At 43.3% G+C, this 139746-nt stretch overlaps 6 protein-coding genes across 10 annotated transcripts in view; 3 read left to right on the top strand and 3 right to left on the bottom strand.

The window, feature by feature from the left end:
- The window catches only part of LOC125941988 (uncharacterized), a 10831-nt gene extending 432 nt beyond the window's left edge, over positions 1 to 10399 (top strand). Inside the window, exons 2-4 of the mRNA XM_049659877.1 lie at positions 4878 to 4948; positions 7467 to 7601; positions 10139 to 10399. Of these exons, the coding sequence (XP_049515834.1) occupies positions 4878 to 4948; positions 7467 to 7601; positions 10139 to 10399 (467 nt within the window). The remainder of the gene's footprint in view (positions 1 to 4877; positions 4949 to 7466; positions 7602 to 10138) is intronic.
- Positions 10400 to 20966: 10567 nt separating this feature from the next.
- On the bottom strand, positions 20967 to 36388 carry LOC119436726 (ubiquinone biosynthesis protein COQ4 homolog, mitochondrial-like). Of its 3 annotated transcripts, none has more exons than XM_037703706.2 (7): positions 36144 to 36387; positions 35873 to 35986; positions 35701 to 35797; positions 35527 to 35629; positions 28513 to 28736; positions 25680 to 25855; positions 20967 to 21210 (listed from the first exon to the last, which is right to left on the bottom strand). In XM_037703706.2, the coding sequence occupies exons 1-7, from the start codon at positions 36262 to 36264 to the stop codon at positions 21191 to 21193; spliced, it is 855 nt and encodes a 284-aa protein (XP_037559634.1). In that variant the 5' UTR covers positions 36265 to 36387; the 3' UTR covers positions 20967 to 21190. The 3 variants fall into 3 exon arrangements, with proteins under 3 accessions (XP_037559634.1, XP_037559632.1, XP_049515829.1); XM_037703704.2 differs by having other exon boundaries at positions 25634 to 25855; XM_049659872.1 differs by lacking the exon at positions 20967 to 21210 and adding an exon at positions 26947 to 27059 and having other exon boundaries at positions 25734 to 25855; positions 36144 to 36388.
- A 345-nt stretch (positions 36389 to 36733) lies between these two features.
- On the top strand, positions 36734 to 61278 carry LOC119436725 (phytanoyl-CoA dioxygenase domain-containing protein 1-like). Its single transcript, XM_037703701.2, has 11 exons — positions 36734 to 36966; positions 45224 to 45367; positions 45459 to 45534; positions 45610 to 45657; positions 50695 to 50750; positions 50831 to 50893; positions 50980 to 51001; positions 51081 to 51209; positions 57805 to 57924; positions 58386 to 58512; positions 60627 to 61278. The coding sequence occupies exons 1-11, from the start codon at positions 36922 to 36924 to the stop codon at positions 60676 to 60678; spliced, it is 882 nt and encodes a 293-aa protein (XP_037559629.1). The 5' UTR covers positions 36734 to 36921; the 3' UTR covers positions 60679 to 61278.
- LOC119436729 (ribosome-recycling factor, mitochondrial-like) lies at positions 45565 to 90466 on the bottom strand. 3 transcript variants are annotated; one of them, XM_049659875.1, is made up of 8 exons: positions 90312 to 90466; positions 89808 to 89995; positions 80535 to 80681; positions 79449 to 79567; positions 73007 to 73098; positions 70326 to 70485; positions 68340 to 68431; positions 45565 to 45583 (listed from the first exon to the last, which is right to left on the bottom strand). In XM_049659875.1, the coding sequence occupies exons 2-7, from the start codon at positions 89992 to 89994 to the stop codon at positions 68348 to 68350; spliced, it is 789 nt and encodes a 262-aa protein (XP_049515832.1). In that variant the 5' UTR covers position 89995; positions 90312 to 90466; the 3' UTR covers positions 45565 to 45583; positions 68340 to 68347. The 3 variants fall into 3 exon arrangements, with proteins under 3 accessions (XP_049515832.1, XP_049515831.1, XP_037559636.1); XM_049659874.1 differs by lacking the exon at positions 45565 to 45583 and having other exon boundaries at positions 68311 to 68431; XM_037703708.2 differs by lacking the exons at positions 45565 to 45583; positions 90312 to 90466 and adding an exon at positions 90080 to 90298 and having other exon boundaries at positions 68311 to 68431.
- Positions 90467 to 90583: 117 nt separating this feature from the next.
- LOC119436728 (F-box/WD repeat-containing protein 5-like) lies at positions 90584 to 92767 on the top strand. The gene is given in 3 exon segments (XM_049659868.1): positions 90584 to 90712; positions 91069 to 91702; positions 91705 to 92767. Coding segments are annotated over 2 exon segments (1545 nt in total). The 5' UTR covers positions 90584 to 90712; positions 91069 to 91119; the 3' UTR covers positions 92667 to 92767.
- Positions 92768 to 98830: 6063 nt separating this feature from the next.
- Positions 98831 to 104192, bottom strand: LOC119436730 (failed axon connections-like). Its single transcript, XM_037703710.2, is given in 5 exon segments — positions 98831 to 100217; positions 100634 to 100771; positions 102297 to 102632; positions 103775 to 103972; positions 103974 to 104192. Coding segments are annotated over 5 exon segments (1137 nt in total). The 5' UTR covers positions 104064 to 104192; the 3' UTR covers positions 98831 to 99842.
- Between the last annotated feature and the right edge of the window lie 35554 nt (positions 104193 to 139746).

A 139746-nucleotide genomic window follows, 5' to 3' on the forward strand; every position in this document is an offset into this window, starting at 1 on the left:
CAATGTAAATACAGTCAAGCAGCATAATTTCCGAACTACGCGACAAAGGACAAGGCGCTGTCCTATGCTGTGCGCTGTCCTCACAAAGAGGCACAGCGCTCTGTCCTGTGCCTCTTTGTCCTGTGTCACGCTGTTCGGAAATTCTGCTGTTTAGGATGTACTCATCAGCACAGGTCAACACACTTTTAGCAAATCGAGTGCTGCCACACGTGCCTTTCAAGATGAGCTTTGAATTCGACTCTGTCATCCACACACCGTGTTTCGATGACACTCGAGAAATTCGATAGACTTCACATAGAGTATGACAAACGTCCATGTATAACTTTTACAGCAAAGTGCGATTAGAAGCGTTCGAAAACGTTATACGCCAATTTTTACGGTTTTCTGAAAGGAGTGGATCATTCACCAAGCTTATATTTAGGGGGAATGCGGCCATGCTACGGATGTGGGTCAATTAGGGGCTAACTCCACCGTTCTCTGCTTTTATTAAACGCTTACAAAATTACCCTGCTACCCTGGGAGAACCAAAGGTGATAGCGATTCTATATTTGCAGAGAATGAGGGGTCAATGTTATCATAACTGTTACTGATGATGTGCACCAGCAGTTTACGCAGTGGAGGTTAATTACACACTTTGTAGAAAATTGTAGTGTTCCAGTGTTTTAAAAGCATATATTACTAACCATGCAAGAAGCTTGCCCATTGTCTTGAAAGAACTTGATGTGTAGCAGCGTTAAAATTTTGACATAATGGGGAGTATCTTATGCATGATGCATGTTGAGAGTGGCAAGAGTGTCGTTTAATTACAGCTTTTGCAAATTATCAAATGTTTGAAAGCATCATACAGCCGTTATGAGCAATGTTTCCTTATGTCCAGAGAGAACTTCACACAAATGAGCATTTGGTGAAAATTGGGCAAATGTTATGTGTAATGCATGCTGAAACTTTATCAAGTTTCTGGCTTAATTATAAGAGTTGCAAATGATTACTGAACCCTCATTTTTCCCCTCTATTTTTATACATAATGTGAGGATCGTGGCTCGTTGCCCAAATGACCTTGGTAAACTAAATGAGGTACCTTATTTATATTCGGTGAAAATAAAGAGCACATTATGTGTGATGAGTAGGCAAAGTTCAAAGTGTGTAGGTTAATTGCGGCCTTTGCGGTAAATGATGTATGCATGTGCTCTGGAGCCTTATAATTGTGTTTTGTGAGTCGCGCAAAATTTAGCCTGCTGCTCTGGGAGAACTATAAAAGCTACCAAGATCAAACTTCGTGAAAAAGGGGTGAACACTATAGTGAATCTGTATACAAAGTCAAATGCGTATAGATGAAATACAGCCTTTGTAAAAAATTTCTTTAGCAAATGCTTGGAAGTGTTATATGTGGCCAAGATGGGAAACGGGTGAGCCATATGCGGGCAATATTTTAAAGTGTGTGGTTTAATTTCAGGCAACTGAAATTTTTAATGCAACTGCTCAAAAGAAACGACTTTGCTGGAAATTGAGCTGTCATTTTATTTTCTCTTTCGCTGAACGTGGAAAGTGCACACAGAGTCATGCTTGAGTATTGTTCTAGGCACCCACAGAAAGTTCAGCACGTCTAGGTTTCCATCTGTTGACTTGCCTGCCTACTAATGTGCTTCGTGAGCACTGCCTCTTGGTGCACGGAGGCTTTTATGGGGACGCGGTGCTATGTCATGAACCATGTGCTTAGTGAGAAAAAGAAGTAATGGAGCAACTGTGTCATAATCACGTGCATTAAATTTTCACAATGCTCAAATTACTTCAAACAGCACTCAACCACCTTTAGTCGGATTTTAAAGCTCGCCTGTGCAATTTTCTTGCTACCTCAGTGGTGAGATGCTGTCTATGCAGATGTCATGAAGAGAGAGAGAGAACAACTTTATTTAAAAATAAACCCCAGTCCGGGTCCACCAAAAAGAGCGAAGCCTAATCTTCAGACAGGCCCAGAAGTTTAAGGTGTACGAGCAGTGCTTTCATAATGTCTGGGGAGGAGTCCGCCAGCCACTCCTCCAGGGTCGCAGGTCTTCGTGTAGTAGGTATTTGACTGAGGCTCCCGCGCATGGCTGCATGGGCACCCGGACAATCCCACAGAACGTGGCCGTTATCCGGGAAACCACTGCACACCACACAGGTGGGAGGCCCGTCCTTGCCTTGTATGTAGTGCTGTATGTGGGGTGTCAGTAGAGAGTGTGTTTGCGCACGCCGCACTAGGGCCGCCTCGCGTCGCGTCATGGAGTGGGGTGGATTTGGATAAACTCTGCAGTTGCTACGCATTTCGTCTAATCTTTCGTGCTGGTCGGAATGCGCCAGAGCAAGTAATTCGGTATGGTTCAGTGACTCTGGCCACCACAGGGGAGGGCCCGGGAGACTTGCGCTGGGACATGGCATGTGCCACTTCATTCCCTCTAATCCCCGAGTGACCAGGTATCCACTGTATCCACACACGTATGGAAGGGTGGGCATCGAAGTGGTTAGCTAATGCGTTGTAATGCGCGCCTGGAATGTCACCTGGCTCGACAGGCTGCTTGACTATCTGTGCGTATCAGTATATTACGGGCATGCGGGTTGGGCATGGTAACGGCCTCCACAACGGCCGTTATTTCTGCCAGGCGTTGCATGCTAATGTTGTAATGGAAGCCCCAGGACAGTGGTACTCCTTTGGAAGCTATCCCTGTCCGGTAGCCCTAGGAGTTCTGAGAAGGAGATGCGTCCGTGTAGAAGATCCACTCTCCTGCGTTTTCGTGGAGATGTTGGGCTCGTGCTTGGCGTCATCCTGGCTGTCTGTATGAGTCCATGTGCCATGGTACAGGTTCGGCGGCGATCTGGTCGAGCGTTGCCCATGGGGGCTGGGTTGCTTCGAATGCGGGTGGTGGAGGTATATCATAGCCCAACTCACTAAGCAGGGCATGTCCTTGTGCAGAGAACTTGAGGTGGGTAAATTGTGCTTCACGGTGAAGTTGAGCCAGCTCGTCGAGTTTAGGAAGAATCGCCGTATCTTGAACCCTAGCGGACTTGGCGTATAGTGGGGTACCCACTATTGTATGAGAGATTTGACGGAGCATGACTTCAAGCTTAGATTTTTGCGTCTTGGTAATTTCTATATATGGGTATTGATACATGATGCGGGGTATGGCTAGGGCCAGGGTCATGCGCCTGAGTTGATGTTCTTTGATGCCTCTTAGCTTACGCGTAGTGCGTTTAAAGAGGCGGTGAACTTGTTGTAATTGTTTGGTTGTATGTTGAAGCCATTCCTTGGACTTGCCGTCGTCTTGCAACCAGGAGCCTAGCACCTTTATGTAGGGCTTCCTAGGAATGGGGTCATTCTGTATGGAGAGTGTAATGAGTTGCTGATCTTCCCGAGCCTTTGGAAGTTTCTCTGATGTACTCTGATTTGGCATTGGATAGAGCGAGCCCTCTCTTTCTTGAAGGTACCGAGCTGTGGTGTCAACGGCAGACTGTAGTGTGTGTTGTATTTCTGATGGTGAACCTTTGCGGTCCAGAGGGTGATGTCGTCCGCATATATTGTAAAATGAAGGTCTGGCACTCCTCTGAGATGGTGCGTCACACCGTTGAGAGCGAGGGAGAAAAGGGTTGGTGACAGAATCGACCCTTGCGGCACCCCTTGTTGGAGGTACCGTGCGTCTACTTCTACCTTTTACCATCACGGAAACTGTGCGGTCAGTAAGAAAGTTTCGGACATAGTTATATAGTTTCTGTCCCGGTTGGATCTCTCTAAGGCCTTCAAGAACCCGCTTCGTGGGCGACATGCTCAAAAGCACCCTTGATATCCAGGCCAACTATGGCGCGCAGTTGAGAAGTACTGTATTCAGTGTACATATCCTGCAAAGCAAGCATCGCATCTTGCGTTGACATGCGTTTCCCGAATCCGATTACACATGGGTCGACCGGATATGTCATGTCCTGTTTCCAGATTAGTCGCGATAGTGCCATGCGCTTCATAAGTTTTCCTGGACACGACGTCAGTGAAATGGGGCGGAGATTCGCAATTTCGTGTGGGGTCTTGGGGTTTGGGAATAGGAATGATCGTGGCCATTTTCCATGCTGAGGGTATATTGCCTGTGTCCCAAACTTGGTTGATGGTGTCGAGAAGGTATTGCATTCGAGTGTCGGGTAAATTTCGTAACATCTTGTTAGTTATCCCGTCCCGTGCCGGTTCTGTCTGCCGTTTACAGGCATTGATGGCAATTCTCAGCTCAACCATTGTGAAGAGGCGGTCGAGATTGGAAGGAGTGTGGTCTGCCAATACAGATAGAGGTTGCGTGCTACGAATGATGGTAGCTGTTGGGAAGAAGTGGTCCGCGATTTGTTCTGCTAAGGTTTTCGAGTCAATTCCTTTCTTTAGTTGTAGAACCTCTAGGTGGTCTTTCGTTTGGGTTGTCCAAGCAGCTTGCAAAAGAGAGACCACGCTCTGCTCGTGTGTAGGTTGTTACCTGAATGCTCGCAGATATCCAGCCAGTTGTCTGTAGCCAACTTGTCCGCGTACTCTTGAGCTTCTTGCGTGATCTGAATGCGTGCTAAGACACTCTTGGCCTAGCTTCTCAATAGTTTGTTTCACTTGTCAATCTTGTGTTAGCACGCCATCACTATCTTTAACAAGGAAAGAATTGTTGCATCTCGATGCATCTGTTTGCGCATGCCCGAGTCATTGCATGGCATATGTAAATAGTGAATTCGCTTCCGATAAACATTCTGTTTAAAGTTAGTGCTTGTGTGTGTCCCTTCTTGTATCCGCATGAAAAAGTTTCCACACTAAAACACTATATCAAAGCTGTCACACCAACAAGGCCAGAAGTCAATCTTTCCTTTGAAATAACTTTTTTTTCTTGCAGCCAATATTTCACTTGACTCGACTAAATATCGGGCCTTAGAAAAGTGGTCTCTCTCTCAAGTATCCAACCAGGTATGTGCTGTCAGAACATTTCAGTATACATATAAAAACTGTTCTACCTGTGAAGGATAAGGATGCTTAAATGTAGAGTAATTGATTGCTTGTTACTCAATTAAGTATAGCTGTGCGATTAAGTCCTATTCATTTAGCATTGTGCTTGCGTGTTTTTTTATATGCCTGGCATTTCAAGTTCCTTTGAACTAAGGTCACCTTTATATCTGCTTTTGTACACGCTGATGCATGTTCGATCCCCGGCCATGGCAGCTGCATTTCAATAGGAGTGGAACACAAAAAGTCAGTCTGTTCAAATTTAGGTGCACATTAAAGGGGCCCTGCAACACTTTTTCTTTGAAACTGGGAACACACTTAAGTGAGTGCAATGCCTTTCGATAAATATATGCCTGTAGAAATCTTTTAAAAGGACCTAATTATAACGAAGATATAAAGAGTGCAATGGTTTCTTTCCCTATTCCTCAACATAATGTTCCCTTTCATGGAGTGGTGATGATGCCTTAGCTATTGCCCCGTTCTTACTTTTTTTTTTCTGTAGTGCACTTGTGGTAAACCTTCAAGTTTGGCGTCTCACAAAGAAGCTGGAGGCGACATAGGAGTGGTGACAGGATCGGCAGGGTGCATTAACAATTGATGCTGCCTCATTTGCTACAAGATTGGAGAAGTGTGCATGCATGCGGGAGCAAGTAATTTTTGATCATGAACAATATTGCCCAGTGGCTGGCATCTATGGGACCTGCCACGGTAGCTCAGTGGCTATGGCATTGCTCTGCTGAGCACAAGGTCACAGGTTCGATCCTGGCCACAGTGGCCGCATTTCGATGGGGCAGAATGCAAAACTGCTCATGTACTGTGCATTTGGTGCACATTAAACTCCGGATGGTCAAAATTACTGTGTATCCCCCCCACTATGGTGTGCCTCATAATCAGATTGTGGTTTTGGCAGGCAAAACTTCAGAATTTAATTTTAAATTTCATGTGATTTTCTAGTGGCTGTCACAAGAGCCGGAAATAACAGAGGGGGCCTCGAAAGCCCCAGAGTGATCTTTTATGTTAGATTGTGGGCTCCCTGCTGCATGTAGCGGAATGACGTTTGGCTAGCATGTTCATGGCAGCACTGTCTACACATAGCATTGTGTGTGTGTGTGTGTGTGTGTGTGTGTGTGTGTGTGTGTGTGTGTGTGTGTGTGTGTGTGTGTGTGTGTTTAAATGTTCAAAACATCTTGCACTGCCCCTTTAAAGAACATTGTGCTGGTCAGAAGTAATCTTGAGACAACAAGCAGTCGAAGCTCCTTGCACGTTCCAGGATGCAGACATAGAATGGAAATAAATCATTCAATGCTTTAGTGTGAAAGAGGTGCCTCAAGACAGCTCGTGTCCTTGAGAACAATGGAGACTGCAGCAGCCTTGACTGTGGTCTAGTTCAGTGAGGGTGCAGGAAGCATTGAAGGAGTCTACTCATAATCTTTTACACAAATGGTTAACTAGACCCAGGTCAGTGCTGTTAATATCCCTGGCATCATGGTGCACTGGTGTGGAAACTTCGAGGAAGTGGAACCACAAATTTATTATTATTTTTTTTTTGCATCTTTTGTGGCTTACTAAAACTGTTCTCAGAGTAAAAGAAGCAGTTTTGCTATTCCAGAAGCTCCTCTTAACTCTAGAAGAGATAGGGATGAGCCCCAGAGTGCCGTAAATAATTTAATAAAATAGCTTTTCTACTGGAAGTTTTGTTATTTCTTCCCAGGAGGGTACTGTCATGACACAGTATGTGGTCACATGGGAGTAGTACATTGAGACCATTGAGACGTTTTTATGTCCTGCTCTCATGTGACCACATACTGCATCATGACGTCACGTCAAAGTAGACACGAAACAGAAACTAGCTGTAGAAAAGGTATTATATTAAAATGAAAAAAAAAAAAAGAAAGACGGTAAATATTGTGCCAGTGCCCCTTTAACATTCCTCTTTAGGGGAGGTGGAGGAGCTTTCAGTAAAAGGAGCTTGGCGATCTCTTTGATGGTGGAAGTTCTTTTTGTAGTAAGTTTGCGTTAACATATGCTTAAAATAACTTGCATTGTATATATAAAACCTCAAGCAATATCTGAACAATTTTGTTCTCATGAAGGGCTTATATTGCTGGCATGCGTTCAGTACCATTTTGATTTTATCTGTTCGAATCACTGTGTGGTTTATTTCTGTTACCTAAGTGAGCTTGCCACATTTTTCTTGCACTTTTATTGAGGCTTTTTTTTTTTCTTTTTTAATGCTGGTACCACTTGTTCAATTGGTGCACCACTTAATCACTAACTACGGCATGTAGGGTGTTCCTATGAACATGTGCAGGTATTTTGTTATATTTAGCATGGCAAATAAGTGAAATTGAAAAGTTCTGTATGTCAAATTTAGTGCAAAACATTCATATTACAAACATTTTTGGTATCAACATTCCATATTGCCTCTGGCTGTCATGAGCCCCAAGGAAGCTTGGATTATCTGTACCCCTCCATCTTTTAGCAGGCATCTATGGACATTAGAAATCCTGCCGTCAACAATGGGAATTTCTTCTACCATGCAAATTCTGGTGGCCTGGATCTGGTGCATCCTTACAGCCCATTCACAGGAAATTATTGCAGTTCCATCATCACTCACGTGAGAGGTTTTAATCATCACGAGATAAGCACTTGCACTCTTGAGGTTCAAGAACATTGTTTCAAGGTGCTGTGTGCACCAGTTTTTGATTTTGTTTCAGCCATGACCAGATGCATTTCAGTGTTAACCTGTCATTTTTTAACACATGATACAACAAGAACCAAAGCCGCTTGCAAAAATGTAACAGTTGCATGCTAAAAAAAAAATATTACGGCCTTGTACAGAGCCAACATCGATAAACGTGAAACGTTCAGTAAATTGTTTGTTTTGCTAAATCAAGGTGACTTTATCAGCTTCATTGCTGCCACTGTAAACACAAAATTGAAATAAAATTCATACATTGAGATATAATCTGGGCCTTGAGCAAAAGCTTTGTTGCTATTGCTTCAAGAGGAAATAATATTTACAGGTCTCAGAAAATTGCTGATGACCAAGAAGAGTTATCTTAGAAAAGTGGAAAATCTAATCGTCATTTCTTTTGTTGGTTTTAACCTTGTGCCACATATCTAAGCTATGCACCAACTAGCCCAACATAGTACTCTGCTAATGTTAAACAATGGAAGTAGGCACTTTGTGATTGTACGGTGTGCATGCGTGCATGCATGCTCATCCCCAAAGAAATACCATATGTATACTGCGCTGCACAAACGTTTTTTGGAATCGTGACGAGGTGCAGCCCTTATACGGTGGCAGGCCATTTTGCTCGAATTTTTCGAGCCACACGTAATGCCCACAATTGCTTTGTTCCAAAAAAAAAAAAGATAGCTATTGTTTTCATAGCGTATTTATTTCTGCATGCACGCCAAGCTGGCGGCACCTGTCTAGTCATCACCGCTGCTTAAGTTCAGTTCGGCAGCACACTTGTGAATACAGTTGTCCTCAGTGCCACCCATGGCATTAGATATGGCTGTGACGTCAAAGCTTTTCACAATGATGTTCAAAGATAGTGCATGCCATGAGCTCAGAGTCCAAAATTCAAAAGCATGCACACAATCTACACCGACACTCCCTTCAGTGGCCCAGTTGGTGTTTTAAACTTTTTACAATTTTGGGCTGCCAAGTTGCAGGTGCGACTTTTGGACAAGTGTGGCCCTTAGCCAAGTATATACAGTATGTGCTCCCTTAAACTACAAAACGTTTTGTCCTATGCACGATTAAACTGCTGCTGTGCACATCACGTGTGCCACTTGTCATAGCTTTATGTACAGTATAGACCACTTATAACGTAACCGCTTATAGTGCAGGACCGGATATAGTAAGGTCGTTTCAGACTCCCGTTAATTTTCCCATAGCACTCCATGTATACACACGTATCACCCATAGTGCAGTTGCAGGAGACGAAATACCGGTTATAGTGCAGCTGCCAGCGTGTCTCGCGTCGTTGGGCGTGTTCCAATGTTGCTGGCGCATGAGTAGCTCCGTTCATATATTTTTCGCCCGGCGGAACAAGCCACATCGGCAACGCATCCCAGCATTCCACGCGAGGAGCGGGCAGAATCATGCAATGACGGGAGCTTGCAAAAGCCCGTCCGTCGCTGCGGCTCTCTGTGCATTATCTCACTCAATGACATCTCACTCGATGACCGTGGAAATTACTTGCTGTCAGAACCCTATGGTGAGGAAGCGTGGCAGCAGCAGTGAGCAAATTGACCTTCGTGCTGCCGCTCGCATCAACGTGAACTAAGCCGCGAAAACACAGTGCACGGAGGACTGTGCCCCCGTCGCGGATGGCTTTCAAGATACAGCGGCCCCTGTGGGCAGGCGTGCGCGCTCAGAGAAAACGCACCTCCTTCCCTTGTGTGCGCGAGATTGAGACGCGATTACCGGCTCACCTTCACACGCTTTCACTCGCACATACAGCGCGCGGCGACGATTTTATTGCCCTTGGACTTTATACGGAACCTCGCAGCAACAGCTACGGCAGCTAGAAATGCGCCTGGAGTGTCCATATAATTGCTATCGCAATAAAATCGTTGTTTTGGTTATAGTGCTGATATTCGCGACTCCGGTGACTTACGTTATAAGTGTTACACTATACCATTAGCATATGCGAAATGCAGAAACACCCTTGTGCTTAGGTTTAGGTGCACGTTAAAGAACCCCAGGTGGTGCAAATTAATACGGAGTCCCCCACTACAGTGTGCCTCATAATCGGATAGTTTTGGCACGTAACACTCTGTTATTTAATTTTTTTTAACCATTAGCATATACTGAAACACAATCTGGAATCAACTATTGAAACACTGGCTACGCATAATTGCACGATCGCTCCATAGCTAATTCCTAAACATGAGATATTTACAAATGCACATTTTGGAACCTTAATTTAAGGCATTGTTAGAACTGCAGGCGACCTGGGAGCACACAATACATTCTAATCGTTTTCAACTTCACATTTTAATTTATGCTGATAGTGCACAATGTGTTTCATTATCTAACGTATAACACCATTAATGCGGCCCTTTCAAGATGGCCATGTTCTGCAACATGGAAGGCAACATATCTCGCTTTTTTCAAGCTTTCTCTACCTGTTTCAGTGCAGACGAGATGGATGCAGCTTCCAGTCTGGCAAGATCGGAGAAAACATTTTGGAAGGCCCTCTAAGCATGGCTCTCGTCACACAAAGGGTATCTGCAATCTTCCAAACTGCTCTCATTATCTCACAAGCGGAAGCCTTGGTGTTTTTTTGTTTATGCATTTATCTTGTGAGCAGACTACCCTGTCTGTTTTTTTTGTTTTGCATTTATCTTGTGAGCAGACTACCCTGTCCGTTTTTTTGTTTTGCATTTACCTTGTGAGCAGACTACCCTGTCTGTTTTTTTGTTTTGCATTTACCTTGTGAGCAGACTACCCTGTCTGTTTTTTTGTTTTGCATTTATCTTGTGAGCTGACCACCCTGCACTGTAATGGTCAGTCAAGTAATTGTTTCTTCATTTGTAGTTCACAATCTGAAGCCAAAGAGTGTGCCTTTCATCAAATAGTCCTGTGATGTAACTGTTGTGAAATGCAACTTCTATTGCAACACCATCGTTGATGCTATAAGTGCCTTCGTGTAGGCAGCTGTGGAGCTGCCGCATCTCAATAGCTCTGGAGATGCATTTAGAGCCTTTGGGGAATTGTTCCTCTACATGTGTCGTAGTCATGACTTGAAAGAGACTGGCCGTTAACATGGCTAGATTAGCCAAAATTTTCAAGTCTTATTGGTTTGTCTTAGGCTGCATTTTGCAGCTTTAGGACTCATTCACTCCGGCGACCGCAGTCACAAAGCTTCTGAATCAATGAGATGTGCAGGAACATTGTCTGTATACATTGACACTCACTTTATGTGGCGATAGCAGTACGAGCAGACGTGAATGGCATCAGTGATGAGACATTTTAATGTGGCGACAGGCACGTGTTTGCCGGGTGAACATCAGTCACCATCCATCATGCATTGGTCACCAATCATGCAACCTGTCAATCACCGATGTGAATGAGCCCTTAGATCGTTGTGGAGTATTAAAGCAAAACAGCTCAGTGCACATTGAACATGGCAGGCTAGCCACTGGGGCAAAAGAGCATAACTAAGGTGAAGTGACAGCCAAATAGAATGTGTTTTTAGCATGACACCAGCCAGGATTGGTGCATCCACGTAACACTTCATGATGGCCACACTGTAATCCTGGCCAAAATGTGTTCTGTGTGGTTACAGATTACAGCACTTGTGTCGTAAGCTAAGGCTGCACTGCGCTGGCATTGCGTTGTGACAACAGTGGGGCTTTTGTGTGGTGTGAAATGAATGCGTTTATGCCTGACAGCACCATGCAAAAACGCACTACAATTGTCCCATTTGGCAAGATATTGGTGTCAGCTTTCCTGATTTTTGTGCTTTAAGCAGTTTTAATCTTTTAACATTTCTCAAGAAACTATAAAACATTTATGCCCAACGTATTGGGCGCTGATGTATTGGGATAATCCATTGCAAGTAATCTTGTCTTCGGTTGATATTGCTTATAAATTATATTGATGTACTCAACTGAAATTCCCCCCCCCCCCCCCCGCCCCCATGTAATGCCCACTAGTGCCTTTAGGGTATTGAAATAAAAAAATAAAAATAAATAAGTATTTGGTGTGTTGTAGTTTGCCTCAGTAGCTTGGATAAGATAGATAGAATTGTAAACCTTTCTTCTAAAATTAAAGAAATCAGTGTATATGTATGAAAGGACATTTTATTGCACACAATCTGTTATAAAACTGTATAACATCCTCACGCACGGCATGTATGTGCTTGTACACATAGCAAATTTCGATGAAACTGTCAAGTTTCATCGAAATTTGTACATCCATTGTACATTCATTGGCTGACTGTAAAAACCTTTAAATTTTGAAAGGATAAAGGATAGCACCAAACCAATGATAATTTGTATATGCCAAAAATGGCTGCGTTTTTGTCATGATTGAAATTTTTATTGCCAGCTTGATTTGTTTTGAAAGTGCATACAGCCTTTTGCTTACATTTATATGTTGTCCTTTAGCCACAACAGTGAAACATTCAGACTTCTTTATACCTGTGCTGCCCAAGTGTTAAGAACAAGTACTTTTTTGTGGTTCTGTTGACCAAAATAAAAAGAGTTTGTTAAAAACAAGCCATTTTTCTGTGTCAGATTTTTCCTCTGTCTCAATAACTCTGCATGATATTTTTTGTATGCAAATAATGTTTGTTTATATTGTCACGCTGCTGTGAACTTGCTCGGAGAGCTTTGTCTGCCCTCGGAGAAAGTGTCAGCGCTGCACGGCGCAGCCGAAGGAAGAGAAAGTGGAAGCGTGCGCGAGGAGCTGGCCACTGCCTGTTAGGCTTAGATGACCGTCCTGTCCCTTGCGTGACGCTAACCATCCATCATTCCTGTAAATAAATCCATCCCATCTGTTACTATATATATATATATATATACACACACGTCAAAGTAACGCTACCGTCATTCATTATTGGTAACCCGCAAAGGTTCTGGAAGCATTTCCACCCTAGGAAAACAGGCAGTCCTGAACTAACATTAGAACAGAAAAGGGCGAAGTCTAATATAAACCACTTTTTCCACTCTGTCTTCACAAAATATAACGGAAAAATCCCGCAGCTTATACCCCCCGATATTACAGGAATCAACCCAATAGATGTAAGTGACAAAGGAATATTTAATCATTTGCTCGAAACTAGACCCAAAAACATCTTCGGGACGAAGCGACGTCCCCAATCCCTTTCTTTAACGAAATGTAGAATGGTGCAACAAATACCTTGGTTTGGTTTTCCGCAAATCTCTCGCCATATAAAAACTTCTAAAAAGGCTAAAAAAAGTCTGTTTCGCCTGAAAGGTGAAGCATCAATTGCGATAGCAAATTTAGTAGTAAAGAGCTATACGGAGTAAAGATAGTAGTTTTATTGGCTGCATAAACTTGGACACATTTGCTTACTAACTAAATTAACAAGCATTGTGTCAGCGTGCACAAGCAAACATGAATAGATCGCACTCGATGACTGCAGACAACCGTCAAAACACTGGCGTGAGCAAGCGCGCCAACACGAAGGTTCGTGCGGTCTATAGCTTCAACGGAAACTGAGCGGCGAAAGCACAGCGCGTACAAGATATGGTGCGCACGACAGCTCGCAGCCGCGCAAAGTACAAGTATGCAGTTGCTGGCAGAGTAGAAGCCGCGCCCCCTCCCTCTCGCGCTGCCTTCCCGCTTTCCTCCTTTCGCGTGGGAGATTGAGTCGCCAGTTTCCCTTGCGCCCGGTCGCAAGATACGCATTTGGTGCCGCAGCTAAACGTCGCCTCCCATCCCCCCATGGCCTTTGGCACGACTGAACACATCGCGTTTGCTCTCCGCCATGCGTTCACTATGTAAAAGCGCACGTCTCACGCGCTTTCACTCGCGCATTGCGGCGACGATTTTATCGCCGTTGGACTTTATACGGAACCTCACAGCGACGGCAGAAATGCACTTGGAGTGTCCATATATAGTTGCTATCGCAACAATAACACCGATTCCCAAAGCAGGAAATAGCAATGGCACTTCAAACGTCAGACCAATATCGTTAACCAGCACGTCGTGCAAAATAATGGAATATATAATCTTTTTTTTCTTCCTTTCTTTGGGTTTATTAAAGGCAAATTCGGTACAAAATTGCCTTGGGAGACACGGCTAAAGGCTGAGGAAATGCCTGACTTGGCCATGCCACCCTGGCAGCAAAGCAGCGACATGATACAGTGGGAGAAAGAAAAAAAAAACAACAATAAATGCATGCTTATGCTGTACAGGTCAAAACAGAAAAGCGAGTTGATTGTACATACAAGTAATCGGTGTCCGCATGAGGGAAATCGCAGTACTAAACAAAATTGTGAAAGGCACTATTAGCACTATTACACAGCTATAAGGTACAACATGTCAAAGTGTTAAGGTACGTCAAGTGTTTTAGACATTGTGAGAACGTTCATATTCTTCAGCTAGTAGTTCTCTTATTCTTTTAAATGCTTTAGATGAAGGTTCACACTCCAGTAAATGTAGTATGGTTGGGTATTGATTCAGCATGTCTGGTATTTGATAAGTTAATCACTGGTCTCCGTAGTTGGTGCGTGATCGAGGTTTGTAATTAAGCTCTGGCGTAGTGCATACGGGGTTTGCTTCACATGATATGTATCCAATAAAAGTGATGAATTTAACCGATACTGACGTAGTATCTCCAAACATAGCTTGTGTCTGTAACTGCTTGATAGGCAATATTTTATAGGTTTTGAAATATGGTCATGTGCTTTCGCGGAGTGAAATGTTTGAAATCGCACATATTGCACGCTTTTGAAGAATTAAGAGGGAATTAAGGTTTGTGTCTGTCGTTGTTAGCCACACCAAGGAACAGTATGTTAGGCGGGAATGAACTACAGCATAGTAAATTTGAAGCTTAACGCAACGAACTATAACGCAACTAACAGAGGTTGTTCATGATTTAGCACTGTCTATTAACAACTGCACGCAAACAGGTATTATACTACTAGACTTTTCTAAGGCCTTTGATTCCGTATGTCGCAACAAATTAATCGCACAGCTCCGAAATATCATTGTAGATGGATTATTAACACGTAGGATTCCTAATGTGTCCTGTTTGAGCAAGTACCATCAGAAACCCTACCTGTTAAGTCCGGAGTACCACAAGGCTCCGTTCTGGGGCGTTGGTTATTTTGTATTAATTATATCACAGACAGTATCTCTTGCAACGTTAGGCTCCTCGCCGACGACTGCATTATTTACAAAGAAATTAACAGTCATTCAGATCACCTTGCACTAACTGATTCCTTAAATCATCTCTCCAACTGGTGCGACTTGTGGCAAATGCCGATTAACGCCCAAAACAAAGAAGCTATCAAATATGATTACAGCATTAAAGGCACTAGGCTTGAAAAAGTGAATGAACAAAAATGTCGCAGTTTCGCCCGTAAGGCGAAGCATCAGTTGTGATAGCAAATTAGTAGAGAGCTATACGGAGTAAGGATAGTAGTTATAGCAGCTGCATAAACTTGGACACATTCGCTTACTAACTGAATTTACAAGCACGGTGTCACCACGCACAAGCAAACATGAATAGATCACACTCTATGACCACAGACAACCACTGTCAGAACGCTGGCGTGAGCAAGCACGGCAGCAGCAGCGAGCAAAGGTTCTTGCGGTCTATTGCTTCAACGGAAACTGAGCGGCGAGAGCACAGCATGTACAAAGGTAAGAGCTGCGTGGAGATCGCTTTCAAGATACGGTGCGCGCGACCGCCCTTAGCCACGCAAAGTACAAGTACACAGTTGCTGGCGGCGTAGAAACCGCAGCCCCTCCCTCCTGTGCTGCCTCCCCGCCGTAGTTAGACGTCGCCTTCCCTACCTCCTTCCCATCCCCCCACGGCCTTTCGCACGACGGAAGACATCACTTTTGCTCTCTGCCGTGCGTTCGCTCTCCGTGAAAGCGCGCGTCCCTCGTGCGCTTTCACTCGCACATGCAGCGCGGCGACAATTTTATCGCCCTTGGACTTTATATGGAACCTCACGGTGCCGACAACGGCAGAAATCTGCTTGGAGTGTCCATATAATTGTAATCGCAATAAATATTTAGGTGTCACGATTGCTTCAAACATAAAAAAACTAGAAAATGTACAGTGGAAGGCTGCAAGATTCATCTGCAACAAATATAAGCACACTGATTCTCCCACAAATATGTTAACAAACTCTGGCCTCCAAATACTGGCGATTAGAGCAAAACAAGCGCACCTGAAATTTCTTTTTCACCTACTTCACAACTATTATAAAATTGACATCATTGTACATACATCCATCAGAATCCCACGTAACCCGGGACAATCATTCACACACACTAAAAGAGTACTTATACCACAATGACACTTTCAAGCACTCTTTTTTTTTCCACTTGCTGTCAGGGAATGGAATTGTTTAGATCCCTCGGTTACTAATGCAAATTCATTATCGAACTTTGCCTCAAAAATAGCAAATATCATCTGTGAATGCAGTAGCGCTCTCAACCCCCGAGGCATTTCGCCATCATTGGAAGCATATTAGTGGTGAAGTGCTCACTACAGTGTGTTTTCAGGTTTGCTGTTATTTGCCTGTTAACCTCTCCATTTCATGTATAATTTCTGTTATCTTTTGCTGTGGGTTACTTTGCATTATCCAAGGATAAAAATGTGTGCTTTGTATATTATATTTCTATTTAAGTGTGTATAAGCTATAAGCGTTACAAGTGTGTTCATAGAATTTCAGCTCGGTATTCATTCCTAATTATCATTAAGGAAACTTATTTTGCATACCTTTAGCTCTTACACTTTTGTGATGACTGTCAGTGCATTGGATTCCTGTTTCTGTTTTTCCGTGTGGTGCTGATGTATTATTGTACCTGCATGTACAATCTGTATGCCCACCTGCTATGGTCTCGGAAAGAGATTGGCAATAATGAAAATAAATAAATATATAGTAGTGAACATAAAGGTATTTTGCATTTTGGGTCCACAGAGCTAAACTGCTCAGAAATTTGCTGCTGCATCATACCAGACTGCCAGCCTAGGGCAATAGCCTCTGTAACACTCCAGTGCTTTATGTTATTCACACTGCATAGGCCACCCATTGTGCACACAACTTGCATGTTCCAAGAATGCGTCACAAGGAAACCATATACATAAACCAGTAGTATGTCAAAATATGTACGTGCTGGTGAGAGATTTTAATAACTGGTGAGGCTATCCAAGTGAAAGGCTTGGCATGCTACTGCAGGTTTACTATATCACGAGAGGTCCAAAATAGGGGTATAAATACAAAATTATGAACACATTCACTCAAATGTAGGTAACAGGGAGCAGCATGAAATGAACAAAGTGGATAGTGGGATAGAAGTGCACACCCTATTTGGCATATTATAAATACACCAATAGCAATAGCTTAGAAATGTAGGTAATGCATTTTTTACAGGAAATAAAATCTTTTGTTCACTACTGTGTGTATATTATATATCACGTATATTATGTATATGTATATATCACGTGCTCCACATAACTTTTGCCAAAATTGAGAAATGTCCAAGTACCATATAGCTGGACTAAACCAAGATACTGTTTGCTGTCACTTGGAGCAAGTCAAATAATTTTTTTAATTTTGCCTAATTACCATAATTAGATCACTTCTCAAATAATATATTCAGAGCAAAACTGTCAATGAGAAAATTGTAGAATATCCTTAAAAATTCCCAATCCAGCTTTTTGCTTAATATGTGATATATAAAGGTTTTTTCCAAGCCTGAAAGAAGCCTGCGAAAAGTGCTGCGCAACACATGTAGACACAAAAGTAGACAGAGCCAAAATTCACTTCGATTACAAAACACTGATACTTGAATAGCTCACCAAAAAATTACATTAAAATGAAGCCGGATAAAGCAGTAAAAATTCATTGTTCCATGTGACAACATGGTGACACATGAGGGTTCTTTTGCATGTCACCTGTTGACATTTAATAGGTTTAGAAAAGCTTCTACCAGTGGTGTATCATGGAATTCTGAAAGGTAACAGACCAGTGTATTTAAATTTGCATTCCTGCCAATTTTGTTCATTCAAATTCTAGCACTGTCATTGCAAAGGTTCTTTGAAATGCAAGAGTGACACAAAATGGGTAGCAGTGTGTAGTACAGTAAAATCACATTAATACGTAGTTGGCGGGGAATGTGGATCAGATACGCACTAAATTATGTACTACGTACTTAACTGACAATGACAGATGAGCGGCTGTAGACTTACCGGCCAAAAAAAAAACATTTGTTAATTCTTCTGAAATACACAGGCAGACAAGTTTTATTTGCAAGCAGACAGTGAGAAATCTATGATATTCACTTGTCGCTGTGGTGGCCCTTGCAGCGACGACGGCATTCTCAAACTCGGCAAAGCCGCGAGCCAGTATCTCGATCAGGCCCCACTTCTCTGTGAACACCCTCATTGATGGTCAATGCACTAGCCACGTCGGATAGGGAAGGGCCATCATCCACGTCATCATCCATGACGACGATGTGGAAGCGCTAGAAGCTATAGGAGCAGGAAACACATCATGGCTACCATGTTATGACGTCACTGTCAGTGGTGACTGCCGTCCGGGAATGGGCCGTGTACCGCAATTTCGCTATCTATGGTCTGCGTGCACGACATTTCGCCGATTCCATGCTTGTACACACCGAAAAATTAAGTAAATATTACGCACTAACCGTTTGGCATGCGTTAAGCGACTATGGCTTAAGCGGTCAGCCAATACATTAGGTTCAATAGTAACTGGGTGGCGGATTCATTGAGACTATATTTAAACCATAATTACTTATTAAGTGGGTACATATTAACAAGGTTTTACTGTACTACAGTAGTCACCTATGCCATTGCTATATATTGCCATACAACTATTTCGCAAATGTAGTACATATTGGCTTTCATATCACAAAGTAACATACGAGCCTAATTAACAGAGGATGTAATTTTTTCTTACTTTTTAACCTGTTCATTTAACAGCAACAACTCCAGTGGGAAAACCTCACATAGTCAGATCTCTCTCTCTATCAAAGAATCGCAGTGCAGCCAGTATCTTCACAATAACCAAGAACTGGACCATGCTTCGTTTAGGCTCGAAGGCTAATGGGCCGAACCATGCCAGGCCTGCATCTTTCGGGCCCGGGTTGGGTATGGGCCAGGTTTGAAACTACCTGTCTGGGCTCGGGTGAGCTAGCGCATGGCACTTTCAGGCCTGGCCAGGCCCCGGCCAGAAAAAAACAGCCTGTGTAGTGCTCTATGTTGATGTCGAGAGCGTTTTGGCTACTGAAGCAAGAACCACTGCAGAGAAGTAGGCTGTTGACAGATGTTTAGTGTGGTTAACTTTAAAACTGTGATTGAAGTGTTTGGGAAAGACTAAACGTACATTCTTTTCACCAGTGCTAATATGAAGAGGCCATCACAGAATAATAGTGAATTCCCATTAAAAAAAAATTGTTCAAGCCAACAGCAATGAACCATGCATATAAAGATGGACGACGAGAAGAGCTGGAGGTATACGTAAACCTGGCAAGGTTGGCTTACATTGGTTCATTCCAGCTCACAAGTGGCATGGCAATGATGAGTGCACGAAGCGAGCTGCATGGTGTGGCAGAAGCAGCTAGCAGGGCAGTGCACTGTGCACAGATCAGTCAAAACAGACTGGCAGTGTGGGCAAGCAAGCGGTGGGTTGAGTTTGTGGCATGTTATCCTGTCAGCTGCACCAAATGTGAGTGGCAGTAGACCCGCCGAAAAGGTGAAAAACTGCTTAATGAAACTGGTTACATAACGGGGGCCAGTGCCGAAAACAAGTGACAAGCACGCGTATGCTGCTCTGACACGTCAGTTTCCAGCACAAAAGAGAATCTAGTTGTTCTGGCTAACAATACAGTGACAATACAGCTAAGGGATCCCTGTGTTCTGTATTATGGACCTTCTGTGCACCTAGCGCCACCCTCAATGCATCGACAGCGGCACCGCCTATGCAGACTCTAGCATCTGAAGGGCCCACAAAGCGTGGGCCACACAAGCGTGTTCCTTTTTACAATGGGCTGCACCTGGGCCCAAACCAAAGCTTTCACCTAGACAAAGTCTAAGCCGATTCTTTATGTACTACAATGTAATCTCGTTGATACAATCTTCATGGGAACAAGAAAATAAAGCGTATCATCCAAACCTCATATCATCAAATGTATTATCAAACTAAATCGTATAATCGGAAAATAAAGCATATCATCCAAAACTCGTATCATTAAACGTATTATCCAACTAAATCGTATAATCGAAAAAAACAAAAAAAAAACATAACATCCCGAAAAACGTATAACGCAGAATCATATCAACGAGGTTCCACTATATCTTTTTCAAAAACTCTGCGGGGAGCACACGCGCCCGTCTTCTCCCGCATACTTCCGTCGTCACGTGCGCACATTGCGGACGCATCGGGAGCCGGCGCAGACAAGAGAGAGGCACTTTACCCTCTCCCAGTTCTCGCTCGCCTCTCGCAACGCGCGTACCCTCACGGGAAAAGGGAAGGTATCCGACAGGCGAGGAGGCTATTCTTCTTGCAAAAGGTAAAAAGAGAGATAAAAGAGCGCCACCACGGGAGACTCACTCTCTCTGGCATCCCTACCTCGAACCTGCCGGAACGGATTTTACCTGCTGTAACCCGTCAGTGACCCCACTTGCATGACTATCACATGCAATAAGGCAAGCCTATTTATTACTTATTACAGAGTGGACTTCCCTCTGCAAGTGTGCCTTATTGCTCACAAAAATAAACGCATTTGAGTTGACTCGCTCATCGCCTTATTCGCCCGAACCCTACGTAGCTGCGATTGCATGCGCTACAGGTTGGGGAGTACCCCCACAACTCCCAGGCCAAATATTTGCTGTTGAACTGCATGTAAAACCAGACGATGCTATGTTCGCTAGTGCTAACCTACTTTTTGGGTGCACAGACCCTTATTCTATGGTACAGGTCAAAGAAGCCTGTAAATGCCAATACCATTAGGTCATTCCAATGCTGACTGCAAAACTGTCACATGATTTTAATGTCCAATCTGGGCACGAGTCCTTTGTACTCAGAATTTTTGCAGTGGATGATACATGCAATTTCCAAGTGGGATGATTCTTAAGCACAACAAATAGCATACATCTATAATGCACATGCTAGTATTAAACTTCCAAGGTGAGAACAGGAAGTTAGGAAACCTAATGCTAGTGTAGCAGTGTAACAGGTAAAGATCACTGCAAAGATAAAGAGTTATGAAATTTAATGCAGGATCCTTTTTAACACACAACATAGTAGAATTGTCAAGAACATCTTGATGTGGAGAGGACAATTCAGCTTTCTTATTGTGGTGACATACTGAAACATCAATGTGCACTACCAGTGCATTTATTCTTCTACAAGGCATGCTCTGGACAGTGACATTCAAGGCAGAAGTCTTTTTTGGTGGTGGTGTTGTGTTCATACAATGGTAAGTTCACATCTCCCCCAACCACACCTTCTTCAAGACTGTTTCTTATTTTCTGCAAAGAATAAATACATGTTTGTTAAGTAATATACGATAAGCTCCCACCCACACAGTGATCAAGAAGAGTATTTGATGTGGTTACAGTTAATACCGATCAAACAAATGAGAACTTGTATGACACCTATTGCAGCCGATTTTTGAGCATCTGAGGAACTGGGTACGACTGCCTTCAGAATCCAGCCCAGCACGCAGAAAGATAATAAATATTGGTTTGTGAATAGTAAAAATTTATCATAGAACAGAATACAATTATTTATAAAATACAAGCGTAAAATATTAAGCAAAAGGCTTTGTTTCTTAAGAAAACAGAAACGCAGGTATGGCAAAAGAGAAACAATTTATGTCCTTCAGCACTACACACTGTTAAATGCTAGTCTATTAAACTAGGTTGATTACACACGAGCACAAACTGAACATAATCAAAGAACTTGCATGGTCATTACAAGGACAATGGAAGGGAAAGCCATGTGACAAAATGCATGTAGAACTTAGTGAAAGAAGGTAAGGCATACAGAAACGGACACAAGAGAAACAGACAACACAAACGCCGATCAAGTGCAACAACATCATTGGCTGGCGTCGGAATTCCATCACGCTCGATCGGCGTTTGTGTTGTCTGGTTCTCTTGTGTCCGTGTCTGCACGCCTTACCTTAATTCTTTCATGATGAATCCATACCAACTAGCTCAACTTTCTGTAGTAGAACTTAAGGTTGGTTACAAATACAAGTATTAGAATAAAAGTGACTTTTCATACTATTCTAAAATGGAACTGATCATTATTACAACTTGATAGTACATCCTTTAAGTGATGCAAACATGGTGATCCCTCCTCCAGAAGAAAACTTTATATCAATCAGGATAATAAACAAAGCAGCAGCCCCCCCAAAAAATGCAGTGTGCTTGGCTAAGGTCATTGCTAGAATGATAAAAAAAAAAAAATGAACTGCACCATATGCGCGCTTAGCAAGTTCTAGTTCTGCCTCTGTGCAGCAGTGATGCCTCTTACAGCAGAGAGTAGTCTCTCACTCGGAGAAAAAAACAGCTTAAATCAATCATATGCCCAACCTGGTATCGCAAACATCTACTTTGTGAGCTTTTCATGATTCATCCACTTGTAGTTCAAACTTAAAATTTTGAACGGAAGCTGCACTATATCTACACTATATAAACTCACTATCAAACTTTCAAACACTATCAAAAATTTGTTACAGTTGGCCTTGAACACTGGTTCCCTAGAATACAATCACTACAGAGAGGGACTTTTCACAGGCAACCACACTCCAATAATCTTAGTAATGTTTTATGGCACGTACACACTAACGGCAAAACACGCACCGCGAAAGCAGCCGCCAAACAGGTTTTTCTTGCCATGGGAGGGATCGCTCCTGGACCGATTTTTTGCGGTTTACCACGTGCCGCGGATGAAGGAGACCAATAAGAGCAGCCCGCTTCCGTGACATGTATGCGGGAAACTGGTGTCATGCGGACCCGCCGACTGCTCGTCTCGTACTCGCGTCCGGTGTTAGCCAGAAACTCGTTTCGCACTGTCGTCTGCATGCGTCAACTCCCGGACGGAGCTGACGCGTTCGAGAAGGGAGGAGGAGTCTATGCAGTCACGTGACTGCCACAGCGGCGCGCCGCCGGTTGGTGTGGCCGGCCTGCCGCAGCTGCGTTTTGCCGCTGGCAGTGCACCGCGTGCGTTTCTCCGCTAGTGTGTACGTGCCATTACATTCGGATCTAATTAAGTGTCAAATTATCAAAAGTGAATGTCGGTTCAAAATGGAGGTATGTGGCTTGTATTCAAAATCTCAGATATTCACGACGTTATTTCTGCTTCTTATCATATATCTTTATGGTCAATGCCACAAACACCATTGTTTTGGTGCCATTTTACTAGGCAACACACCTGTTACCTCACCACAAACCTGAGTTGGCTCAAAGCTAAACTGGCACAGCAGGCCAAAGGGGTACTGAATGATAAGAGCAATGTTATTAACGATTACACCAATTTTTCAAGGATCAACCAACACTTGTTCTGTTCAACAAAAGATGGAGTGGCATTGGCTCTGCTGAAGGCATGTGTATATCTTTTTGAAAATTCAGCCATGTTTCTGTCATTGTAACTACCCGAAAAGTGCAAAAAATACACGTAATGATTGCTGATGCACCTGTATACAATAGCGCACTGCTTTAATTTTTAATTGGGGAAGTTTTGTGGTGATGCAAATTTTGTGCCAATTTTATTTTTTACGAATCACCTTTGATGACTTTTGTAATATTCAAGTTGCGGCTAGGAAATGGGAAAAAAGAAAAGCTTGACTGTTCATAAATAAATCTGAAGGACTGTCATAATCACGCATGACTTTTAGAGAGAAATGACTGAATACTGAGCTAAATGTCTGGTATATTTGAAATGGAATGAGCCTACTTATGTTTATGTTAAAGACCACACTCCTTTTGAAGCTGTCACCTGTTCATTTAAAGCTTCTATTTCATGCTTAATGATGTCAGTCCAGACAAATTAAGTATACTATAAGTGTGATATACTTGTTTGCTATAAAAATTGCATGCTCAATGAGCACTCTGCAAAAGCATTTTACTTTGAAAACATGACAGGTCAGTTCAAGTTTGTAAACATGTGCAAAATTACCAAACAAATAATCAAAACTAAATAATGATGTGCAAATAACTTGCAGACGCACAACAAGGCATGTTACTGTTGAAAGACCAGCATGACTATGAGGTTAAGGGGAGATGCTATTCGAAGACAAATTTTTTTTAATGTCGCCCTATAGCAATGAAACTTAGGCTGTTTATGGAGTTTTTTATGCTGATTTCAAATATATAATTAGTTTTTTTTTTTTTTTCAAGTTGCATACTTTTTGTTTTGCGACATTACAAAGCTGTAAAACATAGGCTTTGTGCCCCCCCCCCCCCCTTTTTCCATCATTAAACTTCTATATTTATGGACCTCTGATGGTTCTTATTCTTCCAATTGAACTGTAGAATGCCGAAAACTAAGTAGGAAGTGCATATAAAATATTTAATACACGTGAAAAATGTGAACTTGGGAAGTCCACAATACCCAGACCCCAGTAAGTGTTTACTTGCAATTTTTCTAATATATATATAAATAATATTGCAGTTTAAAGGAGATAACGGCACTCCTTACACCTTAGAGAAAGTGTGGGTAAAATTTCATGCAGATCTGTGTACCAGAGGTACCAAAAACAAGATGGGCAAACTCATGAAGTTGCCAAAAATTGCGTTATGAGAAAAACGAATTTTAAAGTTAGAAATTGAAAGTCGCAGCGCTCGAAAAACGCGGCAAACCGCATGCTTTCTCTAAATTATTTTTTTACGCCACAGCAGCCCAGGCAATTATGGTTATCGGGAGAATGAGGCTTGGCCGAGCTCCTCGTGTGATCCGCAATGGCGAGTCGCCACGCGTTGTTGGCCGCGAGACACTAGAAGGCCCTTTGGGGGCTTTTAACAGCTACTTTGTGCTCTTTAAACGTAATTTTAACCCATTTCCAGTTGAGTCTCGGCTTTGCTTTTTATTTTCGTAATAGTAGAGATCCTAAACTTAATAAAACAAGTGAGAACAAGAAATCAGTAATTTTTTTTTAAACTCGCGTTTTTCGAGTAGCATGTCCCCTTAACTTTTAACCATCCCACCAGAACACCTCATGGGAATTGTAAGAGACATAAAAGAATGTAAAACTTCAATACACTAAGGTACTACGAAACATTCCCAAGCACTACTTCTTGAATGTAATATATACTATTGTCTACAGAAAATATACCTGTGGGATTGCATAGTCACAAACATCTAACATTCCAATACAAATAATGCCGGACCCATGAGTTGTTCCACAGTGAAAAGCTTTGGATGAATTTAGGCTGTCTTCAGCATGCAAAGAAATGTTTGTGTTCTAAAGACTTTTGCACCTCACCGGCTGTATGAGTTTGCTTTTGAAAAAAATCATCACTGCATGTGACTTTGGCAACACTAAGTTAACAGTCTCTTTCCTTCTGTCATTCTTAAACACGGCATGTCTTTTTTGGCACCTAGCGTGTTGTACAACCATTGCAGCTTTAGTTGCGCATTCTGATGTTAAAATTTCTCCTAAATGTGATGATGATGACAATGATTACGTCGTCGTTTACGAAGACACTCCACTGGGCAGTATTTATTTAAGCTTCTTTAGCTTGCCTCACTATAAGAGATGTATTCCCCACAGCTCTTGGGTAAAAGTTCGTCAAAAAACTTTGTAAAATCAAGTTCTGAGAACTAAATTCATTTTGTTCACCACAACCAAACATCCCAGAATGGAATTTCATAACCCAAATTTCAAGAACCAAAACACTAAGGTATACCACCAACAGAAGATGTCACTGAATTACAGCAAATCACCTCTAAGAGCACCTTCTGAGTGTTGGATTCAGCTGTACTGCATTACCTCCACCAGTCTGATGAAGAGTGTGCCGTGGAAAGGGCTCAATCCGCAATTTTTGCTGCAACTCGATAAGGGGTTCCTCCCAGTGCTTCTCATAATAGACACACATGAGGTTCTTAGCATTGAATCCCACACGCAGGGCCCAAGGCAGATGAACATTGATGTAGTCTCGGCGTTGTCTAACAAAGCAGAAGACATTTTACTAAATCAGCTTCTGTACAGAAACATCCGTGACAAGTAGCTGGTGATAATGTTACAACACAAATTCTTACGAAAAGAAAAGAAAACAAATTACCACACAGTAGAGTAAATATGTAATGTTATAAGCACAGTTGCACAACGAGTACTACTGCATATCATCAAACTGTTTTGCACCTTTGTTTATTAACCCCTTCCGTGCCATGCTATTATCCCGATTTCTGAACAAAAATGGCCAAATTATTTTTAAATACCCCAGTTTCCAAAATTGTTTTACCGCCTAAACTTTGTAAAATCAAATTCTAAGAACAAAATTCATTTTGTTCACCGCAACCAAACCATCCCAGAATACTAAATTCGCTTCTGCTTGTGCTGTCCCATGGGGACTGTGCGCTGCCATCTACCAAAAGCATGACTAAGCACTGAGACAAAACTAGGCTCGTCCCTGGCGTTGCTAGAAAATGCAAAATACCGCCGACGAGCTGAGCTCGTCCTTGGCCATTTTCACCAGAAATGCACGGACAAACCCAGTTTGTCCAAGGCATGGAAGAGGTTAATTACTTAAACCTCAACTTTATGCGTAAGATACAATATGAAAATTATTGACAATAATTACACATGCACCAAAATGTCACCATGGAAAAACAGAAATGCAACACCACAACCCATGCCAGCAATTATTTGCACAGATCTTCAACAGAAAAAGCATAACAAATACTGCAGCACTCTTGTCTCTTCCACACTAACATTTAGGAATCCATTTCAAGAATAACAAAACCAACAGAAACCAGTCTTTCTGCCTTTGCAAACTGAACATAAACCATTACAATTCCTTTAGTGTAAATGTAATAAACAGCCCAAGAGGCACATCTGGCAATTACAGATAGGGCTCTTATGAGTAATGAAATTATTCTGGAATAGCTATGCAAAGAAGCACCTCTACCAAAGCTAGCTAACTTTAATCACATACTCTAATCATTGGAAAAAGAAAATGCTTGCTTTATATGAGATACACAAAATTCTGGAAGAAGACTTTTTCACATTATTTGGTTACCCTACAAAGACGGCCGACCTGCTCACGGCACCTTTGAGCTGACAGTAGGCTTGCAAGCAGTGAGGATGTAGCGTGGAAGAGATGGTGGCAAGGATAGTGACACCAGCTTGAGTGCTCTTGCTTTATTTCCACTTCTATGGCAACGTACGCAATAATGTGCAAGTCAATCAAGATATGTGGGTAAGGGAACTTGCAGAATTTCACATATTGCTTAATGAGCTTCGCATATACTCGAAACAGAAGGCTGTAAGAACAGCTACAAAACAGCATCAGCATCTCAACTGCCACAGATACCATAGCTAAATTAAAGGAACATTAATTAATGAGCAACACTAAATCAACTTAAACCAGTAAGCTTTACTTTCAAAATTGTATTTACATTTATTTGGCAGAAACAAATAAGGCCAAATTCCAATACATATTTTAAAATTCACGCACAAGCCAGAGCACTGGGTTGTCAATGTAACACCATGGATTTCAAAGTATTTTTGCAAAATTCTGGCATCCCCATAAAGAAAAAGTTCTTGAAAACCTGCTAGGCTCTGTCTTTGACTTCTGCAAATCAGAATGCCATTTTCATTATTTAAAAAAAAAAGAACAATTAGGATAAGTAGTCCTAAGCAGACAATCAAAATTCATGACGCCACAGGATGCTGGTGCGGGAACTTCAAAAGTAGCCAAAGTTATTGCATATCTTTCTTTTCTGCATTTTCTTTTGCTTAACAAGCATCCACCCATAGCAAGGCATACCATTTTGGTATTCCTTAAGTGCAAGTGGCAAGTAGCATCAGGTTTTGCCAAACAAACCACCTTTTCCTTCATTCTACTGATACCTAAACTTCAATCGGCACCCACTCATTATATATTGTGCACAAGTTGTTTGTCACATCAGTAACTAAGTGGTACTGTTAGGAGTTTATAGGGATGACTTTTGTGTTGTTGTGCAGAATGCACAAAGGGAATTCAAATATGCAACAGGGCCTCATGCTATCAGAAAAAATGCACTCGAGAGAGCATGCCATAACATAATAGGTCACATAACATAATGTCACCAGATATAACAGGTCTGAATGTTTGACAATATACCTAAAATATCCCAAAATAAGCCAACAAGCCTTTGCAGTTTTAACCACCCTAGAGCACGCATTATAAATATTAAACAACTTTGAGCAAGCAACATGCACAGCACAGAAATGCAATGCAACTTTTTTGAACAATGCTTCAAGATAAGGGTGAAAATAATGCAAAGATTCAATTCCCTTTTCGTGCTTTGGCAGTGGTCCAGTGTTGGGCTAGTTGGTGCTGCAAATCTATGTTTGCCCAGTGCACTAGACATGGACAAAAGAACGGACACGCACAGAGCTGTGCGTGTTCATTCTGTTGTCCGTGTCTAATGCGCTAGGAAAACATAGATTTGTCAGTGGTACAAGTGGCGCTCTGCCTATATTACCAGGATCTGCTGTTTGTGAATGGTGAATGATAATAAATGACTCATCGCATTATATCAGCCAAGGATATGTCATTGAAACAGCCTGGAAAAAATTGAAACGGTACAAATGAAGACAGCACCAAGCATTACATTACTTTGGCTTCAGACGCATTGCTCCAAAAAGTCCACCAGTTGAGCACATGGGCAGCTTAGTGTGGATAGCTTCAACCCATTTGACAGTCACTTCACCCAGCATGTGGATCGGCATTTCAAGGATTGCGTGGATCAGATCGTGCACCTCACGATACCTCTGAGCCACATAAGCCAACTCAGCATCATCAACAAACTGCACAGGAAGCCTCGAGTCAGGTGTCACATTCTGCCAGGGAAAAAAAAAAAATTAAATTGAGAAAGAAAAAAGTAAGCAACTATCAAGGTCATGTCTGCCAGAGACAATAGAAAACACAAGGCTATCATATGCATGAGCTGTACCAGCTTACTCTGCGCATATTCACATGCTGCTACGCATTATTCTTAAACACGGTGCAATACTATGGTAGTTATACTACAAGACTGAAAGTATAATAGCACTGTTAAAATTAATTTTGTGTTGGACTGTTTCAAACTTCAACTATGACCAAGCATCCTGCCCGAGTCAAGACAGCTGCATTCAGACACATCTGAATTGGAGTGATGTAAATACAGTTACAGCATCTTGTTTATCTTATTTTAGTTAAATGTAATGTTTTGTTTTTGTAGCAATCTGCGTTGTTCTGACATTTACCATAACTGCACTGGCAGACGACGATTAAAATGGATTCAAGTGTAATAATTTTCAAAGAAGCAAGATGTCATGAAAATGGATCTCTGCACACTTCTAACAGCAAAACTGGTGTGCTGCAGTCACCACTTTTTTAGTTGAACATGCAAGAGTAGGAGTCAATATGTTTTCAATATGCTTTCGTGTCAGCTTAATTTCATTCTTTATACCTTAACCCTTTGCGGTCCGTTGTGGGGCCCTGCCCGACAATGCAACACGGCCGTAGCGGTCTGCTGTTGGGCACCGCCCGACAAGGGTGTTCGCGGTTTTTCTCACAGCGATTTGTGTGCATTCTTTGTATACATGATGCGCCATCTCTTGAGGGATAAATAAACTTTGTTTGTTGAAGTTTACTTCTTTTTGCACTAGGGTGCAGCACAATGTTCAGCACGGCTTCTGGATACCAGAGCGTTCTCACTTGTGCGCGCAACCGCACGTTAGCGCGGTTCGCTGAGAAGCATGACCACATTTTCACCGCGTGCGTTTTACGGTGGCGCATTTAGTGAAAGCTTCTAGGGGTTTCCATTGTCAATAGCTTTATTTTGAGTCGCACACAGCTGCAGGATCATGGTGAGAAAGAACAGCGACGCCTGCAGTACCGCCGCAACCTCATCCTACAGCTGGTGGGTGACGTGAGGGCTAGAGCCAAAAAGCGAGGCCCGTCGGCGCGGAAGGAGTGCGAGGAAAGGCTAGATGGGAGGAGCCATTTCATCTACAAGCTCTCAGGCCGAAGCAGCAAGGACTGTGCTGCTTGTAGCGATCGAAAAACAAACGGAAGCAGGAGGGAAACTGTGTTTTTCTGCAAAACCTGCAGTAACAACCCTGGCCTGCACCCAGGAGAATGCTTCGAGCGGTATCACACGCTGCTCAAATATTGGTAGAGGAGTTGCCTGCAGAATGCAAGAGAAAACATAACTATCCTGCGAGTTTTTCTTCCACAGTTGCTGGTGTTGTTAGCGGCGCCACAAACTGGCTAAATAGTTTCGGACCGGAACAGCCAGAAAGTGGGTAAAAGTTTCGGACCGCAAAGGGTTAAATACACCCGAGCTGTACTAAGGTCCATTCAAAGTGTTCGCTCAATATTTTTCTTCTTTCTCTGATTATTCCTAAAAAGTAGCTGTTTGTATGATGTAAGGCATTGTTTACATTATGTCATTTTAACATATAACATTTTAGCTGCTAACTGTGGGCTCAGTTTTCAGTGTCTAGCGGCACAATTTCTAGAACACTTACAAAATGTGACATGTCAAACTGCTTCCATACTACCATATTGCCTTTTTATTTCTTGCAGAAATAAATGTCGAATGACAGGCAAAAATAGGAGTGTTGCTCTTTTAAAGTATTTCTCATTCACTATACAAAATGTGTGTCAAGAAATAGGAAAGAGTGGCAAGAGAAAGAGAAGTGGGAAGGGGGGGGGGGTGACACACCGAGCAGCCGCTCTGGGTGCCGGCAAGCAGAGTGACGCTACTGAAAGATTTCATCCTTTTCACCCATGATCAGGAGCTAAGCTCTTTGTGCATTTGCAATTGTTTTCTGTGTGTCTGTTCTTTAATGCGTATTCTTAGAAATAAGTTGTTCTCGGAAAGTGCAAGACACGCATATAAAAAAATATAAATGTCAGCATTAGAGCTTATGCCCCATCACAGGTCTAAACCATGCGCTCTATCTGTTACTCTATAAAATGAATACAATTTTTTTTTACATAAATGAACTTCTGCAGTGTCCAATTTACAGTGTATAGTTTACATTTATGACATTAATATTCTAAAATGCTAGAACTTAATTGCTGTCTATAGTCGGGTACAACTTTAGAAGGCAGCGGCATTTGCGCCCTCAAAGGCGGATGCATACGAGCCTCCACCAATGGGCGCGCACTAAAGACTTGCGTGATGAGCTGGACGGCCGGTGTCCCCGCCGACGGAGAGCATGGCAGCCCGCGCTTCAAGCCGGAGCGAGTCGCGTCAGCGGGACTATTTCTTTAGTCGCGGAGGAAATCGGCTGCTGCGCTTCGGTCATCTGGGCCGGGGCCTCTCCTGTCTTCTTAAGTTGTACCCGACTATAACTATAATGAGGATCTAGTCAATATTGCTGAAACATGTGAGAATAACAGATTAATATTTCCATGTATAAACCTGGCTCTGTTACAATTTCTAACCCTCAAAGTACTCTCAATCCATTTACACAACAATAATGACACAAATGAAAGTACTATGTTCTTTGGCATTGAAGTAGACATCTACAATTCAATTTGCACATTGTCTTACTTACATGGCCAGCTCCATATGCTTAAATGCTAGGCCTTATTCTAATTTCAAGATTCTTTTGTCGCTTTATTATGACTTGCTCCAGTCAGATTATCTGCATCTTATTAAGGTGACAGACTCTATGCATTTATCCTTAGTTCAGCCCATCTAAAACAAAAAAAATATATGTAAATGACCTTTAGCAAAATTATGTCTAATGTATCTACAACATATTGGTTCAAAAACTTGAACATTATCTTGGGGAGTCCTGTAAGTTTATGAATGAAAAGCTCTAGAACAGAGCAGTCAGTTACCACACAATACATCCACTTGCCTTGCATACTGAAAACTTCGATCAAAGTCTGAACTATGATAATTTTACTGGCGCCTGTTTTATTATGGATACTGTAGGTCCCACCAAGGTATATTTAAAAACGTGTTCATATTTGTTGAATACACCATTGCTTCTTTGTTCACACTTATCATGTCAGGCAGTTTTTTATGGTATGTTGAAATTTGTGTTTACCGACGTGCATGTCAGTTGTAATTATAGGTTTTGTACAGTGGAGTTTGCCAGCAACTCGTACACCATCTGGCGTAGTATCGCCGAAACACTGGGAAGATGGGCGCCCATTTGCCTCATGAAAAGGAACACAGGTATGTCACTTTGCAAGGCACAGCGTGGTTTCGAAAAAAAAATTTTTCGGGAAGAGAATATAGTGATATGTTCTGGCAGCGCACGTACCAAGATGTCGCAGGCCAGTTCAAGGTTTGAAGTTTATTGTCACGTCATAAGTATACACAATTGTCTTACTATATAAATGTTACAGGAGGAGGTCCCAAAGTGAAAACTGTCAGAGGATCTCCTATTGGTACGACATTGGTTGACTACAAGGCAGGCGAGTCTAAAAGTAGTTGGTGTACAAATGATATTAAAAGAACATAATGGAAACAAGCAATTTGAAGAAAATAGTACAGTAAGCAATGATTTAGATATATCAGCAAGACATAGACAAGCTTTTGTGGTCCGCCACGAATACGAAAAACTTCCTGCCACCAAACGCTGCACGCTTCCTGCCAATACTTGTACATTTGCCTTTTTATGGATCTGCTAGTGCTTGGAGGCCATTCTTTTAAGGGGGGGGGGGGGGGGGGGGATATTCTAATGCTATAATTGTCCACCTAGTGGACATGTCCATTTCGTCTGCTGCTGAAGTGCTGATTGGCTGGGGGCACCTGTCTTCGTCTGGTGCATACCCCAGCCCAGCCAATCAGAACTTCAGCAGCAGACAAAATGGACATGTCCACTAGGTGGACACCTACAGAATACCCCCCTAGTGTGCAACCTCAAAGTATTTCGGGAGGCAAAATACATGCTTACACTAAGTGTGAAACTGCTATGCACACGAGTCTGCACAACATGCCGTTTTAATTCTGTGAGATCACACAACAGCTCCCTTTATTCTTTAGTACCATATGTTTCATTTTTATGCTCACACTATACCACATCCACAGTGATTTCTTGCTTCTGCAGCCTGAGAAGAGAGAAAATGATAAATGAAAGGCAGCGAGGTTAACCAGGACTGAGCCCGGTTGGCTACCCTACACTGGGGGTAGGGAAAAAAAAGGGCGGGGGGGGGGGGGGGAGAGATTAAGATAACAGGATAAAGTCCACTGTGGGCATCGCCGACGTGGTAACTGTTTTTTGCTCTATCACTGACAGTCACTCAGTCCAGATCCCCACAGACGGTCACTCAATCCGGTAGTTTTCAAAAATCTCAGCAGTGCTTTTGTGGCATTTTGTAGCTGTGATATTCGAGGCTATGGTCCCAAGATCTTGTTCAAGGTGAGTGGTTTTTTTATCCAGCTGATTTAGAGCTGTGCGCAGGTCATGTCTTTCGTTTTCAAATGATTGATTGGTTGAAACAAATTGGTTGAAACAAGGTGGTGAACGGATGAATAATTAACTGATGTTTGCATAAATTATGGGCACACCACTAAACTGTGCAAATCCCATTTATGACGAACTTGCTCCTAGTTCCAGCTTGCTAAAAACTATAGCTATTAATGCAATTGAAGCATTTAATTATATGCAAATTGATAATGTGCTGTCCACACAAAAAAGTTCAAAGGCATGGGTGAAAATTTTATCTGGAAAGTGTTCGTTGCGTGACCTGCTACACTGTGACATGTAAGCAAAACTTAAAGGCTTCCTGAAAGGTGTTGGAAGCATAGATAATGCACAATGATTATATGAATACATTGCAAAATTCAGCTACCCTGCACTGCAAGAATTTGGGAAGGGATTAAAACAAAAATTAAAGTGCTTGTAGAATGAAAAGGCAGATATAGTAATTAGCTGTCCCTGCATGCACTTGCCGTGCAGTGGTTGTCGCTGTTTGTGCTTGATCTTTTAGTCTCCACATCAAGCACGTTGGTGAGATAGTATGCCCCACTCACACATTGAAAAGGTACATCTGTGGAGAGCAACCATGCATTAGAATCCCGGTGCATTAGAATCCTCGCCTTCAGTACAGGTCAAACCACCTAAGTGAGCAAATTTCCATTGCGCCATAAAGCTGTAGCAAAGCAAAGGGTTTGCAAATGTATGACAACATTGCCAAGGAAACATCAACAACAGGCTACACCTAGTAGTTGCAGACTATCCTGCAGCCCTGACAAAGAAAGACATACACCGACCAAATAAAACTTTGCTTTTAAAGTTTTACTTGGTCGGTGTACGACTTTCTTTGTCATGTTCCATCCCGACCAGACGGGCTTCTGTCGAACTCTCAATTACTTCCTGCAGTCCTGCACTGCCCATACAATTAAGAGCTTGTAATAGCGACTTTCTGAAAATTCACATTCGTTTCCCTGCTGTGGTTTCTCTTTAGTAGAGCCGACATTTAGTGCCTTTATATACGTGTGTTGATCAGTGCTAATGTGTGTCCTCTTCTTACAATCCTTTATTTCATTGTTCTAGCCTATACTGCATCTCATCTAATGTCATTTACATTCTCAAATATATAACTTGATTGTGTCTGTGTGCCTGGTTTTACCAAATTGTACTACTGTAATGCCACCTTTCAATGACAAATTATCTGTTTTCAAAAGCACAGAAAGGTGTATATAAAACATGCACTTCCTCATCCCACCACAAGCACATAGAAACATTGCATGTCGTGTTTTATGTCACATTAGACACGGACATTAGACACCTAGCGTATTAGACACGGACAGAACCATCGGTTAAGAAAAAGGTTAATGAATCAGAGAGGGGTCTGTGGAAAATAGGGATGCAGACAAAATCAGCACTGGGAACACACAGAACTTTCAAGCAGGAAATTGCCAAAGAAAATATCAACAAAGCTCTTTGTTGTTTGAAGCCAGAACGGGAGTATTTTGGACTAAGACATCCCGAGTCAAGTGCCAAGGGATAGACACGTTATCCGGCGCATGTTGAAAGGAGGAGAAAATGACCGAACACCTGCTACTTTTCTGTAAAGGGCTTCGCCCTGCACTTCAAAGCAATGGGGCTAATTTTTTCTAAGCATTGGGGTTTGCGGACAGTGGAGGCAAAACAGACTTTAAGCAGGTGGAAATAACCAAATGGAGGTTATCTGATTAGTGGCTAAAATCAAGGCGAGAGTAAAATTTCACCCTCCACTTAGTACAAAATATATTACTAGTCATGGCTAAGTAACGCGAGCTGCCACCCGATTTAAAGGGTTCATCCTTATCCATCCATACTTCCCCCTAACCAGTGTACGGAGCCTGTGTACTGTTTGCTACATGCCTAACTACTACCAACTGAAAAGTGTTGCTTAGAATACAAATATTTTGCACAATTGTCTCATTTTTTCAGTCTATGACTATACGACCTCCGTTTGCACTTACACATTCAACGCTTTACACTTCCATCGAACACACAGTGAAACGTAAATTGACATATTTACGTTTTCTTTATATTCTGCCCCACCATCCTTTGCATACTAGTTGTACAGCTTACACCACCAACTTGCGCAAACGAGACATAATTCTCGCATTTCCGCGGCTGTTTTCATTCTGAAAACACTACCAAATGGAAGAATACCAGTACCCACGTTGTCATGCAGGAACCGATAGTATGTGTAGCCAAAAGTGTAATCAGGAAGGCGGCTAAGGTAGTCCAAATCCACCGTGCGAGTGTTGATTCTCGGCCGGTCTCTGCGAGAGATCCGTGTTAACAGTTGGCGCACTGCCTCTAGTGTTAACACATAAAAACAACATAACCTTACCTTAATATCTGTCGGCCTTCCTCGTCATAAGACATAATTCTGTGCAAATCACGGAAAGCGTACGCTCCTGTTACTTCTCCAAAGACAGCCACCATGTCTGCAAGGACCAGCAAGTAATTTTACAAGATGTGCAGGTAATCTTGCAGCCAAATTACAAAACATCAGCACTTACCATCCCTAAAAGGGTCCGTTATAGCGGCAAGAGCAGAACCGACTGATATAAGAGCCTTCTGAGCGAAAGTTGTTGGTATGTGGCCGGGATACAAGGGACCTTGCTCATGTGCGTCTGCACGGTAGAAAAAAAGAATCGCCAGTGCAGCTGACTACAGCATGCTTCCTTTGAGCTTCAAATATAATGAGATCAACGTGTGAAACTGCCGTGTGCTGCCTGACCAACAAGTCTTTATAGGAGGCGTTGGCCCGACAATCGATCTGCGACTTACCACCATGGTCTTGCACCTCTGCGCTGTTTCCTTGTGCGAGAGACCGACGAGTCATTAAAAAGGAATTGTAAGCATGCCTTCGTCCAAGCAGACGTGGTAAGTTGCAAGCGGCACGTTTCATAGTTCTACTCTGTCAAAGCACCACAGCTGTGATGCTAAGTTATATAAGCAAACACTACACAATCAAAACACTCAAAGCGTAGCCGAGGTAGCCACTGTAGCCGAGGTACCCATTCTAGCCACTGTAGCCGAGGGACCGCACAGCCAGGAGGCGTTGGCACAGCGCACGCTGCTTCACAAAACCAAAACCAAAACACGGTGATGTTGATGTCACTGGAAAGCTGCACCTTGATCGTGTTTCATCCAGCACGCGCACATCCACTCTTTAACCGAATTTTCTAAATATCTACTAGCATTCTGGTATCTACTGTAAAATATTATATCTGTTTAATAAATCACAAGGCAGTATCTGAAAGTAGCAGAGCACAATAACAAGAAATACAAAAAGAAACTGAACATTTCGAGGTCATCGTTAACATTTTAGTGAGATAAGATACAAATGAACATCGTGTTTATTCTCGTGAACACTGGTAAAGACTAGTAAACTTAAGCGAAAGTGCAGCCGGTGGGCACGTTCACAGCTCGCAGCTGGAAGGCCACTGAAATGACCGATAAGATGTGTCGCATTACACTTTTCGATAAGACAGCGACAGAATCTCTTGCGCTCAAGCGCAGCTCTTCGTCCGCATTTCGAATGCGGTGTTGAAGAGTGCGAATCATGAATGACGCACATGACTTCAGCTTTGCGCCGTGCGTCGAACAGGTAGGTGTGTAAGCATGCGCAGTGGATGAACTCTAACCATTACATGGTACATATACTCAATTACTCTGTCTTAACAGCGTAGTCGATCGAAGCTTTCACGGTGCCATATCTCCTGCCCGGGCAACTGAAGTAGACAACTAATATTAATATACGCCTTGTTCAAATGTCCTTATGCGTGTTTCAGTTTTGCTGAGTAATTGCAGGATTTAACGGCAAGTCTTTATCGCAATTAAAAAAAAAAAAATTGCAGAACAGTTTATAATTACACTCTTACAAAAGTTTGCACCCTTTGGGGCTTATCTTGTCCAACAGCAACACTCTTAAAAATGTTTGCACCCTTTGGGACTTATCTTGTCCCATAACGATAATCGTCAGCTGCCTTGCTTGCGTTTCCTTTCTTGAAAACTCGGCGCTCGCTGCCTTCCTGTCGAGAATGCTATGTCATGCTGATAACGCATGCCGTTCGCGACTTGGAATTACCGGGCTAAAGCAAGGAAATGCGGGCTAGATAGATTACGATTATCATTTTGGGACAAGATAAGCCTCAAAGGCCTGGGCCGGTATTTTGTAGCGATGACTTTAAAGTAATAATGCCTTTTCGCGCTTATCGCGCTTTGTCAGTGGTCAGAGCGACGGTCCGCTCGCGTTATCAACGGGATCAGCCGGCAGTGAGCAGTGGATGATAAGACTATTCTAAAATAAGTCATAACGCATCGCTACAAAATCGCGGCCCTGGTGCAAACATATTTAAGAGTGAAAAATAATCTGCCTTGCTTGCGTTTCCTTTCTTGAAAACTCGGTCCTCGCCACTTTCCTCTCGAGAATGCTATATCACGCCGACAACGCGCACGCCGTTCGTGACCTGAAGTACCGGGCCATAGCTGGCGCGCCGCGTTAAAGGAAATGCGGGCAAGATAGATGATTATTGTTACAGGACAAGCTATAAGCCCCAAAGTACGGTGGCTACCCAAAGGGTGCAAACTTTTTTTTAAGAGTGTACTGTATTTACTTCAATATGGGTCGACCTCTGTTTCTTTTTTTTTTTCAGAATTTTACACAAAATGATCGCTACCTAATATATATTCGATCGTTGACCAAAGAATCTTGACTTGAACTCGTGAACAAAGCTAGTAAAAGTACAACATTATAACAGAGTTCCTCCGTCTGTCGCGCCCACCGTTCTTCAAGCAGAATGGGCGCCGTTTTCACTGGTACATTATGCATATATATTTGTAGTAAATAGATACACGAGAAAAAAAAAAAAAAAAAAGGCAGAATAGCATTAATAAGCACAATAAAAAATGTTCGGGGACCACTGTTCGGAGACCAGAGTCGCGACGTGGGATAAGCGCTGGTTAAGGATACGTGGGAGAACTTTCCAGTGGAGATTATCCAGACTGGCTTTAAAAAATGATGCATAGCTAATGCAATCAATGGCACCGAGGACGATGTCATTTCGTATGCCAGACGTACGCCTCAGAAGCATACGACGAGGACGACTTCTCTGGCAAGTCTGGCGAGGATGCAGCTTGTAGCATCGACTAGCGAGATTTAGTAGCCGAAGTTAAGCTAAATAAACGTGTGTCACGTTAAAAGCTTTTTTTTTTTCTTATATTCTAATTATTTATTACTTCTCAGCTAGTTCACGGGGGTAATCGATAGGGGTCAACTTATGTTCGTGTTCAACCTAGCTATTTTCGATTAAATACGGCACTCAAATGAGTTTTAAACAGATGCATCGTAATTTTTGTTCATTAACCTCTATCCCGTGGTGAATAAAACAATATTCAACGAACGGATATCCATTGAACATCCACAGTGTCCTGTTAACGTCGCTCGCCACACTTCCTGCATCCTGTGGATATTCTTGGCATGTACGTGTGTGAGGACGTGACATATGCTTGTATACATAACAGGAACATATGTTAATGATTTTTGCTGGTTCCTTAGAACCAGTTTATCTGTGGCACTGTATTTGTTGTTTTGTATATGATAAATCACTATAAATAACGCTACAACAGTTGCCAAGTAACAAAAAAGTCGCAGCTTCGACCGAAACATGAACCATTAGAAGTTAGAAGTTTTATCAGCTGCATAAACTGCTGTAAACATTTGCTTCCTATAAATTCACATTGTCACGTGCGCACAGGCAAACACAAACATCACACTCGATGACATGTGGACACTCGCTGTCAGAGCGCTGGGCCGGTATTTTGTAGCAATGCATTATGCTTTATTCTATACTAGTCTTATCATCCACCGCTGCACGGCCGGCTGACCCCGTTGATAACGTGAGCGGACCGTCGCTCTGACCACTGGCTAAGTGCGAAAAGCGCGAAAAGGCATTGTCATCGGAAAGGCATCGCTACAAAATACCGGCCCTGGCGTGATGAAGAGCGGCAGCAGCGGCGAGTGAATTCCCCTTCGTGCTGCCTCTCGCTTCAATGCGAACTAATCTTTCCTCCCCCACCCAACCCCTTCTAGCGCGCGCACATCTCCCCGCTATATAGTGATTTGAAGACAGGAAAGGGGAGAGTTGGGGCTATGTTCTGCAGTCCTTAGGGAGTGCGGCTCCTTGTGCGCGCGACAAGACGACGCGCACACACTCTTTCCACCTTCCTCGATCCCTTGCATGAGCAAGACGCCGCCGCATCACGCAATTCGCCTGGAGTGTCCATATGATTTCTATCGCAATAAAATGTCATCAACATCTATCACGTCACACCAGCTATGGACACATCTGTTTCTCCCAGACACTATTTGTGATAGATGTAATATGTCCTAGGTTTGCGGCATATTCATTCATGGGCGCTTTCTTCGTGATTTACGCTGCTTGGGAATATCAGATACATGCTCAGTGGACACACATACTCACTGTAGCAAAATGAAAGGGGAACACCAGATTCCCGTAATTTAATTTTCCTCATTCCTGTTAAGACAGATTCTTCATAATGACAATTAAGTGTGTTGCAGGTAACACAAAGTTAGTTTCGAACATACATATTTGCAGGAATCATTATCTTTACACAGATATAGAGCTCCTTTTCATATTGGTACACTATGCACACAAGCTCTATGTGCATAGGAATTCTAGACCTTCCACCGCTGCAGTAGCATTCAGATAAGTATTTAAAGTATTCAAAGCAGAAACTACTCAAAGTGTATATCTGCAGTCATACAGAGTGTCAAGTGACAATACACATGAGCAGGAGAGACATGATAATGTTGGGTTATAATTTGGAAGTATCAAAAACCATTGTACAAGCTTTCATGTGTAATCTGAAAGCTTGGGCCTCTGGAGGTAGTTTTTATATAGCATACAAATAAAACAAGCCCATGGCATAATATCCATGAGATAGCTTTCCAGGAAATCAGAAGCTAGACCTTCAACCAGCCTCTGATAGACGTAATTTTTTATGCCAAGATGGATATTGGGATGTGATCTGGTTACCTTACAGAAGAAGTGTTTGCTGACTGACATTAAAGGGCTCCTTACCAGGTCACATAGCAAATTTTGGGCATATGCTGGAAGTTGTCACGTGCCCTCTAGGGAGTGTTCTACTGCAAGAATTTTTCAAATTGGTTCATTAATAGCCGAGATAAAAATATTTCAGTGCCGCGAACCCATGATTTCAGGAGGCGAGCATCACCGCCAACATACACTCTCTCTCCACTTGCCCCGTCTACCCTCCGCAAGCGAAATTCCTTCCCTGCGTTCTCCTATACCAGAGCTGGAGGATCGCGTGACGCATCAGGCATCGCCGTCCCCCCCCCCCCCCTTTTTTTTTCTTGCCTTTTTTACTGCGCGGCCCACTTCCGCTGACGGTCTTGCGCGCGGGACTGTTGCGTTTATCTAGTTTCGCACAGTGCTCGATTTTGCGCTTGCATGAGAACACCTAAGTCAGTGCTACATGAACACTGAGGCAGATGCAAGCGGATCACAGAGCATGATCGCGCGCTCGGACACAGTAGAAAATGACAGTTTCGCTCTCTGCGCAAGCGACTGCACGACATGGGAACAAGCAGACGAAACGGAAGTATATCTCTATTGCTACGGTAAGAAGTAAAACAAAGACACGCAGACGTTCGGTTTGTAGGTTTTATTATTTCTCTAAGCTTTAATTCGTCAACTGAAACAACAGATCAAACAAATAACTGCTGTTGCCTTGAATAATTCTCCAACTCATGTATCACTGAAAGTCACGTCACAGCACGGCGATGTACGTAGTAGAGTACTTAATACGTAGCACACTTGCGCGATTGACGTCGACTCTCTGGCTGGGAGCGCGGCCAAAGTTGGTTCTTTATTCTATAGCGCGGCGCCCGCGAAGAGAAAGGCAAATGGCGTTTGGTTTGAAGTTAGGCGCGCATTGTATGCACTGCGCTTGTCGGCTTAAAATGGCCAGACCTGGGGCCCTTTAACAGCAATGTAGTGTTACCCTTCAGAACATGTGGTCAATGAGGTGCAGTGCATGTACACTAAAATAAGCGATTGACATTGGGGTGTTCTGTGTAGCAGCAAATAAAACAATAAGTAACTCGAGCAAACCAGTGATGGGAATAAAATACCACTGGGCATCTGCTGCAAAGATATACATATCCCTTAGAGGTGCTGAAATAAAGGGCCATCTCTTGCACAGTACAAATTTGGCTGCACTTTCCGCATTCTGTAGACATCCCTGGCATGTGTATGAGGAACATGACAAGTAATTTGCCAGGACATGTCAAGATTTTTGCACAGTCCTAACAAGACTTGTCTTACTGCAGTTTGATTGCTTGTGGTCATTTAGTGTGTGCTATGTTACTGAAAACTATTACTGTCACCAACCTTTATCACATGAAAGGGAAAATTTTCATCTGTCACGGGGATGACAATTTTCCCTTTCAACTTGCCCCAGCTTGTGGATTTCAGCAGAGCTATCTTGTCATATTCAATATCGCTGCGCTTCGAGTTATCAATTTGGCCTTGCTCTGCAATCTGCTAGCGTTCTGGTTAGCGCAGATAGTAGAGCGACCACCCCGGAAAGGCTGTAATCCTGAGTTCAATCGCAACACAGGACAATTTTCGTTTTATCAACTACAAAGTGCCTGCACCCTAAATACTATACTACTGCTTACAGCAGCAGTTGTGTAAAATAGGATGATGTAGGAGGCGTTGCTGTGGTTACACTTCAACACATAAAGCACTATCATGACCATTGGTAATGTATGTTAACAAATTGCGGGTTAAAAGTCTCAGAGTCTATGATGCACCCACTTTTACAAGAACAAAGAGCTGCATTAATAAATGATTGCTGTATTAGCTCCGTACCTTTCTTGTCTGGCCTATGAAGGAAATATTTTTTGGCAAACGGATAGCACTATATGTCATTTTCATGCAATTTAAGCCAAATGTACAGCTGCATTATAGCTGCAGTAAAATGAATCAGAAACATGGAAATGTCACAATGCCATGATAAATATGCAGTCTTATCAGCAGTAAATATTTTGTTAGTTGAATGAGAACCAAGAGGCACTTTTCAGCATCTTTAGCATTTTTATCAGCTGCCTGAAATATTGGTCAGTAGCTTCAATTAGCTATAGATATCACATCTGGTCCATGTGGCTGCATTTGCTAGCTCTATCAGCGAGAACATACTGGCGTAATGAAAGAGTTGGATATACCTACATGTTCCCCTATTGCACATAACCTCATCCCTTCATATTGTGAACAGCAAACAAATTTGGCAAGTATGCCATGTACTGCCATAGCAAAGTTCACTCTTAAAAGTTTGCACCCTTTGGGGCTTATCTTGTCCCATAACAATAATCGTCATCTATCTTGCCCGCATTTCCTTTCTTGGTATCTTTTTGTTGGCGTTCTCAAAATGTATGATTAAAGAAGTTGGTAGTTTCCTGTCTGCATTTCATTGAGGCAAAATGCAAGAATGCTCGTGTGCCATGCTTTGGTTGCATGTTGAAGAAACCGAGATGGTTAGAAGTAATCTGAAGCCCCTTCACTACGGTGTCCCTCGTAACACAGTGTTGGTGCGTTACAGTCGGAACCGGTTGGTGCACAATTAAAATCCCAATTTATTACTACCCACTGTGCAGCTCCAGGATGTTAAGCACACAACAGGTACTTATACCTTGTTTAAAATAAGAATTTTATGGCTCTTTCAAGAACTTGAGAACTTAGATTCCAATGTAAGGTGTACACTGCTCCAATATATAAGTGTCCCAATGTAAGTTTACCATTCACGTTTAGTGTTTGCTTTCTTTATTAATGCGAATAGCATTCTTTGCCTACATTAGCCATTTTTAGCCTATCTATCTATCATCTTATGCCGACCTAGTGCCCCAAGTTGTCTACCTGCTTGGGCCGCTAGGTATGTGCTCCTGGTCGTGATGCCATCGTGGTCATTCCATTGTCATCATTCCAGTTTTGTGATATCTTACTCTCATCATGCTGTCGTCGTCACACCTTCTAACCCGACCCAGTGGCCCAAGTTGTCTAATAGCTTGGGCCACAGAGTATCGGCTTGTGGTCGTGATGGTGTCATGGTCATTGCATCACCGTCATTCCTGCTTTGTCATCCAACACTTGTCATGCCGTCATCGTCACGCCATCATTGTTGTGCAGTCGTCATGCATTCGTTGTCACACTGCCATAGTGATGCCGTCGTGGTCGTTCAATGGTCATTATTCCAGCTTCGTGATCTGCCTCTCGTCATGCTGTCGTCATAACGCCTTTTACTCTGACCCAGTAGTCGAAGTTGTCTAATAGCTTGAGCCACTAGGTATGTGTTTGGGGTCGTGATGCCGTCATGGTAGTTACAGTGTCGTCATTCCAGCTTTGTCATCTGACTATCGTCATGCCGTCGTCATCACGCCATGATCATCACACAGTCGTCGTCACGCTGTCGTGTTAATATTGTCATCGCTTCGGTAACGTCATCCCATTGTCAGGCCTTCGTCGTCACACCGTCGTCGTCGTTCCATTGACGCCAATCTTTCTTCCTCATTGTATTGTAACCATACTGTCATCATTCAATCGTGATTATGTCCCCCTCATCATGTCATCATCGTCAGACAGTCGCAATCATGCCTCCATTGTCAGACCATCATCGTAATGTCGTCGTGGTCATGCCATAATCATCATTGCAGCTTTATCATCTTGACTTTCGTCATAATGTTGTCGTCACACCATTGTCATCATACAGGCTTTGTGATAATACATTCATCGTCACGCTATTGCCTTTGTCAGGCCATTGTCATCACTGCATAGTTGTCATACAGCAATTGTCGCATTCCTTGTCATACCATCGTCAGGATCTCATTGCGGTCATTCCATCGTCATCGTTGTAACTTCGACATCCGGCTCTCGTCATGCCACCGTTGTCGCACTGTTGTCGTCAAGCCATCGTCGTCACGCTGTCGACACACACTGGTTGTCGCTACAGTGCTCGATTCCTATTCGTATTACCGTCGACAGTCATCGTGAGACGAGTTCTGCTGTCAATTTTTCATTTGTTTAACATTCATCACACACACACACACACATGCACGTACAACATATATTCTGCACGTGCTTTTCCTTTCAGCAAGAAAAAGCCACAATACCAAGCATGTAGTGGAAAAAGCCTTGCTTGATGCCTCACAGTCCAGCTGTCCTGTTTTAATGCTGAAGCGTTATAGAATCTACCACCTATGGTGTAGGTGCTCTAGTTAGTGCCCATAAACAATGGCCACTAGGTCTACCTTTCTACTTGTTATCTTAGTCTGCAGACACTACTCATATTCATACTTTGGGTTGCGCATGAAATGCACAGACGAAGGGAAGGACTATAGACGACATGAGCGCAAACTCTCAATTGGTAGCTGGTTCTTCCCTTCATAGGTGTGTTTTGTGCGCAACCCAAAGTATGAATATGAATACGTATGAACTCGCCCAGCTTTCAGTTCCTCTGCTGCAGAAACTACCTTTTTCTGGTATATGTGCTTAGTGCTGTAATTACTGAAGCATAACAGTTAGGGTCTCAGTATTGCTAAATGTAGAACTTTACGCAGTATCACGACATAATAAGAGCTTGCACCACAGATGCACAACATTAAATATGCTGTAAGTTAACAGAAAAGCAAGAAGAAAATATGATTCACAATCAGCATTTAATTTGGATTCAGTACATTGGCCTAGTTCAGTCATTTCTCAGTAGAGTCTCGTCAGTATACATTCAGAGTCAAGATAATAAACTCTTATTACTACAAAACGTTTCAGTTTCAGAAGACAGGCCTGGTATCAATACCTGACTTTCTATCAGACAATGATGTCCAGCAGTTGAAGCAAGAGTGTGAAAAAATAATAGATGGCATTGAAGACAACAACGAGCAGCTAACTGTTTTCAGCACAAAAAAGCATGAGGTAATGTAAGGAATGTTAGTAGCTAGTCAAAAGAGTTGTGATAAAACAATAACAAGCTAATCAGTTGTGCCAAAATGTACTCTATTTGAAGGAAAGAAACACATACTTCTTGGAGTCCGGTGACAAGATTCGGGCCTTTTACGAAGAGGACGCATTTGATGAGCAGGGTAATATGGAAAGTACTAGCTATAACCCTGGCTTTGGTACCTGTGGAGACTGAAAATTGGCTTTCTGTATTACAGGAAACCTGGTTGTAAGTAAATCAAGGAGCATAAACAAGATTGGACATGGTAAGCTGTAGATGCAACAAATATTTCACATAGTAGGCATGACTTGTTAGGGTTACCCATCTGCAAAGTTAGAGTTGTAAGCAAAGCAGCACTACAAGGTACAGCCTATAAAATTCTGTGGGTATAAAAGTGAACCATGTGTTCAATTGAGCTAGGTTTTAATAAAAACATTATGCACACATGAAACCAATAATATTGTTGCGAGGCATGGCGTACGAACATGCCCCCGTGACAATATGTATGCTATTTTTTAATGATTTTGGTAATAGAGCAACATTTAACACACAAGATATATGAAAATGTAGTCAGAGAAGTGTTGAATAGCAAGTTTTCTTCCTTGGTTCAGCTGCAACAGCAGCATATTACATACCCTTTAGGTCACCTTTAGCCACAGCAGTGATGTAACAAATTAGAGCAGCCACAGTGATTATCAGTGTACACTATAGTGGTAGGGCTGCCACTTTTGTGAAGATTAAAAAAAAAAAACACACAGCACCAACATGAGGGATGGGGCATGTCTTTTATGAAGATTACTGTATGCAAAAATACAAACAAAATAAAATGCCAATATGCCAAATTCAAACTTTGTACGACTGAAATTTATTGAAAGGCTTTATATAACATTTTGACCCAGCATCGTGTGAGGGCAGGAGAATGAACAGTGTGCATCCATGATAAGCGCCGACAGCAGGTGGTCACAAAAGTCATATCAGAGGATGCAAAGGATGGACATAGACTCATATAAGAAAGCTCAAAAAAAAAAAAAAAAAAAAGAGGAACACGGGGCAAAAGGATGGACTCTTCAGTCTCGAAACTTCAGATAACACGATGGAGGAAAGTTCAACCCCTTCCGTGCCACGCTATTATCTTGAATTGTGACCAAAAATGGCCAAATTATATTAAAGACCCTCAGTTGCCAACCTGTTTTGCTTCCTCAGAAAGAATAAATTTGCTTATGCTTGCGCTGCCCCATGGATTGTGTGCTGACATCTACCAAAAGCATCACAAAGCCTTGAGATGAAACTACGCTCTTCCATGGCATTTCTAAATGAAAAGTACTGTAGATGAGCTGAGCTTATCCTTGGCCGTTTTTACCAGGAATGCATGGACAAACCCAGCTCATCCAAGCCACGGAAGAAGCTAAGGAATTGGGAGTGAATTCTCTTGAGACAAATCAGTTGTCTGCTATGTACGAAATACCGACAGAGCACTTGCGGTGTAGCTTATAATTAGGGTTGTTCGTTTTAGGGTTTTATATTTTTTTTAAATTCGGGGGGTAAAAATTGGGTGTTATTTTTCAAGCTAATAATCAGGGAGAAATCGTTTTTTTTGTGTGGAACCATTCCGAAATTTGGGTCTTCTTGGGTTAAATTTACTGATGTACAAAGTAATACATTACATTAGTTTTTTGTTTGTTTGTTTGTTTTATCGGGGGTATCACAAGCTCCTTCACGCTAACGCAATAAAACTAGGGATATGTTTCAAGCTGGTAATTGGGGGGACATCAGGGTTTTCTAGCAAATACTCCAAAGTTCGGCGTTTGTTTTAGAAATAAGTAATAATGACAGTAAAGAGCATTGATAACTTCTAGGAAATGAAACGTTTTATTCACGAAAAGCTGGTCACTGATTTTTTACACATCCTTGTTAACATACATTATCATCGGCATGCACAACATCTCAGCCTCCATCTGAGACCTGTGCAATCTTTGAACGTATCTCAGCAGAGAGAAAGTTGTCTTGACATCACAGCTTCCATTAGCTAGGCACAACTATGTCAGTGCAGCATTTGCCAGCCTGGGGTAGCAAGCGGTAGAGTCATGCCGATACTCAATGAGTTCGACAGCTGTGTTAGCGGGGCTTCCTTCCAGCAAGTGCTGGTTCAACTGGGGATTGATAGCACATTTCGCAAGCTGCGTTCAGCAGGGCGGAAGCTATGTGGCGTGCTGAGGTGGTTCCAGCCCAACGCCTATTGTCGCTCTTCTTCAGCTGGCCTCCGTAGAATGTCACGGTGAGTTACTAACTTAGAGTTAGTTAGGCGCACTCGTTGAGTGGTCGGTTGAGAGCCGTGTAGCGTCCACAGTGCTGCACGCAGCTTGTGAAATGAACTTTAGGCTTCGTTTTGCCGAGGCAGGGTAGCTAGCATGTGTGCACTGCAAACTTTGTGCAGCGTAAAAAGTATGCAGCGTAAAAAAAAAAAAAAAAAAGAAAAAAGGTTGGTATGTGGTTTTGGAATTCGGGGAGAAATCTGGTCTAACCCGATTCTCCTGAAACATGTTCAGGGTGTAATAATCGGGTAAAATCGGGTTTTACCCGAAAACGAACAACCCTACTTATAATGTGTCAATTTAGAGAGAACCAGAAAACCAGCAAATGGCGGACCAGTGTGGGGGTCAAACCTGCAGCAGGCACTATGGAAAAAAAAAAAAAAGACAGACTGGATGTGCTGGCAGAAAATCAATCAGTTGGAAATCCTAACAGGGGGTAATTGGTGCTCCTTCTTTGAAGCATCAAAATAGCTACCTGTGGACAGTTCTCATTAAGAAAATTGCACCATAAGGTTTTGTCTTGGAGCTCTGAACTTCTCAAATTAAAAGTTTTCCACAGGTTAAGGTCACCACATTCCACATAATATGGAGCAATAAGACTGCGAAATTTGTGCATATAGTGTGGGATCAATCAAAACAAGACAAGGGCAATAGGAAACCTCTGGGAGAGGCCTTTGTCCTGTGGTGTTCGTAGAGGAGTAATGGCACCATATTTTCTACTATTAAATTCTTGGGTTAAATGAAAGTCCTAGATGGCTAAACCCTAGAAAAAATAGTGACAAGCTTCTGAGCACCATTAATTATTTGATATAATAGCTTTTCTATGGCCAGTTTCTGTTTCGGTTTTACGAGGATACTGCGTCATGACATCACGACACAGTATGTGGGAACAGGACATTACAACATTTTGACACTCAGTTCGGCTCGCTCGGTCGTCTGCAATGCTGCTACATCAGCCCTCACAACGAATACCAGCATCCGAGGTGACTGAGCGAGCTGGAGCAAGTCTCAAAATGTTGCAATGTCCTGCAACCATGTGACCACATACTGTGTCCTGTTGTCACGACAGAGGATCCTCCTGGGAAACCGAAACTGGGAATAAAAAGCCCTTATAATAAATCATTTAGGACACTCTGAGGCTTGTCACTATTTTTTCTAGGATTTAGAGGTCTAGGACCTTCATTTAACTAAAAAAAAAAAAAAATGGAGGACGCTTAACCTTCGCCTTTAAGAGCTTACGCAAAAGCATTCAAAGATCCCTGACTGCTTCTCACGCTTCCCGGTAATTGCAGCTTATGTAACCGTAATATTTACCGAGAAACGCTGGCAGCGAAGGGCACGCACGAAGGCGAGCTTTCTGGTAGAAACGCGACCTCTTGTGTGGGCTGATCCCGGAGGTAGTGCACAGCCGCGCCAAAAAAGTTACATCATTTTCAGGTTTCTGTTATTGTTTCACACTTTTAATATTTCAGTCTGAGAAGATTTAACATAAAGGGCATGTGCTGTCCGTGTTTTGTTTTATGAGATTTGTTTGTGGGCTGTCATTCTCAAAATTTCGAGGAATAACTTTGTCAAGAATGTAAGACAAACTATAAGCAACTTTAGTGATAGAATGGTGTGACCATATAACCTGCATATACTGCATGTCATATAACAAGGCGTGGCATATACATATACCTAAATATATGCGGAAATTTCCGCTCACGGGACGCTGACACTGGACGCCGACACCGGATTTTCTGCGACACGGGCCCTTAATGCTATAGCGTTAATATGAACGGACAGAAGTATCGTGTCAGTACCCCTTTAAATAAATTGGAGATGATTGTGACAATAACAAAGTGACTAAAAGTTGATGGTTCATTAAAAACTGTAATCAATTCTGCCCAATGTGTTTCAAGGTTTTAGATTTGATATCTGGCTGTTGTATCTGGACAGACAAAAAACAAAAATTCTCATGCACTCGAACTTCAACACATTCCAATGAACCTTGTGTGGTCAACTTATGCCCAGCGCCTGTCCCTGCAACACCCCTCATTGCCCGTAGTGCACAACATTTTATCTGCACAAGTACATCAAATCTTCAGCACACAAGTACAATAATTCTATTCCTAACTGAGCAATTAAACAACACATTAACAGCAGATTAAACAAAGATTAGCACCTATTTATGAAAGTGACCATTTGCGCTAATTTCATCTTGCAGAATGTATAAAGTCGTTTCTGTTGAGAAAACGCATTTTCAGCAGACCACAATGTGACTGCATCTTTTAGATTCTAAGCTGTAATAGCACCCACATAAATGTGGCTGAATTTAAGAAGGTGCCATCCAACATGTACAGGATGTCCCATGTAACTTGTGGCAAAGTTTAAAAATATGCAAGTGCCATGTAACTGGACAGAACCTAGGTATTGTTGTTTGCCATCGCTTGGAGCAAGTCAGACTATGTTTTGTATTTTGCTTGATAACAAATATTTATTATCAACTTCTGAAATATTATAATCAGAGCAAAATTGGCAATCAGAATATTGTACGCCATCATGAAAAATTTCTGATCCATCTTTCTGTGGCTCAGTACGTGCTACATAAAAGTTTTTTCCAAGCGTTAAAGGAAGTCCGCAAAACATGAAAAAGTTCCACACGACTAGTGCTGCATGCTTTTGTGCGCTTCTTCCAGGCTGTGAAAAAGCTTTTATGTAGCACATACTGAGCAACAGACAGATGGATCAGGAATTTTTCATGATTTTATGATTGACAATTTTGCTCTGATTATAATATTTTAAAAGTTAATTAATTACTAATAACTAATTATGCAATTAGGAAAAATACAAAAATAGACTGACTTGCTCCAAGCAACGGCAAACAACATTATCTTGGTTCTGTCCAACTACATGGCCCTTGCATATTTTTTAATTTTGGCACAAGTTACATGGGACACCCTGTATATGCATGTGCACGGCTGGCATAAAACCAAACTTGAATTTTGCAGCTTTGCACTGGCTGAATCCTGTTTTTAGACGCATCTCCTTCAGCTCCAAAGTGAAGGTATACACATCAAAAAAATATCTTGCATTTAAAAAAAAAACAAAGACACAGACATTTCAAACATGATCGTTTGATTTCAGGCACTGGTCAAAGAAATCGGATTCAAGGATCCATGCATTGTTCAGAGCATGTACATTTTCAAGGTATGATATTTGTTATATTAGTACAGTTACGATTAATGGTGGCATTGCCTAAACATTGATTTGCCCTCTTTTTTCCTATTTTCCAGAACCCAGAAATTGGAGGCGAAGGTAAGACAAGATAGGTTCAAGGATAAGATAGGCTAACCACCAGACCAGGAAACTGAATGCTGTCGCCCCTGGTATTTAGTGACAGCGCACCAGGATGCAACATTCTTGTACACTGAGCCAAACAAGCTGATTGGCCTCTGGTTCCCACTGGAAGATGCCACACTGGAGAATGGTTGCCTCTGGTATATTCCTGGATCCCACAAAACTAGTAAGCAAAAAAAGTGTCACTCCTTTGCAACTATACAATTTGCTTTGTGTCTGTGCACATGCTCACATGACAGCATGAATGAACCCTCATGAATCCTGTGCCAAGTAAGGTAATGTAATCATTAAGTGCACATGCCCATTTGCACATTTTCAGCATAGTGATGATATGCAAAAGAAAGCAAAAATTAATACAAGAAAAAAAAATCAAATTCTGTTGAAACTGTTTCACACAAGAAAACTATGCAACTACATTATCGTGTGAAATAAAATTTTAAAAATGTGGGTACAACAGCTGAATCTCTTTGGCTGCTGGGACTCCTAGTAAATGCAAGAATGGTCAAAAGATGAGCCACATCCATTACTGTAGACATACCAAGAGCACAGAAATATTACTTTGTGCTTGTGCTTAAATCAAACTGGCACTTATTTCCACCTAAGTTAATTATATGTATGTATAAATGTTTATGCATACGAGTTTGTTAAATTCCTTTCGCATAACCTCCAAAAGGTTCTGGCAGCATTGCTTGTTCTTGCGCATATCTATTCAAACATGTTGCAATTCTGCATCACTTGTATGTGATGCATGCACAGATTGACTCCTTGGTAGCAACTTCAAAATGTGCAAGGTCCTTGCATTGCTGTTTCCAACAGTTATGAGCATGTGTTACACTTGATATGAAACATGAATCAAGAAGTACTGAAACTTGGATACCAACAACAGTCAGACAGACACTATGTCTGTCTGTATCTTTTGGTCAGCTCATCTATCCAACCAAACGTGGTCACAGTACTTATTCTTTCACTTCAGCTACTGCTCCACATCAGCCGCTTAAACATGATGTCCTCCCACAATATCAAGCTTGTGTACCAGAGCGCGATAATGTTTTTGTGCAAAGAAGGCAATTCCATCAAAGAAATTCCCAATAGAGTAGAGTGCACATAGCACTGACTGTCCCTTCATATGCTATTGACCCTTTTCGCGGCGATCCCGTGGGCGCTGCCATGTTTGATCACGTGGTGACGCATCCATTGCTTGCCTCAACTGCCTCCGTTGCCTCCTTGTTTACCTTGTTTGCCTCCTTTCTGTTTTCGGAGATATCGTAGACGGTGACTAGGTGGATGACACGAAGCTTTGATCACAGCTTCAGAGAACATGCAAAAGCACTTTCGGAGCTGATTAAGCTATGTCCAAACGGCGCAAGCAGCGTATATGGTGCTTGTTCTAAAAGCGGGGCTAAATATGTATTCCAAGCTATCCAAGCTTTCCCATTATGAATTCAGTCAGGATTAGTGTGTTTTGCTCTTTGTTCTTTATTTGGAAAATATTTTGAAGCAGTGGCTAGTCAGTTTCCGACTCTGTGAAGTTCCTCGGTGCGGCCACTATCCGATTATTTTCTGCCTAATCGCTCGAGGGTGTGCTCAGTTCCGATAGATTTGTTCTTGCTGCGCACAATGCTTGAAACGTAGCTGTTTTGTACATTGTAATACCTTGTAGCAAATATATATTACAGCTAGTAACTCGCTTACTCTTGTGAACCGTCACGAAACATTCACCTTCGACCATTCGTGCGCCATAGGTGTAGTCCGTCATTTATTGTGCGTATGTAGGGCGCATATATTCAAGTGTGCGCCGCCCATTCACTTATTCTTGATACGTGGGCGATAGAGTGGGTGTAAGTTTTCCTGCCTTTGGGACTGATGTGTATAGATAACGTGCGCGAAACTTACCATGACAGGAAGCGGCACTACTCCCTTTGTCATTGTTTAACGAGTGGTACTCACTCTTGCCGAAGTTCTGGGGATGAAGCCCTTTTGAAAGTTAGCGATACAAGGCTGGCGGATGAGCAAATTTCTGTATCCTCGAGGAAAGCTGTACATCACGAAGTTCCGGTAACACGTTCGGACAGTTGCAGCAGCGGTCGGCAAACTTGGCCACACAGATTCATTCTATTTCTTAACATGCTAGTCACTATTTTTGCAGCCAACGTCTTCAATCCACATGATTCAATCTAGCATGATTGGAGCACAGTGTGTTAGCGAAAACTCAGTTGCATTTCCGACAGCTGATCGCACTGAAGCAAGGTAGAAGCGGTAATGGTTTCGTATTCGTGCGCGGTCGCTGAGGAGAGGTATGGTGCGCCGCCTGGAGCGCCATCTCGTTTCTCTAAAACAAACTGCTCCGCGAAAAGGGTCAATAACTCATTATTTCAACGAGTTTAATCGCGGTGGCTGTGTGGACCAATTTGGATCATTCAGCTAGAGATGAAAGCCTTTTCATGAACAATCGGTGAATTAAAGTGTCCGAAATTGCCATGGAATTGCACATATCAAATGGTAGTGTGTGCACAATCATTCATGATGTTTTGGGCATGTCAAAGGTCTCGGCACGATGGGTGTGAAACCGCTATGCGCAGAATCAACACCGCTGTTTGCATTCACGAGGAATCTTTTGAGCCTCTATGAAAACAACCTAGAAGGTATTCTGACCCGCATTGTGACTGAGGTTGAGTCGTGGCTCTACCGGTGGAACCCATAAATAAAGCAAGAGTCTATGCAGTGGAGGTATTCGAGGTCCATCATCCCCGAAAATTCAAGACCCAACGCTCGGAGAGAAAAGTTATGGCAACAATTTTCTGGGGCACAAAGGGGATCTTCCCAACTGATTACGTGGAAGATAGCAGGACAGTAACAGAATAATACTATGGCCAATGTTCCCCAAAAATTGCATACAGCTATCATTAAAAATTATGAGCGCTGGCAAACTGCCACAGAGTAGTGGTTTAATGAGCAAGACGAGTTCATTTTTTTGCAAGTAATTAGAAGCTTAGTAGGCAAATGGGAGAAGTGTGAAATGCGATGCGTGAGGGGGGATTATGTTGAAAAATAACTTTTTCTTTTAATTCCAGGTTGTCCTCTTCATACACAAGTTGTAAATTATTCTTGTAACCCCTTGTACCTTATACATGTCTAATACTGCAAGAGATACCTTCACCTTGGCCAATGTGTCCTTTACGTGTCCGACCAGATCTTGATGCTGTGGAACTGTATTCTAAGCATCTCACAATGCATGCTCATGTGTGCTAACTCTGCCGAATTTTCCATAAAGTTAATGAATTTCGGCCTCATTTTACGATTTTACTAATGTTGTGTCGAGTTTTACGAAAAATAACTTTTGTTTGCGAAAAAAACTGAAAGACGGTTTGGCGGCGCCAACCACGGAATATCGTGCAAAAGCACATTTTTTTTTGCGATGCTAGTATGCAACGTCTGCAGCTAGTCGGGCTTGTCGCTGTTCATCCGTGTTGGCAGCACGCTTGGCACGCTTGTGCAATCTGTCGTTCTTCGGCAGTTTCAATGCCATGAATTGTCTACTTTATTGCTGCAGTCACAATTGCTTGGTCACATCTTCTACAATGGTCGACTCCCGCTGCCTCTGTTGCCGAGCTTGTTGTTCGCGGCGCTTGGCACGACGAATCTCTTCTTCAGACATTTCCGATGATGATCCCGATTCACTTTTCACATTTATTTAACACATACGCACTAAAAGCATCACTCGCTGGTCTCCCGCATGGTGAAAGGACACCTGAAGGGGTACTTGCTTCAAATAAGCTTTAGCAGGCAAGTTGCTGAAGTAGGAAAAATCATCAACAGGGAAGTCGCTAAGAAAGTAACTGTGATCTAAAAAACAATAGTCTGCTGTTCCATGTTTGCTGCTACTTGCGTGCTGCCATCTAAAGCTAAATCGTCATTAATGGGCGAGTATGTGCTTCACAAAAGGCATGTGCCCGGGCAAGATTTTTTTCTTAAAGGAGTGTAGACACCAAATTTAGAGGCTAAATTGACTATAGAATAAGCTTTGTATGCTTACGAGGAACGCTTTCATGCAGTATGATTGATAGCAGATGGCTAAAAGGTAAGTTATTGGAATTTTAAAGTGTATAAATTTGACGTGGCTCCCTTTCCCAGACTCATTGCAATAGCCGCCATGAAAACATCACTCTATTGAGAGCAAAATAGTGTGATGTTCAAATGCTGGTGGCGACACAATTTCAGAGCAGTTGCACATGCGTTTGCTAAAGCACGGCTGGGAGATGCAAGTGCACATCTCCCATCTAACTCCGGCTTCGACGAACGTGGGCACACATGTGAATTTAAGCAGACAGGTGAGTTCATAGTCATCAGCGCTTTGGTGGTTCACGTAAACTTCGTGACGTCGGGTACTCGCAATTCACCTCACTGAAAGGTTATCTATCCACCCCTACTGGCGGGAATTTTGAAATTTGGAACTGTGCGATAGAATTACTGGGGACAAGACTGTGCATCTGCTGGCCATGCTATTGTGGTCCCCTAGATGCTGTGTATCACCCAAGAGTAAAAAATCATCACTGGGGAATTTGGAGTCTGCGCTCCTTTAGTGCCTGTCATCTCCTTGCCGCCTCCCCTTTTTTCTTGGTGTTATGTCCACATGATTTTTACAAATTTTAAACTTCACAGGATGGCAGGTATGCATATTCCTCCTCCGTCCCCCTGGCATGATGTTTGAATGCTTTGAGAGAACTACACTTCCCTTACACTTCCTTCGCCAAGAATGGAACACGTCACATCATACTTATAGGTAGCAGCAAGTAGGCCATTCCACCCAGAGGCAGTGCTTTTCAACGCTTGAATGGCTCAATCCCAAAAGCAGTGGGCCAAACACAACAAGTGAATTTTCCACTCCTACTGAAGTCCATATAACGAGCAAGGAAAATCCATGCGTTACAGTGAGCAAATCTGTGACAAAAGAGGCCATATGTACTAGCAGCGCCTGACCAGACACGTCAGAAGCACTGATTCTCATCCTTTAGTCGCACTGTGTGTGTAGCAAGCATTAGACGTATCTTACCCGTGTCAGACGCTAGTGAAACATGCTAGCAAAATGAAAGGCTTTTTGCATATGTTAATTCAAGCACATTGGTACAGCTGATGTCACGATGTTTCCTTCCATATCACTATGTTTGGCACCACGTGTAAAGAGCAATCATTACTCTTTACGCAACTTTCCGAGAAAATATCCTGTACTAGTTTTTTCATTTGTTTATATTTCTGGATAAGTGTTAGTTTGCTGCTGTTAGTTGAGGCAGATTTTATCGGTAGATACAGTAGCACATCTGTTCTAACCATTCAAGTGTTGCATGTGCAATTTCACTAGAGAAGAGCAAAACTCACCTGTGGTGCTGTAGTTTTTGCCCAACATTATAGCCAGTACTGAAACCTTGATGTTCCTTACAAATTTTATGCCACCAAATTTTTTAACAGTAATGTGTCCTTTCTAACTTACTCTTAGAAACTTGAGCAACACGAGAACAAGGTGAGAGTAGGAGCCAACTTTTCGACAAGTGGACTTGTCTTCTTCAAGGCGACATATGCTCTCCTCGACACAGTATATATAGGTAGGGTTCTTCTAAAGGGGAGAGAAGGTAAGGCGGGTGGGTGAGGTAACGAGCGAGAGTGTGTTTGCTTAGAAGAACCTATTAGCCTGTAGAAGAACCCTACCTATATATACAGTGCCGAGGAGAGCATATGTCGCCTTGAAGAAGACAAGTCCACTTGTCGAAACGTTGGCTCCTGCTCTCACCTTGTTCTCGTGTTGCTCATCGTCTTGAATTTCCATCTCCCGCATTCCCTGTGTTTTCTTAGAAACTTGGCCTTATTAAATTGATAAAGCAAACATAGTAGCATTATTGTACAGTGCAGACAAAAATTGATAGGGAAACAATATTTAGCAATAAATCAAAACTTACTTTCATGCTTCACGTATTTTCTTGGACAAAAATAACCACTGTTGCTTACCAGGCAGACATATGTTTAAAGGGCCATAAATAGCAACATTAAATCAGTTTAGAATTTTGAAGTTTCTTAAGACTAATTTCCTTTATTAGGCAAAAAATAGTTGATTGCCAACAGAGAAACTTAAGGCCAAGGTTTTTATTTTTGAATCTTGTGCACATAAAACAGCTCCAGTATGTCAATGCCATGCCACAAACGAGGAGGAGGAGAACCAACGGGCCTGATTTTTGTTAGGCACAAACATATGAAGCCAATAGACAATCTATAAATTTCAATGTATTTCTGCATGTTTGGGCCATTTCTGTGCTGAGTGTGTTCTGAAAACTTGTTAGGTTGAGCTTTTAGTTCCTTTGGAATGTAATTTGAGTCATTTTTATCTAGTCATTTTTATCCCGTGACAATATTATTTGGTTTCAAGCAGACACTGTATCCAAATCCATGACATCACTGGGAGCAGAAGTGGGAACTTCAAGGTGGCATTGCCATCCTTTTTTCATTTTCGCACATTACCTAGCTTACTAACTCATCATGCGCAGAAATACTGAATTCAGTGTCCCAGAAGTACCATTTAGGAATCCAGCTTAATATTCAGCACTGTGATCACTGCCGAAATATTAATTAGGTGTTCCTATTAAGTTTGACTCATAGTGTAAAATAATTTGGGTATGTGAATGCACATGCCAACGACTTTTTATGTACGAAATGTTGGTCTTTCTGACTAATTACATAGATTTGTGAACAGCACACTTCTGTGCCTTCCCCCACAGTGAGCCTGTCAAGAAGGTTTGTTCGGAACCGTGACCCAGATGGACCACTGCTAAAAATGGTTGAGATATCTACCCATGACTACAGCAATGAAACATTTGTGCCTGTCCCAGTGTTCAAAGGTATGTAGCTGCAGTTCCTCACTTGGAATGCCTTTATAAGACGTCCCCACTTCTCTCAGGCTCTGTAGGTCAAAGCTATGCTAGATGTAATGTGTAAATAGAAAGGTCATACACTGTACATATCAAATATGTATTCCTAGTCTTGAATAAAATCAAGTGTTTTGAAGAAATAAAAATATGCTTAGTGTAACGATAAGTAAAATTATCTTGCACAGCCGAAACCATTCTGTAAAGCAGGCAGGGTCATTGTATGCTGGTGTAACCAACGGATCAATATTTACAATCGCTAGTGTAGCTTGAAATGTACGTGCGCACACAGACAACCATAGCTGCAATGTGTGAGAGTATTGCCTGACAGAGCATCTATTTCCTCAAACATCTATGCAGCTTTGTATATCAGGTTGCTCTTTTCTTGGGGGAGCGGGGGGGACGCTCTTATAATGTTGTACTTTCTTCCACAGGTTCATGCGTAGTCATCCATGGCAACGTCGTACACAAGAGTGAAAGAAACTGTTCTCTTTTCCCTCGGCCAGCCTATACGTTCCACATTATTGACAGAGATGGAGCCGAGTACAGCCCAGAAAACTGGTATGTGTTACTTCCTTTGAAAGGCTCAGTACATCAATAACTGATAAGCTGCCTTAGAAAAATGCACAATGTGTTTTTTTTTTTTTAATGGCATTTCGTTTTCTCAACTGTTGTATCACAGTAGTCTCATCTTACAATTCATTGGTTCTGATCAAGTAAGGGAAATATTAAGTCAAGCTTAGTTCTTCAAGGTATCCAAAACATTGCTTTTACCGAGAGCACAGCTCTCGCGAGAAAATGGCAGACACGACAGAATTAATGCCACCACTGTGAAAGTATGATACAACCTCCCATGACGCAACATGTACCCTTTATAGTTGGTAAATTGCAGTCAAACACTGATAATAAAGGAATTCAATTATATTACATTTCAAAAGAATATGCAGTTCATCCTATCATGAAAAAAAAAAAATCATACCACTTTGTCTGCACTAATTTCTGTTTGTGATGTTCTGAAAATCACTGAAGGGCAAAAATTAGAGGCTAGATAAGACTAGTGTTGTCATACAGACTTTGTGATAAAAAATGAGCTTCAGAAATATTAATATACGAATCCACATAGTCATTTGAAGACACTAGGACGAAACTTAGGCAAATTCAAGTACCGACCACAATTCTTATGCTGGACAAACAGTTGTATTGGCAGAACGTACAGACAATAGCACCAGATTTCCCTCTAGCATTCCTAGAATAAAACTATGAAAATACCTACATAAATGACATGTTTGTCACAGACTTGTATTACACCAGAATTGTGCCTCATCAGTTGCTTCCTCTACGTCATCTGACATAAAAACAAACACACGGTTTCTAGAAGGGTAATCAACAATCTAGAGGGTGTGTTTAGATAAGGGAATTCACAGGGGTGTCCAGATTATTGTTTTAAATTAAATTTTTATATTACAGCAAAACGACTTCATACATTGTAATCGAGCTTGTTTTTCCAGTGCTTGCCTTTGTTTCATCATGACTGCAGGGAACTGTAATGTAGCTCAAGATGTTATGTGTGCATATTTTGAATTTCACCCCACTTAAGAAATAGAAGTTTAATGATAATAAGGGCAGAGATATTGGCCTGAGGTTCCAGTCTCATAGCAGCACCTTAGTACTTGAACCACTAACAGCATAAATTGAAATGCAAACAGGAAATAACCAATAAGAATGTCTTCTATATGTAATTATATAGAAGTGCAACTTGTAATCACTTTGTAGCCAATTTTTAAGCAAAGAGCAGTACTGAAAGTAGTTTTGGAGTCTGAATTGGGTGACTGTGACAAATGCAGGTGAACCTGGAAATGAAACAATGCATTGGAGTAGTTTTACAATTGTTTGCATTTGAATTTATACTGATAGTACATTATAATGAATGTCTTTCCTGAAACGTCAATCCGGCAATATTGATGCCTTCAGGTAGCATGTATGGGTTTATTGACCAGTTGCCATCACCCAAAAAGATCACGTGCTCGTGACGCCTGCGGCAGAAAGGATGTTCCACATCCGCCCTTAGGTTTGTGAGTGGTGGCGCTGGCTAACACTCCCAGGGTTAGTTCTAGTTGTAAAACATAAATACCCCAGAAAGTGGATGGGAAAACGGCTCTGCGGCAGCTCAATGGTGAGAGCATCGCATGCGTAATGCGAAGACGTGGGTACGTTCCCCACCTGCGGGCAGTTGTTTTTTCATCCATTTTCATTTCCATTAATTAATCATTTCTTTAATTCAATTAGTCAGTACAAGTAATTTCCCCTATGTTGTCCTTGGTGTCATTGTTTGTTGGCTTCTTATGATATGATTAATAAAAAATCGGGCCCCTCGGTTCCCTTTCTTCTTGTGACATTATATGGCATTTGTCCCCATTTTGTTTAGCAGTGTCGATAAGATAAAGAACATGGTCACCATTGATCAGAGAGGTAATAATCCTCTAAGTCCAGAGCAGCCCCCAATGTCCAGTTGAGAAGTTCTATAACCTCTGCCATCAACACAGATGTGCTGGCTAGCGCCCTTTTGTTCCAAGGAATGAACAGATAGGTGTTAGAAAGAACAGCAAGTTTCTCCAGCTTATACTGTGCAGCTTAAATAGTTTCAGGAATATAATCACACATGTAATTTGTTTCAGGTTACAGCCAAGTGAAGAGCTTCCTTTTCCATCACTTTATGAAAACTCCTAAGCATGAAGAGTGGAACAAGCATGTGCCAGTTTATACCACACCTGCACAACACACTCTGGTGGAATCAAACATATAGTAGTAAACAGGCACCTCACGAAATACTTTGCCTTGCATATCACATATTGCATTTTCTGCTTTTACATTTCATTATACATGGCCTTTTTGATGGCTACTCCACATGACTGTCTGGGTAGAAGCTTACTACCTAACATCCTTACTGTCAATCAGAATAGGCTGTCTTTCTTATGCACATATAACTTTTTGTTGAAAGCATTTTCTTGCACCAATGCTAGCAAAGCAAGGTGCATATGTTGCACTAACATTGTGTAGACAGGCTAACCTACATATCCTGCAGTATTGACTAACTACAAGCCAGCTACACCTTGAACATAAAAAAAAAAAGACACCTCTACTCATAATGTCAATAGTGGCCATTACCAGCATTTACCAAGTGGCCAAGTTGCACTTCGCTTTTATGCTGCAGTTGTCCTTTTAAAGCTGTACAATGTAACTTTGCCATAGCTAATTCTATATTCAGAGGATCCAAGAAGTATTGTGTATGCTTCTTCTTTGTAATAAACAGAGCATTTATTTTTTGGCTATTGCAAGTCGTATTTTTTCATAAGTTTCGATAAAAAACACTAGACATCACTGCCAATCAAAACACACACACAAAGCTGTACAAATTACAAAAAATAAAAAAAGGTACACATTGGGCGAGTCAAAATGACAGCACAATCGTAGTCATCTAGAATTACTCAGACTTTTTAAGCATAACTTGTTAGCTAATTAAGTAAGCTTAATTATGCAAATTTTAAATCGTTTTAAAGCATAAGTTGCATTTGAAAAGTTGTCGAGCATGTTCCTAATGAACGTGTTTCTAAGACTTCTACATCTTTTACATAGTTCTTTTTCCTGGTTTTTCAAGAAAGCCCGCAAAATCAGACAAAAAAAATTCAGAGCCCTTCCGCTACTGTGAAGATGGCAGCCAGCGAAGCTCTATGTACAACGGCGCTAAATTCAAACTTCACATACAAAGGCACATACACTGATTGTAGGAGAGTAAGTTTTATTTTATTTTCGAGTCCAGCTGCCCAATCGCGGCGCGCGTACTAGCGCGACACACACGTGGCCACTGGGGGAGAAGCTACGTCACATTATACGAAAACGCCGGAGGTTTCAGTGGGTGCCACAAAATGGCATTACGCTTTGGAGCGATGCAACTTTCAGCCGGCACCACAAGAGATGCTCCAGAGCGATGGGTGCTAATGCACAAAGAACCTACACACGATATAGGAGAGACTATGACGTTTTTTTATTAAAAATGGATACAACAATCACAGCACGCGTACTAGTGCTGACGCACTCATGTGGCCGCCTGAGTGAGCTACGTCACGTAATGAAGAAGCAAACATAAGGTCCTGCGAAAAGCGCGGTGTGGTGCCCAAGTTTCTTACGATCCCGAAGTTTAAAAACACCGCCATCCGGAGGTGTTCATACGATCGCCACAAGGTGGCGCGACGCCTCTGAAATTGTTGATCTACTTCCGGTCTGTTGCGGGACGCAATCTCCTGGAACCTAGCCTGTAACAGCTTAACTGTAAAGCACTATCACTACAAGCCTGCGCATCTGGATTGCAGCGCTTTCAATCATCTTGTCGATGTTTGTGGTGCAAAAGGTCAGTGGAGGAAAGAAGAAACCGACGTTTGTTTCCTCTCCTAATTTCTTGCACCACAAACATTGATAGCTATGCACCAACTAGCCCAAAGCTCTACTTTGCTCTCAATCGTGTTTCCCAAGAATGAAACCCACATGCCCATTGCAAAAAGAAAGCAACAGGCTATGGCATCCAGTACAAACCATATCAGCACCGTTGTCATGAAGATGGAAATCCACCACAGCCCTAAATGATAATGACTGATGCAAATTTGTTCCACCCTGACTGCGAATTATGTTTGAAAAGTCCCATCCACGCATGTTGTCGAGAGACCATCCCTGCAGCTTTGGCTTATTGTGTTTATTCAATGTATCTCTTTATAGGACCTTCAGTTGCTAGTTCTGTGACTTGACCTGCGTAATTCTTTCTCTTTGTGTTGCCACTTTTTTCGTGCTAGCGTAATGAATATCAACCAAGTTGCCCAAGTTTATGCTTTATTGCAATTTATCCACTGTGGGTAGAACAAAAAGGCACACTGTCTACTGAGAGTTAGCTGCATGTTAAGCCTCAGGTGGTTAAAATTGACCCATAGCCCTCCAACTGGTGTATATTTCGTAGCCAAAATGTAGTTTATAACGTAAAACTTCATCAGTTATTCTGAATGCACAAATATAAATATAGAGAGAGGTTGTGAAGCTTGACACGTGTGGCCACGTATAACCGATTACAACTATTCCTAATCATGTAGGGCCGAAGTAACAAAGTGTCATTGAAAGTACTCGAGTTTTGAGACATTTACTTATTTGCTCATTTTGAGAATGAGAATAAAGAGAATATGTGGTACCAGGGCAGTGAGGGCGAATATTCATCTGCCACCATGGCTTGCACCTATGGCATTTTGCCGCTGAGCATGAAGTCACGGGTTTGTTTACTGGCTGTAGTAGCCACCTCATTACCATTCGTAGTGCAATGCAAAACACCTACGCACTTCAGATTTAGCTGCACATTAAGGAACCCCAAGTGATCAAAATTAGTCTGAAGCTCCCTGTTATGCTGTCCCTCACAACCAAGGTGAAGCTTTGGCACTATCATTTATTAAAGACAAATTTACTCACAAGTGACATGGTGACAAAGAAAATAAAATGCAAATAAATTCTGTAAGATTCAACTACCTTCTTTTTTCTTTTTAGACTTCAAGTTTGAACATTTTCTACTTAACAGGGACGTGCGTTTTTCAGTGAAAATCATAGAAAAAAGGTTTTGTGCTTACTGCTGCTCTATTCTTGCTAACATTTCACAGAAAGATCACATATTATGGTCCAGGTTGTTCAATGTAACACTTGGCACAGTTACTTACCTGGTTTTTCAGGAAAGAAAAATAAACAAATAAAAAAAATATGAAGTTGACTTCGTCTATCCTAGCTAGCTGCTGCCAAGGCGGCGTGCTAGCACAGACTTGTGTCACCGCCTTTTAGCAGCTGTTCCGGGAGGGTTGCTGTGTGTTCCAGAGGACCAGGAAACACACAGCGATTCTCACCTAAATGGCTGCTTTCTGCAGCTGCTGGCAGGTGGCGACACAAGTTAGCACCACCTTGGCAGCAGCTAGCTTCCCTATAGATGAAGGCAACTTCATATTTTTTTTCCCTGAAAAACCAGACAAGTAAATGCCGAGTGTTACACTGAACAATCTTGACCATAAAATGCAATCTTTCTGTGAAATTTGAGCCAAAACAGAGAAGCAGTAAGTGCAAAATCTTTTTTCCATTATTTTTAACAATAATGCATGTTCCTGTATTTCTTAGACAGGCAAATACTAGCACGAGCAGATATATTCGCTAAAGCCACTCATATTTACTAGCTCTTCCCCAAAATGGCAGCAGCTTGCTTTTGCTCCACAAATACTACACGTGAGTTATAAATTCTATTGTCAACAGCTGACACTCACTTGCATCTAGCTATCCTTGTTTCCTCAGTTAACTTGTATAGCTGGTTATTTACAATTAAATACTAGATCTGTGCTAATATCTGGGTTTTTCTAATGCGGTATTCAATTTGCTATTCAGGAATATGATTTTCTGAACAACTTTGCAAATATTGCTATTTACCTTATCCTTCAATACAGAGACAAAATGTGTAAGGTAGTGCAGTGGGCACAATATTCTCTTTTTTTTTATTGCGACAGCAATTACATGGACACTTCTACCGGATTTCTGCCGTCGCCGTCGCCGTGAGGACGCTGCCAACAACCGCGCTCGTCGCTCGTCCGCGCCGTCTCTTATCTCCACACGGCTCTGACCTTTAGCGCCGTGCATTCGCCGCTCAGTTTCCGTTGAAGCGATAGACTGCACGTACCTTCGCCCGCTGCGGCGTATGGGCGCATTTATTAATTTCCAGCGTTTTGACAATTGTTGTCTGCAGTAATTCAGTGTGATCTATTCATGTTTGTTTGTGCGCACTCACACCACGCTTGTTCATTCAGTTAGTAATAGTCGGGCCACATTTTCCAACGCACGCTACACATGCAATGCTGCCCGGATCGGCAGTGCAGCACTACAGGTGTGTCCCTTCGCACGCGCTGCCCACGGGAAGCGCTTCTCATCAACACCACCGTTTCACACGCGCCTTCTTGTGGTCATCGAGTCTCTCTTCAAGTCGGTCTACTTACGCCGCAGCACACCTGCTTACTTAATCAGCTCATGTTTACTACAATTCATATTGCTACCAAAGCCGCTCACCTTACTTCGTATGACATTGCTGTGTTGCTATCGCATTCATTGCTTCGCCCTTAGGGCGAAACTGTGACATTTTTTTTGTCAATGCATTACTAGCAATGGCTCATCTTTGGCATACTCTCTGGTGCAGGTTTGTGCATATCTCGTGGCGCACTACAGTTAAGCCTCGATATAAAGAAGTCGGTAACAATTTGCTTCATTATGTCAACATTTTGTTACAATAAAATTTGACCTTTTCTGCAAGCAAATACACACAGCCGCAATGAATTTTTCTTTAATGGAAGGGGCCGCAAAAGTTTCTAAATTATAGTGCAATCGTAAAAAGCAAATGTTGAATTGGAGAGTTGACAACGAAAGATACAGTTTCATGCCATGTCAACAATATCTTCACATTGGGGGTACAAACCTAAGTCAGCCATGCTTTTGCATCCACTCCAGCCCTGCGGCTGATAGTATCGCCCGAAGTGGAATGACGCTATCATGAAAAGCGCCAGTGGGGAGCGAATGCTTCATCTGCCTCTCGCTTCAACGCATCTCCGAAAATCGAGATTATGCAACCTCCAGTACTAAACGTGCGGGAAAACAACGCACATGATGCCACGTCATCTCGGCACGGCCACTCTCTGCACACATGGTAGATTACCTCTACCACCACGGGCCACCACGGGCTGCATATGTGCTTAGCCGCACTGACAGCCACGCACAGCACAGTCGCGCTAGAAAAGAGGAGATGCACCAGCCTGGCCCCCACTTCCGCTTCCACTCTCCTCGCGCATGCTTGATCACGTTACCGCGAGCTCGCTCCCCTCCCCCTTTCCCTTGCTGGCACGGGAAAACAGCGCTCTAGCCACCATTCTTCTCAGCTGAACCTTGCCCGCTTTTACTCGCATCCAAAGCATACAGCGTGCTGGGCATGATAGGATCCTATCGCATTTGGACTTTATATGGGGCATGACGCTGCTAAGCTTTGAAAAGTTAAATTTTGTTATGTCGAGGTTCTGAATACAGGTGTTCTATGGACAAGAACTACAAGTTAAATAATTCGTTATATCGAGAATGTCGTTATATTAAGGTTTAACTATATCCTTGCTAACTATGTACATCAAAGTACCTTGTGATACGTTATCAGTAACCTTGTATATCTTACAAGTACCTTATCCCCTTTCCCCCTCCATCGATGCCACTGAGGACCAAGCGTTGTTCAAGTCTGCAGTTACTGAACACTTTCTGGTGTAGCTGCAAACTAATGTTTTTCCTTTGAATCCCTGTTATTTTGTTTTGTATTTATATTGTACCGACCCCCTCTGTAACACCCTCTGGGCCTTGAGGGTATACTAATAAATAAGTAGGTAAATAAATAAATACATGCAACCCAAAAAAGTGAAAGGCCGTTCTTCACTGCTCAATTACAAGGAGCACTATAAATGTTTTGACAAAATAAGAATTGAGATACTCGGAGTCTTTTATTCCATCGCATTTTCTCAAAATACTACTTGCCATGACATTCTATGCACTTTTGCATACTGGTAAATCATTTTTGAAAGCGCTCTTTCCACTCAGTTTCTCTCGAGCTTCAGGGCTTGAAAGCCTCTTACCCTCATGCAGTTTTTCAATGTAAGAATAGAAATAATCATACAGAGCGAAGTCAGGACTATGAGGTGGAGGAGTCAAGAGTTTAACCTCCGTGTACTCCAGGAACTGAAGGGTGATGTTGGCTCTGTGTGCAGGTGCATTGTTGTGGCGCAAGATGATCCCCCTCTGTTCTGCTCTTGGCCGCCATTCTTACAGCTTGATGAAAACTTATGAAAAGCATACTGTTGTGTGCGACTTAGTGGCAACAGTTGTCTGTTCCTCAAGCGGAACAGTCATGACATGACCAACTTTCCCAAAGAAAGCTGCCACAATTCTCTCACCAAGAATTCATGGCCACATCACTTTTGCTGTGGATCTTCCTTAGAAAGTATCCATACTGTTGACTGAAGCTTATTCTCTGGATCAAACTGATAAATCCAGGTGTAACAGTTAGAAGCCCATCTTGAGCTGCCTCCATAGAATCTGACCAGCATTTCTTCACATCATCCAACATGAATGTGCTTTTGCTCACTTGTCAAAGTGTGTGGTACCCATCTGGATGATGCCTTTTGATCTTGCATATGCTCGTGCAGGATTTATGAAACTGCCGGTGATCTAATCTATAGGGACACTTGAATGTCCTTAAAGGTAACTCAGTGCTTCACACATAATTTTTTTCCACAGGTGCAATGTTTTCTTCACTCACTGCTGTCACCCAGGTGCCCGCTCCTTTTATTGCCTTTCAATGAGGTTTGGCCCCCTTCTAAATTCTTGAGGAGCGTAGAAAATTGTTGCATGGAGAGGCAAAACATCCTTAAAAGCCCAATGCAAATACTAAAGACTTTCAGTTACATTTAAACCACTTTTAAAATACTAAAAAATAATAGTATGAAAGTGTTATCTTTACAGCTCCACAGTAGATGGCAAGTGAATGCTTAGTTGACGATAACAAATCATGCTCCTTCAAGAAGCAGCAATGAGGTGGGAAAGTTGGGACTTGCCTGGTGAATCAGAAAGGGCGCTGCTATAGAGGGTGTTGTTTGGTAATGTAACAGTGAATAGTAATACTAATCTTTCTCAAGGGTTTTGTAGTGACCCTTGTACAGTGACAAAGAGCAAAGACCATTTTCCCCAGATAATGAGGAGCAGCTCCTCTTCTACATTGCACTTGAAATGCTCAACCCTCATATAAATTTTCTAATTTAAAAGTCGTCTAACCTAAATGTCACAACCAGACATGTTCCGGTGGCAATAAACATTGTGGAAGATAACTGCAGAGTTATGCTTTGATAGATTTGGAAACCATGAATGCAAACACATTGCAAGACACTCCTTAACACATGTCCTGCTTAAAAAAAAACAAAAAAACTTTTGGATAAAATGTTTGAAAGTCCAGACAAAATTCATTCGCTGAAGAGTGAATTAATTTTGTCTGGACTTTCAAACATTTTATCCGAAAGCTTTTTGTTTTTTTTTTAAGCAGGACATGTGTTAAGGAGCGTCTTGCAATGTGTTTGCATTCATGGTTTCCAAATCTATCAAAGCATAACTCTGCAGTTATCTTCCACAATGTTTATTGCCACCGGAACATGTCTGGTTGTGGCAACCTAAGAAAGAAGAACCAATGTGCATTTTAACAACTACTATGCATTTATTCCCCCCCCCCCCCCCCCCCCCCTTTCCAGTACATTCACACATACCTAAGGAACTATTTTCCTCCCAACAAGTCCTGCTGTTTGGCTTTTGTCATGGCATCAGCTTTGTTGATTGTATTTTCTACTTCCATTTTCACCTGTGGCAGGAAAAAAAAAGTAAAAATGAGGCACTGCACCAGAGTGTTACAAAACTGCAGAAAGGTCATGCAGAATCTTAGAAAAGCAATAACTGTTTGCCCACTAAATGGCAATGAATTGCTATTGAGACAATGTAAGTGCAGCCTCTTCATAAATGGTGCAGTTATACATTTCTTTAGATTTTCTCCGATGAACACTTTCTCAGGATATTACGCATCTGTGAAAAATATTTTTTTTTTCTTTTCTTTTTCAAGGGTTGAGTTAAAAGTAATTAAGCCAAGTTCCAGCACTCCTTTTTCTTTCTTTTCCAAGTGAATTTAAAGAGACATCATCATACTTTCTCCTCAACTCAATATTCTTGCATTTTTTTTCCCTCATTTCATGACAAGCTACTGAGTCCTGCATTCTACTATGCCAAGCAAGAGTGTAATTACTTATTTTCACGCAAGGAAAATTTCAGTGCAAATGCACAAGAATAAATAGAATGAAAAAGTGAACAATAGATAGCCAGGCACTAAACACAAAGAAAACAGCATGGAGCCTGGGCCCACATACTGTCTTTCATTCCTGTTTGATTCCCTTAACACTATCAGTCATGACTAACACCACAAGAAATTACAGCTCTAATTTAAAGCTGGCATGTAGAACGTCACAGAATCGTCACTGAAATCTCAGTATGAAAGCTGGTTTGCATTCCATTTCTTACTAACCAGCCACGAAACAAACCAGCCGGGCGTGACCTCTGAGATCTGCTCGGCGCAATCTCAGGAGTTACGCGCAACCTGTGCAAGTCGCGCCATGCTGCGCACGATGGTGTGAAAAATTAGTGCATCCACATTTCTCTTTCCCTGTGGCGTGGCCGCAGGCAGCCGCGGCTAGGCCTGGTTTTCGAAATCTTCCCGGCAAAATCTTGGGGGTCATGCCCAGGCCGTGCCTGCGCCTGCCTGCCTGCGCGAGATGCACCACGCTGCACACGGTGGTGCAAAGGATTTCTGCTTTCACTTCTACTCCCTGCGGCGCGCTGCGCGGGCTGGCAGCTGGGGGTGGCCTCCGAGATCACATTGGCACTGATGCTATCTCGGAGGCCACGAGTTAGCCAAGGCGAACCGGTGTGGCGAAGTTCGCTTGCCTCCTCGATCACACAGCGGAGTGCTGTGCTGTGTGCCACTTGCTGCTCGACCACAATGAGCCACGAGGAAAGCGGAAGTGAAAGACCATCACAATGAAACAGAATGCACCTATAGGCTATCGCGTCAGGTGCTAAGAAGCCGTGTGACACACCGAAGATTCTTCTGTTGTTTTATTCAAATTTAATCGCATGTGTGGCCGTGTAGAAATTCCATAACGCTGTATTTTTATTTCCATGTTTACAATTGTGCATCCCATTAGGCACATATTGCAGTAAATGACAATAATGGATTTAACGAAGTAAGTTAAGCACCTTTTTCAACTTTGTTATGGTGAGGTACGAGTGTATTACTTGATGCTGGAGCAATGAACCATGCACACCTGACCAACCAAAGAAATGTATTACTTGATGCTGGAGCAATGAACCATGCACACCTGACCACCTAAAGAAATTTTTTCACAATAGGATTCAATAAAATGGTAAATTTCCTGGTAGATTTTCGCACTGCCTGAAACTTAAATGTGCAGTATAGTAGTCAAACATAGAATTGCATGCTGCAGTTTCAGAACGCAGACGTGAGGTAGAAGGAATCTTTTTTTTTTTTCTTTCTTTCTTTTTCACACCTTCCACCCTTCATAAGCACCTGTGGTCAACAGTACGAAATATCTACATGAGTCAATCCAAAATGTTAGTCACGCCTCACCCAAACTCGATAAATTTCTGGCCACATATCTACACACTACCGCCAAAGCTTCACCACTTACCTGTAATGTGGCATTGTATGAGAGATCTTCTGAGACGTTCTGCTTATTTTTCTGGATTTCTTTGACGTACTTTCGCTCTACGTTGAGTAGATCCTCTTTTGCCTTGTTAAATAAGGTCTTTGCATTTTTAGCTAGTGATTCTCTGTGCTCTCTGGTGATTCTGTAAAACATGAGAGGTGCTTTGATTAATTCACTGATTGATTGACTGCATTTAACATCCAAAAGTAACACATGGGCTATGAGACACAGCATAGTGGAAGGCTCCAGACTATTTTGACCAGCTGGACATGCATCCAAAGCATGTACACGAGTGTTTTTTGCATTCCAACCCCACCTAATGCAGCTGTGGCAGCCAGGAATTGAACCCTCGACTTTCTGCTCAGCAGCAGGACACCATAGCTACTGAGCCACTGCAACAGGTCGACAGTGCTTAGAAAAGCTGCTAGCTAAAGTATGACTTGTACAGGATTACACAATAAAAAAGTTGCAATGTAAAACAACAACAGTGTCATGCTGCCTTTATTTCAACATACTGTCAATTGGTCAATTGTTCAATTTTATTACTACAAGGGGATTGGATGAAACGCTTGAGAACTATTATTTCTTAAATCACTAAATACAAGGTATTTTCAAATTTCTTGCACATATTCTTAACTCAGAGGTAAATCTGTTCAGCTACCATACTGATTTAACGCTGCTCCCACAAACAAGACAAAAATCTCTCGAGCAGTACATGTGCAGAAAACCTTCAACATTGTCAGTGGTGAAATCACCATAAGTACTTGAGAACAAAAGAAAAAAAAAAGGGACGCTAGCAGGGTAATTTATGCCCATCATATTAGGAAGTGCACCAGTAGTATTCAAACAACCATTTACACATTCCAGGATCTTTCAAAGCTCAATGAGGCTTGATAAATATTCTCATGCTCAAGTGTACATGTGACATGCTTGCTGTTTGTTCTCAGATCAATTATTTTCTCGTTTCTAATGCCAAAGTACCCACATTTAACACTATCTAACACCTTCTTTAATGTAGTGAACACAATAAGACTTCCAAACCTAACACTACCATCTGGAAATCTTATTTTTGTACTATTCCTGTAGCTGCAATTGATGCGTTGTGAACCTGCATACTTCTGTGCATACTGCTGGCATCAAATTCTCACTTTCACAAAAGCAAGTGTGCAATAAAAAAATGCATGAATTGAGTATGCTGCAAAATTTGCCACTAATACTTGAGGGAAGAAAGCATCAGAGTACTTCACTTCCCTTCAATCTAACAGTCATTTGTCAAGTGGCCAACACACCAGCATATAAGGGATGGGCTTATGCATAAGCGTTGACATCAGGCCCTACAGCATCTCTGTGATTTCAGAATGCAGGCATCAGGTGGAAGAAATTTTTTTTCACAATTTCCGCCTTTCATAAGCACCTGCGGTCAACAGTACGAAATATTTACATGATTCAACCCAAAATGTTAGTCACACCTCCTCCAAACTCGATAAATTTCTGGCCACATATATGTGCACTGCAACCAAAGCTTCACCGCTTACGTGTAATGTGGCACTGGGATGAGGCACATTTGCTCAATGAGACCAGCATTTGAAATATCCAGACTTTAGCTCCTGATGTTACATATGCGGATGTGCCTGTCTATAAGCTAACATGGTCACTTATGTTCCCAATCAAAGTTTATTATAAAGCAAGTCATCCATACTAATCCAAACAAAGAAATGTCATTCAAAAAACAACAACCTGCTTTTGCACATAGAGATGTGTAGGAGCATTAAAATTCGATAAAACCTTGGTAATCTGAAGGGCATTCTTTTCTTCCTCCCCATCTATCACATTATTGGCATGAACACTATCAGATGCCTACTCGCAGCTTCCTGGCTGAAATCCTGAGGAAAAGTGTGTATCAGATGCCTTCTTGAAGCTTCCTGGCTGAAATCCTAAGGAAAAGTGTTTGTGTGTGTGTGCACACACGCACACAACTGTGACAACTTTCACACCTGCGCATGTGAAAGTTGTGATGGCTTGACTTCAAAAGCTTTTAATCTTGATTTTTCTTCATAGATACTAATCAGTCTGCAGCAGACATAATGTGTGCTTTCCATAACCTATAGTATAAAGGTGAGTCAGCTGAATATCATGGCACTGCAAAGCATCAAAATTTGAAAAACTTTCACCCTCTCATTCAAGGCTGCTTTGCACTCAAAAGACAAGATACACAATGTTTGTAAAGGGTATCAAAGTTCTGTTTATACTGGTGTTGTTCCTAATAATGAGGCTAAAATACTTAAACCTATATGAGCTTTCCTCATTTTTGCCCCGTCTACTGTCTCACTGTCTGAATATTAATGAGTCATAAATGGACTGGTTTGGTCCCCAAAAAAGTTGGCCATAATAAAGGGGGCCATAACAGCAAGGCACAATATATATTAGAGCCTTTTGTGAAGTAAAACAGGTATCAAAAATCTACAATGCAAACCTATTTTCAATAAAAGCACAGCTGCTACAACTACAGCAACATTGTCCTGGAAACAGTATGCACTCTGATTGCAACTGCCTGCAACACAGGTTCACAATTAACCAATAAGCCATTTCATTAAGTAGGATGTCACTAATATTGTACTGTACATACATGTCCAAAGCTCATAGGCTTAAACACAGTATCTCACTTGGGAAGGTGGCAGAACACAGTCGTTCCATCCTGCTGTGTAGAAATGTTCAACCCAGACAACTGAATGGCCTGTATAGTTGCCTTGATGGCCTGTTCAAAGGTAACAAACAGTTATATTATATTCTTTTCCTATCAAAAGATCAGAAGCTGTGCAATAAACAGCAAAAATGGATGCAAGTTTATACACACTAAGTACACAGCAGAATGAATAAAAAAAAAAGGACTTGGCACGAACAAAATTCAAGTGTGTTAATTGAGACCATCAAGCAACCATTTTACAGGAGAAGTAAGACCTGTAAGAACTCAAACAAACTATTAATCCATATCTGCATCATCAGAAGTTCAGCTTAGCTGTACTGACACCACACACCAAGAGTGCTAAGTAGCTGTCACTGGAAACAAAACAAAAACAATGAGTGCATTTATACATATGTTAATATAATGATAATGATCACTGCCATAATTATGTTATAATAAAATCACGAAATGCTCATTAGAAGGGCCACAGAATGTCCCATAACAAAGTCACACAATGTTTCAGTTAAGAAGGGCACTGAATCAGGAGTCTCTTCTCACAAGAATTTTTTGAAAGCGAGCACAGTTATAAGAAATAGAAAGCTGACCTAGACCAACTTTAATGTTATCCTACTTTTGTCAATCCTACTACACCAGATGATGCTATCATCAGTGTAGCACCACGCTCAGAGGGCTCAGCCCAGGAAGTCGCTGTCATCTTGTGGCATTTTTGGTTTATTCTCTTGCATGCCTAAACTGCCAGCTGTGCCAGAATCTTTTTATTATGACAGCAATTATACATACATATGAGGCGCACTCACACCAGTCACTACTGTGGTGCTGTCACGGTACTACCAATGGCATATGCACAGCCCACATGGGGAGGGTGAGAAGGTCTCCAGAAAAGCAGGACACATGCAGTGCGTTTTACTGCAAGAACGGTGAAGTCAACTAGACACACCTTCACGCTCTGCTTAATCAGCTCTGCAGCAGAGCAAGGGCTGCGTTTTTGCCAGCATGGCCGTGACCCAATCGTGGTTCATACAGTTGTCTGAGTTCATACAGTTGTAAGCTTCAAGCTACAAATTCGAACAGTATTCATTTGTTCTCATCCCCTCCACCATCGAGGTACAACATCTGAAGTGCCGGTGGCAGTGCTCCTCACCATGCGGGTGGTGTGAGACACCTAGAAACTGCCAGCGCACTGCTTCTACTACGCAGCAGCAGTTGCTTCGCTTGCTGCCTCGTGTCCGAATGTCACCTCCAGAGATTGTTAGAACACCATTTCAAGAGCTTGAGAGCAACAGTAAACCTTGCTGTTGCTTTCAATTCATTGTCCTTCGGGCAAAACAGCCCAATTTTTAAAAAAACACTTTTATCAATAAAAATACTTAACAAAAAGCACCCAATACTTGTAGGACAACACTTGTTTTCACAAAGCTATAGACAGTTTGTACAAGAAAATCTTTTTCAACTCTCATGTTCTTCATTTATAACTTTGAGCATGTGCGCTGCCATTTAACTGGAATTACTGCATTTCTGCTTCAGTGTTAGACTTGGCATGCCTTTGCGCATACATGTAACTCAAAGACCACTTGATCAACAGTGGAGCAGCCATTTTGGATGTATTATAGAGTGTGAGTCTGATGCACTACCTCTCTCTTTGGTAGGTGTGAGAAAATAACCTTAGCTAAATCCACGATTTGGGAACTCAAGTGCTTTTTTCAGTGTAACTCTACATATTGATGGCACTGTTTTCTAAAGGGCTAGTTTTTTAAGCAGAATTCAAGGTTCAAGCCAATGTTCAAAATAGTAGCTTGGAAAATCATGGTTACCGTAATTCAAAGGCCATCTTTATATGTTGAAGGAAGCCAGATAACAGCAGTAATTTTTTCCTCTGTAATACCCTAAGTACTATAAAAAATTACAGAAACTTAGAAAATGTGCAGAGCATTAAACAGTCATATTACAATGAGATGTCACACTGAGATGTAACTGGTTTGCTTATCATAGCCTTGGTTGGAGCATCATAACCTCAGTTGCTTTTGAGCCATTAAACCCTACATAACTAACATTTAGATGACAATATTGTCAAACAATGAAGTTGGCATCTCCAATGCTTAGGAGCCCTTAAGTTTTGAAACACAAAAATGTCTACACATTTCTCTGGCCTGAACTCATTCCTCGTAAAGTAAACAAATTATAGTATGGTGTTCTCGTAAAGAATTTCTAGCCAGTCCATGCCAACTACCTTCTCATTGTGCCCTCTGCATTGCAGCCAGAGGTTCTGCACGCCCTATATGACGATCTGACAGCTGGACACCTCAGATTCTCCCATGCACTTGTGAGGATACAGGAGAATTACTACTGGCTGCACCTGACTGCCAATGTCACCTATTACATGAAGACATGTTGAGACTGTCAACGATGCAAGATACTGCCAAAAAGGCTCCGCGGGACTTCTACAGCCAATTTAACCCCTTCTAGAAGATTGGGATGGACATTCTGCAGCCTTTTCTAAATGCAACATCTGGAAATAAGTGGAATGCTTGGGCTACAGACTACTTCACCTGCTCTGCTGAAATAAAAGCCCTGCACAAAGGCAATGCAGCTGAAATGGCTAGATTCGTAGTAGAGAACATGCTTCTACAACATGGTTCCCAAGAAGTCCGCATTACTGACAAAGGAACGGCTTTTGCAACGGAGCTAGCACAAGTGATTCTGCAGTACAGCTGGACAAGTCACCGCAGGACAACTGCCTATAATTCACAGACAAATGGCCCTTACAAACACTTGCCAATATGCTAGCAAAATATGCTAACATTAAGCAAAACACACCACCCTTACATACATAAGTTTGCCTACAACATGACAGTGCAAGAAACAAAGCAAATGGCGTTGTTTAGTTGGTTTACTGAAGGAACCCCGCGACAACACTTGACCCCGTGCTACAGAACGCCAGAGACGAAGAAAGTCTCATCGTCCCCACCTACCTCTAGCCCACTGAAAAAGTCTGACAACTCGCCCATCTAGAAATCAAGAACCCGCAAAGGATAGACACCTGACACTACAATATTCAACAACACTACATGAAGTACCAACCTGGTGACGATGTTTAGGTTTTAACGCCAATACATCAATGTGGACTCAGTGAAAAATTCTGCGATGCTATTTTGGGACATACAAAATAGCCCATCTTGGCACACTGGACTATGAAGTCGTGCCAGATGGTGTTACACAGTCACAGTGGCGCAGTGGACGACTTTTGTGTATCTATTCTGTGCACACTAACAAACTGTGAAATTTTAATTCGTACTTCCATTGTTATTTTATTTTTATAAGTATAGTACTTCTTTTCTTGCTTTTATGAACTCTTTGCAACATTGGGACAACGCTTTTTAAGAAAGGACACTATCATGCGTACATTGTTTTACTTGTTGCCGGGGGATGGTCTTCACTGGATTAACACTGTTAATAATTTATCACATAGCACAAGACACACCCCCTCTTCTTGAATGTTGTTGCCGATTCTGTAGTAAAAGAGTCTTATATAATCAAATTGCGAGCGCTATGCAATTAGTGTTGTACACACAGGTATAAATAGCAGATGGACTTCACCCATGAGTTGGATTTTGATGATCAAAGATTGTGCTCGCCGCTATCATTGTGCTTTTCAGTGTTGCTTGTTTTTTCTGGGCACAAGTATCCCCATATAGAGCTAGATTCTCACACTTACAGCTGTGCTTCATTTCTCACTATCACTGCAATGTGACAATATAAATGTGAAAGTAGCATCGGTGAACAACATTTTGAAAGGGGAGGGGGGGTTGAAACTAAGTTCAGCAAAAGTGCCAACTAAGAAAAGTTCACAAATGGTCACTTCAAATCAGCATCAGCAGTGCCACATGTCATGTCACGTCTCGGACAGCATATTTACTGCATTCTATCAGCTGCACCTCAGAATTTTCCTGTGTTTCTCTCTCTACATTTCTTTTTCAAATGTTAATGCCTTTACTTTTGCTTTCTTTTGATATCTGCTAACACTTTCATTGGCTTTTCCTCACAATCACTTGGTGCCTCCAATGCAAAGAACAGCAGAATTCAATAGTCGCAGTGGAACTATGAGCTCACCTAACGCACAGAACTGTTTCATGTTCAGTAATTTTCTTTATCCTGTATCCATGGGAAGTGGGAAGTCATTGAACTTTTCCGGCAATGATCAGGAGACGTATTCTGCGACAATCCACTTCGGCGATACTATCGCCTTGGCCACACCTTGGCCATCAGGTGTGGGCTGATTGGCTGGTTGAGCACTACGTCATCCAATTTTGCTCAACCAGCCAATCAGCGCGTGCCTGACGGCGATAGTATCACCGAGGCAACACTGTCGCTGAAAGTGATTATCACAGAATACGTCCCCAGCACACCCAATTGTTCATAGTAATTGAGTTCAGATTGCAAATTATGAAACTTGGTTTACATTTATCATTTGAATGCAGTGCAAATAAATTAAGGACGGAGAAAGGAATCCTCATAAGCATCATTCCTTCTTGTACCTTTCATGATTTTGCACTGCCATGAAATCATAACTGAGTTCATTTTAACAACAGCCTAATGTACTCTTAAACAAAACAGCAACTAACATAAAATGTGAATTACAGCAGTTTGTTTGCCACATCAATATACAGCAATGCCTTGTTAATATGGACACTTTCGTTCCCAACAAACACCTCCATAAAGCAAGTTGTACATAATATTGAATCCTGATTAAAATCATGAAAATATTAATGAAAAAATTATCATTGCAACACAGGCTCCTTGCTATGTGCTTCACTGTGCATAAAAGTTGACAGTCTCACAAAATCTGGCGAAATGCGAAAACACCTGTGTACTTAGATTTAGGTGCACGTTAAAGAACCCCAGGTGGTCCAAATTTCCGGAGTCCCCCACTACGACGTGCCTCATAATCAGAACTGGTTTTGGCACGTAAAACCCCATAATTAATAAAGTTTTTTTTTCTCACAAAATATAAGTGCACTTTTTTTAGGTGTAATTATCTGCAGTGCAGCTTAAAATGCACAACGAGCCAAGACAAGCATGACTGCAGGATTCACACTAATTCAATTTTTAACAACGGAGGTGTCACTTACATTCAACCATTTGTATTTTAAGGTTTTCTGCTACATGCTTGTACTAATCCGCATTCCTTAGGTATTTGTGCCTGCCATTTAGTTGCATTAAATTCTGTACACTGCCTACATGGTGCACTGCCTACATTGTGCACCTGCCCATCCTTTTCATCTCACACACTCTATTAAGGGAAGACCCTCTTGTTTCAAACCAAAGTTCATGTTCATAACCATTATGGCCAATTTCTATCTCAAATAGTGGCAACCCAACTTCATATGAACAGCAACTTTGACATCCTAGTCCTCACATGCCTTTTTTTTTCATTTGCAATTTACGGTTTCACAACACACAATATTGCAATCACACAACTCCCAGTTAGAGATTACTTGCTTTTCTGCAATAGCACTTGACTGACCCATACTCTGACAATTCTGTCATTTTTGATAATGCATATAATCAGTGCCATTACAGGCATCATACATGTGCTCAACCACACCGTTGCTGTGGTCAGATAATGCAGGGCTGTGAAGGTCTTGTTCATGCCAATGCTCTCTGTATTAATGAGACAAAAATACATAGGCCACTATGGGCTTTGCACATTTTCCACCTGTATATTTCCCAAACTGCAGGTTTCCATATTGCCAAAGCATAAACACATTTAAAATGTCTGGTTTCTACACAAACATTCAATATTTAAAGTAGTTGATTATATGTAAATCTTGTGAGGCATGTTAACAATTTGAAGAAACAAAGCTGTGTGCATAATTAATTGATGCACTCAGCCAGTGAGCATACCAACAATTGACCACATTATACTCAAGTAGAGCTAGGAACAAAGAATGGGATGATGTAATGATTCTATTCCAATGCTACTCTTTTTCACGCTTCATCAGAGGTCCAAGCTGCGCTCAGTCTGTGTTATCAAGGGATTGGCTGGTCATGAACAGTGAATCAACAGAAAAGAATAGAATCAAGCAAAGGAATCTTTACCCTATACTGGCCAAGGACCCAACAAGATTACATGGCACAGTGCTGGGCTAACAACTGAGCCTTTCTTCTTATGCATGTTTAAATAAACACTGACATGGCTTGAGTGTCATGATCTACCAATAGCCTAGTGAAATGTATCAGCTGATCAGATTCAGTTGTCCATTCATTTACTGTGGTTATCATATTATTCGAAAATAAACAAACATGGGAATTGTAAACACTGTCTCGTATAGCAAAACTCTGAACCAAAAGCCAGTCCTGGAACCTTCAAGGAAACTTCAAGGAACCTTCTACCAAGAACTTACATCAGGGAAGCTTGCCATATGAAGCACAATAAGCTGGGGATTCTTTTTCGCTATCTGGGCCACCTCTGCCAGGCTATACTCCTGTCCATCAACATGCACTGGTATTGTGTCAATGCTTCCTGCAAATTGGTAAGAAGAGACAGCTAGTCAACTGCAGAAGTACAACACAACACACATACAGCATATGGCTTCTAGAAGTTCCACTGAAATAAACTGAAGAATAAAAGCACAGCTATGTAGACGTAACACTAGCTATAGATATCAGACACTAAGAAAACAAAGCTACCAAACATTCACTATGGAATGAAATACGTAACCAAGTGAAAGGCACAATGCCATTTCAATTGATGGATCAAAACAACTCCGTACTTGTAAAAACTGGTGTTAAGACTAAAGTTCCTAGCAAAATGTTACGCTTCGAGTACAGGTTGACTTCAATTCTGCAATTACAATATGCCCACTAAACTAATTATTTTAATTAGTGTAATTTTTCATTATTCATAGTGACGATTACCAGGGAAATTCTAATGTCCACAACAGCTATACAGAATTGGTCGGCAAAAAATATGTTATATGGAATCCTTCATATTTAATAATCAAAGACAGTTATGGAAACATATCATATTCCCCCTAGAACATATGAAAGCCATAAATTCTACGCTAAAGAAAAAAAGTAGCATCTGACATGTAGCTTGGCCCTTTTTCACAACTTATCATGCAGATACATGTAGGAATAATGCCGGAGCTTGCTGCTAGCGTGAGAAGTTTTAGGTAATTCTTGTATCATATAATGTAGTAATACAGTTTTGTTGAGTTGACTTAATACCATTTTATTGCTTAATTCAATATCATCAGGAGGTCCCAGCCAGAGGCAATGCACTTCTATGGGCACGCATCAGACGAGTGGCCTCAGATGGTGCGGGCACAAGCACCTAAGCTGCCCAGTGAAGCTCGGACAGCTGGCAAGAAAGGCACTGAGGACTGGGCTACGCCAGAAGTGGGAAATGGCATTTTAGCCATATTTCATTTTACAAAGTCAATGACAGTACTACCATGACCAAAACAAAGAACATGCAAACAGTTTACCTGCGGCAGAGTTCAAACTAAGGTGCTTGATGAAGCTTTCCTGCAACCGCTGCACTACCTTTTCCATTTCTGATCGAAAATTCTGAATACGGACCACTTCCGCAAGTTCATCATCGGTAAGTGAAATTTTAGGCTTGGTTTCCTTTGCTGAAAATAAAGCAAACACAAAACATAACTCTACAGCATAGCTTGTAGAAAAGTGTGGTTTTTCAATCTAAGTTGATCACTTTTCATTTGTTCAAAAATACAGATAATTTTCCTTTATGCACGAGTCTTCACCAAATACTGCAGTTATAATTTGACCCACTAGAGGAATCACAATTTAACAGTGATTAGAAAAGTCTTGCTTTGTACAGCAGGTTTTCTATAATGCTATTAGTGCTTTACTTAGTGAAAATAATTTCACAGTGATTCACATGTTAAAAGTGCTCCTGTAAAGCTTGTGTTGATAGAGCTCTCTCTATCAACACAATAAAAGCTCTATCAACACAATACATGATGGTCAAAAATTTATAGGACAAGAACCCATCACGTTTGCACATGTTACACCTTTTCAATGCTGAAAACATAGATTGAGCCGTCAAGTGCTTCCTAAAAATACCAGCATGCGGCTAAGTATCTTTCAACATTGAATACAGTAATTTCAACAAGGCTGTTAGACATGAAATGGATAATCACAAGCCAATCTGGCTTTGTTGGGTTAAAACTGTGAAACAAAAATATTGCAAGACACTCGATTTTATTCATTGGTCAAGAGCCACGAATGGATTAATCAACTCCGGGCTGTCCAGAAGGCCCACGATGCGGCGGTGAGGCTTGGCCTTCCCGTCCCAACGTGGGGGCGGCCCGCAGTCTTGCCCCTATAAAAACGGGGTGAAGATTCTTCCGGACCTAAATAAATTTTACCACCACCACCACTCGATTTCCCACATGCTCTAGTGCATTGGGGCAATATATAACTGAACTCATTACAGTGGCTGTGGTATTCTGATACTGAACACAATGTTGTGGGTTCAATTCCCAGCTAATGCTACCACATCCTGATGAAGGGAAAATGCAGAAACGTGCCGTTAGTGTACTGCTCATGTCCTAGGCCACTAGAAATACCAAAGTGGGCTATAACATGACTAGGTGATCGGAGTGTTTGAGCATGTCTTTTTGTATAGCTTCAATATCACAATGTAGAAAAATACTGTTATCGTGTCGATGATTGAAACCCTGAGGTGTTCAAAATTAATACAGAGCATCTATTACGGCACCTCCCCTAGTCATTTATCTTGTTTTGGGACCTTAAACACGATAATTTAATTTTTAGTGCCATTAACATTGCAAGAACACTAACCCCACTTTGGTGTGCTGCTATCTAACCGCTATTGCATGATAATTTGGGCCACTGTGCATGTGCTGATTCTTGGCCCCGGAAAGGGTGTGCACCCAGACAAGCAGGACAAGAGCATTCAGTGGCGCTGTGTACGTACCACTGAATTAAAATTTACAGTCACTTTAGCATGCGCCAAAGAGGGTGAAGGCGAAAGCCTGTGTGCTCAAGACACATTCATTAAATTACTTGACATTGTCAGATGAATGCATTGTTAATCCTATTACTTTTTCGTTCCGACCGAAGGTTGAGGGTTTGCGTGCCTTAGTTGACGCTACCTTAATTAATTGTGCCTTAACTAACCTCGCCATAATTAACACCAATGGTCGTGGGCTTGAATGCATTAATTAACTCCATATTAATTAACTGTACCTTAATTAACTTTGCCTTAATGCCAGAGGTGGTGGGTTTGACTCCCACCGAAGGTCAAGGGTTCCGAGTGCCCCCCTGAATTAACTTTATCTTAATTAAAACAAGATGACGACGGTGACCTGCACACCATCAAAATTGTTCCATGAGTGTTGCTTGCTTGACCCACGCACCATCGGAACAGTTGCATGAGCGTTGCTTGCTTACTCATAGAAGACGATGATGAAGGTGACCCGCACACCATCGCAATTGTTGCATGAGCATTTGCATATAGGTAAGACACGATGCGGGTCGGTGTGGTAAGTGAACTACAACATCGAGTCGTCATTGTGTACGATTTCACTTCGACAACACGGTTTTCGCTCAAGGATGTCAAAGGTCGACTGAACGATAAGACATGCAAGGCTTTCGCCTTAATAAACAACTTGGGCCACTGAGTATATGGCCATTCTTGGCCAATGCGTGAATGGGTGTGCACCTGATAGACAAGCAGGGCTACAGGCAAGAAGTCGGCAACAGAAGTAGCCGAGCGTGGAAAAAGAATTGAAGTAAACAAACTGGCACTTGAGTGCGCATTGAGCGAATTTAGTTCTTCTTGCCTCTTGTCCTGCTTGAGCATGCACTGCACAAGGAGCTTTGAGTTACAGAGAAGTGAAGCCAGCAAAAGAAAATTCAAGTCGGCTATACAGAAGTGAGTAAAAGTGAATTCCATTTGAATAACTTTGTACAAACATATCCGTCATTAGCATGTTGTTTTACATAACATATGCATTTAAAGTTTGCAGAAACATCAAAGAAAGCTTTGCTTAACATCGATTCCCACGTAAGCGAGGGATCCATGCAATTGGTAACAAAAACGAAGCAATGGAACTCTCAGAATGACCACTACATATTGTAATTAAAGGTGTCTTCAGCAACACGGTGTAGTTGCTACAGTGCTTGAACCGCATTAATGTCAACAGTCATGGTGAGATGGGCTTTGCCAGAATTCTTTAACATATAAGTGAGGATGCAAATATGTAAGTCACCCCCCCCCCCCCCCCTACTTATGAAATGCTACAAAAACACTAAACAACACAGAAGCAAATACACAGAACATGTGCTCTGTGTCCTCCGTTATTATGCAGTGCTTCACAAATTATAGATTCTTGACAGCCTCCCCTGCCACTACCAACTAGCAGGACAAGATCTAAATGAATTCATAATGCCCAATGCTATGCAAGCTTCAAACCACAAAGCAAGACAAAAGGAACAGTATTTTGTTGTGTGCAAAACCTTCATGTACATAATGAACTCTGCCCACCACACAACTTGTCAGACATAAATATGATCACAACCATAAAAATAATGATAGTCTGGCTACGTAGATAAGAGGAACTGAAGTCACACTGTTAGCGATCTAACCCACACCACAGTTTGACTAAGTGTACTCTAGTAATAAAGAAAAGCAAAAGAAGTTCAATGGCATGAAACTATTTCTTCGTGTCTAATTGGTACAGTGGACTCCAATTGCAGAAGTGGCACATCAAGCATTACAATATTTAGCATGGGCCTACTTTTTCCTTCAGCAATTCTAGGAGGCACAACATTTGTTATAGTGAACAAAAAAATTTATTCAAGTGTGCAAAAACTGTCCTGAGCAAGAAAAACAAATGCCACAGCATTTTACATGAACCTTCATTTCAATTAGCTACTTCAAGTAGTCTGTAGACCTGCCGAGCCCATCAGCTTTCTAAGGCACTGAAACGGTTTGCTGGGAAACTAAAAAATATTCCACTGTGCTGCTTTTAATGTAAGAGACAATGCAAGAGTGCAAGGTCAGCCACACAGGCAGGCAGACAATGTACCTTAAGCACAGCAGCTGCTATCAGATTTTGCCTTTTCTGCTCTGCAAACCCCTGCTTGAGCACCTAAGACAAGTTCAATGTGCTTTGTATATGAGCACAAAAACATTCAACTTTATCAAATAACAAATGAATATTCTAATATTCAGGAATAGTACATATATTTTGGTTAGCTTTGGAATTACAAGCGTTGACATATGAATGGCTGAAAAGCAAATTTGAAGCACAGAGGCAGTAAACCCTTGCAGAAGTACATTAGGGCTGCACCAGGAAGAATCTACGATAACACAGAATTCAGCCAGGCCCATTTTGGAAGTTGTAATTTATCACTTATAGTCAGGGGCTGCATAACAGGGGGAATGTGAGGGAGGGCACCCCCATAGGTTTCATTGCAGGGCGGCACTGCCCCACCCAGCGTCTGAGGGCCAACCCCCCTCAAATATAGTGCATTAAGCCTTGGTTTCACAATAAGAAAAAAAAAAGTTTGTGTAGGTGAAATTAGTCCGGTTCCTGCCCCCGCACTCAAAATACACTTCAGGAGCCCCTGGTTATAGAACTAACATGTACAAAAGAAACTAGTTGCTCTCATCTCAGAACCACCTGTAAATTATTCTGACACTATCACTTTTCACGAGGCTCCCTACTTCTCAAGCAAATACTTACACCAGGAGTAGACGCGGAAAGTTGCTGTATAGCAACTTTCCGAAAGTTACATAGTCGGTGACAATCTAAAAATTACAAACAAGCTCCACCCAGAAAAAACACATTGTACCTATCCTTCACCTCTGAAAGAGAACCGAGCCAGCAGGAGGTCCACTGACAATTATACACAAATTATATGCAACCAATAAGGTTAGTTCATTTCCCTGACGCCAAGTAGTATTGCGTGTTTAAAATAGCGCTTTTTTCTGTACAGATCTGGCTGTGTCACAGGTTTCAAGATGAAACATAAATGTCTAGGGCAAATTTTATAGTTGATCTTGATATCACGGCTCAACTAAAGATAATATTTTAGCTTGAAGCAACGAGATTTTATTTTCCAGTTAGACCAGCATTTACATAAGCAGGGCAAATTCATTAACTCTTTCGCTGCCGCACCTATAGAAATCGATCAATTTGATTGACAGTTTTTCTACGCTTTGTTAAACATTTTCTTTGGAATTCTTCTGCTAGCAACATCATGCAGCGTCTGAATGACGACTGAACTTACTATTTGTCAGATTTGACCATTTTTGGAAGATTGGGGAGTGTGTAAAACTAAAACTTCGACTGGGAGTATCGGATGCAAACTTTGCACTTTGGTCGACTCTGCAACATAATTTTTAAATGACAGCAGCACTGAGGACACAGAAGCTTCTCTCGGGTTATCGATATTCCAATCCAACATATAGGCTGTTTTAACTGATGTCTCAAACAATGGTGCATACTCATAAGTGCGTGTTATTTTGATAATTGTGTTCGACTAATATCAAGTGCAACTTTATTTTCCCCACCGTGGGTTGCTTTTATTCATAAGCGCTTAAACAGTGTATGTACAATTATGAGCAATCCTCATCGCGGGGGGGGGGAGTTTCACTCACACAATAGCACGCAGTCAATTTCAGACCGACCTTTGACCGAAGCTTGACTAGCTGTCTAATCTCTCATACTTTGAATGCTGCCTGTGCAAATGCCCTTATTCATTACTGTACAGTATTGTGCAACACTCCACATTACTGTACAGCCCTGTACAGGAACTGAACAAAGCATGTGGAGGCTCCAGCGCTAGTTGAATGCACACTAGACCGCCTTGCTTCCCTAGAAAGTCGGAGCTACTCCTGGTCTCACCTGCGAAAGAAGCACGCATCCGACTCGCCCACTATCAACATACAACTGGAGGGACACATCATCGTTCCGTCTCAGAGCGTAAAGATATTGAGAATGGTTTTCCAGTCAGATCGCACCAACACAATATTAATTAACAAGCTTAAGAATACAACAGCCCAAGTTACCCACATGATCCGGCGAATAACAAACGAGACAAGAGGCATGGGGGAGGCAGACACGCGTCGGCTTATCCAAGCCTTCGTCGTGTCTCGTATAACTTACGCTATTCTATACGCACTAGTCAATGCAACAGAATTCAAGAAAATGAACACAATGATCAGAAAGGCATATAAGCAGGCGATGGGCCTGCCAATCAGTACGTCCACAGAACGCCTACGACTAGGAGTGCACAACATGGCCGAGGAGCTGATCGAGGCACATTTGTCCAGCCAGCGAACAAGGTTGGCGGTTATGGAAGCGGAGAGGTCCATCCTCTTACGCCTGGGGTTGTCTGCCCCGGTCAGCCATCCGCCGCTTCAGACTGTGAGCTTACCCCATGCCATCCGGAGCAACATCACCGTACCTTGTCTAACTCGCAACATGCACCCAATGCACCACGCACAGCGAAGGGAGGCCCAGGCCATACACAAGCAATATGGGAGTCAACCCTCTACAGCGTACACAGATGCAGGGTCTTAGCCAAGATGTGCAGCCACAACAGCCACCGTAATCGTCAACAAAGAACATCGGAGCAGCATTTCGCTCACCCGAAACAATCCCCTCCAAGCCAAAGAAGTAGCCATAGCCCTCGCGCTCTCCCAAACAGAGGTTGAAGTCATACTGACCGACTCCCCCCCCCAACAGGCGTGCCGCAACTTCGCTAGCGGCAGAATTCATGCCACTTCGCTCAAGATCATCTATCAAAAGCCGCCAACGAGATCAGTCATGATCACCTGGGCTCATTCCTGGCAACGAGGTCGCCAACCGCGTGGCTCGAGATTTGAACCACCGAGCCGATGCCGAGGAATCTGAACCCGAGCGCATGCACCCTCTAGTCTCGTACCAAAACATCACACAACACTACAAGCTAACCCGCAGAACATACGCACCCCCATGCAAATCACTACCTAGAGAGCAGGAGCGATTCCTCCAAGCTCTACAGGTTAATACATTCCCCCACCCAACCAGAAATCACCTCATAGCCCCTACAAAATTCTCTCCGCTATGCCGCTTCTGCGCAGAGCCCGGGTCCCTCAGGCACATAGTAGGGGGTTGTAGACAGGCACCACTAAATTCTCTGAACCCTTATCACACCAACGAGCTTTGGGAGAGAGCCTTGGCCAGCTCCGACCTCAAGGATCAGCAACGGCTAATTGCGAGGGCCCAGGACGCGGCCCGAGCTCAAGGCATTCTGGAATGAGGACGCCTCTCCAAAGCTGCATTTACCCAATAAAGATGTTTATTCTCTCTCTCCCTAGAAAAGCTGATCGAACGAAATATTCAAGTATGAGGAAGCTTCTGCATGCTCCGTGACCTAACAAGCATTGCTTCGCGAGCCTAAATAATGCAGTAACAAACAAACCAGCTGCCTGCGGCAATGAGTAAAAACAAGTGCTCCCTGCAGAAAAGGAACTTACCTTTCTCACATATGCAAAGCTACTGCTTTCCCACATAGCATGGGCATCACTATGTCTAGTATTAACACCAATAAATCTTCATAATTGTTTTGCATGATCTGACTTACAAAAGTTGGCAACTAGGAGTCAGGTGCATATTTTGTATATTTCAGGTTTTTTGTACTCTCAGCACTTATACTAAAAATAGCTAATTATTACTTTCAATCAGGTTCTTTGAGGTGCTTCTTCAAAGTTTCATATAAGAATTCTCAAAAATTGTCTGAGCAATTAATACTGCTATACATCCATTCAAAACACCAGTTATCAGGCTATCATTTTATGTATAGTAGTACAGGTTGCGACTACTACTTCTTGAAATAAGATGTTGAAACATAAAAGCACCGAAAACAAGCACACTTCTAGCGTTCACAAAAGAGTTCAGCTGTGAGCGGACTCCAGCTGGCTTGTCTCTTTCAGAGATGATGCAGTTTTTGTGGGTGGAGCTTGCTTGTATTCTTAGGTTGTCACTGACTATACGTATCTGTAGTGTACCGATAGTTATGTGGCTTAGTACACCTGTTGCTTTTACTGTTAGTTTCTGCATTGTTCATTCTTGACTAAGAAGGTGAGCTCTGCAGCTTGCCCTAGTGCTCCATATCACAAACCTCATAGCGCCCTGGAAATTTTTGACCAACCACTCTGCCTTTCTTTGAATAAACATTCTCTCTTTCTTGCTTCACTTACTTTATTAAAGTACCGCGGTGTATTTATGAGTGATGCCAAGTACACAACTTAAAGCTGTGCATGTGAATTATAAACATGTACAATTAACAGCCATTTCTACTAATGGCCTTATAGAAGAGCTTTCCTCTGCAACGGGCTCATATGTGCACTTAAATATGGTTTTCCCAACTGTTGTACAAGCCAACATTAAGCTCCACAAAATCTGTTTTATTTGTGGTGCAGTTCCTTAGCTGACCTCTTAAATTCAATATTTAATGTTTTCCACTTATAGGAGCAGGACTGTTTCAGTGTTTTTATGTTTGCTTATTAGTCTCATTTATTCAAATTAAATTCAATATCAATCTGTGCTTTAATAGGCATGGCAAAAAAAAAAAAATACTTATCCTACACCCCTACATCTGTATTTAAATTGCAAAAAAAATTTTTAAAGAAGAAATTGCTTGCAAAAAATGATGTCCTATGAAAGAATATATCCAGCACATGAATTACGGATTTCAAAAATGATGCGTGTCATAAACACTATCTACGGCTTCCTTGGAAGCTTCCATGAATGTACACTATAAAAGTGTTACACCTTTAAGATAAAATTTTGTCCCATAACAATAGCTGTCAATTATCAGAGCATCTTATTTCTCTAACGCTGTGTGCCAGCTACTTCCCCATCAAGTGCTAAACATATTTAACGTATTCTTCACTGGAAAGCCCCATGCATACAAAAGGAAAATAAACACCAAAGCAAATGATGACTATTGTCATCACTCATGGGACAAAATTACGCTCTAAAGTTTATAGAGATAATGTTCATTTGTAGAGAACAGCAGAAAGCTTGAGTCAGCCTGGTGTTGACTACTTAGCCAGCTACTCGGCACTTAAGGATGGGGAAACGGAAGGTATGTGGGTATGACACAACTATGAGGACCGAAAGTAGCGCGAGAATAATAATAATAATAATAATAATAATAATAATAATAATAATAATAATAATAATAATAATCCATAGGACTTATTCATATCCTCAAGTCCAGATCTGTGGCTCATAAGAACCTTTCAGAGAGGGGTCGGTCGAGAAAAGCCACGAAGAAGGTGACACATTAACGTACAGTCTGTTTTACACTCAAGGGAAAACTCGAAGCACCTTGCAAGGCGCTCCGAGTTTTCCCCTAAGTGTGAAACAGACTGTACATGTAAGAATCAACTTTTTAAAAAATGCTTTTTTTTTTTTTTTACGGTTACAGAGACTTCTAAAGTAGGTCCCCCACAATCACAGCCACAAACTAGGTTTATGACACATTTCCAGATTTGCTTCCAAGAAATGTTAATTACATATAACCTGTTTGCAAGTGTTATAATCATGGTACATGTCAGGATTTTCATGTAAGGCACCGAGTATCACGACTGACTGCACTTTTCTCAAAATTCAAAGAGTTTCCTTTTTAATATTTGGAGTACAGCATGGACACTTGCAACTACACGTGATACGCGGTGCATGCGAACATGCAAGCAGAGTTCAATATACCAGAGTGCTTAGGTCGATTTGCTCCTTTCGCATAACGGCAGTAGCTGATAATAAGAGGTTGCCTTTGTGCACTGTGAAGCACGGGCTGGTGGAGTACTGGCTGATTCAGCGTTGTCACAAGGGCACCGCATGCTGGCAGAACGCTGCGAAGCCTGCCCATAAGTTGCAGTTGGTACCTCAGTGCCATGCTGCAACGATAAACAATAACAATATAAAACAAAAAGCTGGTCAATCATGCTTTAACCAGTTTTGTTTTCAATTCACTTCCTTACAGCGATTCATTTTTCGTACTCTCCACACAAAGTAATGGACTAGCTGCTTTGGAGAGGCGGTTTTGGCGACGTTTATTCCTGTCACCACTCACGCAACATCATAAACAAAATGGTAGTAAGCTATCTCATCTCTTTGAGGCAGCAAGGCTTCTGAGAAAAGTTATATATTACAACTGCAAGCACAGTACACACAAGCTCCAAAGAAACCACCCGAAAGTAAGCATTTACGCACATGTTTACGCACGTGCTCTCGGCACTCACGAAGCGAGTTACACGAACGACACCGTCCCCTGCCGTCACTCTGTTGTCACACGAATACGCGTTATACAAGCAGTGACGCTGAATCGACCTTCCATTTATTAAGTAATGAGAGAAATTAGAAAAGCTGCAACACGATTGTGCGTATGATGTTGAAAAACCTGACAGTTATTTTGAAACTAAAGTTGACCAAAAATAGCCTTTACGAAGACGACGCCATCTCGCGACACTGTCGAATGAGCGCGTAAAATCTCCGATGGTCATGGCTGCGAACGCTGAGGCGCTGTGGCATTGGGTGCTAAAGTGGATTGTGTAGTTGTGGCTTTGTCCTGGCGTAAGGTGTTTATGTACCACCACCGACTGAATGATGGAGATGTGAGAAATGCAGCAAGATTGAGAGCTAGCGTCTAGACTCACAAGTGGCGACCTTCACCTCGACGGACGGCATGTTTTGTAAGCCAACTGCGTGATGAGGAGGGGCATCCCTTTGCCGGTCGGAAGCGTTCTAGCTGTTATTGACAGATACCTCGCGTGGACGCTAGAAGCCACGTTTGATATATTCCCGTTGCGTATCGCATGCAAAACGTAGTGTTCTTGTCTACTTTGGCATTAACGAGCTATTTCAGCCTGTGTTGTACACTCTATGTTGGTGTATATTCTTGTTTACAGTTCGCTCAAGTGCACAATCGACCGCCTTTCGTTCGCTCATGTTTCTTTTCTATGTTGCGCAGGGTAAGCAGGCGGTAAAAGGAGCGCCGTGAATTTCCTGCCGAACGTTGGACATGTGGGAATCACTGCCTTACTCGTTGCTCCTGCGCGTCCTGTCGCATCTTTCGGCGAACGACATATGCCGTTGCGGCTGCGTGTGCGCATCTTGGTCACTGGCAGCCGATGATGAGTTGCTGTGGCGGAGGAAGTTTCAGCAGGACTGGAAAATTGACCGGAACATTCCTGTTCTGGAGGGAGCCCGCTGGAAGTCCGAGTATCGCCGCTTGTACTACGAAGCGCCCGTTGTCGAAGCCGAAGTACTGGTTGAGCACAGCCATCAGGTCCTGCACGTGAGCTTCTCGCACGACGGCACCTGTTTCGCCAGTTGCTCCAAAGACGGCCACGTGAAGCTCTGGAGTGCCTCATACCCGGCGACAGTGATTTACTCGAGGAATATGCGTGAGCTGAGCTGGAATTACACACAGTTCTCGCAGTTCAACGAGTCTGACACGCTGCTACTTGTGTCTGGTGTGCACTTTGGAACGCACACAGCTTCAGGAGAGATCGCCGTCTTCAACCTGAAGGAAAACTTTATCCTGCAGTGCAGAGTTTTCAACAAGCCCTATGATATCTTTGGGACGTGGTATACTGACCACTACCTCTCTCAGGGAAGTTGCACTTCCTTGGACACATGTTATCCTGCTCAGATGTCTGGCTGAATAAGGCCTGGCAGGAGAGTGAATCTGAAAAGAAGCCTATTGTAAAAAAGCTGTTCAGATTTTTCAACACAAATGCCAGCTCAGTGCGCACTATTCTTGTTGCCAACTGCGAGCCGCCACACATCCATGGTAGTCCTGTATCTGACCCATGGACATCACAAGATGATGATGACACAGATGAGGACAGTGCTGATGCTGATGATCCCCTGGACCCACGTGAAAAATTGCTCATATTCACCACTGGGTCTTTGACCTATGCACCACATCAAGTGGGTTTCAAGCGCATCAAGCCTTTTCGGTTTGCTGAGCCAGAAAAAGAGCCCCCTTCATTGCTCCAACGCATTGCCAGGCAGCAGGAAGCAAGACACGAGCCACCTGATCCAGTTGAGCAGACTTTTGACGCAGTTGATCATCTTGTGGATCTGCATGGTCACATAATTGGCATGGGACTGTCACCTGACCATCGATTTCTGTATATAAATAGCAGGCCTTGGCCTAAGAACTATGTTATTGAGCAGCCACTGTCACCGCCTCCTATTGCACAAGAGATTGACATTCATGTCATAGACCTGACCACCATGGAAGAAGTTGGCAACTTGTTGCGTTCCCATCGTGCATACACCCCTAACGATGAGTGCTTTTTCATCTTTCTTGATGTGAGTGAAAAGTATGTGGCTAGTGGTGCTGAAGACAGGAAGGGCTACTTGTGGGACCGGCACTATGCTGTCTGCTTAGCCAAGCTTCCCCATGATGACGTCGTGAATGCTGTGGCATTTAATCCCAAGGATCCAGAGATGCTTGTGACTGCAAGTGATGATTTCACACTCAAAGTCTGGAGGTCACGAGCAAAAGTTCAGGAGCTTGGGTTGTTGCCTAGAGACCATGTGGAAAACTCATCATGATGGTGCTTCAAGCAAATCTGGTGCGCGAAGCAGGGCCCAGTGCTTCTTCAAAGGGGTGGGAAACAGCTTGAAAAATAAATGGTGTGCGTTGGTGTTCACTACTTATTTGTACTATATCTGATTTAACGTGTTTTGTCAGTCAACAGTGTTCATAGTTATGCATGCTAAAAGAGTGTGGACATAGTCCTCTAATGTCTACCTACTTGACGTGAAACTTGCTTATTGGTTGTGTGGCACCAACAGAGCAACAGTGATGTAAAAACCTTCTTTCTGGGATTTTACGTGCCAGAACCAGTTCTGATTATGAGGCACGCTGTAGCGGAGGGCTCCGGATCTACCTGGGGTTCTTTAGCATGCACTACAATGCAAGAACACAGGTGTTTTTGCATTTCACCTCCATCGAAATGCAGCCGCCACGGCCGCGATTCGATCCCACGCCGTTGTGCTCAGCAGCGCAACGCCTTAGCTAACCGAGCCAAGCACTTTCATATGTGCTTTAATCGCTCACCCGTATACAGGGTGCCAAGACTCAAAAGGTAACTAGTGTGTGCTTGCTGCGCTTGGGAGGTACTCATCCCTCTAGAAAAAAAAAAAAAAAAAAACATTAGACAAGTGATCTTTAAATAATGCAGGAAATGAAATAATGACAATGAACTATGTGAACAGTGTACTCTCATTCTTTCAGTGCGCCAGCTGTGTGACGAGGGGGGCGGCGCATCTGTTAGCGGTTGGAGCCGTTCGAGCCGTTATTGACAGAGACGCCTCGCATGGATGCTAGAAGCCACATTTGATCACTTCCTGTTGTGCATCTGATCCAAAACAGAAATTGATCAAACTGTCGCTAGTGTTGTACTAATGGTGTTGTATGTTGTAACAGGATCCGCTCATCCTTTGGACATCCTCAACGCATCCCCGAGTATCTCGACTAAAACGTCCGCATGGAGCACATCCTCAGTGTGTAGCCTTTGGGATTAATTTTGAATCTGGGGTTGCGAGTAGGACTACAAACAGAACTACATCACAGTGCCACTGTGTTACAGCTATTTATCATACATAATGGCATACGAACTGAAAACTTGCTTAAGGTTTGTGCAGTGGTGGCCAATTGATTAACTATTTATATTCGATGTACATATTAGGGTAAAAAAAATTTCTACTTTTCAGTTTTATTATGTTTTAAATTAGATGGAGAAAGTGCAACATTATCTGGTTTATTTTATTTTCATTAAAGACAGTTTTGTACACATTTATGTACACCAGAAACATTGAATTACTTCGTGTGGGTGCATTCAAAGCAATTCGAAAGTCCGCCCTCTTTAGTACCGAGATAAAGAAACACTACTGAAAATGAGCACAAAGAGGCACTCTGCACTTTTCTTTTTAAACTAGGTTCATCATATGCATGTTGGTAACTTACAGCAGGGACACTGTTTTGGGACAGTTTGACGGACGCAGGATCTATACCACTGTACCCAAAATAATCGGGTACGTCCGGCGCCTTAATGATACATTACTGGATACTCCACTGTATTTAAACTGCCCTTATGAGCTTGACTGCCACCTGCTGTCGATTTGGAACTCCTACCCTTTTACAGTAAAGTACAGATGTCAGTCTTGGTCACATTCCAGTGGAGATTAGATGAAATGAAGTTGGGCAGGTCATATAATGCATAGAGCAGATGACCATTGGTCTATTACGGAAACAGACTGGTTGCTGGGAAGGAAAATGCCATTGAAGACAGCGGAGGATTGGAGTGTGCGGGAATTAGAGCAGTCGGTGGATGCAAGATAACGTGGAGATCACTTGAAGAGGCCTTCGACCTGCAGTGGATATTAGGCTGATGACAGAAATCTGTCCTTTTCTCCTGGGAGGTTGAGCATATGTACAGAATGACTCTTCAACTTCAAACAGTTCCTCAAAAAGGAACGAATCGGAGTTAGTTGACTCGGTTTACCCCACCCATACTCTTGTGGTAGACGTTGACGAAGTTGGGCCTCAGGTCTTGAATGAGTGTGTGTACACGAACGCTTTTGCATATCGCCCCACTGAACCCTCGCGCTCAGCAGCGCAACGCCATAGTGACTAAGCTACCACCGTGGATGATAGGCAGCCATATTGCAAAATTATACACGAGGTAACATTCAGTGATGTTTACATGTGGCCCAATTCATTTCAGTAAAATGTCTTAAACTCTGGTTTGCTCAGCGGAAGAGTCGTCATGTGCAGCGGCAAGTCACTATGCTTTGGACAGAAAACTGGATTTAGACAAGTTTTGGACATTTTCTGGTTATCAACGTCCCAATGCAGACATTCTGGAGACTTCCTCAGTATGAATTTCACTGGGGCAGAGTTAAACGCTGAACACGTGTGGTAGTGCAGCACACTTACATGGCTACGATGCGACTGCCTGCATCACGCGAGTACCTACCCCTGCCAACACGGAATACTGCAAGCGACTGTCTATAGCACGAAATTTGTGATTGCGAATGCTAGAAATTGAAATGGGGCTAGTATTACCTGTGGTACCGTGCGATGAAACGGGCGCAGCGCAACTAGAGCGCATTGCATTACGTTAGTACTAGCAGGTGGCAAAGCCGCTACAACCACTACAAGAGCATGAATCTATTGAATAAAGAACAGAGCCCAAATAAAGGCTACTCTGCACCAGCACAACCAACTCCTCTGTTTTCCCAATGAAGAGCATAAAAAAACGCTTTAAAATACGGTCCCACACTGGGACCCTTAATTACTATATTCTTCCTTCACTATGCGCGGATTATAGCTCCTTTCCGATTAACTATAAAACCTCCCCAGGAAGAAAAAAAAACATGTGGGAACACACCGAACCCGTGAATTTGCACTAGTAACATCAGCATCCAAGGCCACAATTCTTTACAGAAAACTGGCCACTTACCAAGGTCCAATAACAAGACCAAACGCAGCATGCCATGCTGCGGCCAGGGGCGTAGCCAGGGGGGGGGGGGGCTGATGGGGCTTCAGCCCCATCAGCCCCCCCCCCCGAAATTTTTTCGTGCTGGCATGCACCGCCAACCAAAACAACCACCGGTGCCGAGAATCATTCTGGATTTTGTCTACAATGTCTTTTTCACGCTCGAAAAGACATTTCGGCACGAACATTGCGAACTCGGGCTGGATTTCCTGGCAATGCCCTTGCACCTGGAGTCACATAATGCAAGGAGCCCCATCCGAGCACAAAGTTTCAAGGGCTTTTCGTTAGCGAGCGGGCGCATTGCGGCAACTCGCAGCGGCCGCAATGCGCTGAGCGCATGGAATCTACTGAGCACATGGATTTCAATTCCGAAACTTTATGGGTATAAAGTTCTCATAAACTTTTGACGCGAAAGGTGCACTAACATTTCCAAAGGCGTGCTTTAGATTTTCAATTCTGGAATTTTATGGGTTTAATGTTCTTATAAACTCGGGCCAACATGCGTGCACTGGAGCCCTCGTGTCCAAGCCGTTGCAGAAATGTAAGCATGTGCTCGCAATCTTCCACGCACAAAGAAAATACTAAATATCACCATGACTGTCAGCAGATAATTTTCTCCAAACATTTTTCAGGAAGCGCACGCAATGTGATCGATCAGCTGGACCAGGGCAGGTAAATTAAAATAAGAGAAAACAGAAGAAAGTTAGCGGCCTATTATTGAGACAGTTTTTTTTTTTTGCGGGCAACAAGGTCTGGCTCTTCATGCCCATAGGGACAGTGGTCCTATGGATTTAAGCAACGCCTCCGCTGAAAATACTGGTATTTTGAGAGAGCTTCTTCGCATTCGAGCTGAGTATGGAGATACATATCTGAAGAACCATTTGGAAAGTTGCCCCAGTAGTGCCTCGTATTTAAGCCCAGATGTACAAAACTAAATTATAGAAATCTGTGGTGAAATTATCAAAGAAAGCCTAGACGCCAAAGTAAACGTTGCAGGCTGCTTCTCCATACTTGCTTACGAAACGACGGATATTGCTGGAATCGAACAGCTTACTGTTTGGGCAAGGTACCCAAACAAGGATGCCAACGACATCGAAGGAGTTTTTTTAGGTTTTAGCACCGGAATAGAGGCCTATCTCAGTGCGACTGCAGGTTCTATGTAAATGTGTACAAACGTTCGCAGATTCTAGTCACCCTTCCAGTGACCACTGCCAGCGCAGAGAGAATATTTTTTAACATGAGATAAATAAAAACTAGCGCTCTACAATGTCTGAGGAACGCATGGTTAGGATGGCGTTGCTATACGCCCACAGAGAAGTCAGCATCAATGTGTTCGAAGTCATTGACCGAAGCTTCGCTAAACTTCCCTGCCGAGTGAAGTTTGTCCTTTAGATAGCGATGCAGCAAAAATCAATACAATTAAAAAGCTCTGTTGCATCAGGTCCATAAACTCGTAATTATAAAAAACGTACGACTGTTCATTAGCTTTTAAACCGCAGAAATTTTCACCGTTTATTCTAACAGTTAGCATCATGATCAAAATTATCCTGCGAATACGACAATTACGAGGACATCAATTACCAATTTTGACCGACCTTGCTCATTGAAAACCCGGCCCACGCGGCCCCCCTATTTCTCAACGAACACTCAGATATTCGGTAGTTCAACTTGCCGCATCATCTGTGGCTTTCGTTTGGCCTTTCCTTTTTAGCTGCCTGCTTTTACTTTTTTTGAACCAAAGGGATACCCTTCTTTAATATTGGGTGCAGAATATTTGTTGCCGCTCTGCAGGCAGTTAAATTACACATTTTCGTACCGATTTCTACATTACTCCGTATTATTCTACCCATATGGATCTGTCGCAACCGCCGCATGGCCCAAGTACATATCACGATTTCTGCGATCATAGTTTTGTTCTTGCCTGGATCGTCCGTCTTTCTAGGCGCAAAGTTTACTATCTGTGACGGCGCAACATGTTTGTCTTAGTTGACGCATTATATACAGTGACGTTTGCTTAAATACGTATATTTACTGGCAACTTATACGTATATTTAAATATCTTGTTGCGAGCTTTTGTGTATACAAGCAGTAACCTTTGTTTCCAGCGACAATTTTTTGCCCCTTTATCGAGAATTGCATCTTCGCATTTGTATATTCCATTCTATCTTCGCATTTCTAATGTATATTTTGCAGAACTCCTCCTTTGTATATGTACTCACTCTTGCGACTATAATCTCGGTGTAATTACAATACACAACCGGTAACAGCTGCTCCTGCGCGATCTATTGCAACGAAAGACAGCGTCATTGAGGTTTTCCCTGGCTGTTGCATATGTACAAAAATGTAAACAAGGTTATTGAATGACTAAGTTTCATCAAAATACTTGCCTCAACGTGTTCTTTTCATGGCCTTTACGTTTTTCATATCAGCTGCATGCACTGCTTTGCTGGTTTCGAATTGATTTAGTCCTAAAGTTCTCGTGTGACATTTTCTTTACTTAATATATAGACAAAAAAATGCGGTAGCATTGATATCGGTTATTTCTGCCACAATTTTTGGGACATACGAATATATTCTTCTATGAAAAAATACAGATTTCACTTGACAGTGCGTAGCGTTCAATAATTTGTTTGCAGCATCTAATATACAATGGCATTGGCAATGACCATGCAGTTATTCGTGTATTTGATCCCTCGACAAACTCCATAAGGAGGAGGCGGCGCAGCAACGCTCGCCTCGGGAATAAAAGTGATCATTCGAGATTATGTCGCCAGAATATGGCCATAGAGTCGAAAGCACAAGATTCGAATCTGTTAAGAATGTTTCTACACATAACCGCTCGAGTGACGAGTCACCCACTAAAATGCACAGATCAGCCACGTGCAACAAATTATTGCACACAATGGAAAACAATCTAGCACCGGCCCATGCAGGAGCTGAAACTGCTGCTTGCATCTGCCAGTACTGGAATTGTTGCAATGCGTTACGCACTTCACCAACAGCACCGCCCAAGTTTGTGTTGATCTGGGAACCACAGTAGCAGCTCAGTACCAGACCACAATGCAGCAGCACTGCTCAAATAACTGCACTTAATAAAAAAAAAAATTAAGGCATTGGTTTTCAATGTCTAGGAAGTAGCACCACAACACCGAAGGCCTTGCTGCAAATTAATGTATGCAAAAGCCCAGGGGCAACACTTCAAGGACCCTGAAATTCATCCACAAACTTTAATCTGTGTTGTCTCATTTTTACAAAGTTCCACATCGAAGGGGAAACGGGAAGGGAAGGAAGGTAAAGTAAAAAGGCATTACAAAAACTGCCATAAAAAAGTAGAAAGCTGCGGGCATGTACAATATAACGCGACGATGCACACATGGACACAGTTGAAAAATGGAAGTAAAAGGGACATACAAAGAAGGTTGATCAGGCTGAAAATTTGTTCACACAAATGGTCGAGCAAAAACGCCGTAAAAACTTTAGCTGTAAACACTCACATGAGATCTACAGTATGCTATATATGAATACAGTAACAGCATGTATGCAAAAAGGTGGCGAGACAACTGTCAAAAATTTCCTTGAGCAATTCCGCATCTAGACCTCAAGATGAACTGAAGTGGCAGGAACAAAAACAGATCTCTACAACAGAAACGAGCATATAGTTACATGTGTACACAGATTTTTAAAACAAAAGAATGTACGACAGATGAAAAATACATTGAGAGAAAATTTACAACTTTGATATAATATAATATGCATTGCTTTGAGTATGTAGTGGATCATGAGTATAAGATGTCTTCAGCTCCTCGATCTGACCAGCCCTCCAAACAAAACATGCACGGAAGTTGGCCACCCATGCAAAAGAAGAGGAACAAAAACGTCAAATGCACTGCCGCCCCTTTTCCCTCCTGACTTGCTCTGTAAAAACTCGTAATGCCCTGTGCAACGAGCTCCCTTTATATAACTTTCTAGCTCTGTGCACAATGCTAAAAACCACGCATGGTATCAACTCCACAGGATCTCCCTTCTCTTCCAAACTCCCTGAAAAACAAAGAACGGCTCGTCATCGAAGAAGCATGAAAATGCGACAGATCGCCTATGCTTCGCTGCACAATGAGATGAAAACGACCCTTCTTTAGACCTCATTAAGAACAGAACTATAACCCCCCCACCCCCCAACCCTTGGAACGGAAAAATGACTAAAGCCTTTCTCCAGCGCTCAAACGGCTCACTCCTTGACCTCTGTGGCGGTCTTGGTAACAACCTCCTCCACAACTTCCTTCTTGATAACCTCTTCCTTTTTGACCTCTTCAACAGTCGCTTCGGACTTTTTGACAGCATCCTCAGCAGCAGGAGTCTTCTCATCAGCAGCCGGGGCAGACTCGTCAGCAGCCTTCTTGGGCTCCTCCTCGGGTGCCTTTTTGGGCAGATGCGTGTTGAGCTCCAGTGTCTTGCAGATCTCATCCCAGTCAGCCCAATAGCGCTCCTTCATGCGCTCTACAAAGGCTAGCAGATTGGCACATTCCTGCTCCATGAACTCCAGGAGGCCACCAAAGGGCACGTACACAAACTGGCACAGGTGAGCAAAGGCCACACAGTCGAGCTGCACATAAGAGGAAAGAAAGGCTGTGAGCACAGTACACGCAGCGAGCTTTTAAAACATGAACAGGCATGGCGTTTTCATGCCACAGCACAGAAGCTGCATGTCCTTGCCACACGGACTTGCAACGACCGAGCCAGGATGTAGGGGCTGTCATCAAAGCACCCAGAACCAATTTTTCACCTTAAGATAATGTAGGTTTACAGGCAGGTCATCAGGCCTTAATTGGCTGGCGGCTAACAAGACATGTTCCAGGTTTTACCTACATATCTTCTGTACTTCAACTTCTGATAAAATTGTGTTCACCTAGTGGAGGATAAAGTGAAAGTACCTGCCTCATTAGTTAATTGTGAAGTTAGTCTGCTGGTGGTAAGAGAAAGCACCGAATTGAAAGGTAAAAAAAAAAAACCCAGACATACCAAGTGAGGCTCTGTACCAAAGAAGAACTGTTTGGTGCCCAAATACTGCGACAGGTGTTTGAGGTCTTCCTTTCCAAACTCCAAGATCTCCTCTGTTGTGTGACGGCCCAAGCCATGGCCAATGGTCTGCTGCACATTCTGTGTAAGAGCAAGGAGAAATTTATTAAACAGATCGAAAAGGCAAGAACTGAACACGGGACTGCGCAATATTAGTGAATTTTAGCATGTCCTGTATTCCAGTAAACGCAAGTGGACTAGCCATTTTACCAGAGGCGCAAACATGAACGGCCTGCACAGTGCCAGCTACCTGGCGGCACAGAGCTCAACCAGACAAACGCAGAGCTAATATTGCAATAACCGATTGTATAGTTCGCTACTGGTGTAAATTTTCGGCAGTGGTGTAATTGTGTTGCTGCCAAAAATTTACAGCAGCAGCAATGCAAAATCCACTTCATCACTGCAATAGTAGCGGCAGTTGTCTGGTGGAGCTCTGCACCACCAGGTGGCAGCACCAGGCAGGCTGTTACCGTTTGCACCTCCGCCCTTGTCTGGCAAAATGGGCAGAATACCAAGCACACTAAAACTATGAACATGTTCACTGCAGCGCATGTCATGGCAGTTATTCTCCCTGTGCGACTAAGCAGGGCTTTTCTGCAGTTTGCAAGCGACATTGTTACTATAAATCAACAGTAAGGAAAAGTTGCTTTTGATATGATGTGTTGTGCTCCTTCAAAACTTCCTCCAGATGCAGAGAGGTGCCACAACTTCCTGGTGGATCACGGTGCACCAGAGGACTATGACAAGTGATCTATCGGTGGGTGATCGCGCACAGGAATAGAGCCTTCAAGAAGTGCTGCTGCAGTGAACATTTTTTTTTGTGTTGTGAATAGGAAAAGTTTGCAATACAATACTCATGCAATAAATCTACATAAAAATGCAGTCGGGTTACGCAAAATTTTGTGAAAATAGTTTGCAAAATTGGAAGAAATGGGAACAGTTAAAATGCCTTTCACACACCCAAAATCACAAGAGCACATTATTCAAATCTGCTGCTCATTAAGACAGCCCAGAATCCTGGAATGGACTTTTAGTTAAATACTATTTTTTTATTACGGAATAGCCAATTGGTGAAGTGTAGCTGCTGCTGGTTTTAAGTGCAGCCAGTGCACCAAGCAAAAATTAGGCGGTTACAAAAATATTCAATGCCTGGACATGGAGCCTGAAATCAAGTGGCACAATACCGATGTTCAACTGATGCATCATACGTCTATTCAAGTCTATTCAACGTTGGACAGCAGTGCCAGAAAAAGTTTTCACCGAAAAAGTTCGCCTTCCTGCTTACAGTTGTAGATTTCCAATGAACCTGAATTTTATATTTCCAGGCAATTTCATGAACTAAGTGAATGTGGCTGGCTATATTACGGAAAGCAGCCACCATGTTGGTCTAGTGGCTTGGGCCCTTAATTCTGATAATTTAGGCTCATATCTTAGGGCACGGTGTGAAAGCACCACTGGCTGCCTGTGAAGCTAGCCTACTCAAGATTTCAAACATATGCCACTTTTGTGCAGACAGTAGTGCCATGTACAAAGCTTTATCTTAGAAAATTATGGTACTTGTTGAACAGAGCAATACAGCCCATTATATTCAAAACGCCAAACTCACGCTTTTGAAAGCGAGCTTGAAAAAGAATTGCAGGACGCCTTTGGGCAACTTCGAGTTGAGCATGCGCTTGACGTCCATTTGGGCTGCCTTGAGAAACTGGCCTGGGTGACGGTAACGCCAGCAGCGTGACACCCAGCCTGTGTGGTTGTTGAGCATAGATGAGAAGGCATGCGAGATATTGCACTCCTCGGTGGTTAGGCCAGCATCCAAATCCTTGCCGAAGTACTGGCTCAGCTGCTTGATGATGATGTCAGAATCTGCAATCTCCTCTCCATTAAGCTCCACGAATGGGAGTTGACCTTTCTTCGATTTAAACTTGAGCTTGTGGTCCACATTCTGAAAAGCAAAGCAGAAGATGGCAGTAAATGAAGGAAACAACACACACACACACACACTGCCAAGCTGCCACTCTGCATGGAGAAACTAGTGAATCTGCCAACCGGTGCGCAGGATCCCTGGGTATACTGCAGTAGACCCAGCACCCTAGACCAACTCACTTGCAGAGGGCTCACCTGGTGGTCTGGTCAGGTTTACCCTATGCACAAGGCAGTATACATGTTGCTAGTAAAGTAACATGAGCCGGGCACCTAAGCAAATGCGCAAGTAGTGAAATATCGTCCACATCCGTGTGCCATTCGAGGCGGTCTGCCATAATGAGTAAATATTGAAAAAAAAATGCTTGCCTAAAATGAAATCAATGAAGATTTTCAGTAAAACAAATACAGGCGCCAATCTGATCATGTGGTATACGTGCAAGGGCCATATGAAAGACGAGGTTAAACGCGTATAGATATCGCATCCATTTGACACCGCAATGATTCGAGCACGAGGGGGCACGCTACGAATGAGTCACGCGCACAAGAGGGTTAATTGTCAAATACGTAGAGGTGATCACGCATACAGGGCTAGCAGAACAGCTACGTGTTCTTACAACGAGGCAGAGCAACGCCGAAGACGTAAAACGCCAAATATTGCCGATGAATCATATTTATGTGAATCAATTGTGGACGTAAAAGAGTACCAGAGGCGATACACAACCATACCGGCTTTTCAAAAAAGCACTAGCCCACATTCGCATAGTGTAAATGCAGCAACGGAACTCACTTTCTAAAATTTGCAGTTAATAGTGGGATGGGCAGATATTTTCATCGACCGGCTCCGGCGATACGGATTGACCGGCAAAGGCGGGGGGCACGGCACGCCAAAGGACCAGCGATCTTAACTTGCTTGCACATAATACTTGTCTGATATACGCCCGTAATAGCTTTGTGCCACAGAACACTACGAAGCAAGAACAACGTGCAGCGTTCGGCGAGCGTGAGGGCGATCGCCGAACGCTGTTCCGAAATCACGCATCGGCCATGACAACACGCACTGACAGCTCTTAAGCCTAACACCGCGTCACTACCAAGCCGGCCGACGCAATCCCGGCAGTGGGCAGATTTGAAACAAACGGCGCGCTGCGAAGACGAGCTCACCTCATACTTCACTTGTGTCATGCGCAGCCAAGTCTCAACTTTCAAACAGAAAGGCGAGATTCCGGGCAAAGTTGGACAGCGAGTGAACTGGTAGAGATAGACTACATCTTTTTCGTAATCCGTCTTGTGAACGCTGGGCTTGTTTGCCGGCGCCGACGCGGCGGTCGTGGTAGCGTCGGACGTCGGGCTGGCTGCAGTCTCCTGATGTGACTGGAGTTTCTGCCGGTTTTTCGGCCTTCGCCGGAGGTGCGGTACCTGCAGAGTTCTCGGTCTCGCTAGGGCTCGTCATGGCTGGAAGAACTCCGCGGCAAGCAAAGAGCGACGACGGGAGACCGGCGCAAAATGGCGCAGAGCAGCAACCCAAGCTTCACGCACAGTCTGACAAGCGGTCGATGATTGGCCAACGCCTGGGCAGCCTGGGAGGGGGCGCTTTATACGCGGCTCGACGCATGACGTCATGCGGACTGCGATGGATGAGTTCGATAGCGGACGTGACGTTTTGAGACTGACTGCTGCCGTTTTTGACAGCTCTCCTCGAATAGTCGTCGACTGAAACCGACGCGTTATCCAAAGCGCGCTGATACGGGCGCGTAAGGGCGTCCCTGCTCATGATGTCATGCTGCTTCGCTTCGGAAGCACGATCAACGCTGACTCACCCTCGTATTCTACATATCCTATGCCGTCGCCCGCAATTCCACTAAAGCGTAGTATATTTGCGAGAAACCACAACCGTGAACAATTCATTTTAGCCGCTACGGCGCAGAGCGTGAATTTCATGAAATGTTTTCTCTGTAGCAAAAAAAAAAAAAAAGAAATACAAACCATACACCGGGCCACATAAATACCACGTAGACTATCATGAAGTTTTTTTTTCTTTTTTTTTCTTTTTTCTTTTTTACGGTGTACCAATGTGACTGCCTTTAGTAAGGGTGTACCATTGCACCCCAGCCTGTTGTTTCACGCTCTGCCGACCGAATAGCACAGCATAAAGAAAGAAAATAAATAAATAAACTTTTGGGAAAATGGGAGAGGGCGCTTTATTTCTCAGGATGACAGGATCTTTAATTCTCAGGATGACACCAGTTTCGAGATATTAATTCCCGAACTTTGCGAAGAAATGCATTGGTACTTTCTTAACAAAACTTCGTTTTATGCATTGAAGCACAAAAGTAACTGGAACGCCAATGCATTTCTCCGCAAAGTTCGGGAATTAATATCTCGAAACTGTGTCATCCTGAAAATTTGTTCCAAGTGGATCCGCCTGGCGAACTCCACGGTTAGAATTTGTAAATTGCAATATGGGACATGAGGTAATTAGTTAGAACTTAATTCGTGTATTTTTTAATTAGCCGATTATACATCTCAAAATTTTGATAAACGAATGTCTGCATTTTCGAGTAGACCAGCTCGTGCTATCTGCCACAGGAAACCTATAAAAATTTTTGAAAGTGTTCACTGAAACACCCTGTCTATACGTCGGGACTAGAGCTCCAGGCACAAAGAATGTTTCTAGCAAAAGGTTCTGCTTTTAGTACTGGATGCAGTAGTGCACACAGGATCTCTGCCAGGAGGGGGGGGGGGGGGGGGGGGGGTTTGACAGTTTGCAAGTACCATCTAAACAGCATTAATTTCGATTTCTTCACGGGAAATTGTCAAAAACTGCGCTCTTTGCGAGTGTGCAGACGATTGCTCGTCTTACATCTTAGTTGCAGCACTCAAATGCGTAAGGAAAGAAAGGGGGTTAAACAAAAGGGGGGGTTAAGTCGGCCTCAGGGGGGGGGGGGGGGGGGGTTACAACCCCCGAATCCCCCCCGTCGGTGCGCCACTGACTGGATGACTTCAATTCTGCAATTACAACGTGTCCCCTAAAGTAGTTAATTAAATAGTTTAGTCAAACTTATTTAATTAATAATTGCATTGTCGATAATCGCGCAGATACCGGTACCCGCCAATGCTATGAAGCATGGTTAGGAGAAGTGATAATTTAAAGAAAAAAAATCGAATTGCCCTATTTTATAGTCTGAGGGGGTCGTTGCAGGGAGCAATGTCCATATTGCATTAGAATAGGCAGTGAGGCTGAGCAAAGCAGGTGACACAGCCCCAGAAGGATTTTTTTTTTTTTTTTTTCATTTTGTTCAAACGAAAGAAGCAGCAGGGCAGTGGCCTCTATGCCTTTGCGAATACACGAAGTGCTACAAGCCAGTACAGCGTAGCCATCTGCGTGTCGGCAGTTTTTCCTTTTCATGGATATTCCTCCACTTTAATTGCCGATTTCAGCTGAATTGATTTGCCTTGCCAAGTGTCCCAGCGTTTTGAGTTGTCGATTAATTCGACATCGCTCTTCGATCTGCTTACCTAAGATGGTAGGGCGACCACTCTGGAAAGACTAAGTCCCGCGTTCGACCCCCGAATCGGGAGAAACTTTCCTTACAAATGCGAACTTAAGCTTTTGTTCTGAGAAACCCGTACAGGTTTCCTTTACAGCTTCGTGCTATGTGCAATAGGCGGATTTATTTTTATTTTTTTCTCTTTCATCAGCACACACTGTGTACTATTAGCATCAACACGCGTTGAACTTCGAGGACAGATAAGATTACACGCACGTTACTCCGTTTACAGAACTATAAAACGACCCGCCGTGGTTGCTTAGTGGTTACGGTGTTGGGCTGCTAAGCACGAGGTCGCGGGATCGAATTCCGGCCACGGCGGCCGCTTTTTATGGGGGCGAAATGCAAAAAACACCCGTGTACCTATATTCAAGTGCACGTTAAAGAACCACAGGTGGTCCGAATTAATCCGGAGTCCTCCACTACGGCGCGCCTCATAATCAGATGGTGGTTGCGGCATGCAAAACCCCACCATTTTTAAACTATAAAATGAGGTGAATTACACACACACACACACACACACACACACACACACATATATATATATATATATATATTATATAAGGTATACACGTGCTTAGCGTTAAGGACTGCCACAGAACAGCTTATGTAGAACGGAACAGTGAACAGTCCCTGCAGAAGGGGACTCGGAATCGTCCGAAGTTGGAGAGGTGGCAATTAGGATCGGTAATACTTCTCTGAAGAAGTTGGCTGACACAAGCCACCTCCTTACCGGCACCAGAGTACCTGGTGAAATTCATCAACACTGCGTTGAAAGATTTCACCAGCGAGGCCTTAGTCTGAGGACCTCACCAGATTTTAAAGTGTTCTTCTGTCTCTCTGAAGAGCCGATGCACTTGCTGTGAAAGCGAGAGTTACCCAAGTTACAAGTTAAACAATCAAGCATAGATATGAAAACATGCATAAACGACTACGCGGTGCTTGTGCGTCTCGCCCAAATAAATATCAGTCATCAAATATCAATTAAATAGCCCCGGCAACGGAAGCAGTACAAACGTTAGTGAGAATTGAGCTTTAGACATAGCGTCCCCCGAAGCGTCTTCGGGTACCCAATATTCGTTGCGTGTACATACCTACTGCGTTATTTTGTACTCTCTTTGCATTGTTTCGTACGACTGGCCGATAGCGCGAGCTTCTCAACCTTTGGGTACCCTATTATATAAAACTTCCGAACTACATTCTATGACAGACACTATAGCTCTTTCCCTTTTCTTTTTCTTTTTTTTTTTTTTTTTTTTGTGTCTTCGTGTCATCGATCGCCACGACCAACTGATGTAACCAGTATTTGATAAAACTAAATTGTGCGGCTAGCTCTGCGTGCAGCATCAGCAGAGAGAAAGCACTCGAGCAGTGACCCCTGCGCGCTTTCGCCGAGTTCCGCGGGCCGCCCGCCACCACTGCCGCTTCCGTTTGCCAGCCATGGGGTGTTTCGGGAGAAATGCGGAGGACGGCCTGTGGCAGTCGGCGCTCCTCTTTAAAGGAGCACTAATTGTGGGGCCCCACTCGGAGCGGAGAGATATTCGGCCGTCCACGTGCGGCTCGGCGAAGCCTTCGTTCCCGCGCCATCCGGCGTGCGTGACTTTCTCCGGAATCCGCGTCACTGCGGGAAAAACTCGGAGGACGATCGAGCGCGGCTTCCGCGTTGAGTCGCCGCTCGACGCGCGCGCCATGCACACGTCGTGGAGTCAGTACTTCTTTTCTGTCCTTCTTATAGCTGACAGGCTTGGGCAGTCGGTCGGTATACCGAACGGTTCAATTTTGCGTTTAATGTTATCGAAGTCACTCTGCGCAAGAATCGGACATTAACACGCAGCAAACTGCTGTAATTGAATGAACCCACACTCTGTCTAGAAAGCACTAACGATCCTACATAGTTTAATAGGCTCTCTCTTCTCAACACTAAACGCAAAGCAACAACCTACTTTAACGTACTTTACAAATACCGTATACACCTCTCCATCCAACACTCTTAATTGGAGATGAGCCACTCGTTCCACTGGGAAACAAAAACACCGCTGACTAACAACTGAAACTTAATGAAGTATAATGCAGGAACTTGTACGCTCCTGTTTTCTAGCTTGTGTGTGTGTGTGTGTGTGTGTGTGTGTGTGTGTGTGTGTGTGTGTGTGTGTGTGTGTGTGTGTGTGTGTGTGTGTGTGTGTGTGTGCGTGCTTATCCACATGTGGCGCGAGCCCTGTACAAGTTCCGGCATCCCTCCAATAAATTCTAGTTTTGGTAGTGAGCGGTGATGTTGTTTCTTTTCTGTTGTTCATGTGTGTTACGCTTTATAGCCAAACAAGCCGTGCATACAATATCTTTTACATAATCTCGGATCTGCCGGGAAACCATGAACCGTATACTAATCGCTAAAAAATTATACGTCATTTAACCCGTCCGGACAACAACCTCCCCTCTCCCGTCAGACAATTTCACAAATTGTATCGCATATTCTTATCAGTCACTGTCCAGGTGATGCACGCTGCACGACATCATTTGGCCCATTGCTTAGTTGGCGTTTCATATATGAGAGTTACAGCGCTCAACAATGCGGTGGACGCGGAGTTACTCGTTCCCTTGGCCCTGTACGCGTGTATATAGGTTCATCGCTGTAACTATATACATCGCTAATTCAGCCACACCAGAGCCCCACACGTTCACCTTCATCCGTCGCAAAACGTTCGGCGCCGCAACGAATCATTTGCAGGGTATAGTTGAATGCTGTTTTGTGTGAATAATTGTGTGAATAATTGCTGCCTTGGGTGCCGCGGCCTTTATCGGGCAAATTGTTTGCTTTTAGCAGCTCTTCCTCGTACATTTTTGTCAGTATCGTATGACAAATAAACAAAGGTCATACTATATAGTGGCTTCAAAAGATAAGATACATAGGGAGCCAGTCGCTTGTGCCACACTGCGAACGGAGTGGCTCATCCATAAAAACAACAAAAAGAACGTGTCTAGTGTTAGAAATTTGCATTGCAAAAACCTGGCGTTGGGGTGGTGTGCGGTGCACAAGTTAACGGACCGTCACAGATCACGCATGCACTATTAGACCTGCTTGACATGCGAGCGAAAAAATTAAGAAAAATAAACGAGTAATTAAAAGACCCAGGCTCTCACCTCGCGCGTAATATATCCTATACATAACGCCCGAAAAAGGAATGATGCCAATTATTAATAATTTATACTTTATACCGAGTGAGAATCCAAAGTAAAACGCGTGTTCTTCTAAAGCATTTTTTTTTTTTGCATTCTAGTTTTTGTTTTTTCGACCAGTTGCTATAGCAGCACAGTTGCTATATTCGAATCCAACACACGCTTATCCCGTTACTCTCTTCAGGCTGTAGCGTAGCAACCAATGCAGTGTGCAATCATTCCGATCGGTACGGAATGCAAAGGACCTGCTTAATGATTCAATAAAGGCTGCGTTGCGGGTGTGTGGTCGAAATTAAAGGCGAAGCTCTCCCCCTCACGATAAAACACGTCTCTTGTCGTTAAAGAATTTCGTCTGCGCGCATTCTTCGCTGCGAATCAGTTGCCATGGGCCGATCGACGCGTCGGCGTTCGGCTGCGCCACAATCGGAAAGAACCGCGCGCTGGGGGCGGGAAGGACTCGCCGAGAGATACCTGCCTGTGCGTGCCTCCGAGATAAGCGACACTGTGTGCTCTCCGTCGCCGAAGCACGCCCGCGGTCCAACGCTATGCACACGGCGCGCACGCGGGTCCTTGCTGCAAAAATTCGTCGGCCCTTCCACTCCGTGAAGATGGTTAACCAGCGAAGCTGAAGCGTGCGGCCCCGGTGTTCATTACTGGGTGAATCCCGAGGGTTCATTAAAGTACTTCTCAATTATGAGGTTACACACACGTTCGGCTGCGACGGAGAGAACGACGTCGCTGACGGTATGCCCGCCGTCCGCCGTTGTCGCTTGCGTTCGATGTCTCGAGTTTCCTCGGCGGCGTGCACGGTTAGCAGCATTCGCCCGCCATTGCTGCTTGCGATGCTTCCAAATTAAATTGCTTCAAAATTAAGTCTATCCGTTACGGTAAGGCAATGAATGGTTCATACCCCCGTAAACGCGGCCTCTCCATTACGACGACAGAAGAGAAGTAAAATTCTACGCTGGAATGATTAACGGCAACGCAGCCAACTGTGGGAGACGACGACGAACGCAGGAGCAGTGGCACGAGCGCGTGCCGAGCACGAGCGCAACCCGAGGGGCGCCACGAGTCAGCTGCGGAAGAAGATGACGACGCTCGAGCCAATGCTGATGATGATAATTTTCTGTACACAGGCGATTTCGCCTATAGCCATATACGATTTCGCTTTAAAATATGACCGAAAATACAGTGGCCACAGCCACTACACAGTCTAGGTGGTGTTGCCACAGCGCGCGCCGGCCCTGCTACACACCAGCGGGTGCACGTCTGCAGGCTCCTCTCGCGCCAAGAACAAAGCGACGCACGCTCGTCGGCCTCGCCTAGCGGAGAGCGCGTCGCGTTACTGGCCTCCCTAATTTCCGGCCGAGCACGTGACGTCGGAGACAGGCCACCTGTGCACCCACCTCGCGAGCGCGCTCACCAGGCTGTTTAGTCTCCAAAGGATTGAGGCCTGCCAAAGCTACCGAGGGCTTAGCTGACAGCTGCAGCCCGCAGCGAACGGGAAAAGAACTCGTAGGACAAAAGGAGCTGAAAGGAATATCTACAAACAAAAACTAGAGGGGTTCGAACAGCGAAATTTCTCAATCGAATTGAATAGGAACATTGTTGCAAAACTACTTTCGAATATCGAGTCGAATACCGAATATTTTTAATGTATCGTGACAAAGTGAAATAACGTGCCGTTCACGACTGGAAGCCCGGTCAATTAAGGAGCCTGTATAAGATAGATCGCTGCTTTCAGTTATATGGATTACGGTGCACTATGAGAACGGTATAGCAATAAAACAAGAGCCGGGATTTCATAGCGACGCCTTTTCCGATGCTATTCCTTTTCGCCTTTCGTCAGTGGTCAGAAGATAAGCAAATAGAAAGTTCAAAGCATGATGCTGCCTGTGAACAATACGCTTCTCAGCGCTGGTGGCGTCTGACATATTGCGTCCATTTGACTTCGCTAAAGGTTTTTTCGTATCTATAAGCTACGTATTCTTTAAAAAAAAAAAAAAAAAAAAAAAAAAGCTCTGTATCGTTTCAGTAGAACCACAGTTGTACCAGTAGAGCCAAAATGTACCTTAAGGGTGTTTCCTCGCCTCTATAACTCACCCCCTTACACTCATAGAAGAGGGCTTTAGGCGAACTAATACACCCACTTTAAAGGGTTATTTTTTTTTGTCTGTAATCGAACTTATTCCCTTAATGAGTGTTTTGACCAAATGGGCCCTACGTTTCATTTTTACAGCAATATATTTTCTTCTATGACTAGCCTACAGTCTTTCGGACATCCGCCGAAGCAATTCCTATGTGTTCAGCGCTTTATCTATATAAAAGTTTATCTATATAAATGAGCACCAAGGTGAAACAATAAGCGAAGCTAGCATTAATGTGTGAAAGGCAGGAAAGAGAGAAGGGGATGAAGTAGTTGTGTTATTCCGCTTTACGACCGGGGCGCGCCACCTCCACAACAAATGGCTGTGTTCTCATCGGCAGCAGATTGCTGCGCCATGCACCTGCGAATGTTTATTCCAACCGATACTGCGTGAAACAGTGCAAGGCTTACTGCACATAATATTGCACCGGCCCCGATGCTACACCAGAAGGAACTTGCACCTGAAAAACTGTAATTGGCTGACGCGCTACGATTCGCTAATTGGCAGCTGATCTATAAAACAACACCAAGCTGAAACAACTTAAACAAAACCAGTGGTAAACAAACAGAAAAACAGAGTAGCAAATAAAAGAAAACGCTATGTCTTTCCATTCACTACCGGGAACGTTCGTATATACATGAAGTAGCAGGTTCACATCCATTGCCTACTGTGACTATATGACGTGCTCGAGCAAGGACTTGGCGTAAACCGCTGGGAAAAAGATACTTATGGTTTTTTTTACTAGCTTGAAATGTTGAAGTGCCCGAGCACCCTTAAATTCTGCAAGGCGTACCTTTCACAGAAACACCCCTTTAGCACCATGAAATTAATGAAAGAATGCGGTAAGGGTGTTCTGTAACGAATGCGCCAATTTTCGAAATTTTCAGGGAAAGTAAAGCTGCAAAACTTGTGTTTCAACATCGAATCCGCCCTCGAGGGTGCAATTTTGCTGAGTGTGTACATTGTCCAATTCCAGCGGCCAGGCGCAGTTGACGATATAAAATTTTCAGCAGTCGTGGAAGTCGACGTGTGGATGCTTTGGTTTGAGGACCGAGTCGGGACCGACTGCATAGGAAGGCTTTGTTTACAGTGAAGCGGTTGGGTGCTGAGCCGATTCCTTTCAGAACGGGCATAACTTTCCGCCATGACTTGATGAATCGCTTTTTTTCGTGAAGTGTATCCTTTACGTAATTCATGCGCTTAACAGCACTGAGGGCAGTTTCATCTGCTGTTTCGTTTTCGCGGCGACAACAGTGTCCTGGAACTTGCTGTAATATAACAGAGTGGCCAGCGACGGTGGCTTTGTGGCGAAGACAGCCTATATCTCGAGTCACGAGTTGGAATTCCGAGTCCTGTTCACGCTGCGTACGTTTTGCAGAGCGGTTGTTAGGTCTGTAAACATGACCTAGCGTCCTGATGGTTGGATACTGGCATAAACTATTTATACGTAAACAACAGGCTCCTCGAGTCCATAAATTTATGCTGTTGTACTTGATGTCACTCGCTCGAGGCGGTCCCACACGCGTTGCCTTGACCTGTACACGCCGAAAAGGCGAACTCGGGGGTTGAAGAAACACCAGTATATATATGCGGGTCATAACTAGAGTGATGGTCAAGGGAGGAGGCGATGGTTGCCGGTGCTTAGAATAATCAGCGTGCATCACTGTTGCCAACAATTACGGGAATTTCCGCGCAGCCGGTGCTTGTAGCCTGGAATTCGAAGGAATTCCAAGTGCCACGCTGCACGCAAATTGGATGCTTTTCTTTTCTCGCGTCTCCCATATCCCGTAAACTTTTCAGTCTACAGTGCCCACTCGGCGAGGCAAACGCAAATAAATAAATAAATAAATAAATAAATAAATAAATAAATAAATAAATAAATAAATAAATAAATAAATAAATAAATAAATAAATAAATAAATAAATAAAACAGGAAACAGTCTTCGACAGCTGTGAACCTATGAAGCCAAGGGTCTGATTCTGTTGGTCACCTGCGAGGTCGATTCAATTCGCGCTATTCATTTTCAGCTGCTGTCAGGGTTTTCGAACAGCCCAAGGACCCCCCGGGCTACGGGCCACGCGCACCATTCGTGTTCGTGCAAGTTTTTTTTTTCCTCAGATGTCAGCTGTCAAAAACTGCTGCGCGCAGGAATTTGATCTCCCGTTATCTCAGTCGCGGCGTTTTGTGTGTGGAGCGCAACCGCGTCTCTTGTATCCCCCCCTTCTCCGCCATGATCGGGCATGCGCTGGCCTGCACAAGGACGCACAAAAGTTTCACCAAAAGTCCCGAGAGTCTCGAGCAAGTGGGGAGTACCGGGAACTGAACGTGACCCTACCTTTTCTATTTAATTCCGACATCTCAAAAGAGAGCGCCAGCGGTAAACTCGCAATCCTAACTACGTCGCAGAATGATAACGGATATTTGTATACACATCCATATATACATATGCCCCGGCTGAGTGAGTCCATGGGTTCGAAGTCCGCTGCCTTCCAATTACCCACCGGTTAAAATGGCTAAAGCGGCCCCCGGCCCGATATTCAGCTTTTTTTCGGGGGTGCGCGGCCTGGGGCAAGGAGCCTGCTCTATATGCTAAATCCCGTCGAAACCCTGTGGTCATAAACAAAGGAGGTCTGGACCACTTCCATTGCTCTTTTCTTCTTTTGGTATCTGGAACTCACACTCCAACTTACTCCAACTAGCCTAATGAGAGAACGCATTAGTCCAACGCTACAATCGCAACAAAAAATTATTAATCTAAAGTTCCTCTTCTTATAAAAAAATATTATATTAAAAATTCTTCCACCCTTAATCTGATACCCGAAGTTACTGCTATCGTGACTATATAACACGACATTGCCATTTTGACTAACTCCTTTTAGCGCCGAAACTAAAATTTGTTGTAATTTTTTTTTTGCTACGTCCAAATGGAACGTTTACCTCTGCAAGCATTAAGTAACGATGAATTTGTTACGCATGTTAAATTCTAATTTGTGGCTCGTACAGAGTGTTTGTCTGGAACCACACGTGTCTATTTCTTGCTTGTAGAGAGCGCTTGTAAGTTTGCTTCTAATTTTTATTTGCTTATAGCACTTTAAGTTATAGTTGCTCATCTTTTCCCACCATGATTGTTTATACTTTCGTTGTTGCCGACTAATATATTTTGTGCTAGGTACCCCTCCTGCATGAATTCCTTTCGCATCTGCAAGGTCATTTTTTTGCGAACAAACAAACAAACAAACAAACAAACAAACAAACAAACAAACAATACTCCTCAAAAATGCAGCTTTTTTTGTGGGAAGGAGGTTAGGCGGAGGGTCGAAGATGTGCCTCCAAAAAAGAGGCAACGTCCTGCAGCTTGCCACCCGCCGCTATGCCTTGCCTTTTATGTATTTATCAGCGAACAGGCGAAGGAGCAAAGCGCGACGATCATCTACGACGTCGGTGCGAGAAGACGCTCGCTGCCTGCCGCGGTTGAGGCTGACCCCCCCCCCCCCCCTCCCCCCACACACACATACACACGCACACCTGAGGCGGGGCGCGGTCTTTAGGCGACCCGCTTGAAGCGTTCTCCGCGAGGCACCGGAAACGACGGGTCGACCGACGGCGCATTCCGATGCGTTTCGTCCATTTCGCAAGGGCGCACTTCTTGGGGGTGTTTCGAAAGAACAGCCTGAGAGAAAGATTAAAAAAAAAAAAAAAAAATTGACACAAGCTTACGCACCTATGGAATTCTTAAATCATTCATTGCTGGAACGCAGTTAACTTGGTATCGCTTGTTTTAACGCGATAGCGTTAAGGGCCCACGTGTCGCAGAAAATCCGCTGTCGGCGTCGTTTTCCGTGAACGAGAATGTCCGTATATATTTAGGTATATGTATATATGGCACGCCTTGTTATATGACATGCGGTGTATGCGGGTTATATATTGCCACACCATTCTGCCACTAAAGTTGCTAATACCTCGTCTTAAATTCTTGACAAACCTATTCCTCGAAATTTCTGCGAATGACAGCCCAGAAACAAAACACCGCCAGCGCATGCCTTTTATGTTAAATCTTCTCAGACTGATGAAACTGCCTCTGGGGTTAAATCTCCGCGCGCGAGCGTTTTTTTGCATTCCACCCACGATGGGGTCACTATATACAGCGGCAATCAGTTGGCGTCCTTGTGCCCTCCTGCAGAAGAACGCCATAGACACTAACCTAAAGTGCTATACCGAATTAGCCGCCGCGCGAAGCAAGACGCGGCACCAAATCGCGCAGCGGCATCGATCCGGTGGCAGAGAAGCATCATATCACAATATAGCTTTTTCAGTGGGCACTGCAGCTATATCGCTGCTGAACTTGTCAAGGACCATTTTTTTTTTTTTTTTTGGCGCGCTAAAAGTGTGACACAGAAAAGCAGGAACAAACGGAGCGAGTTGCGCTACTAAGCCCGAGGTCGCGGGATCGAATCTCGCGGCCGCGGCGGCCGCATTTCGACGGGAATCAAATTCAAAAACGCCTGTGTGTATACTGTGCATTGGGCGCACGTTAAAGAACCCCAGGTGGTCAAAATTAATCCGGAGTCCCCCACTAGATATGGCGTGCCTCGTAATCAAATCGTTGTTTTGGCACCTAAAACCGCAGACTTTTTTTTTTCTTTTTTGCGCTCAGTGAAGGAAAAAAAAAAAATGTCACAACAAAGTTCACTGTTCTATCGGAAGTTCCCGAAATGAAAAGCTGAATGGGAGTCGGCCGCTCGAGTGCCGCTGCATGCGACTATTATTCATCGCCAACGGGCCCCGTTGAGGTTAACCTCGATAAGCACTCGATGTAACATCGAGAATGCACGTTTATCAAAAAAGTGTGTTATGAGTATCAGATAGGCAGTGAGAGAAAGGCATGAATGCAATCAAACACAATAGACAGATTAATTGCACATACAGCGAGAAATCTGCTTGCGATCTATATGGCGCACGTTTCACTACACGTACACCACATACAGCGCGCGCACGCTGGGTGCGCACATATATATCGGAAAGTGTCTCTGATTGCAGATACGCCATTCCGCGGGGCGCCCGTGATTGACAGGAGCGGATGTGCGGCCGTTTTCAATTATCCACGCCGCCGGCGCAGCGATTGCCCGAGGCTGACTCTCTGTGGAATGTACATACAACACTATACAACGTTATACGGACCCGCGCATGCGGATCAAAACGACGTGCGCGCAAATGCAGCCTCCCGCGAACTGCAGGATTGCGCTGAGTGGGCTGCATGTCCAAACCCGAGGTTGAGCGCGTGCCGCGAATGCGCGTCTATATAGCTGCGTGCACACATGTGCTTACGCTGCAGCAGGTGACGCATTGTCGCGGAGCGGGCGCGGACTCGCGTCTCTCTTCCTTTGTATATACGATATGCCATGTGGAGAACGCAAGTTACACAGCGTGACTGGTGTCAGAGAGAAGAAGAAGAAATTACATTTGTTCCTTATACAATTGCGACGCCTGCATGGGACAGAGGTCGCTATTCGGTTATGCGTTTGTAAGCGGGCCCGGGACATACTTGCGCGTTCGCTGCTCTGAAGACGGCCGCGTCGCATATAGTATACACGTTCTCTCGTCCTTTCCTTTTGTCGACATTGCGTCAGCGTGCCGTCAGTTCGCTGAACTGTGTATAGCGCGACCGCCACTGGTGCGTTTTGCCACTTTGCGGAAAAACAACCTCCGGCGAAGGCCATGAATATATGAAAGGAAAAAAAAATTGTCCTCTACTCGAATGTATGTCCTAGCTGGTCCGGGATTTGAATCCCGGAAAACGAATCCCGGAATTCCGGAAAGAAAACTCGCAAAACTCGTGGTTTTGCCGGCTTCCTTCAGGCTTGGAAAAAAAACTTTTATGCAGCACGTATAGCCGAAAGATGGATCGCTAATTTTTCTTGATGGCCTACACTTTTCTGATTGACAATTTTGCTCTGATTATAATATTTGGGAAGTTAATGAATTAATAATAACTACTTATAGGCGAAATACATAAACAACGTCTGACTTGCTCCAAGCAACGGTAAACAACATTACATTGGTTCTTTCCAGCTACGTGGCACTCGCATATTTTCATATTTTGGCACAAGTTAGGTGGGACACCCTGTGTAGTGGCATGCCGCAACACCCCTCTCGCAGCCCAATACGCGCGCGACTCCAGTCGCGCGCGCATGTAGGCATGGATGCACTGAAAATATAGCGTGGATGCATCCACTGAGTGGACAGTGGATGCATGAGCACACATGTTGTGTACATTGTCCTTTGGACCGGTGCTCCCCATCGAAATGCGGCCGCCGCGGCCGGGATTTGATCCCGCCACCTCGCAACAATATAGCCGCTAAGCCACCACGGCGGGTGCGTGTCTTCTGCAATATTGCGCTGCAAATATGAATGCAATGTTATAGCAACCAACTATAGCCCGCTTTACCGCTTTGAGAGTTGTTCCCGTCGTCCATTCGAGCAGCTCCGCAGTTTCTGATGAACCATTCCGTCAAGCATTTAAGTGAACAGAAAGCAGGCATATTTAGATCAATCTCTTCGGCTACAGAAATAATTATCGACGCGTCAGCAGAGCTTCCACGGAGAAAGAAGCCGCGTTGGCTTCGACACATCGGTAGGTCTTTATACTCAAAGGAATCGCCTGAGGCCATGGTTGCTTTGTGTCCTGAGCCCAACCAGACTATACTATATTTCCGTCGAGCGTTTATCTTCAAGTTATTATACTTCGGATATCGATCACGAGGCCGCACAGCTCGTAGAACGCGGTGTCTCGTCATCAGGGCGTCACGTAATTAGTTGTAATCCTCTCTCTCATCAAGGCTCGTGGCGCAACGCGGAGTGTATACGTGCACTGAGCGCCGTTCGAGTGGCTCCCAAATTGGTAGTCGAGTCCCCATCGGCGCGATAAAAGGGGGTTGTCCCGCCACGTATCGCGGCGTGCAAACCAAGCGCCGACCTCCACTCGGGTCATCACGTCGAGATAGGCGCGTGTTTGGTCCGTACACACGCAAGATAGATAGCGCGCCGCTCTATCGGTGTTATCTCTGGACTAGCTGCACCAGTTTCGATATATTATAGTTTTCAAAGTGTCCGACGAAATTCACCCGATATATATATATATATATATATATATATATATATATATATATATATTGGGTGTCCCAGCTATATTATGCAGCATGATTAAAAAAAAAAGAGGAACGGTGTTACGCGAAGCAAACCTATAGTGCGTATATATTGCTTCCAGTATACAGTGGAGTAGCCGCCAGTAATTTTTTCGCTACTGAGATTTAATTAGCTAATTAGCTAATTGTAATGAATTATCTATGGAGAAGTGCTGCCCTAATTAACAAAGTGTCAATGAGAAAGCTGTAGAGCAACATGAAAAACTCCCGATACAGCTTTCTGTTGCTCAATAAGTGCTACATAAATGTGTTTTTCCGAGCGTGAAAGAAGCCCGCGAATACACGCAAAGTGCCTCGAGCGGCCAGTCGCGCGGCAATTCTGGTTATTCCAGTTAATTTTGTACTTCAATGCAAAAAGCGAAGTTTTCTTAAGAACCTAACTGGAACGCCAATGCATTTCTCCGCAAAGTTCGGGAATTAATATCTCGAAACTGGTGTCATCCCGAGAATTCGTTCCAAGTGGATCCACCTTGCGAACTCCACGGCTAAAATTTGTAAATTGCAATATGGGCCATCAGGTAATTAGTTATGCATTTCAAGTTCTTGTGCAAGTAATGTCCGCCTCTTCGAGTAGACCAGCTCATGAACTAGAATTGTGCTATCTGCCACAGGCAACCTTTAAGAATTTTTGAAAGTGTTCGCTGAAACACCCTGTATATATATATATATATATATATATATATATATATATATATATATATATATATATATATATAGTGACATTCTACCCCGCTTTGTACTGCAGTGCGCGCATTTCAAATTTCAAGTGGCAACCACACGGAACATCTTGGGACGACTTCACTGTGACCACCACTTTTTTTATTTTTAGGCTGCATAGGGAAAGAAAAAAAAAAAAAAAAACAGCACCGTACACATAAAGCGCTTGCGCCTCTTCAGCGGGATTTAACGTCGCGATCCTCCAGCGGCTTCAATTCCGCAAATCGCAATAAGTGTCCTAAAGTAATTAAGTGCACAGAGGATGAGTCGGATTGTGTTGATTGTGATTATTGAGTGTATTGTGTTGACACTGCCTCTATCGTGCAAATACTGTACGCATCTTCAGGTAAACAAGCTGAAATCATATGGTAACAGATGACTTAAAAGAGAGAGAGAGAGAGATATGACTCGCGAGTAACTGAAAATATTTCACGCCAAGCCATGACTGAAGTGTGTTCTACGTAGTCGTCGCCCGGAAGTGAAACATTAAAACAGCTTCCTATCGGCATATATAGAGGGAGCATATGTCAAGGTGTCGTCGCCACCCATTCTCTCGTTTTTTTTTTTTTCGTTTTTTTTTAAACATTTTTGGCGTGCCAAACTCCTGCTCAAGGTAAGAGTGAGCTTTTCGCAAAGGTTCAAACTTTATATTTCTCTCCTTGAGTTACAATCGGATGGAACGCTGGTCAGCACTGATCCTAAAGCGAGTAAAAGAGAGAGAGCCGAAAACAACGTTTTATGTGGTTAGCGGTTTAGGAAAGTATGACAGCGAATGGAAGGCCGGTGCTATCCCTGGGAGAGCGTAATCGAAACAATCTCTCTCTCTCTCTCTCTCTCTCTCTCTCTCTCTCTCAGAATGCAAGGGAACGCGATTCGCCGCGTTTGTCGCGTTTGAATCAAGGGCTGTCGTGCTCTGCGGCTGGGCAGAAGTTCCCGGGTTCAATTCCCACGTCCGCGGCGGTGGCACTACACGTATATACGATTAGGGCTGAATGCCAGATCACCGTTCACAGAGATTTCGGTTCGTGGTGAAAAGCTCCAGGGGGTCGAAACATGTGTACGACAGCTTATGCTGCTGCGTCCGTTACATAGCTCACGCGGGCGCCCTTCTACACATAAAATATGAGTGAACGCAAAGCCTCGAATTACAAACAGTCTTGATTTGTATACTTGCTCCGAGCAAGACCGAAATGCGAAGGCTGACAATTCATTATTGAAGTGTTGGACGACCTGAAGCTTGCAACGCGCTCAAATAAGTCAGTAGGCTTTATGTGTGCTCTTATAATTTAGCACCACACTAACGTACCGCACTACAGCACGCGCTCGAGCGTATATACTTTATATGCATTGCCGTAAATACAGCCACTGTACATATATTGTTAAAGCTGCATTTGCAATTTGCAATGTTGGGCGAAAATAACGATCGAAATTTTGTACTTTGTTGTGCTCGCTTAGTATTTCATTGCCTGGTCTAAAGAATGTCTGTCGGTCTGTAACTTCATAATGAACAAATATTGAAGCGCAGCAGCACACACACAAAAAGAGAAAAGAAAAAACAGACAGGACAGCGCTTCTCAAAATGGCGAAACGACAGCCCGACTCGCCAGTTTGTTGCATTGTAGGTCTGTAAATTATTGCATTCGTTTTATGTCTTTATGTTAGCGCTCTACGATCCCCTTTATGCAATTTTCTGTAAAGGGCACTTATGGGTAAATAAATGATAAGGAACAGGCGAGCGAGTGGTAGACAGCCTTGTATGTACAGCACCGATAACGACGCGCTTTGGTGTCTTTTATGTTTCTTACAGTGAACTGAGCTTGACTCTCAACTGTGGGTTCGGGCCTTGCAGACACATTATAACATGGAGTTCTCCTTCACCAAACTCAAACACTATTTGTGTAGCCGCATGGGAACAAGTTAGATGTTGATCTAACTTCGTGTCGCGGCAGCCTTATCTTTTTTTGTAGTGTAATACGACGCGAGACAATATGTAATAAGAACAGGACAGGAATGAGCGTCAACGTGAACGAATTTGGGTGTTATTGTGCAACCGTGGGAGCTCCCCGGTCAAGCGCGATGGCCTCCGATATCCAAGATAACGTGCTGAACCATAAATGTCGGAGACTCCAAGTTCACGCGGTGTTGATTTGTTTATTACAGAGTTTTAGAATAGGGGCCCCAAAGGATTTGGGACCCCAAAGAAATAGCGTCGAAGCCACTGCGCATGCGCGAGGCGCAAACTGCCTTTGGGTTTTGCGTCGGGCACGCTATTTCACTGATTTAGCGGGAGCCCCAAAAGCTGTCCCAAAAGCTTAGCATCAACAAACATGGCGGCGCCCATCGAAGCGACGGCTCGAACCGAGCATCAAATTGGGCTCGATTCGTGGTAACGCGTGAAGTTCGTAAGCTAGGAGAAGTGACTGCGGTTATCGCTATCTCTCAACTAACGTGTGTAATGAAGATTGATTCATTAGACGCCGCTGATTCCGAATTTGATTGTCGATTACACGGCTCGTAGGGCTAACGTAGATTAGCTTGGCTGGTGAAGGCACGTAAAGTTGGTTACTCAAAATTAAGCGCGACAAATCACTTGATGCTAATAGAATAACCTCTCAATTGTAATTAAACGCAAAAACACGAAATTCAAAATTACTCTTCTTATCATAAAATTGTATATTAAAAATATTTATCATATAGTTTTTCTTTGACACCATACTGGCGCTGCAAGCGCAAGACGCTATTCGAAAACGCGAAGCGCTATTCTAAAACTCACCACTCCTGCATGCCCCAACGCTAACACCCGCAAAGCTCTTTGGGGCCCCCAACTTCCCCCCTGTGGGGCCTCAATTCTAAAACTCTCTATTGTCTCGCTCAAAAGGCATTCAGTCTGAACATTCTGTTCGTGTAACTGACGCCTAAATTTCAGGTGAAATCGTTCGAGCATGCTCCAGCACAACATGGTAGCCAACAAGACGGTGGTAAGGGCATATAGGTTTATTTTCAATCTACCTTAATTTTACAAAAAAAAAAAAAAAAAAAAAACCTTCATGCAGTCTCCAAATGCAAGTACACGACTGCACACCAAGCAACCTCGGGCGTAAGTAACACTGATGCACCCACTGATTGCCCTGTTTAAATTATTCCATAATTGTGCACTTCTTTTGTTCTCATTCTTAAGCCGTTGAATTGATTTATCGCAAAAAATTATCACGAGGCCGTCGATAAGCCCACCTTTTGCCCACCGGTGTGGTGGGCAAAAGAAGCAGGGAGGGGGGGGGGGGGGAGGTCTCGCACCACTCTGGGCAGACAGGCGGGGTTCCTCAAGGCCAGAAATTTTGGGAACCCCTGAGATAGACCATTGGGCTGCTGCGCTTGAGGACCCTGATTCAAAAGCCACCATCGGAGACGTAATTATTTTTATTATTGTGCTAATGAGCTTATAACCGGCCGCACGTACGAAGCAAGCAGGGGGAGTTATCGAATTAATCATAAATATTAAATCCATTCTATAGCTACAGGACAACAGTAAGATGGACAAACACAGGCGCTGTCCGTCTTCCTGTTCTCCTATAGCTAGTGCTGTTTTTCAGAATGTTCATATTCAACCAACTTGCCGATCTTCGCACTCTCGTACCTTCATCATCTTCCTTTTATATTATTATTATTATTATTATTATTATTATTATTATTATTATTATTATTATTATTATTATTATTATTATTATTACTACTTGCTAGCGAAGACAGAAATTGGAATAGTCAAGGTATTTTATATCTCAAGCTCTTCACTGCTGCCAATGTATAACACAAAAGACACCCGCCGTGGTTGCTCAGTGGCTATGGTGTTGGGCTGCTGAGCCTGAGGTCACGGGATCGAATGCCGGCCATGGCGGCCCCATTTCGATGGGGGCGAAATGCGAAAACACCCGTGTACTTAGATTTAGATGCACGTTAAAGAACCCCAGGTGGTCCAAACTTCCGGAGTCCCCCACTACGGCGTGCCTCATAATCAGATCGTGGTTTTGGCACGTAAAACCCCATAATTTCAAAGAACAGAAGAGAAACTTAGGCCAAGGAGTAAGATTGCTCGGCCACAATATGTTCGAAATTTGGCACTTTTTCGGATAAACCAATTTTCTTATGTCGGTATAGGCAGGTCTTTTCCAACTCCAAAGCTATTTATTATAGGAGAGAGGAAAGGCAGGGAAGTGTTGCTCTTACGGTTTGTTTCCCTTACTCGGAAGGAGAGGTACTGCTCAGTGAACGCTGTCATGTGTGCGTGGGCATTAATTCCTTAAAAACCCTGAATTAGGCCATCGCACCACACCTTACCGTAATTATTTTTTCTATTTATTAATTAGTTTAACATTTGTTTCTGTACAAATGTTAACTATAGTGTTATACAAATACAATGTTATAATCTCCTGGTGCACTGGTTGCTCTTGAGTGCAGCCCCCTGCCCCCTCTGACTCCCCCGGTTACATTCGCTAGCGTCCCAAACCGGTGCCACAACGCACTCATTAAAATCTCGGTGCCGCTGTTGGCGAGGAGCTAGAAGCGACTTGAAGCAACTTGAAAGAACTCGAAGGGACGACTACGCGCTGCGCCTGCTCCCAGCTTCCCTTCACTGCATCTTCGGGTTTGGCGGGCCGATTAGCGGAAGTTTCCTACATTGCAGTTGGTATACTTATGGCTGATTATTTTGAATGCTGCAGAGATATTGCTTATCACACCTTAGCCAAACGCTAAACCAAGTGTGCACAAACGAGAACCAATTATGTACGTTTCCGCCCCCCGTGTGTTCCAGGGCGCACGAAAGGCTCGCTGAGGAACCCGGCCGTGGTTAATTTCTGAAACAGCGCGAAGACAGCCACGAACGGAGCTTGAGAGCTGCACCTCAATCCATATATGACGCCTGGCCCCAAACACGTCGCGGGGCGAGACGCCTCAGAGGCTTCTCTGATGAGCGTGAAGGCGAATGTCTAATGCGTGCAAAAAGAAGTTTGTCATCAGTCCCGTAGGCATCCGGAATTCCTCAATTCGTCTTCTTTCGTAATTCGCTCTCCAGTGTGCTCCAGGACTGCGACCTACACGCGGCCTATACACTAAGCTTGATGACTGATATCGTGCAGCCTGGAGCCAGCCTTATCGGGCGTCGCATTCCGTGCAGTAGCGTTGCCGCGGCGGAGTCGCGAATGCGCGTCATATAAACAGGGAAGGCGTCCGTGCGTGGAGCATGGACAGATAGCGTTCGCGCCCGGAACCCACAGTGCGCTTGCCTCGGGCTTGACCGATAAGCGTGCCGCTATTACTACTCGGTGTTCACGGCAGGAAGCAGCACCCCATATACGCGTCCCGATGGCAAGTGATACGTATCGCTTATCACGCGCGTGTGTCTACAGCAGACAGCGTTGACGCAGGGCCAGAGTCGCGACAACAATCGACGGCACCTGCGGCGATCGAGTCGCGTCGCCTGAGCGGAGCAACAATAAGCGCGTGCCTGGCGCCGTGCCCCTCGCGAAGCGATGTCACAGCTGCGGCGCCCTTCTAACTGGAATCCGGTGTTACACCGGCAGATAACACCGGAAACACGTACGGCCGCCGAAATTCACGTTTGGCGCCGCAGACCTTGAAGCACTTCAAACAGTCGATATACCTTAAGTCGTGATACACCAGCTATGAGAGAAGCTCCTTATGAACTGCTCATGAGGAAACTTGAACACGGCAATCTGCGACCTCAGTTCAAATTCCCCTCGCTTGTCAGTCGGAATAAAAGCCTGGTATGAAGAAACATTCCATGAGGAGGCTGAAAGTGCCCTTCGACGTAGAGCCTTGAGTATACGCAGCAAGGGCGTTCAGACGCGACAGCTCCACTCCAGCGAGTGGCCACAAAGATCGACCGCGGCCCATAGAACCCCGCACGCCTTCTTAAGATAGATAGATAAAGAACGTTATTGAGGTCCTGAAGGAATCCGCCTCCGTTTTACAGGGGGAGGATCGCGGGCCGCTCTCACGTAGGGACGGGGAGGCCTAGCCTCACCGCCGCGTCGTGGGCCTTCTGGACAGCCTGGAGTTGTTGTAGTAGGACCAGGCTCTTGATCATGGAATCAAATTCATCTTCAGAGAAGTCGTGATGCTTTACCTGTAAAGAGGGGCATCTCCAGAGCATGTGTCTGACTGAAATCACTGCGATCGTTACAGTCTGGACAATGTGTTGAAATGTCTGAGTAGTGACTGTAAATGGAGAGCCTTCTTAAAAAGAAGAAAAAATAATTTCAGGAAAATGCCATTTATATTCAACAGAGTAACGGGCACCCTTGTTTGTAATTATAGGCTTGCAACACCATAGAATTCAAGCTGAATTTGTTTATAACTTCTATTAAATATTATGTGCAATATGACCGGTACCCGTTCTACCGAATATGGTACCCAACCATCCAATATTATGACCGATATTTCATGTGAAAAGCAGGCAATAATACTGGGCATTTGGGTGCCAATGTGCATTGGTCTCTGACAACGGGAGCTAAAAGCATTTCATGCTTAAAAGTACTATCTCGTCTCACCTATGATCTATTATGCTGTGCGGTCGCTATCGTAATTCGATGTTTAGATAAACTATAGTCCCTATCATTATGTTCGGATAATATTCATGTGCTGCTTGGAGGGCGCACATATGTGGAGGACGAGAAAATAAAGAGAGAAGGCAGGGATGTTAACAAGAAATACGTCTGGTTGGCTACCCTATCACTCGGTGACGAGGAGGGGGGGGGGGGGGGGCGGAGGGCCCCACCATGTCTAAGGCGTTCACACATGCTAGTCGCCCTCAAGAACGACAAAAGTGTCTTCACAGGCTTGTGGGCCGACGAGCGATGGGGACGGTCTTCAAGTAGCGCCTGCACGGAGAACAGTCGATGGTCCATTCGCCGCAGTGCGATAGATAGTGTGTCTTTCCGACTGAAATCGACGACGCAGTGGCACAATAAATGTTCGATGCTCTCTTCGCTGCCGCAGACGTCGCTGTGCGTTATACGTATATAGGTTCATCAATTTGTTTATGCATCCAAATACCTAAGAGTCCACCGGATCAAACCATGCTCCAAAAGGCTATGGCATAAATATGCTCACAAGTTCGTTCTTAAGAACTGTGTCGCGTATAGTATCCCGATTTTTGTATTGGGCCATGCATTGTTTCCCTTTGCCATTTGTTCCTATCTATACGGTGCAGTTTATTGCATGCAACTTAATTATCCAGCCACGCATGACCGTGAGGTGCCATCATTTGATTGGTTTTAAGTATACCTTAAGCTGTGTAGCAATGCAGTCCTCGTTTTTTTATCTCCAACGTGTTTATAACAACACACTTTCAAAACAGAAGCGACATAATTATTTCTTTGCAATGAAAGTGCCGCTTTTTAGCAAAACAGCTAGGCTCCACTAATCTAATTGGGTAGGAAATGACACTGTATATATCACTGCCATTACTATGCATTGTTCCTAAACTTAATACCTGTGCTAGTCGTATTAACCAGTTCCTCTCGGTAATAATTAAATGCTATTACCTGTGCCGTTAATACCTACGGTTACTAGGATCTTAGTAAACTTCATGGCAAACCGTTAGTGCCATTTAGTTAGAAGCTAGCACGACCCTTTCCTTTTAAAAGAGTGTAGCTGTGCGGGATCTATCAACAGGTGCTACACTCCGCTTAATCGAGCCATTGGACGTCTATACGACTTTCACAGAGATATTCCACTCTTCCTGTAGATTTCACTTACATCGTAAAATAGCCAGTGAACTCCTGCGTCATCTTTACAGACTCACGTGCAGCCCCGTTACCCCTGCAATCGCCAAGCGCTAATGACGTGCTGTTCAATGACATCAGGTGTTTGCACACCGAGGCCTGGGGGATGCAGTGTTGCCGTATTTTTTTTCGAGCTTGCCGCTAAACTTAGGCAAAAAGTCGCTAAAATTCCGCTAAGTATTGCTCCAAAGTCGCTAAGATTGTCGAGTGATTTTGACATAATGTTCTTAGAACATTATATATATATAGGCTAACATGGCGTAACGCATCTACAAAAACGTTTCACGTTCGTCTAGTGTCCGTGCAGGCGAGAAATAAACCGTCAATTTATTTGAACTGCATAGATGACTTCATTTAATTTATTAATGCATTTAGAAAAAGTATGCATGATGAAAGATGAAATATTTCGTTTACCTTCACATTTTGACTGACTGACTGAATAAACTTTATTAAAACCAACAAGAGGTGGTGGCTGGGCCTAGGCCTCCCACGTGGGGACCTCGAGGTGTTGCCTCTTCCCCGCCTCGCAGGCTTGCTGGGTCGCCCAGAGTTGGTCGTCGAGGTTGGAGCTACGCAGGGCAGCGTGCCATCTCGACGAGTGGGTCGTGGGGTTAGTGTCGGGGTATTGTTGTGTATAGAGTCAAAGCATATGTGTAAGTGTGGCTGGCTGTGTCTTGCAGATATGGCCTTCACATTTTAAGATGAGAATTTTAGAACACTTCTAAAGATCGCGGGTTACCTGATTCTCTTACCAGAAAGGCGCACTTGGCTGGTCCACGTTACGCCGGCAAACTTTCTAGCCGTTAAGCGCTCGTGAAAGGAGAAATAAAATTCGCGACACGATTAATGTTAACACACTATTAAAATATGGCAAATCAGTTCTGCGGAAGCCCGCAAGGTGGAGGGAGGAGTGTTCATGAGAGAAAAAAAAATGTCATCCAAATCGTCATCCGGGCCCGTATCCCAAACCAGTACAAATTTTTCTCCAGCTGCAACACTTTCTTTCCAAGTAATCCGTACGGAAACCCGTATTTCCTTTGTAGGTTCGTGCTATACGTTACGGGTGGACGACAATTTTTCCCTTTCAGCGATTAAAGTTACGTGAGCTTTTCTTATGACAGGTCAAATACAACGTTGCCACCCCTTGATCCACCTCAATGGTTCGTGCAGTACTGATTTGTCCGATAGCCGTGCGAAAGGAAGGCGGTGCATCGATTCGCATGAACGAGCCCAGCCGCTCTGATATTCATGTGCTTACACTTCATATGTCCTATTATTCACCAGCTGCGTTCTAAAAACCTCAAGACAAAATTTTAATTTTGTGCTTTAGACAACTTAGTTTACTGCTACGCTTGCGAACGTCCACCAATCTAACTTAGGGAAACCTGCAGAACTCGCAGCGTTAAGACTTTTTCTAATATAATGAAAAACCTTGCATTTTGTGAGAACAATTTGAAGGCTGCAGTTTACCTCAGCTGAATTAACCTCAGCGTATGTCCTCGGTGAGCGCACACTACCGTTGATTCATCATGGTCACAGATTACACGTGCCGTATACAGTCAATATTCTCTGCCTTTTTCTAGCTTTTGAAAATTGAAGCGCGTTCTATAAAGTCAATTTCGAAACAACTTTCATAACTGCAGATTTGCTAAAATGTCGCCAATTGTTATCTCGCATTGCTAAAAAAAAAAAAAAGCAGCTGCTCGCTAAAGAGAAAGATGTGTCGCTAAAAAAAAGTAGCTAATTCTAGCGACAAAATCGCTAAAATAGCAACACTAGTGGGATGCTGCACAGCGTTCTAATGAAGTAGCTGCCCTCTCACAGCAGCACAGCGGGCAATGTACGCTGGCTGCGCCGACACGCCGACTGCGCTGCTGATTCAGCACAACTCATGCGAAACAATTGGCGATACTTTCCTTTAGGAGTGATAGATCAGCTCTTGTGTTTTCTTTTGCATGGCAGTCTGCTATCAGGACCGTATACCGGTGCAGCAGTACCGACATATTCGCACTTCCGACCCAATGCATGCATTACCCAGTTCCGCATGCCGTGTGGCCTTGGTAGGTGGGATCGTGCCCATTCGTCACGTTTTCCCGTTGCTGTCACACCATGTGGTAAACCTACAGCGATCAATAGATCGAGCAATAGACCAAAAATTCTTTCGCACGTTGCCAGCCACGGGGCAGTTAATTGCATAAATCAACAGCCACTTCGTCACAAGGCTATATCTTGCGACTCGAAGGCAGCCCTGCAATGTCTTTTGTGAACTCTTTGTAGCGGGCAAAAAAAAAAAAAAAAGAAAGAAATAGCAGAGGAAATAAAACAGAAAAAAAAAGGCAACTAGTGTTGAAGATAACGAAAAACCCCGCCAAGCTATGGAAAATATCATAGTATCGTGTTTCAGTAGCTGTCGGGCATTGCGTCATCTCCGGCAACGATTGTACCGGAAAAGCGGCTCACACAGCACGTGAATAAGCCCCACTGTATTTCAATTCCTTTGTCCAGAACAGACAGCATGATACCAGAACAAGTTTACCTGTGATATGACTTTTCGACAACTACGTTCGTCTCATTTCTCCCGTCATCACCTGTAGTCGCTCTACCTGTTGATGCAACTGCAGCTGTTACGTGGTCTTGCCCAATAAACAACCCCACTTCTTCGCTTGCGCCTGGCAAGCGACGGCGTTGATGAACGCTTACTCATCCTTGATTGGAACGGCCGAGAGCGTAGGCTACAACGCATGTGGTCGCGAAGAAACAGCCGAACACCTATACAATGTGAGTGCCCTTTTTTTTGAAGATCATCGATTTGCCCTCCGCACCATCCGTAGCCAGCTGAATGGAAGACTTCTCCTTGAGAGCAAAATCTTGAGACCATGGCCTCGCACAATGCTAAACCAGTTTGCTTCGTCTTTCAAAACAAGCGTATAAGTGCGAAATGTTTTTAAATATCGCGCATTTTTGCGGCAGGAAGGCAGGGCTAATTAAGTGGACTTATTTCTACGAAAACCAAATTGGGCACAACTTACGATATTAAACGTACCAACCAGTACATGAACATATCTGTGTTAGAATCATCTTCTCTAAGTTTTTCGAAAAAACAAACAAACAGGAAGCACTCATCATCATCATCATCATCATCATCATCATCATCATCATCATCATCATCATCATCATCATCATCTATTTTATGTCCACTGCAGGACGAAGGCCTCTCCCTGCGATCTCCAATTACCCCTGTCTTGCGCTAGCGTATACTCCAACTTGCGCCTCCAACTTGCGCCTGCAAGATTACCAGTCAGCCTCTAGAGTCTGTTAAGGAGTACGTTTATCTAGGTCAATTACTCACAGGGGACCCTGATTACAAGAAAGAAATTTACGGAAGAATAAAATTGGGGAGCACTGATACAGGGCGCTAATTCGAAACATCATTCTTATTGCCTTTTTTGTATATTACTGCGACCTTAGCCGTCTGCATGTCACGTGGGAAAACACCTGAAGATAAACACAGATTAAGAATGCATTCCAGGCAAGGTGCAATTTTCTCAATAACTAATTTCACCGGCGCTACTTGAGCCGGATGCATCAATAGCTCTGCTGTTACTTAACGACAAGAATGCAAGGATAACTTCCTGTTTTGTCACACCTCTTAAGAATATCGACTAAACTATTTGGTGTGTTCATATACGAGAGGTTGGCATTATCTGTTACCTGACCAAGAGACAAAAATAAAACACAAAAAGCGTTAGCAAGATCAACCCCTCTTAGTTCAATGCCGTCCTTCAAAAATGATGACATTTTTTTCTAGCGTGGTCCCAATTATCGAGGCGAGCATCTTCCAAATATTATCAGGGCGTCCTGCCGATTGTTGGAAGAGATTAAAGAGATGCTGTTTTTTACCAACCACTAGTTGTTTCGTTACGTAATTCCTGTATTCTTTAAACGTTCTAAGTGCGTCTGGAGATTTACTTTGCACGAATGAACAGTGCAACTTGTCTCATTCATTTATAAGCTTAAGCAAGTGGTTATTTATTCATAGCTTGCGAAATTTCTTTGCGGGCTTGAACGTCTTAACCGAAAACATGCAAGGTATATTTGCATAGATGTTTGCAAGAACTTGTCATAAGCCGCATCTGCGCTTTTTTTTTTTCGTTATATACATGATCCCAAGAAACCTGCGAGACAATCTCTAAATGCAGACAATGTTCTAGTATTATCGAGACGATAGGGAAACGCTTGATGCGGTTGCTTTTGTGTGCCAACGTCAGTGGCAACCGATATGAACACGGGTATAAGTGATCGCAAATTGCGTAAACTAGAACACCAGATCGTACGGAAGACATGTCATAATTATTTAGAAACAAGTCCAGCACATGTATAGAGCTGTAGCATTTGGAAGCTTGGTTTCTGATTATACTAAGTCAAAAATTCACTCGGTCCACGAGAAAAAAAAAACAACAACAACAAAAAAAAAAACAGATAAATCAACAGGTTATACGAACAACTCAACTGCTGCGCAGGTTATCAAGGTCAGCCGTACAATGAATGACAACCGCATGTTCATGCTATTCATTCGAACAAGAATTTTTCTGCCAGCATGCCACGTGAAGCGATAATCATTTACACTGGCCCATTCCTTCACGCGTCGCAGAAGTGGTCGGTTTTGAACGGTCATGTTTTCGCAGATTGAAACGCTCGAGTTCGTTCGTTCTCAAAACATTGCGCTTTTCGATCAACCTTTCTCGCAGTGACAGCCCTGAAAACTGTATGATGATTCCGGATACTCTGCATTGTCTCGAAGGTAACCTGTGTACCACCTCGACGTCACACAGACCTCTAAATGCTGCCCTCGCTAGCGCTAATTGGCCATGGTGTCTGTAGGGGCGGCACCACCATATATACTGAGTCTCCGGGTGATCCTTACCCCAAAACTCGAGTTGCTTACAATACAAACCAAAGAGACTTTAATTGCTTTATATCATGGAGCACCTACATTTAACAATGTCAACGACGGGCATGCACTGCCGTTTGACGAACACTGAAACTGTCCGATTGACATTTGGAGCAACATACCACCCGTTTGAGATCAGGAAGGCAGTCTCAACTATCACCTTATTAATTCGACTTGTTCAATTGCTCACACCAAGATTTCCGTAAACTATACACAATGCAGTATATAGGTTAAGCCCCCCATCATGAAGCACTTGGTAGCGTTTAAAGCGAATATTTCTTTAGATACTCTACCGGGTTTGCTTGGTGCATGGTTGTCGGCTGCAACTGGCACAACGCATCACAAAAAAAGAGAGAGAAACATCAGCATGCTTAAATCAATCAAGCCAATTGACTCGCTCACATGAAAGTCTGGTGTCTCTCTTAAACCTAATAGACTCTAGCTTCAACGCATCACTCACTCCAAGCAACGCTCTCACATGGAAGTATTTACGGACAATCTCGTCGTATAAAACCGAGTGGTGGTGAGGCGAGACCACGACAGATACAGACCTCCGAAGAAGCGAAGACGCGGAAAGCCGGAAGAGAACGTCATCGCTATGCCGCATACAACGTCAGGCGTCAGTGTCAAGCAACAACGCCCACGCAAACGATTAGAAAGCTTCGCGCTCTCACGGTTCCGACACAGGCGTCGGACCTGCGCAAAGTTTTCGTCTGTATTATGTGCACTGTGCGTTCAGTGATTCTCCTCATTGTATTAAAGTTGCCCGTACTGTGGAAAAACTTTTCCGTTTGATAATATATTTATCGTAACTCACTGATTGCAATCTCCGTAATTATTTATCATCCGTAGTTTTCTTGTCTTCTAGTGGGCTTACTTTTATATGGTTAGTTTATATTATTTTGGTGTCTTTCTAGTGCTACTTTGTTTCACGAAGCACTGTTGCCCCTCTGAAATTTATCCAGGGGCTGTGAACATTGCAGGCAAGCTGTTTCAAACTTTTTTTTTCAGAAATAATTCTTCGATATACTCGTATATTTTTACAGGATGAAAATAAATTTTTGTTTGATTTTATTCGAAATTAGAGTAGCATCACACAAGGCAAACGGGACCATGAAAGACACGCCGGTGCAACCTGATGCTGCTACACGTCCAGTTTAATAAGCGACCTTGAGAATAATCGGCACATCGCGGCGATCGGAATGCCGGAATTCCATGTGGGAGAAGGAAGCAGGAAGCTCACCATCGCTCGCGGCTGCAAGAAGCTCTCGCTTCTTTCACCACGATGTCGACACGGAGAAAAACAACACGCGTCATAAATTGTTTCCCAAATTTGTGCGTTTTCGAGCCATCATGTACACAGCTGCACTGGCTCTCGTGTCGGATGAATAACGGCTGTTTCGCCCGTTAGACACTCGCTGCTCTCTGAGACTGTCGCATATTCATCGCAGCCTTTTTCTGGGATCAGCAGAAAGTCCGCCGCGGCGACTCAGCCACTCGTCCTGCCCGTTCAATGCTCAAGTTAAAAATTAAACACTGGGGTTTTACGTGTCAAAACCACAGTGTGATTGCGAGGCACGCCGTAGTGGGGCACTCCAGATTAATTTTGACCACCGGGGTTTTCTTAACGTCCACCCAATGCACGGTACACGGGTGTTTTTGGATTCCGACCCCATCGAAATGCGGCCGCCGCGAATACAAAAGGCGAATACAAAAGAAAAAGGTGGAGAAGGGCAAGTGAACAATGCGTGAAACTAGGACACAGCAGGTCCCGGGTTCGAGTCCCGGACCAGGACAAATTTTTCTTCAACTGCGAGGCTTTTCTTTCGAGGAGCCCGTATGGGTTTCCTTTGTAGCAATTGCTACGATTGGGTGGATGTCTCATTTTTCATTTAATTATATTATTTGAGAAGTTGATTAATTAGTTAAGACTAATAATGTAATTAGGCGGAATGCAAAAAATAATTTGAGTATCTCCAAGCGAGGGCAAACAACATTACCTTGGTTCTGCATGTCCAGCTACGTGGAATTTGCACATTTTTAAATCTTGGTGCATGATAGTTGGGACAACATGTATATAGTGCTCCGTTCTTTATATGTTATCGTCCTGGTGGTATCGTGCCGTCGTAATGACTCACAATGTTCGCATCGTCATCTTTTAGAATAAACTCATGGCCTTTCACAGGCCATGAGTAGCTTTAGGGTGCTAAAAGTAATCAGGAGAACTTTGTTTCGCCTTCTGTGCTCCTGCGAATCAGTATTAGCCAGCCGTGTAAACTTCTTACGGATTCGAGGACAACAGCTGCGATCACTGATGCCGGTGAGCGGCGCGTCGACACCAAGCGCTGACGTTCAACTGCCACCGTGGCGGAGGGGCAAGGCAGCAACTAGGATGTGCAAGCGTGGCAAGGGCCGCCATTACCGCAGCATGGCTTCGGAACCAACGAGCCTGTGAGCCAGCCTGGGGTCGCCAGGGTCTCCTACATTCGACCACCGACACTCGTCTTGGATACGACAAGGAAAGCTGAGAGCATGTCGAACGAAGCAAGCTTTGCGAAAAAGGTGAGAGTGGAGGATCAGAACGACCACATGAACGAGAAAACATCGACGTACTCCCTTCGCGACGACGAAGAAGAAGAGATTGAGATTAAATGTGATGAGAAGGCGGATTCTTTCACTCTTGTGACATATAAAAAAAGAAGGTTCGAGGGTATTCCTGTGGTATTCCAACCAATTGAAGAAATGAAAACATTCCGGAAAGTAAACCCTAATGTTGTATCCTCAGAAATCGTTACGCTAGCAAAAGAGAAAGTTCTTTCCGAGGGAACAAAGACGGAAGTTTCTCAGTCACTGTGAGTTCTCTCGCCTTAGCCAAGAATTTGTTGTTATGTGTGCAAGTAGCTTGGCTTACTAGTGAATTCCGGAGTCATACATACGAAATGTTGGCAAAATCAGACATGTACTTCTAGAATACACAGAAGAACAATTAACAGAATATTTAGGAGAGGCATGCAGGAGTGACATCAGCTAGACGCCAGACCCGTTACATACGTCAAGAAGATGACACTGTGGAATCCCGCCCAGTGAGAAGCGTGATTTTGCAATTCCGCTATGACCAACTAATCCCAGAGCGAGTGTATCTGGCTTCACTAGTCATCCAGTGGAGGAATATCTGGGGTCAGCCAGACGCTGGTATAACTGCCAGAGATTTGGTCACTTAGCGAAAAAATGCCGCGGAACAAGGCGCAGCAAAATATGTTCAGAAGACCACGATCACAATGACTGTAAGTCTATAAGACAACCTAAGTGTGCGAATTGCAACGGACCCCACACTGCATCATTTTCTGGCTGCCCGCAGAACAAAGCAGCCGCTCTTCAACATGAACACGACATGATCTATGGTCGCACCCAACAGCGCGGTGCACCGGAACCAAACAAGAATACGATTAACTCAGCGCAACCACCTCGGCCACAAGCGCCTAAGCATCAGGACACTTCTATGACATACGCGAAAGTTGCAAGGGGACCACAAAACCGAGGACAAAGTTTTGGGACATCACCAAGCCAACATCAAGCTCGACAAGAACCTCAGGAGGGATCTCGTCAGAAGAGCAACCACGTGACTAACATACTAACATGTAACGAAACAGGGGACTTCCTCTGCGTCTATTGCTTAACTTGTCAGTTCAGTGTTATTTTCTACTTTAAAAGCCATACTTGCCGCGATTCCACAGGCTAGTAACCTCCCGGAGGAAGGCCGTATTGTCGATGGAACAAGTGATATTGCAAAGCGCTACGTCAGCCACTGCGCAGGCGAGGCATGAATAATTGTTATCAAAATGTCGCCATGTTGCAGTGGAATGCGAACAGTCTTCGCTTTAAGTGTGCGGATTTTAGAAAACTGGTGGCTCAGTTCTCCTTTCCACAGAGGCCGGTGTAGACAACGCTTTTCGGCTAGATAACTACGTTGTTTATACGTCCTCTCGATCTTCAGGACTGAGCAGAGCGAGTATCTGTGTTCGAAGAGACCTGCCGTCAGTATTATTAAGTGATGCAGCATCAGGCATCCCAGAATACGTAGTATGTGAAGTTCGGTTTGGCCGAGTAAATATCACTATAGTCAGTGTTTATCTACAGCCTTCTACAAATATTTCCCTTTCCACACTAACGGGCCTCTGTCAGAAATACACAAAAGATGTAATATTTTGCGGAGATTTCAATGCACACCATGTCATGTGGGGTAGCGCCTACTGTGACCGTCATCGAAATGAGCTAGAAAAGGCAATTCAGAAGTGTGGTCTGTGTTTGTTGAATGACAGCTCAGTGACGTTCCTACGGGGTTTTAATTACTCCAGCTGCCGGGACCTCACGCTTTGCTCAAACGATATTGCATGTGGAGCAACATGGAGAACAGACATTGAAACAAGGGGTAGTGATCATTTCCTATCCTAACACAGTATCCTAGACTACGATTTTCGACTTATCGTCGGTCTGCAAAGATAACAAATTGGCAGGCATTTCGATATCACATTACAAGTCAAGCTGATGCTGTCAGTAATACAGACAGTCTAATATCGCTTATAGAAGACAAATTAAACCTTTGTTCAAAATTTGTTAAGATTCCTGGTTACGCTGGTGTAGACTCTGAAGAATACGAGAGACTCCGAGCTATACGCCACAGAGCCGAGAGAAAATATCGACGCGCAGGCCTTCTTGAAGATTACCGAGAATACCAAAAGATGTATGATCGTATGGGTCGGCAGCTGGTGTGACTAGGCACCAAGCGCTGGCAGGAATTCTGCACTTCACTTAGTCTCTTTAAACCTGAATCAAAATTATGGAACGTTCTGCGCTCTTTAAGTGGACCAGTAACACACCAACAACCGTTCAGAGCTCTAGCTTTAGTCCAGAAAGTACCGGAAACAACTGTTGCAAACGAGCTTTGTCAGCTTAATACACGCCCAAGTGCAGCAGTAAACATATCTGAATACAGTAACTCTGTCGAAGAAATAAAGGCATCAATCAATGTTTCTATCAGTAGCGATCGTCGTGACCTAGAACAGCCGTTTTCACTAGAAGAATTAAAGAACGCACTTGCATCGTGCCACCAGAGGACAGCAGCTGGACCTGATGGGGTCACATATGCTGCCCTGAAGAATCTGGGTCCTGTAGCCACAAATACTTTATTAAAATTACGGAATGATGCGTGGATATCGGAATGTCTTCCTACTTCTTGGAAAATTGCACGAGTGGTTCCGATACTAAAACCGGGTAAAACTCCTTTATCGTTAGATTCTTACCGCCCTGTCAGCCTGACAAGTTGCCTTTGTAAAATTATGGAAAAGATGATTGATGCTAGGCTTCAGTGGTGAACAGAATGCACCAACGCACTGCCCGAAAATATGGCGGGCTTCCGCAGGCGCCGGTGTACGATAGATATTATTTTAGATCTTGTTACATACGTAGATCACGAGAGGAGCTGTGGAAGAATCACCATTGCAGTGTTTAGACATAAAGTGTGCATTTGACACAGCCAGCCACACTCACGTACTGCATGGGTTAATTCAATTGGGCATAGTTGGCCGAACACTGAGATGAATTGCGGAATTCTTAAGAGACAGGAAAATTTATATTGAAACAGCTGATGGCAAAAGCACAGAGCATCAGGCGTTCCACAAGATAGTGTACTCAGTCCATTTCTATTTAAATGTGTTATGGCTAAATTACCCCATGTCTTGCCTGCTACCTTGAATTATTCACTATACGCAGGCGACTTGTGCATATAGGTATCTGCCTATAGTATTCAAGCCATTCAGCAAAAGTTACAAGCTGGCCTAACTATAATTAATGATTTTTTGAAAAGTAGAGGTATGATTATTTACTTGAGAAAACTGCTGTACTTCCTTTTACAAGGAAATGCCTCAAAGGATTCGAGCTCGTGCTAGACTCTCAGCGTCTGAAACTTGTGCGACAACACAAGTTCTTGGGTATTATTATAGACAGGCGGTTATCATGGGCTCCCCAAATAAAAGCATTAGAGGAGAAAGTCAACTCCCTAATCAACATTCTTCGTCGATTTGTTGGAGTGAGATGGGGTAGTTCGACCTCGTTATTACGCATTCACTCAGCGATCATTAGACCAAGAATAGCATACTCTGCTCCTGTGCTACATGACCTTCGCAATATGTCTTGGCGTTCCCCGTGCATATGCCAGTGCTTTGGTAATTGCTGAGTACCGCCAACCAACTTTTCATGCACTAAGATTTATGGAAACTTGTGGTCACTTTTTTTTCGTTTGGCAACACAACACGCTAATCATCCGTTATGCCAAGACCTTCAGGATAGAACCGCTGCACGCATACACGAAGAAATACGGCGGTGCAAAAACTTACTAGCTGCTTACGAATACTGGCCTGCCTGCGCAACTCATCCCCCATGGCTACTTGCAAATCCAGAAATCGTAACTTCAATTCCTGGAGTTGGTCGCAAATGTGACATACCCGTAGTTGCGATAAAGCAATTAACTGTAACACATCTTTACACTAAGTACGTAAATCGCATTCACGTATATACCAAAGTATCATGCTGGAAACAAAGCTCTACATCAGCGTTTTATATACCTGCATACCAAGAGAAAAGAGCTCATAAGCTAGCTTTGCCAGTTTACAACGTCCACAGCGGCAGAACTTTACGCAATACTTTCGGCTTTACGTTACATATATGTCAGCAGTCAGGACCTCTTCGCTGGTAGTTCAGAATGACTCGCAAGCCTCATTGCTGAGCTTAAATGAGATCAGCTTAAGGAAAACAAACAGCACATTGGCATACGAAATACAGAATACATACACCATAGCAAAATATCTACAACACGACATAACTTTCCAGTGGATTCCAAGTCACTGTGAAATCATAGGAAATGTAACAGCTGATCACATGGCACGTGCAGCGCATCAACAGAATGAATTATCACTAGTTCCTTTAGCAACGAGTGATGCGCGATGTTTATTGAACAAACAATGCGGTAGATTGTCCAAGGAAACTTGGTTCATAAATTATGCGCAGAACTCTCAATTGTATAATATTGACCCTGGAGTAGGATTTAATATTCCGTTTAAAATTAGCCGATCTATTGAAACAACAGTTCATAGGCTTCGGCTAGGCATGCTAAAAGCTTCCTGTATAAGATAAAAAAAAAACTAACAATGCTACATGCTCATGTGAAGAGGCTGAAGAAGACATAGAACACCTTCTTCTACAGTCGGCGGAAAGTCTTGGGGCGCATCTGTACAATCGATGATACGGCTCTACCATGCATTATTTATGGGCTTCCTAAGATACAACCTGCCGGTGCTGGGTAACACTAGTAAAACGAACCTTCGCACACTCCTGAGTAAACAAGCCCAAGTTCTTCGGACATGCCTCTGGCCTCCCTAAGTGTGCATCCACAGCAGCCATAATCGCCATAGCGCGGGACCACCCTATAGCACGTATATATATATATAGATATATATATATATATATATATAATATATATATATATATATTATATATAGCAGCCATAATCGCCATAGCGCGGGACCACCCTTATAGC

Source organism: Dermacentor silvarum, chromosome 1 (assembly GCF_013339745.2).
Source record: "Dermacentor silvarum isolate Dsil-2018 chromosome 1, BIME_Dsil_1.4, whole genome shotgun sequence".
NCBI lineage: Eukaryota > Metazoa > Arthropoda > Arachnida > Ixodida > Ixodidae > Dermacentor > Dermacentor silvarum.

Coding starts and splice junctions, on each gene's coding strand:
- LOC119436726 (XM_037703704.2), bottom strand. CDS start 36,264: ATGAAACGTGCCGCTTGCAACTTACCACGTCTGCTTGGACGAAGGCAT. Junction 35,798..35,872: donor AACGGACCCTTTTAGGGATG/GTAAGTGCTGAT, acceptor TGGTCCTTGCAG/ACATGGTGGCTGTCTTTGGA. Junction 35,630..35,700: donor GAAGGCCGACAGATATTAAG/GTAAGGTTATGT, acceptor GATCTCTCGCAG/AGACCGGCCGAGAATCAACA.
- LOC119436725 (XM_037703701.2), top strand. CDS start 36,922: ATGAATGACGCACATGACTTCAGCTTTGCGCCGTGCGTCGAACAG. Junction 50,894..50,979: donor AGAGCATGTACATTTTCAAG/GTATGATATTTG, acceptor CCTATTTTCCAG/AACCCAGAAATTGGAGGCGA. Junction 58,513..60,626: donor GAGTACAGCCCAGAAAACTG/GTATGTGTTACT, acceptor AATTTGTTTCAG/GTTACAGCCAAGTGAAGAGC.
- LOC119436729 (XM_049659875.1), bottom strand. CDS start 89,994: ATGGCACTGAGGTACCAACTGCAACTTATGGGCAGGCTTCGCAGCGTT. Junction 79,568..80,534: donor TAGTTTGAACTCTGCCGCAG/GTAAACTGTTTG, acceptor ACCAATTTGCAG/GAAGCATTGACACAATACCA. Junction 68,432..70,325: donor CATACAATGCCACATTACAG/GTAAGTGGTGAA, acceptor TTCCTGCCACAG/GTGAAAATGGAAGTAGAAAA.